The 123,949-nt window shown below is 41.6% G+C and overlaps 1 protein-coding gene across 4 annotated transcripts; it reads left to right on the forward strand.

The window, feature by feature from the left end:
- The first annotated feature begins 2,676 nt into the window (after nt 1-2,676).
- On the forward strand, nt 2,677-120,875 carry pde9aa (phosphodiesterase 9aa). 4 transcript variants are annotated; one of them, XM_060930394.1, is made up of 20 exons: nt 2,677-2,703; nt 2,881-2,985; nt 37,984-38,054; nt 38,184-38,261; nt 54,205-54,248; nt 64,828-64,882; nt 65,272-65,342; nt 83,165-83,249; nt 85,803-85,863; nt 94,118-94,192; nt 102,012-102,098; nt 106,835-106,939; nt 114,249-114,331; nt 114,532-114,688; nt 116,095-116,208; nt 118,587-118,691; nt 118,820-118,948; nt 119,065-119,160; nt 119,250-119,301; nt 120,565-120,875. In XM_060930394.1, exons 2-19 carry the CDS (start codon nt 2,923-2,925, stop codon nt 119,298-119,300), a joined length of 1,530 nt encoding a protein of 509 aa, XP_060786377.1. In that variant the 5' UTR covers nt 2,677-2,703; nt 2,881-2,922; the 3' UTR covers nt 119,301; nt 120,565-120,875. The 4 variants fall into 4 exon arrangements, with proteins under 4 accessions (XP_060786377.1, XP_060786376.1, XP_060786378.1 ...); XM_060930393.1 differs by lacking the exons at nt 2,677-2,703; nt 94,118-94,192 and adding an exon at nt 94,339-94,413 and having other exon boundaries at nt 2,822-2,985; XM_060930395.1 differs by lacking the exons at nt 2,677-2,703; nt 94,118-94,192 and having other exon boundaries at nt 2,822-2,985.
- Nucleotides 120,876-123,949: the final 3,074 nt, after the last annotated feature.

Consider the following 123,949-nt stretch of genomic DNA (forward strand, 5'->3'; position numbering starts at 1 on the left):
TGATTTTCAGTATTTTTAAAAATAAATTATGAATTTATTTTTTCACTTATTTTATTAACTTGCATTCTTATAAAATGACTCCTTTGTTTTCACCTGTGATTTTTACACAATTTATTTTCACATCTGATTTTACACAATTAGTTCCTTTTCACATGTCAAAACATGCATCGAGCACATGGGTTTTATTTTCACTTGTGACATCACACAGTTAATGCATTTTTTTTACGTGATCTTTATAGTACATGGTGTCACATGCACGCTTTAAGGCGACAGCATGGTGAATTGCACCTTCACACGTGATCCAATCTTATTAACACAATCGCATGTGAAACGCTTATGATCACGTGAAATGTGTGTGATTTTCCTGTCAAGTGATGGGATTGTTTGCCTGGCTGTGAGTAGTGATTCTCTTGTAGTGAATTCTAAACCAGACGTTCTGTTGTTAAGGAAAAAGAAGTACATTACATGACATTACAGGCATTTAACAGACACTTTCATCCAGAGTGACCATACAACATACCCAGAGCAGCCTGGGGAGCAGCTGGGGGTTAGGTGCCTTGCTCAAGGGCACTTCAGCCATTCCTGCTGGTCCAGGGAATCAAACCAGTGACCTTTTGGTCCCAAAGCCTCTTCTGCAGTAATGAGGCCATGGCTTCTCCACATAAGCTCCATGTAAAGAGTTTATAACCTTTCTGTAATACAGCACTGTGAATTTTTTTTTTTTAAATCACAAAAACATTTTATATTTCCAAACATTACTTTTCCAGCACAAAATTAAATGTTCCTGAAAAATGTTTGTCAGTAAAGAAAGCAGCATATTACGCAAGAGATCACTTTTCAGACAAAAACATAATGAAGGCTGCTGCAAAAATAAGAAGCAAGTGTGACGATTGAAGTCTGGGCGGCACGGTGGTGTAGTGCAGGGGTTCTCAACCTTTTTTGCTTTAAGACCCACCTATTCATACTTGTAACGAGGCAGGGCCCATTAAAAAAGATCCCCAATTATTCTGGCTCATCTATTCTATTAGAATCTAATAATCTATTGTAAAGTGTATTAACGGGATGCAGCATCACTCCTTGTTACAGACGGGAGTCCAGGAATTAAATAAATGCAATAAAAACAATTTTTTGAATTGTAGGTGTTGTATTTAAAACTGTATGGATGGGCCAGAAATGAACATAAAACCATGCGTGCAGGTCATTCTCAGTCAAAAGGGATTAATGATCCAAAAGTGGAGTCTGGTCCATTAACACAAGAACTTGTTGCCATGTTTGTGTTCACCAAACGAGCAAGTTATTAAAATCAAGAAGTACACTCAAAAGAGGTGGCTATAGAAACCACTCAATGGGATTAGATCCTTACACGCTAACAAAGAAGGATTTTTCCTATGAAAGAAAAATTTCCGACTTAAATTTGACATTAGTAGAATATATTTTGATCCTACTGTAGTTGTAACTAAATACAAAGACAACAGTTATGCATAGTATTAATTAACTTAATGTGAAGATAATTAACAGATAATCAACAGATTTTAAGTTTTTTTTTAAAGATTGTGTATATTTTTAGTTGTTTGTATGTGTAATTATTTGTATCTGTACAGGACCCCATCAGCTCTTCTGATCAACTTATCATCTTTAAATAAAGTCATTCATTCGTTCATTCATTACGAGTTGGAAAATTATCCATCTGTTGAGTTCCACGACATCTCAGACTCCCTGGTGCTGCAGACATCGTTCTATATGGATACACAGATGAAAACCTGGAAGAGCATGGAGGAGTACAACTTTTTATATGTGGCTGGGTTAAAGATCTGGGGATCAGGACACTACAAGATAAATCCTGTATCGTTTTTGCCTGTGTCTTTGCGATGGTTGTTAGGACGTTACAAGTTTTAGTATCGGGTGTAAACAAGCCACAGCCACTCGATCCTCAATCCTCCCTGTTCCAGCAGGCATCACAGATCCATATAATTTACCCACAAACGTATTCTGCCCCACTCTCTCTCTCTCTCTCTCTCTCTCTCTCTCTCTCTCTGTGCATGCGTTGGTTAAATGTAGAGGAGGAAAGTGACAAAATAAAGGCTTGTTCTTCTTAATTTACCCACAAATGGATTTATTCCACTTGAAAAATGTTTGGCAAACCAGCTACTGGATTTGGGACACTACAACATCCTGAACTATAGTAGTGGTGAGCACTGTCACCTCACAGCAAGAAAGTTCTGGGTTTGAGCCCGGTAGCTGACAAGGGCCTTTCTGTATGGAGTTTGCTTGTTCTCCCCATGTCTGCGTGGGTTTCCTCTGGGTGCTTCGGTTTCCCCCAAAGACTTACAGGTTAGGTTAAATGGCTACTCTAAATTGTCCATAGGTGTGTGTGAATGGTTTCCTAAACCCAGAAGGGCATCCGGCATAAAACTATGCTCCAATTAGTGTGACGTGGCTCATTAGGGTCCACATGGACCCCAACCTGGCAACAGTGCTGGACAAGGTTGTGACAGTCAAGGTCTCCAGAAGATATGGGACTGGTTGTGTAAAACTCGCAGCTCATTTCCTTATCAACCTGTACAAACTGTAGCTGAGATGACTATGTAAAGGGGGGGGAGAAAAGCAAAGGTTTGTCATACCAAATATTACACTTGCTCTGTAGAATGATATTCTACATCATTCCAGGTATGAGGACACGAGCATTTCCCTCAGGGGGGGTTGGTAAGCTCAAAGGATGGAACCCGAGCATAATTGATTTCCCATGTGCGTGCGCGTCTGTCGGACCGAGTGTTTGAGTGCGCGCGCGCGCGCGTGCATGTGTGTGTGTGTGTCAGAGAGATGGTTTGAGAGCTCGATGTCTCTACGATACACTGCTGCTGCTCATTTCTTTATTTACAGGCTGGAGTTCGGGCTTGGATAGAAAGAGAGAGAGAGAGAGAGATGGGCTCCGCGTCCTCCGCTTACAGGATCATCTACCTGGACGTGGACGGCAGGATTCAGAAGGTAACCAGGATGAATTCAAATTTAAGCCACCGACTATATTACTGCACCAATCCTCATGTTCTTTACCTTCATAGAAATTTGGAAATAAAGTTGCGTAATACAGTTTCCTGTCTGACACTAATTTGAATTTGTCTCCTGATATTTTATAGCTACTAATCAGATCTGACTAGTAGCTATAAAATATCAGGAGACAAATTCAGATTAGTGTCAGACAGGAAACTATTATAATATGACATTAGGTCATCAGACATCTCTCTCTCTCTCTCTCTCTCTCTCTCTCTCTCATATAGTCTTACAGCTGTCATAGTTGATTGGGATTTTAAACTGGTGATAATTGACAAATGTAATCAGTTACACCAGCTATAATTCATGACCTGATGTATGAATGACTGTACAAATTCATATTTTAGTTTTGCTGTTATCATGGATACAGTTCAAACCAGCATACATTTAATACAAGGTTAGTCAAAATTATGTTAACACTAATGGATTATTTTTCTCCTGAATGTGTGGTGCGCCGTGACCATGAAATGTGTGTCCGGGCTTTAAATGGTCCTGTTGCTCGCTGGTTTTTGTGTGTTGAACATTATGGCGAACAGGTTGAGACCGTCCTGTAAATCATTTTACACATATGATGCATGTTTTGTGAATAAATGGTTTCTACCATTTAAGTGTGAACATAATTTTGACTAACCCTGTACAAACCAAACTACTGCAGGATTCATATTCACATTTTTGTTATATTCCTTATCAAGGAAAGTAAATATGCATATATTTGCCTTTGCAAATAGTCTAGTATCGTGAACACAGTGGCATTGTATACAATATCCAGCATGTGACCTGCTGAGTGCTGAGTCTGTTGGAGACAGATGTTAACATCTAAGTTCACGTTATTTAGCTTTGAAAAGAAAAAGTCTCGAAGATCAGATGTTTACTGTCATCACGGCTTCTGTGGGAACTCCATCACAGTATACATTTAATTTGGCGCATCCATTCTCATATTCGTTATATGGTTCCTATGCCGTCAGAAATAAGGGTACAGGAGGAGTCCATTTCTGTCCCCCAAGGTACAATCTCCACTAATGTACCCCCTAGGGTTCATTATTGCTCCTCAAGGTAACTATGTGCAACTTTTTTAGGGTGAAAAAAGGTACATACACTAGTGCATCTCAAAAAATTAGAATATTGTGAAAAAGTTCAATATTTTCCATCAGTGATTTAAGAAAGTGACAATGTTATATATTATAGACTCATTACACATAAACTAAAATGTTTCAAGCATTTTTCTATTTTAATTTTAATCAGTATGGCATACAGTACAAAAAAAACATCTCAAAATATTAGAATATTTCATTTCGAGTTTGAGTAAAACAGTATGAACACAGTGTATCTCTCGATCTAGTTCAGTACACACAACCACAATCATGGGGAAGACTGCTGACTTGACTGTTCTCCAGAAGATGATCACTGATGCCCTCCACAAGGAGGGTAAGCCACAAAAGGTCATTGCTGAAAAGGGTGGCTGGAAAAGGTGCACAAGCAACAAGGATGGCCGCAGCCTTGAGAGGATTGTCAAGAAAAGTTGATTCAAGAACTTGGGAGAGCTTCACAAGGAGTGGACTGAGGCTGGTGTCAGTGTATCAAGACCCATCACGAACAGACATCTTCAAGAAAGGGGATACAACTTTCGCATTCCTAATATCAAGCTACTCCTGAGCCAGAGATAATGTCAGAAGTGTCTTATCTGGGCTAAGGAGAGAAAGAAATGGACTGTTGCTCAGTGGTCCAAAGTCCTCTTTTCAGATGAAAGTACATTTTGCATTTAATTTGGAAATCACGGTTCTAGAGTCTGGAGGAAGAGTGGAGAGGCACAGAATCCAAGGTGTTTGAAGCCCAGTGTGAAGTTTCCACAGTCGGTGATGATTTGGGGTGCCATGTCATCTGGTGTTGGTCCACTGTATTTTATCAAGTCCAAAGTCAACACAGCCATCTACCAGGAGATTTTAGAGCACTTCATGCTTCCATCTGCTGATGAGCTTTTTGGAGATGCTGATTTCCTTTTCCAGCAGGACTTAGCACCTACCCACAGTGCCAAAACTACTACCAAATGGTTTGCTGACCATGATATTACTGTGTTTGACTGGCCAGCCAACTTGCCTGACCTGAACCCCATAGAGAATCTATGGGGTATTGTCAAGAGGAAGATGAGAAACACCTGACCCAAAAATACAGATACGCTGAAGGCCACTATCAAAGCAACCTGGGCTTCAATAACACCTCAGCAGTGCCACAGACTGATCACCTCCACGCCACACCACATTGATACAGTAATTCATGGTAAAGGAGCCCCAACCAAGTATTGAGTGTATAAATGAATATACTTTTCAGAAGTTGGACATTTCTGTATTGTAAATCCTTTTTTTGATTGATCTTAGGGAATATTCTAATAATTTGAGATACTGGATTTCTGATTTTCATGAGCTATAAGCCATAATCATCAAAATTAAAACAAAAAAGGCTTTAAATATTTCACTTTAAATATTTCACTTTACATGTAATGAATATAGAATATATGAAAGTTTACCTTTGTGAATTAAATTATGAAAAAAAGGAACTTTTTCATGGTATTCTAATTTTTTGAGATGCACTAGTATGTTCCCAAGCAGTATAAAGGGTACTAATCAGATCTGAGACAAATCTGAGACATATCAGGAGACAAATTCAGATTAGTGTCAGACAAGAAACTATTATAATATGACATTAGGTCATCAGACATATCTCTCTCTCTCTCTCTCTCTCTCTCTCTCTCTCTCTCTCATATAGTCTTACAGCTGTCATAGTTGATTGGGATTTTAAACTGGTGATAATTGACAAATGTAATCAGTTACACCAGCTATAATTCGTGACCTGATGTATGAATGACTGTACAAATTCATATTTTAGTTTTGCTGTTATCATGGATACAGTTCAAACCAGCATACATTTAATACAAGGTTAGTCAAAATTATGTTAACACTAATGGATTATTTTTCTCCTGAATGTGTGGTGCGCCGTGACCATGAAATGTGTGTCCGGGCTTTAAATGGTCCTGTTGCTCGCTGGTTTTTGTGTGTTGAACATTATGGCGAACAGGTTGAGACCGTCCTGTAAATCATTTTACACATATGATGTATGTTTTGTGAATAAATGGTTTCTACCATTTAAGTGTGAACATAATTTTGACTAACCCTGTACAAACCAAACTACTGCAGGATTCATATTCACATTTTTGTTATATTCCTTATCAAGGAAACTAGTAAATATGCATATATTTGCCTTTGCAAATAGTCTAATATCGTGAACACAGTGGCATTGTATACAATATCCAGCATGTGACCTGCTGAGTGCTGAGTCTGTTGGAGACAGATTTTATTAACATCCAAGTTCACGTTATTTAGCTTTGAAAAGAAAAAGTCTCAAAGATCAGATGTTTACTGTCATCATGGCTTCTGTGGGAACTCCATCACAGTATACATTTAATTTAGTGCATCCATTCTCATATTCGTTATATGGTTCCTATGCCATCAGAAATAAGGGTACAGGAGGAGTCCATTTCTGTCCCCCAAGGTACAATCTCCACTAATGTACCCCCTAGGGCTCATTATTGCTCCTCAAGGTAACTATGTGCAACTTTTTTAGGGTGAAAAAAGGTACATATATGTTCCCAAGCAGTATAAAGGGTACAAATAAGTACCTAAGATCGAGGAACTTTGTGGGTATTACACCATTGGCAAGCTGTTGTACCCAGGTACAATAATGTATTTTATTTTCTGAGAGTGTATGTTTATGTTTATCATGTCATATTAGACTTTTATACTGTAGACCGATCGGATACAATTGGTTATATCATTTGTAATAGACAAACCTGGAAACTGATGACATGATAATGTACAGTGGTGCTTGGAAGTTTGTGAACCCTTTAGAATTTTCTATATTTCTGCATAAATATGACCTAAAACATCATCAGATTTTCACAAAAGTGCTAAAAGTAGATAAAGAGAAACCAGTTAAACAAATGAGGCAAAAATATTATACTTGGTCATTTATTTATTGAGGAAAATGATCCAATATTACATATCTGTGAGTAGCAAAAGTATGTGAACCTTTGCTTTCAGTATCTGGTGTGACCCCCTTGTGCAGCAATAACTGCAGCTAAATGTTTCTGGTAACTGTTGATCAGTCCTGCACACCGGCTTGGAGGAATTTTAGCCCATTCCTCTGTACAGAACAGCTTCAACTCTGGGATGTTGGTGGGTTTCCTCACATGAACTGCTCGCTTCAGGTCCTTCCACAACATTTCGATTGGATTAAGGTCAGGACTTTGACTTGGCCATTCCAAAACATTAACTTTTTTCTTCTTTAACCATTCTTTGGTAGAACGACTTGTGTGCTTAGGGTCGTTGTCTTACTGCATGACCCACCTTCTCTTGAGATTCAGTTCATGGACAGATGTCCTGACATTTTCCTTTAGAATTCACTGGTATAATTCAGAATTCATTGTTCCATCAATGATGGCAAGCCGTCCTGGCCCATATGCAGCAAAACAGGCCCAAACCATGATACTACCACCACCATGTTTCACAGATGGGATGAGGTTCTTATGCTGGAATGCAGTGTTTTCCTTTCTCCAAACATAACGCTTCTCATTTAAACCAAAAAGTTCTATTTTGGTCTCATCCGTCCACAAAACATTTTTCCATTAGCCTTCTGGCTTGTCCACGTGATCTTTAGCAAACTGCAGATGAGCAGCAATGTTCTTTTTGGAGAGCAGTGGCTTTCTCCTTGCAACCCTGCCGTGCATACCATTTGTTGTTCAGTGTTCTCCTGATGGTGGACTCATGAACATTAACATTAGCCAATGTGAGAGAGGCCTTCAGTTGCTTAGAAGTTACCCTGGGGTCCTTTGTGGCCTTGCCGATTATAACACACCTTGCTCTCGGAGTGATCTTTGTTGGTCGACCACTCCTGGGGAGGGTAACAATGGTCTTGAATTTCCTCCATTTGTACACAATCCGTCTGACTGTGGATTGGTGGAGTCCAAACTCTTTAGAGATGGTTTTGTAACCTTTTCCAGCCTGATGAGCATCAACAACACTTTTTCTGAGGTTCTCAGAAATCTCCTTTGTTTGTGCCATGATACACTTCCACAAACATGTGTTGTGAAGATCAGACTTTGATAGATCCCTGTTCTTTAAATAAAACAGGGTGCCCACTCACACCTGATTGTCATCCCATTGATTGAAAACACCTGACTCTAATTTCACCTTCAAATTAACTGCTAATCCTAGAGGTTCACATACTTTTGCCACTCACAGATATGTAATATTGGATCATTTTACTCAATAAATAAATGACCAAGTATCATATTTTTGTCTCATTTGTTTAACTGGGTTCTCTTTATCTACTTTTAGGACTTGTGTGAAAATCTGATGATGTTTTAGGTCATATTTATGTAGAAATATGGAAAATTCTAAAGGGTTCACAAACTTTCAAGCACCACTGTATTATCTAATTTAATATTATTTATTATCAGCTATTATGAGATGTTAATGGCTAGATCTACAGATATACTGTATGTAATCAGCTTAATTATTCATATTTTACTTTTCAAGTCTATACCTACGGTATATACGTTTATACATGAGCTGATAGCCGATGAGGTGCATAGCACCGAGTTGGCTATAATCTATGTACGACAAGATTGAGTGGAATAACTGTTCTATTCTATCCACATTCACTGGGTTTTGAGAAACAGAGCATTTTTATTTTTTGCAAATTCGATAAATAAAACCTTTATACAAAACATCTGACAAAATAATTTTTGCTTAGAATGTAAACAAACCGACGAAATGACAGGACCAATTTGAGAAAAATGCATTAATAATAATAATTCTTGAAAAATAAAAGAAGATACGTCCTTACCATCAAATACTTTCATCTCATATTTTGCTGCCTTTTTTTGGTATTTTTAGGGTTTTGTTTTCAAGTAGAGTTTTTGTTTCACCCTCTAGTGGTTCAGTAACATGCTCCACCATTTTGTTTTTCTCTATTCATGGCATATGAGCTGATATCCAAGTACAACTTTTCCAAAAAAGTTGGGACTCTGTGTAAAACATAAATAAAAACAGAATGTGATCATTTGCAAATCATAGAAACCCTACATTTCATTGAAAATAGTACAAAGACAACATATCAAATGTTGAAACTGAGAAATTTTATTGTTTTTTGAAAAATGTACGGTAGGCTCATTTTGAATTTGATGTCAGCAACACATTTCAGAAAAGTTGGGACAGGGGCAACAAAAGACTGAAAAAGTTGTATAATGCTCATCTCATCTCATCTCATCTCATCTCATCATCTCTAGCTGCTTTATCCTGTTCTACAGGGTCGCAGGCAAGCTGGAGCCTATCCCAGCTGACTATGGGCGAAAGGCGGGGTACACCCTGGACAAGTCGCCAGATCATCACAGGGCTGACACATAGACACAGACAACCATTCACACCTACGGTCAATTTAGAGTCACCAGTTAACCTAACCTGCATGTCTTTGGACTGTGGGGGAAACCGGAGCACCCGGAGGAAACCCACGCGGACACGGGGAGAACATGCAAACTCCGCACAGAAAGGCCCTCGCCGGCCATGGGATTCGAACCCGGACCTTCTTGCTGTGAGGCGACAGCGCTAACCACTACACCACCGTGCCACCCTTGTGTAATGCTAAATAATAATAATAATAATTTGTTTAATTGGCAACAGGTCAGTAAGATGATTGGGTATAAAAAGAGCATCCCAGGGAGGCAGAGTCTCTCAGAAGTAAAGATGGGGAGGGGTTCACTGCTCTGTGAAAGACTGCGTGGGCAAACAGTGCAACAATTTAAGAATAACGTTCCTCAATGTAAAACTGCAAAGAATTTGTGGATCACATCATCTATGGTCCATAATATCATTAAAAGATTCAGAGAATCTGGAGAAATCTCTGTATGCAAGAGACAAGGCTGAAAACTGACATTGGATGCCTGTGATCTTCAGGCCCTCAGGAGACACTGCATTAAAAGCAGACACATGTCTGTAGTGGAAATCACTGTATGGGCTCAGAACACTTCAGAAAACCATCGTCTGTGAACATAGTTCATTACTGCATCCACAAATGCAAGTTAAAACCAGATATAAACAATAACCAGAAACACTGCCACCTTCTCTGGGCCTGAGCTCTTTTACGATGGACTGAGGCGACGTGGAAAACTGTCCCGAGGTCTGACAAATCAAAAGTAGAAATTATTTTTAGAAATCATGGACCCCACATCCTCCAGGCTAAAGAAGAGAGGGACCATCCGGCTTGTTATCAGTGCACAGTTCAAAAGCCAGCATCTGTGATGGTATGAGGGGGCATTAGTGCACATAACATGGGGAGCTTGTACATCTGGGAAGGCATCATTAATGCTGAATGATATAAACACGTCTCAGAGCAACATGCTGCCATCCAGACAAAATCTTTTTCAGGGAAGGCCTTCCTTCTTTAAGCAAGACAATACCAAACTGCTTTCTGCACATATTAAAACCACATGGCTCTGTAGTAAAAGAGTCTGGGTGCTAAACTGGCCTGCCTGCAATCCAGACCTGTCTCCTGTTTAAAACATTTGGTGCATTATGAAGCGTAAAATATGACAAAGGAGACCCTGAACTGTTGAGCAACTAAAATTGTATATCAGGCAAGAATGAGGCAACATTTCTCTTTCAAAACTACAGCAATCTGTCTCGTCACTTCCCAAATGTTTACAGAGCGTTGTTAAAAGTAGAGGTGATGCGACACAGTGGTAAACATGCCCCGTCCCAACTTTTCTGAAACGTATTGCTGACATCAAATTCAAAATGAGCATATATTTTTCAAAAAACAATAAAATTTCTCAGTTTCAGCATTTGATATGGTGTCTTTGTACCATTTTCAATGAAATATAGCGTTTTCAAGATTTGCAAATTGTAGCATTCTGTTTTTATTTACAGTTTACACAGCGTCCCAACTTTTTTGGAATTGGGGTTGTAGTAGAGTAGCCAATCAGAGTGCACAATTACTCATATCTAGTGAATATGGATAGAATAAATAAGCTTATAGACAAACCCTACGTCTGATGTGTGTCTGTACGGTAAATCGAGTCATTCTTCACTGATCTCTCTCTTTAATAGTCCCAGTCATCTCATAAAGTTTTGGTTTGTGGCTGGCGGTTAGATATAAGAGACAATTAGAGCTTTATGAACACTTTTCTTGGTGTTGAATTGGGTTATTATCAGGATTAGGATGGCATTATTAAGTTTGTTTTGTAGTTTTTTTCCATTACTGCTTTCACACAGAACGTTTCTTTTGTGCCCTGTGACCATTACGAGTCTAAATGATTCTGCAATCAAATGGAAATGATATCACTGTGTGCTCTGGATTCCAGCTGACTTGCAGTGATATTTATGGAAATGAACTGGGTAGGATTAACCAAGAAAAACATACCTTTTTTTTTTTAAGTTTGCCATTGCTGCCACCTACAATTCCTCCTCCAGCTCATCCAGAGTGAGTATGTGATTAAAATACACAAGAGGAGCTCTAAGTAGCTGGTACACCTCTCAAAAAATAAAAAAGCTGAGAGAAAGACCCTTTGTGTATATGGTCTCCATTTGATTTCATCTCTCTGTCATCTCACACACAGGCAAACAGGGACACTCAATATTATGGCCACTTAGATATACGGAAATGAGGTAATGCTTTCTCATTTAGTGACTGCAATCTCCCAGACTCAACCATTCTTCTAGTCTAGGGGTGGGAGTTGATCCCAAAGTACTGCTTATTAATTCACATATTTGTTACATGTTTCATATGCCTTATCAGGTAATTTTTATTTGATTAAATCTTCATATTTCTTCATCAGCATCTATAAGAATAGAAAAATAAGACGTAGCCAGATGGTTTGGTTCCATACGCTGTAAGCCAGTGTGTTGTATGTTTGTTTCCTGGTGAAAATGATGATGAGTCAAATTAGACACAGCTTGGTGATTTGCATTTTCTGCTGTTCTTCTTTTCACACTGGACTTAAGTGCATTCAGATGACCAAGCTGTAATTTTTTCCCCAGAATTTATGGCATCTTTAAAAGTCAGGTCTGGAAAATACTAAAATCACACAATGCTACAGTCACCTTTTAAAGCTAGACTGCCTTTCAGATTTTTCAAGTGCAAGTCATAAAAAGAATTTTCCCGACACCCAATTATTTCTGTTTAGTGGGCTGAAAGCTACTGAACTCAAATCACAGACTTCCAATTTTATTCATTTAAAAAAAATTGAACAATGAATGAATTTATTTCCATGTGGCCCTAAATTCTCAGCTATTTTTTCCTGCTTCACCATGACCCAATACAAGATACTATGTCATGCATCACATGGTGGGCTTTCCCCGTTCGCACAAGGCATTGTGGGATACAAATTTGAAACAGGAGAGAAAAATGGAGGACGTGAGTATGCAAATCTAATGTGAAAGACTGACTACCATGGGCGATTGCTCTAAGACAACGAGGGAGGCTCAGCCTCCTCTAAAAATGACGAACATCGTGTAGGATGAATTGTGCTAGGCTTATGTTATAGCCGACCTTATAACATTGCTATTTCAGATCCAGAATCATAGAAATATATGTGCTCAACCCAACTACAGTGCGAAATCATTCCGTTATAACTTTCCCCAGTTCGCCTAATGTGTGCGTGAGTTTTTCCCCCTCGTGACAGCGCGATGCAGCCCAGCCTCAGTGGATTGGGAGCTATGTGCTTGTCAATCTCAAAATGCAAGACGATTATTGGACAAATACTGCGAAAATGCCCGCCCACGGAGTCTCATGGACTCCCAGCCTCAATGGACTTCAACAGCATTTGGGAGCTATGCGCTTTTCAATCTCAAAATGCAAGACGGTTATTGGACAAATACTGCGAAAATGCCCGCCTACGGACTTCGAGCCTCACATGGGAGGGACATGGCAGTTTCCGTGAGGAGACTGGTGATTGGTGAAAGCAACCGGATATTTTCTTTGATTGACAGCTCGTTTCAACTATAGACAGGCAGCACAGTGTTGCCAGATTGGGCGGTTTTAAGTGCATTTTGGCAGGTTTTGAACATATTTTGGGCTGGATAATGTCAGCAGTATCTGGCAACATCAGTTCAGTCCCATGCGGATTCGCAAGTGCTGTGGTGTATTGTAAGAGATCAGCTTACATTTCGATTTCATTCATTACATACAGTTTCTACCAGCTTTTTTAGTTTGTATATATTTTCATTGTGAATAAAGTGTAAATATAGTGTTGTCAAGTTTGCTATCTTAGTTCCAGAAATTTTGTTTATTTGAGTGACTGAACTTGAACTTGAGGGGGCTAGTCAGCTAGCAAGAAAGCTGCGCACGGATGCCAAGCATTGCTGATTTAATTTTGGCGAAGCCATTTGCCAGTCTTCCTTTCGAGGAAAAAATTAAAATTAAAGAGCAGGGTAGACCAACGCCTCAAATTGACTTGGTGAAAAAGGTAGGGAATAATACTCATTCCTTTCAGCTCTCCTGGTACGAGAAAGTGAATTGGCTAACAGCAAGTGACCCACATCAATAACAGTAAATAGGCTACTTTAGTAATATGTCATGGATGGACCAAAAATATAGAATCTATTTAAAATGTTTATGCTGAGTATATTATATTGGAATATATGTTTTTCTGGATATGAATTAAACACAGCTACAATTTGGAAAACATTTTTAAACAAAAACACAGCCAAGGTCAATTTTTAAACAACATGCCACAATTTTAAAATATAAAATGTTAAAATATACCCCCCCCAACACCACCATCATGTATATTGGACAGTAGGCTAATGGGCCAAAAGAACCTGTTATTTCACAGTTTGTGACCCTGCCAACAATCAGCCAGATCAGAGGCAAGAGTATGGGCAAAATTGATGTGTTTTTTCTTTTAAAATCTGGAAATATCGTAACCGACCAGCCTCCCGTTTGAAAGACTACCAGCCGCCACTGCTGACTACAGTAACGGAAAGAAAGCGAGAAGAAAAGACGTCATGTTATATATGAAGGAAAGGAAACACAGGACCAAACTAATAAATATCGGCGCTCAGCGAGCACCTCGGTGTGATCAGCTGTTTGTTTAGCAACAGAATGATGGAACTGTCAGTGCACGCTCAAAGGGAAACCTGTAGATGGCAGTAATGCAACACTGTGGATGCCAGCTGCTGTAAAACCCAAAAGAAGAAGAAGGTAAACCTGCACATGCGCACACGGACTTCCTCTGTCTGCTTGACTGCGCAAAGCGAGCGATTTCCTGCACATTATTTGCTTTAATCCCCTCAAATTAAATAACTTCCCAGCCACAGAATGGCCTGATAGTTTGTGCGATATTACAGAAATGAACATATATCACAATGACCACATTTCAGACGGAACTAAATTTCACCGATTTTATGAAATCGAAAGGCCGTCTCGCTTTAAACAAATTCAGAATACTGTGTTGCTCACTGTAATTACAAGGCCATCAGTTAAAACCCGTTAGACCATCAATGAACCAACATCACTTGTGCTGTTGGCTCATGTTGTTAGATTTCCTAAAACTTCAGTACAACTGACATGAAAATGTATAGTCAATTTCAACGGACTGACAAAATCCAAAGCTAATATCTTGGATCAAATACGTCTTTGAGCATTTCTCACTTACTTTCAGCGAATCAGTGATTTTCCACCCTGCTCTTGGAGTATACAGTGTCATGCAAAAGTATTCATCCCCCTTGGTGTTTGTCCTGTTTTGTCGCATTATAAGCTGGAATTAAAATGGATTTTTGGAGCGTTGGCACCATTTAATTTACACAACATGCTTACCACTTTAAAGGTGCAAATTTTTGTTTTATTGTGACACAAACAATAATTAAGATGAAAAAGAGAAATCTGGAGTGTGCATAGGTATTCACCCTCCCAAAGTCAATACTTTGTTGAGCCACCTTTTGCTGCAATTACATCTGCAAGTCTCTTGGGGTATGTCTCTATTAGCTTAGCACATCTAGCCACTGGGATTTTTGCCCATTCCTCAAGGCAAAACTGCTCCAACTCCTTCAAGTTAGATGGGTTGCATTGGTGTACAGCAATCTTCAAGTTATGCCACAGATTCTCAGTTGGATTGAGGTCTGGGCTTTGACTAGGCCATTCCAAGACATTTGAATGTTTCCCTTTAAACCACTCCAGTGTAGCTTTAGCAGTATGTTTAGGGTCATTGTCCTGCTGGAATGTGAACCTTCGTCCCAGCCTGAAACCTCTGGCTGACTCAAACAGGTTTTCCTCCAGAATTGCTCTGCATTTAGTGCCATCCATCTTTCCTTCAGTCCTGACCAGCTTTCTTGTCCCTGCAAATGAAAAATCATCTATACATCTATAAACCCTGATCTATACTTTTCCACAACTTTGTCTCTGACCTGTTTGGAGACTCCTTGGTTTTCATGTTGCTTGCTTAGTAGTGTTGCAGAGTCAGGGTCCTTCCAGAACAGGTTGATTTATACAGACATCATGTGACAGATCATGTGACACTTTGATTGCACACAGGTGGATCTTAATCAACTAATTATGTGACTTATGAAGTGAATCGGTTGGACCAGCTCTTATTTAGGGGTTTCATACGAAAGGGGGTGAATACCTATGCACACTCCAGATTTCTGTTTTTTCATCTTAATTATTGTTTGTGTCACAATAAAACAACAATTTTCACCTTTAAAGTTGTAGGCATGTTGTGTAACTCAAATGGTGCTAACCCTCCAAAAATCCATTTTAATTCCAGCTTGTAATGCGACAAAACAGGACAAACACCAAGGGGATGAATACTTTTGCAAGACACTGTAGTTATTAATTGAAACTTGGATCTCCTGTATGTCATGCCACAATATAGCAATATAGGCATCCTACAGCACTTACGATGTCCTATAAAATCATTTATAAGATTTTTGTTGTGCTGTTTTGTCAGTTATACAATACAGAGAGATAATTAGATAAACGTTAGGTTTTTAAAAATGCTAGAATATTCCATTCAGTCATTTGTTTCTTTCTGTCTTACTCTCATCCACATCTGTTGGTAAATGCGTCTCCAGCTGCAACTCGGCTTTGCTCCAAATAGAACAAAGCAATCAGCATATAAATGCATTTGGCTAATTGAAAGACAATGGGACTCGGAACTGTCACACACTCATACACAGGTGCACACACTCTCAACTTGACACACCATATACATGTGAGAGCAAAGTGATAACACAGATTGTGCTACTATCAAAGCCAGTGTGGTTTCCCATATCAAGGGCTCTTCTCTCGTAAATCCACTATTAATCACGTCTCGAGTGGAAAAATAAATCGGAGGACCTTCGTAAAGACCCAGAAAAGTTTGAATGTCTAGGAGCAGTAGATCCAGGACACTGGAAGACTCTTCACCGTTCATCCAAGAGGCTTATCATTTAATTATGGGTGGAGTGGTGGGTGCTATCTGAGAGGAATACTCCAGTGTTTTTCAACTAAAACATCTTTCTTCCTTATGTATAGCATATATGTATATAAAAGAATACCCCACTCGCTCCTCCTTTGAGTGGTCTTTTTTTTCCCCCTCAAGCTCGGGTCCTCTACCAGAGGCCTGGGAGTTTGTGGGTTCTGTGCAGTATCTTAGTTGTTCCTAAGACTGCACTTTTCTGGACAGAGATCTTGGATGTTGTTCCTGGGATCTGTTGGAGCCACTCTCCCAGTTTGGGGGTCACTGCACTGAGGGCTCCTATCACCACAGGGACCACTGTTGTCTTCATCTTCCACATCTTTTCTAGCTCTTCTTTCAGCCCTTGATATTTCTCAAGCTTCCTGATGTTATTATCACTTGGTATTACCACATCGATCACCATAGCCTTGTTCTCCTGTTTGTCCACCACTACCATGTCCGGTTGGTTAGCCATTACCAGTTTGTCCGTCTGTATCTGGAAGTCAGACAGGATCTTAGCTTGGTCATTCTCAACCACCTTCAGAGGTGTGTCCCACTTTGGCTTTGGGACTTCCAGTCTATACTTGGCACAGATGTTTCTGTACACTATGCCAGCCACTTGGTTATGGTGTTCCATGTATGCTCTTCCTGCTAGCATCTTACACCCTGCTGTTATGTGCTGGATTGTCTTGAGGGCATCTTTGCACAGTCTTCACCTGGGGTCCTGCCTCATGTGGTAGACCTTGGCCTCTGTCAAACTTGTGCTTAGGGCCTGTTCCTGTGCAGCTATGATTAGTGCCTCTGTGTTGTCTTCCAGTCCAGCTTTATCCAGCCACTAGGAGGATTTTTCAACATCAGCCACTTCTATCTGCTAATGGTACATCCTGTGCAGTCATTTGTCTTGTCTTTCCATGATGGTTCCTCTTGCACTTCCTTGTTAGGTTTCTGCTGCCTGAGGTATTCATTAAGCACTTCATCATTCGGGGCCATCCCCCTGATGTACTCATGGATCTTTGTTGTTTCATCCTTGATAGTGGCTCTGACACTCACTAGTCCTTGGCCTCCTTCGTACCTCTTAGCATAGAGTCTCAGGATGATGGACTTGGGGTGAAACCCTCCATGCACTGTTAGGAGGTTTATAGCTAATAGCTGCTGGATAGCTCAGTTGATAGCATCACTGACTTTACTCTAGTACAGGAGGTTATGGGTTTGTGCCCTGGTTGAGGCAACTCCAGTGTGGGCATGTAGGTAAGGCCCTTCATGCTACCTGCCTACCTCATCAGTAGTCCGGGGGCCAATTCTGAAAAGGGCTTCCGTTAAGACTTTTGTGGGCATGTTTTGGTACAAGCTGTCACCCTATTTTTTTAGTTAAAAGACACCCATAGGTAAGTTATTAGGGTGGTTGTCAAGCTGAAAAAATATTTTTGTGACTTTTATAAGCAATTTCAGGCCAATTTTTAGGTTTCCTGCTCAACATGACATGCCAACAATAAATGTTGAATACCTCCACAACCACAAGGACCATATACATAAAAATGGTATCAAATGAAAGCTAGCACTCATGGGATGTCTGCTGAAGTGTCAGAATGAACATTTATTATACAGTTTAAGAGAAAACAGAACTAGAACATGAAAAAAATCAATTTCCGCCTAAAGGGAACCAGTTTTCAAAGTGAATATCAGCTTGGAAACATAAAATAGTATCCCAAAACCTCTATCAATCAGTACCCCTATCTATGGGAATGAGTCATGCCAAGTTTAAAGCTTGTAGGGAGAGACAGTGCAATGCTGCACAAGTTATAATACTTTAATGACCAGGCAGAAATATAGAACTCTAGATGGTGGTCTATGGTGCTATTTGACTTAATTAATGTACCAGGTCGTAACACAAATTATAATTAATTGACATATCCCATCCAAGCTGTGGCACTCAGGTAGGCAGCCAACAGAAGGCACCCAGGAACCATGTCCATGTGCTCAGTCTGAGTCCTGGTCAGGGACACAAAAGAAGAGTTTACTGTTTTGATAATGAATACCTTCACAGTACAAAACATGCATTACCACAAAGGGCATAATATAAATCTAATCTACAAAACAGGAAAAACAATATCATGTCAAATAATCTGAAACAATACAGTTGCATATAGTGTGGCAACACTCAATAATAATGATGTGAGTACCCGATTATTCTTGCATCAAGCTGCACAGGCACACCCACATACCCCACTGCAAAATATTCCACTTTTTCGACATTGACACTGCCTGGTACTGCACTGACTTCCACTTTCCTTGCATCCACAGATCGTCAGCTCCAAGCATCTGGCCTGTACAGGTTCTTTGGTTAAAAGCTGGGGGACATGCATTCCATCCTTCATGTGCCAACCACAACTGGTTGGTGAGGGCAACTGTGGATGGGTCACTAGTGACTGTTTCCAAACCTTTGTTTGATAGTGGGCCCGCATGAGGTGCAGAGACAAGGCATCCTGAGTTGGTGGTAAAGTATCCACATTGACTTTCACTTTCTGAAACAGGGCATGGCGAACTTCATGGATTGAAGTGCTGGTCGTTTTTGGATCATAAAGTTTGCAGACAAACTGTTCTGCTGAGGATAGAATAGCTGGACTTGGTACTTCATCCTCACCAAAGTTGTGGAGAAGATGAGGGCGCTGCTGCAACACTTTCCACGCCGTCCTTTTTCCTATTCCAGCGAACTGACTAATAGTGTCACATCCAGTGATGGCATGAAATGCCATCAGACCATTCAGAATCTCATTTGACATTTTAATATCATGCACTTTAATGTAGTGTGGTTTCTTGGCAGTTCTTGCTTCCATCCAAATTTCTGGGCTCAGCCGGTGTGCAAACACAAGAAGCAACAACAGTCTCTGCACTGAATGATGAGCCTCTCATACCCTTTGGTTGTGGCATCAACAGCATGTAGCAATATGCGGGTATCTGCTTCTTCATGTGCAGCCCATAGGTGGGAAACATCAATCCCAGCTGCCGATGCCACTTTTTCAGCATCATCAAATCCCCCATCTCATCTCATCTCATTATCTCTAGCCGCTTTATCCTTTTACAGGGTCGCAGGCAAGCTGGAGCCTATCCCAGCTGACCACGGGCGAAAGGCTGGATACACCCTGGACAAGTCACCAGGTCATCACAGGGCTTCAAATCCCCCACTTATTACAATTTCAAGACCATACTGAATGACAATGTCTTTCAAGTTCAGTTGAAAGGAATTGTGTAAGATTGGCCTTGTTTTCGTCCATTTCAATGAAACTATTCCAGTTAGCTGGCATCTTTACATCATTACTTACAATGGTGTGAATTTTTCGCAGAGTGGTGCTGTGTTTTGCTCTTGTTCCACCCTTTATGGAGTTCTGTAGGTACTGATCAAAGACTAGATCCACTCTAGTAATGTTCCCATGTACTGTAGATTGCCAGTCACTTTCTGTATGAACAAGTCAGCATAATCCCCAAAGGTTGATGCATTTTGAGGTTTTCCTATTGCTCTTACTAAAGCCATCCCATCAATGATAGTGCATGCTCTCACAAGAGATGGACTTAGCCCTGTCTCCTTTGCACCAGCTTGTAGTATGGTGGCTAAGTCAGCTTTGCTTGTAGGTCTGAGCACTGACTCTGTTGTGGCAAGTGACAGGGGGACTGCACACAGTTTCTTTTGGAGAAGCCCATCCATATTAACCTCTCTGCCACTGTCCATGGATACAGTGATGCGGCGGAAAATATCCCTGTCAGGCTTCACACACTTGGATTTGAGTTTTCCAAGTTTGCTATCTGTTATGTAAAGATTTGAGAATGTTTTGAGTTTTCTCTTAGTGAAGCTGTTATGGAAGTTTGTGTTCATTGTGCTCATTCTTTTTTTTTCACCAGCTCAGTTACCATTTGTTTCCCAGACTCTGCAGCATGTGTTAGGTCATTCAGTATATCTTCTGAAGCAACATCACCAGTTGTCAAAGACACCAACTCATACATATTCTCCAGTTGGAAGACATGGTATCTCTGGAATTGGTCTACAAGTTGAATGACATCATCATTATCCCTTCTGAGTCTTGATGGAAGGCAGTCTTTGTGGTTGTCTTCATCATCTTCTCCATCATGTGTCAGTCCAAACAGGGATCTAGTGTCCGGTGCTAAAGATGCACGTTCATTGTAGGTGATGGACCAACGATTTCTAGCTGTCTCATTTTGAGTGATGCCTACCAATCCTTCAGCAACCTTTCCGGTTTTGTTGATGTGCTCAAAGCAAAGATCAAAAGGCACCTTGTTGAAGCTGTTTGGCCTCTTTGGCTACAAAATCACCATCTAGGAAGCCCTGGTAGACCCGTGGTGCCGTCTGTGCCAGATGTTCCATGTCTGCTATGAATACAGCACCCCATCTTGTGTAGTGGGTGTGATCATATGCAGCAAACCAGGGCATCATGCTCTTGAAGGCCGACATGTAAAGCTTCCAGTCACCACATCTCAGTGCCCGTGTGAATGCCAGGAGAATAGACACAAGGTCCATGTATTGTCACCAGAAGGTAAATGTTGGTTTGTCTTCATTAGCCTTGTCAAACTCAGCAAGGAGATCCTGAACCTCTCCAACTTTCAGAACAAGATCTTCATAGCATGCTGCAGCTGCCTCAATTTCTCCACATCGTATGTATTCTGAGAATGCATCTGCCAACTTGAAGCAACTTTTGTCTATTGTGCTATCATTGTCATCCACCCATTGCAGAAAGGTTGGCCACGATATTCTCCAAAGTGCTTCAAAGGCAAGTTTGTGTGCATGGGCTACACAGTTCCATCCCTTTCCCTTCATGATGTTTTCAGCTGTGTTCTTTCCGAACACACCACTTTCCTCAAGAATGTCTCTCAGTCCAGAATCAGCAAGATGCTGGCCAATGACCTTTGAAAAGTTCATCTGCACATGAAAGCCACCCAAGAGAATAATAATATCCTCACACTCTTTTTGGTGGTGCCACTGAAGCATCTTTGCTTTGCAGTAGAGCTGCTCATCAAAGGTCATGATTGTGGTGTGATACTCTTGTGGTATTTATTGATTATTATTTTTTAAAGATCATGCTTGCACATAAATTGGATTATATTGCACGTTTGCCCAAAATTACAGGAGGTACCGTAACATGGAAGAAAGAGGAAGCACTTTGGAAAAAAAATCTGATTTTACAACTTTTAAGAAAATAGTGTTAAAATCGACAAAAAAACATTTTCTAAGCCGACAACCTGGCTAGAACACATGTTAAGGGGTTAAATATTAATACTGGATAGGTTGTATGCTTGTACCAAAAAGTGTCCGACAAAGTTTTAATATCAGTTTTGGCCCCCTGACTACAATAAGAGACAGAAAAATAAAAAGTATATATACAGTCCTGTGTATCTGTGAAGATACTCAGTCATCCAGGTACATAGTAATCTGTGGTTGGTAGAAGAGAGCAACTGGACTTGCTTGAAAAGTCTTGAAGACGTTTCGCCTCTCGTCCGAAAGGCATCCTCAGTTCTGTCTGTCTAATAGGGAGTATCAAGTATTTATCCTCTCATGGATCATAATAGAATCCGAATCAGAATGCTGATGGCTGCATTGTAGGTGGCTGATAAAAGATGTCATAGACACCCACCTCTGTTCAGTGATGGTCGTTCCAGGTTGACAAAAATGAACGATCCTCTCTGGCTAAGATGTCTGCCAGTTTTCTGGAAGTCCTCTCATACTCCCGCACTAGTTGAAGGGAACTCATCCCAAAGTGTGTAGAAACATATCTGTGAAGATACTCAGTCATCCAGGTACATAGTAATCTGTGGTTGGTAGAAGAGAGCAACTGGACTTGCTTGAAAAGTCTTGAAGACAGTCCTGTGCAAAAGTCTGAGGCACCTGATTTTTTTCATACAAACTTTGTTCTTGATTTCTATTTTATGACTTCTACATTATCGAGTCAGTATGAGAAACATTTTAGAGTCCAAACGTTTGTTTTCCAGCACAAAATTAAATGTTACAGAAAAAAAAGTTTGTATCTGAGCAGCATGTTACATAAGAGAGCACTTTTAGATTAAAAAAGAAAACATAACGAAGGCTGCTGGGTTTTGGTGCAAAATGAAGAAGTGAGTGCGACAGTCAAAGTGTCCAGAAGAACTGTGGCTGGTTCTGGAAGATCCTCAGTAAAACCTACAGCTCAATTCCTTATACAGTAAAACTGCACTCACTGGATCTGAGAATACTATTTTTTAAAAGCAAAGGGTCGTCTCACACCAAATATTGACTTTGTTTCATTTATTATGGCTTACTGATTATGTTTTTTTAAAATGTTGAACCATTTCATTTCATTTTTTAAGCCGTTTTTGCTCTACAACATTTCTTCACATTTGCCTAAGACTTTTACACACACACACACACACACACACACACACACACACACACACACACACACACACAAATATATGATTACCACAAACAAAGTTTGACACATTAGCCTATACTGAGAAATCTCACTTACAGTGGAAGTCTAGGGGCAGGAGCTGGGGTGTCAATACATGATTAATTTTATAGAATTGAAATATATTTTTAGAGAATGCTTTCACGAATTCTTCACTCAAAAGTATTTGTAAAATTAGCTTTTGTCCTTTCAGAGTTGAGGCTACTTTCTCAGAGGGAAGATCTTGTATTTCTATCCGTTGTGTTGGTCTTATTATGATGCATGGCAGTGTTGTAGTCGAATCACTAAACCTTGAGTCCAAGTCCAGTCTCGAGTCCCCAGTGTCCGAGTCATTAAAGAAAATTTCGAGTTGAGTCCGAGAACAAGACTCCATCTGCACCATTTGACGGTGTCTGTTGCTGCCTTTATGTGAAAGCGTCTCTGCTACTGTGTCGGACTAACGTTACTGCTCGACTGCCCCATTTTAGTTAACAGGCTACAGATAAAAAGCTCGTTCATCGCTCAGCAAGCCCCGCCTACTATCAACAGGGCAAATAACATGAGAGAGGGTTAACACTAGCTAGTTCATTGCTCAGCAAGCCCCGCCCATTATCAACAGGGCAATGAACATAACATGTCACTTCCTTCTCTGGGTGGAGTCTTACCAAATGACGATTGAAGTTCGAGATTGTCCCCGTCGTCTCCTCGATAGTTCTTCTACATATGGAACACACAGCAGTGCATTTTTTCCCACTGCACGAGAAGTCTGTATAAGCAAAGTGGACAATCCTAGCGGCGTCACTCCAGGCATTTTAGCACCATTAACGTTAGTTTGTTCCTGAACCTGATGTATAAACAGGTGAATGTGCATTCTCTTGCACAAAATTAGTACAAAAATAAATGTAGATATAAATATAAATATCTTGGCCAAATTATTATGGCATGTTACAAAAAATAAAGAAAAAATCCGAGTCCTCGTCTCCAATCTGAATGCAGTTAATGCACAAGTCCGATTCATCAGTGCTCAAGTCGAGTCACGAGTCCTTAAAATGAGGGCACGAGTCAGACTCGAGTACTACAAGCCTGACACATGGATACAGTAAATCCTCTAATAAAATCTAAATGCTTGTATTACTGAATTACTTCTGAATGTTTAGCTTCATTGCATCCTAAGACCTATATCACTAGAGTGTAATGGTTGTACAGTAGTTCTAAAAAATGAATATGTAGTTACATAATTGAAATATTTATTAATATAATTCACAACGACGGCACAGTGGTGTAGTGGTTAGTGTTGTCGCCTCACAGCAAGAAGGTCTGGGTTCGAGCCCCGTGGCCAGCGAGGGCCTTTCTGTGTGGAGTTTGCATGTTCTTCCCGTGTCCGCGTGGGTTTCCTCCGGGTGCTCCGGTTTCCCCCACAGTCCAAAGACATGCAGGTTAGGTTAACTGGTGACTCTAAATTGAGCGTAGGTGTGAATGTGAGTGTGAATGGTTGTCTGTGTCTATGTGTCAGCCCTGTGATGACCTGGCGACTTGTCCAGGGTGTACCCCGCCTTTCGCCCGTAGTCAGCTGGGATAGGCAGCTTGCCTGCGACCATGTAGAACAGGATAAAGCGGCTACAGATAATGAGATGAGATAATTCACAACTGCCATTAGACTTCAATTATAATCAAGTTTCAAGTACGCAGGTTTTCGGTATGTTTCTCAGTACAGGGCAATGTGTTGAAATTCTTGGCTGTAATGATCACATGTACGTGACAGACAGAGTAAACAGAGTTTAGGTTACAAAATGCTGGAACACTCCTTTAAAGTGTGGTTGAGTATTAGTATCGCTATCTGCAGTTACTGTGAGATTTCAGACGAGCTGATTTCCATGTGAGGATCGTGAACATGTACTTGGTCTGTTTAGAAAGGTCTGCTTGGTTTGTGTGGTTTTTGAGGAGCTGGAGCTGGGCTCTATGCTGTCAACTGTCAATCACGGCAGTTTGTTCCGTCTAACACACCTGCTGCGTTAAGAGCTCTCAGTCCTGACACTCACACAGACACACTCACCATACACACCTATACACTCCCCTGTCTGACAGTGGGACCCATGGTACCGATCTTTCTCTCTCTCTCTAAACAGTAGAAGTAAGAGAGTTAAACCTACAAACGAGGGCTAGGTATTATGATTCTACTTATAATATGATCAATTTTGCAATATTGTTGGAATCATCAGTATTTTTTATACATAACACTCACCAATTCCATTGTTACTTACAGTACTAAATATCTTTTTGAATGCTTTATTTAATAATTTTTCCTTTTTCTTTCTTAAATATTTTCAGATATTAAAGCAAGATGAGACGGCCTTTCAATTTCATAAAATTGGTGAAATTTAGTTCCGTCTGAAATGTGGTCATTGTGATATATGTTTATTTCTGTAATATCTCACAAAATATCAGGCCATTCTGTGGCTGGGAAGTTATTTAATTTGAGGGGATTAAAGCAAATAATGTGCATGAAATCGCTCGCTTCGCGCAGTCAAGCAGACAGAGGAAGTCCGTGTGCGCATGTGCAGGTTTACCTTCTTCTTTTGGGTTTTATAGCAGCTGGCATCCACAGTGTTGCATTACTGCCATCTACAGGTTTCCCTTTGAGCGTGCACTGACAGTTCCATCATTCTGTCGCTAAACGAACAGCTGATCACACCGAGGTGCTCGCTGAGCGCCGATATTTATTAGTTTAGTCCTGCGTTTCCTTTCCTTCGTATATAACATAACATCTTTTCTTCTCTCTTTCTTTCCGTTACTAGTCGGTCTTTCACGTTTCATTCGCACACTCATGTCCTCCATTTTTCTCTCCTGTTTCAAATTTGTATCCCACAATGCCTTGAGTGAACGGGGAAAGCTCACCATGTGATGCATGACGTAGTATCTTGAATTGGGTCATGGTGAAGCAGGAAAAAATGGCGGAGAGTTTAGGGCCGGGGCGGCACGGTGGTGTAGTGGTTAGCGCTGTCGCCTCACAGCAAGAAGGTCCTGGGTTCGAGCCCCGGGGCTGGCGAGGGCCTTTCTGTGTGGAGTTTGCATGTTCTCCCCGTGTCCGCGTGGGTTTCCTCCGGGTGCTCCGGTTTCCCCCACAGTCCAAAGACATGCAGGTTAGGTTAACTGGTGACTCTAAATTGAGCGTAGGTGTGAATGGTTGTCTGTGTCTATGTGTCAGCCCTGTGATGACCTGGCGACTTGTCCAGGGTGTACCCCGCCTTTCGCCCGTAGTCAGCTGGGATAGGCTCCAGCTTGCCTGCGACCCTGTAGAAGGATAAAGCGGCTACAGATAATGAGATGAGATGAGATGAGAGTTTAGGGCCACGTGGAGTTAAATTCATTAATTGTTCTATTTAAAAAAATTAATAAAATTGGAAGTCTGTGATTCGAATTCAGTAGCTTTCGGTCACTAAACAAAAATAATTGGGTGTTGGGAAAATTCTTTTTATGACCTACACTTGAAAAATCTGAAAGGCAGTTGCGCTTTAATTATCAGTATCACTGAATACACATTTGTGTGTGTGTGCGTGTGTGTGTGTGTGTGTGTGTCTGCCCTTTTGCCAACACATATTATTTATAGGAGAAAAGACCATCCGTATCATGATATTCTGTTTTTATGCCCTGATCAGAAGTGTCACAAATCATCTCTTCACAATAGCTCTTGTGATTTATTCAAGGAGATACGCAGAACCATGGCCTCACTTTTTGTTTATAAATGCCTTGAGACCTCAAGAATGGAATAGGAATAGTTTTAGCAATAAAGCTAATATAGTAATTTTTACGATTAAAATTACTCATATCGGTAGTGGTCTGAACGAATGACCTTGAGATCTGTGACGTCACAGTGAGAAGTCTATTGGTCTCATCTCCATTTCCGCTATACTAAAACACAGAGCTGATTGCAACTTCGAGTTTCCATTTTGAGCTAATTTATCACCATGCTACATAGATGTGTTGCTGGCGGGTGCAGCAACATGACAGAAGGTGGATTTACATTGCATTCATGGCCCAAGAATGTTCAAACTGCAAAGATTTGGACGCATTTTGTGAAAAATTCACGGGCACATTTTACTGATGACTCGTACGAAACCTCTTATCTGTTGAGGAGCGTTGTCTATAAGCCTGTATAGAAAGAGGGTGCAGTACCAATAATTAAAGGAAAAGAAAACTACAAGAAAATAAAGTAAGTTCAGTTGCACCAGTTCTCTCGGAGTGTGAGCCAAGCAGTAATGGCGGAGTACTCAGTATGGAGAAAATGAAGAATGAGTGGACCAGCCATCTGATTTCTCCGCTGGATATGCTCGCCTCAGCAGCAATATCTCGCCCTTGCATGGAAGAAGTGAATGAACAAAGCACTGAATGAAGAACTGAAAGTCAGATTGTTTCAAAACAATCGGCCACAAGATCGGCCTTCAAGAAGTGAGAACACAGACGGGTAAGCTCCGACTCTCATTTGGCTACATAACAACAACAACACTCATTGTTGACCTGCATTTAGATTAATGCATGTAACTTGTATTGTGTGTTTAAGTTAGCGGTATAAGATTATTTAATTTGCTTCAGAATGTGATTGTCTCAGTTCATCTGATTATTTAATTAGCCTTTTACGTTTTATCAGTGAAAATGCATGCATGTACATTGCATAAGTTATAACACCCATCCTGTTTTCATGAGAGTCACATGAGACTGTCGGTTCAATTCCATCCAATTCTCTAAACAGCTTTGTTCTCTGGCTTTATTTCATAAGGTGGGGACCTCCATGGCCGACGTGTTACTATCGGATTCACTTTCCGATGGTTCGAACTGATACCGTTGTACGTGTATAGCAGTAGCATGTACACACACTCCAATTTCAGGAATATCACGGGTAGATGTATTAGTATCTGAGGAATACGAAGAATCTCCAATAAATATGAGCAAAGAGGCCATTGCAACTGCTCTCACCTGCCGAGTCTGACTTTGGTCTATAGCTGTCAAAGGCCTCGGCCTTAAAACCAGTTACAGCTGTGACGTCATGCACTCAGGGCTGGCTGGCTCAGTGGGGCAGCTCGAATGCCAACGTTGCGGTCGATTTTACCTCTCAAAAATATATATATTTTTATTCCCATTTATGCAGCATACAAGAGTCAAGGATGGAGATACTATCCACTCAGAAATGTACTTAAAAATAAAGGTTCTGCGTATCTCCTTTAAGCTGGCCAAATGAAAATCTTCATTTTTAATAATGTTTATTGCAAACAGAGGTAACAAAAGAGTATCATCTTTCAACATAATCTGCATCTGCAATTAATCTGCATTACATGAGGCTGTGGGGGCTTTAAGCAGCTCGTTTAGTAGCAGACTGCTACACCCACGGTGTAAGAAGGAGAGATACCGCAGGTCATTCATACCTGCTGCTGTCAGACTGTATAACACCCACAACTTGTAACGTAGCAACAATAACCTGTTTGTTGTTATATTTGCACTACTTCACCACTACTACCTCTGCCATCTCTCATCGATGCAATTATTATGTGCAATAATATAGGCCTTAAACTATTTTTATGCATACTTGTGTGTGTGTGTATATATATATATATATATATATATATAAAATTTATGTATATATGTGTGTATATATACAGAGTCTACCTGTAATGTGCAATTTTTCCGAGCCTCTCAATAAGGCAATTTTTTCTATACTTTTTCATGGTAGATAATGCAAATAGCCCTCTGTATTTAATCCTTCGTTTGTCTAATTTTTATTTCAGTTTTATTTGTTATCTGTTTGACATTTTCTTGCTACTGTAACACGTGAATTTCCCTGACATGGGATGAATAAAGTGAATCTAATCTAATCTAATCTAATCTAATCTAATCTAATCTAATCTAATCTAATCTAATCTAATCTAATCTGGCTCTTGACGAGTGTCCAGATTCCTCTTGAAAAAATTGCGATTCGGTATTCTAATCTATATCACACTTTTATGTCATGCACAGCGCACAGGTTTTCATTTCACAGGTTTCATTAAACTTGCAAATTCATTGTTTGTGTTTAAGGTGGAGAGAGAGAGAGAGAGAGAGAGAGAACAAAGAAATAAAGCACATACTTGTAATTCCTCTGAGGTTTAATATTGTGTATTGATCTTTCTTATTGTTTAACAGTTACATGTGTAAACCTGGCTCTTTTTCCTTCTCCCCTTCCCACCTGTCTGTCTGTCTGTCTGTCTGTCTGTCTGTCTGTCAGTCATTCACTCACTCTCACTGCTTGTCTCTCTCTTAGTCACTCGCAGTGCTACTTGTGTTTGTCACCTGCTTTTGTTGCTTTGTCGTGCCTGTCTGTACCATCAGAAGCACACGCTTCTCTCTGATTGTGACTCAGGGTGCGGTATAAAAATGACTCATAGCTCATTGGTTGAGTGGAAATCAGAAGAGAAGAGACTGATTCAGATCTATCATTTGGAATTCAGCATGAAAGACATGCATGTGTTGGTTTGAGGCATTTCACAAATTATACATTATAGATGACTTTCAACCATGTGATCAAAACGTGCTGCGTCATGAGCGTCCGCCATGATGGTGGATATACAAAGCGAGTAGGACGGCAGCCACTGAAAACGTGTCTGCAAACAATGCTGAATTTTCTCAGTATTACCACGATTTGAAAGCTCGAACAAAGATTCAATACAAAGAGATGATACAGTAGATATGTGTGGGTTTTGACCTATATTATTTAAAAAAGTCAGGCTTTTCTTTCAATAAGATGCTTCTACCGACCATCGAGTACCCAGATATCATGTTCTATCTGGTTCGGCTGCCGAAGAATCAAGTCGGACGTTGGATGAAACACAGCCCATGTTCTGAGTGGGCGCCCAGTCTGGATTGTTTCTAGCGTATAATTTTGCTGGCGCTCCTCGAAGCGAAATGGTAATACACGTGTTAAAATTATAACAACGACTGAGTGAACCACGACGAGAGAGAACGCTCATTTTATAGCAAAATTCTAGCAACACGAAATAAAATTCTTCCATGAGATTATCGAGAAAGCTTTTGAATCTCACTTGAGATAAAATGATCACTGCAAACACGAGCTGTTTTTTGGTTTTAGCCTCTGTTAGATCAGCCCTGCCGATGTTGTTCAGCCGTGCTTGTCTCCTCTCCGTACTCAGCCTCAGAGTTTCCTCGCCCTCTTTCCGAATCATGGACGGAATTCTAAAAAATCGGGACGTGCCACGGTCATGAGTACTGTTGTGAGCACAAAGATATGGCATCGCTAAAAGAACGCTTAAAGCAGCAGGAAAACAAAGAGAGTCGCATACGCATGATTATGTTTTGTATGGAATGTCGCTTGACCCTGCATTTGTATCTCCACCAACATGGCCGACATCCAGGTTTCTATTTTGCTTTGACTTCACTTGCAAGTCAGGGATTCATGCACTAGTTTTAAATCGAGATCCAGTGCCTCGGTTTATTATTGAAGATTTGTCTTATGTGTCACACAAATAATGAAGATATTATATGATATGCTGTTTAGATCGATGTTAAACTACACTCACCAGCCACTTTATTAGGATCACCATTCCACCTACTCAGAGGTGATTCTAGAGTCTGTTGTGGCCCCAAGCAAAAATTTCCAGGGGGCCCTTCTGACCAGTGATCATCACCAATATGTTATAAATAATCTGACACTGGGCGGCACGGTGGTGTAGTGGTTAGCGCTGTCGCCTCACAGCAAGAAGGTCCGGGTTCGAGCCCCGTGGCCGGCGAGGGCCTTTCTGTGCGGAGTTTGCATGTTCTCCACCTGTCCGCATGGGTTTCCTCCAGGTGCTCCGGTTTCCCCCACAGTCCAAAGACATGCAGGTTAGGTTAACTGGTGGCTCTAAATTGACCGTAGGTGTGAATGTGAGTGTGAATGGTTGTCTGTGTCTGTGTGTCAGCCCTGTGATGACCTGGCGACTTGTCCAGGGTGTACCCCGCCTTTCGCCCGTAGTCAGCTGGGATAGGCTCCAGCTTGCCTGCGACCCTGTAGAACTGGATAAAGCGGCTAGAGATAATGAGATGAGATGAGATAATCTGACACCAACGAAAAATGCATGAAACCAAAGTTTTTTAAATTCCAGATGTGAAAATACAATGGTAAAGAACAATAAAAACAATAAAAAACAAAATAAATAAGCCCTCAGGCCCCGACTCTCGGGGGGCTCCTGGGCCAGGGGGCCCCAAGCAGTTGCCTGCCTTGCCTGTTCACAGGCTGCGCGTCTGCACCTACTTCTAATCAGCCAATCCTTTGACAGCAGCACGATGCATCAAATCATGCAGATACAAATCAAGAGCTTCGGTTAATGTTCACAGTGTTCAAACATCAGAATGGGAAAAATTGTGATCTCAAAGAGTGATTTTCTTTCACTGTGGTATGGGTGTTGGTTTGAGCCAGATGGACTGGTTTGAGTATTTCAGGACCTGCTGATCTCCTGGGGTTTTCACACACAACAGGCTCTAGAGTTTACATAGACAGAATGGTGCGAAAAACATTGAGTGAATGACAGTTTTGTGGGTGGAAAAAAGAAACGCCCTGTTGATAAGAGAGGTCAAAGGAAAATGGTCAGATTGATTCAGGCTTTTTTGCCAGGAAGGATATAGCAACTCATAGCAACTCTTTACAACCATGTTGAGCAGAAAAGCATCTCAGCATGCAACAGCAGAACAGAAGACCACACTCACTGGGTTCCACTCCTGCAGCCAAGACCAGGAATCTTAGAATCAAGAACAAGTTCTTATTAAAGTGGCCAACGGTGAGTGTATATTGTGAGCATTGAAGGGAGAAATGTCAGCATTTTATCGTTCCATGAAACCTTTATTTTTTGACTCTGTTCACTGCACATGTAGAAAAAGAGAAAAATTTTATTGTCTCGTAAGAGCATGCTCAAATATAGCCTTCTTTGCATGTAAAATGTTCCAACATAATTGACTTTATACCATTTGCCAAGGGCTAACCAGACACTCGACAATCCCTACTTCCTGTTCTAAAGTATTTTTTAAACTTGTATTGGGTAAACCATTTCCTAAAGTTGCCCAGAAATTGGTTTTAATATTAATGTCATGTGTCCGAAGATGTTATACTGTACATGCTACCTAGCAACAATAATGGTGAACTAAAGGCAAGGCAAGTTTATTTATATAGCGCATTTCATACACAGTGGCAGTTCAATGTGCTTTCCAGAGGTAAAAGCAAAACAGTAAGCAATAGAAAATAAAATTACATAAAATAAAGGGGGAAGAAGAGAGGAAAAAAAATAAGAATTAAACAATAGTAGAAATAAAATAATCAAATGAAGTAAAAGTTCAGTAAAAAACAGCAGAATAAAATAGAATAAAAGTTAAGTAAAATTTAAAACATGCAGAGACTGTAAAAGTTAAGTTAAGTTTAAAACATGTAAAGATGATATTTATCAGTTAGCAGAAAGCATCTGAAAACAGCTTGGTCTTTAGTCTGGATTTGAAGCTGCCAACAGCAGGAGCATTTTTAATGTCCTCTGGCAGTTGGTTCCATAGCTGTACTGCATAGTAGCTAAAAGCTGCTTCACCACACTTTGTTTTAACAACAGGTTTTACCAGTAAATGTTGCTGCTGCGATCTGGTAGATCTGACTGGGTTAGGCCGCTGCAACATATCAGAGAGGTAATTGGGCCCTGTACCATTTAGAGATTTGTACACCAGCAGCAATGCTTTAAAGTCAATTCTGTAGCTTACTGGAAGCCAGTGAAGGGACCTTAGAATTGGAGTAATGTGCTCTGTTCTTTTTGTTCGTGTGAGAACCCTAGCCGCTGCATTTTGAACCAGCTGAAGGGGAACTGAAGTCATTTATAAACTGGCTTTGTTTCTTAATTAATGTGTTATTCATTTACGTTTTCAGTTTTAGTAACCTTATATCGTGACTCGTATTGGCAACTAATTGCAATTAAATATTATACTTATCGGCCTATTCGGTTTTTAGCCGTGTTGAATTTAGTTCGTTTGGTCCACGGCAGGCGTCGCTTATCTGCGCGATCTTCACGAGACTTGTGCGACACTTCGAAACATGAAGTGTCAGCCAGGTGTCAGTGCCGCCATTTTGAAAACTGTTTTCCAAACGAAATATTGCACAAAAACGAGTTTAAATGACGATTACTGCCTACTTTTTTCAAACTTTCCTGATTGCTATCAAAACAAACAAAACTTCCGGTTTTGCATTCGAAAGAGGGCGCGCGCGTCTTTTGACAATGTTGGCAGATGTCGGTCGCTTTGATTTCCACTGTACGTTTTACTTCCGTCCTACGATGTCTCGCACAGGTCTCAACGAATCTCATTTATGGCCGTTGCTTTGACATATGGACTGATATATTACAGAGCATATTTCAAACACTCGTAACTTGCTATAGCAGCGACAAAATAGCGATCAAAAATACATTCCTATATTTAATAAAATGAGATAAATACAATTTTGATAATAAAAAATTTGCCTTCAGTTCTCCTTTAAATTATCCTAAATATCAGTGGTGAACTGTTACTATTAGAGCTGGGACTTGAGCTCAGCCAAACCTTCGCCAGACACCAATAAAGCAACAGGGCAAAGGATTTTGCAAGGGATTAGCGGCAGGCTGCCAGGTCGCTCCGTTGTGTGTAGTTGATTTTAAAAATAACTCAGTAAATTACACAGGGAAATGAATACTTAAGTCTGAGTGAAAAATACTGTAGTGAGCGTGCAGCGTGGAAGAAGAGTCTGGAGACAGGAATCTTAGTTTCTTGGTTGTTAGCCTGTGTTACTTGCTCTCAATATATAGCACTGGCTTGATCACTTTATTAGCATTCGCTAACACAACTGATGAACGCTACACCGGCTGGAAGGTGACTTCACTGCTGTGTTGACTTGCACTTAAGTTTGCGTTGGCCTTCGAGAAGGTGTAGAGCAATAAATTTTTGGTCCGTCCCACTATACGTAAATCAAAATCTGATTGGTTAATTCATGTCACTTCCTACATAAACATACACTGCCATGGCCTTCTGTCCCAGCAATGAAGTCCTAACCAGTGAGTGAGCAGCTCTAAACTCTTCTCAGCCTCGAGACAACAAACAAAACAATCTCACTGGATAACTCGATTTTAATGTTTTCAGGACAGTAAATGCCCTTTCGTTTCTGAAGCAAATTTGATCGAAAATGAGGCCGAGTTAGAATTTGAAGGGAATAATTATCATGAAATTATGTAACAATGAAAGAAATTCAGTGTAACATTTGAAATGGTGATATGTTTGGGCTTCTCTGAAGGCTTAGAAGGCCCTGATGATTCCCCTCTGATAAATATATATCACCAAGCTACACTTTTTAATACTGTTTTGAGTCTTGGGCACAGAAACCACTTGAGCTTGCTACAAACTAACTGGGTTTGAGTATACCGAATCTGATATCCGTCCCTCTCAGTGGAAATCAATTATGACAGATGGCCAAGCGTGTCCTCCGGGACGCCTAATTATGAGGGTTCCTTTGAGCTGTGATTCAAACCAAAAGTCAATGAAAGTCATTTTAACCCTGTAAGGTTCGAGTCTGTGTGAGCATTTGCCTGTGTATATTTTATATTTTGCATATTTGAACATATTTTAACATATTGGTGACGTACTATGTTCTGTCCTTTGTTTCAACACACACTCAGTTCCTCTTAGTCTTCCAGCACAATCATGTAACAAGATCGAATAGACCAGGTGAGACAAGGACAGCTTTAATCTGGATTTAAAAGCATCAAGCTTTTATTATGCATTCCTAATGTTTTCTAGTACGTTATTCTACAGTTCAGTTTAGGGGCTGAGCTGAAAGCTGAACTAATATTAATTCTCGGGTCTAGGGCTGAATCAATACCAATTTTTTCCAGAGTATATATTTTTTTCCTTATCAATACCAATACTGATATTAACATGCAAAATGAATGACCACTTATTAGTATTTAAGCATTCAGGTGCACAGTTTTATATTGTATTTAAAAGTAGACGACCTTTCGATTTCATAAAATCGGTGAAATTTAGTTCCGTCTGAAATTTGATAATCGTGATACATTTATTTCTGTAATATCTCACAAAATATCAGGCCATTCTGTGGCTGGGAAGTTATTTAATTTGAGGGGATTAAAGCAAATAATGTGCATCGGCTTGCTTTGTGCAGTCAAGCAGACAGAGGAAGTCCGTGTGCACATGCGCAGGTTTACCTTCTTCTTCTTCTTTTGGGTTTTACAGCAGCTGGCATCCACAGTGTTGCATTACTGCCATCTACAGGTTTACCTTTGAGCGTGCACTGACAGTTCCATCATTCTGTCACTAAACGAACAGCTGATCACACCGAGGTGCTCGCTGAGCGCCGATATTTATTAGTTTGGTCCTGCGTTTCCTTTCCTTCGTATATAACATAACGCCTTTTCTTCTCGCTTTCTGTTACTGTAGTCGGCCTTTCGTGCTTCATTCGCACACTCACGTCCTCCATTTTTCTCTCTTGTTTCAAATTTATATCCCACAATGCCTTGCGCGAACAGGGAAAGCCCACCATGTGATGCATGACGTAGTATCTTGTATTGTGAAGCAGGAAAAAATAACGGAGAATTTAGGGCCATGTGGCCTGAAATTCGTTCTATTTAAAAAAAAAAAAGAATAAAATTGGAAGTCTGTGATTCGAATTCAGTAGATTTCGGTCCACTAAACAAAAATAATTGGGTGTCTGGGAAAATTCTTTTTATGACCTACACTTGAAAAATCTGAAAGGCAGCACAGCTTTAACAGTGCTTATGAAAAACTCACACATGCATGCTCATGCTATTACGCCACTAGGATCGTTCTATATATTGTTAGGTGATTTTGAATGATATCCATTAGCTAGCTGCATTATTTATCTTGGTTCGAGTCGAATTACAGTATAGAAGGGCAGGATTTGTTTCATTTTATAAAAGTTTTTCTGTAAAGCTAAAGTACGTAGAATATCAGTGTCTTCACTGGATCAGAATCACTCATTGCTGTTGTCAAAGTGCTGTTATTGTCACTCATTGTCACAGCATTGTCTAAAAATCATGAAATACATCCAGATTGCTGTCACTCCATGTCATCTGTTCATTAGTGTTGGAACATACACTAGGATTATGTCACATTGTGTCACATGATATCAGACGTTCGTTTTGGTGCATTTTTCGGTGCATGAATACGGGTAAATAAGCATGATACGTCATTACTTGGGGGTAACAGTAGGCTTGTCACATCCTTATGATAGTTCCAAATGCTCATTTGTGGATGGTTAAAGGCTCTGACTACAAAATTGAATTCTGGGCAAAATGCTTCATTTCTGGGGTGGCACGGTGGTGTAGTGGTTAGCGCTGTCGCCTCACAGCAAGAAGGTCCGGGTTCGAGCCCCGTGGCCAGCGAGGGCCTTTCTGTGCAGAGTTTGCATGTTCTCCCCGTGTCCGCGTGGGTTTCCTCCGGGTGCTCCGGTTTCCCCCACAGTCCAAAGACATGCAGGTTAGGTTAACTGGGGACTCTAAATTGACCGTAGGTGTGAATGTGAGTGTGAATGGTTGTCTGTGTCTATGTGTCAGCCCTGTAATTATCTGGCGACTTGTCCAGGGTGTACTCTGCCTCTTGCCCATAGTCAGCTAGGATAGGCTCCAGCTTGCCCGCGACCCTGCACAGGATAAGCGGTTACAGATAATGGATGGATGGATGGATGGATGGATGGAAAAACTGTGAAATTAAAAAGTAGAATGGGCAAAAAATTAAATGAACAATGTGCAATGCCACTCAAAGAATAAGTCTCACCTTCCAGCACAGAGGTGTGTTGTTGTTGTTGTTGTTGTTATTATTATTATATTATTATTACCTCACCCGGGACGGAGTCCACCAGGGGGTGAGGTATTGTTTTTGGTGGGGTTTGTTTGTTTGTTTCTTTCTTTTTTTTAATGAAATTATGGGAAAATGGCTGGACCAATCTTCATGAAACTTTCAGGATAGATAGGCATTGGTCTGAAATAGAACCGCCAACATTTTGAGGGTCATCCAGTCAAGGTCACCAAAAAGGTCAAAATCGTTTTTTCGCGATATCTTCCTTCATATTTATTCAGATGTGTTCTGATTGGCTGGGATTAGTACGGTGTGTGAATGAGAATCAGAATCAGAACCATGTTTATTGGCCAAGTATGTTCACACACAAGGTCGAAATCAAGGTCACCAAAAAGGTCAAAATCATTTTTTTCGTGATATCTTCCTTCATATTCATCATAAGTGCTACCGGGCCAGGTTTGTTTTGCCTGGTAACACTTATTATTATTGCTGTGGGCAGGACAGACTTCCTGTAGCAGTCCATGTTACAGCGGAGTTGAAGGATCCTCTGACTCAAAACTCTGTTATCTGACCAGAACGTTGTACAGGGGATGTGAAATGTTATCCATTATGTTGATCAATTTGTGCAACATCCTTCTCTCAACAACCAACTCTAGGGGCTCCAAAGTAGCCCCCAGCACAGAGCCAGCCTTCTTTATCAACTTGTTCAACTTACCTGCTTTATCTCAGGCTTTTCTTGGACTCTGACATGTTCGAAAACTTCATAAGGCCTGAGTTTGCCATTATTTATCCAAATCCTTTTACTGAAGTGCTAAAGGAAGGAGACATTAAGTAGAATTTCCTTGTACAGTGCAACTTGCTTTTGTGTGTGCATTACAATAAAAAAATTTAAAAAAACCTTGAATTGAACCTGATGCCTAACAGCTGATTTCAGCTTCAAGGCTGTGTTATATAAGCTTTCGATCCTTTCAGGAAGGCTTTATAAAGGCAATGACGTACATGGACATGGTTCACTTGCTATAGCTTAAAGCTTTCTTTGTCTTATTGGTTTATTTGGGGTTTTTTTTTCTACAATGATACAATGGCTGAAGGGGAAGTGGTTTGATTTGTGAAATAAGATGTTGAAAAGTGGTTTGGTTTGCCCAAAGAAACTGACCTTGCTCTTTGTGCCTCTAATAGGTGGTTTTCAGCCGGTTCTGTAGTCCCTGTGATATTAAAGAGCTCTTTTGCACAGCCATGGGGTTGCCCAGGTAACGTATGTGTACGTGTACATGTGTGTGCGTGTGTATGTGTGTGAGAGACAATTTGTGTGTGCACACTTGTCTATCCTCTTTAGTTGAAGTGCCCCTATATTTAGTGTGTGCATCTGCTTTTGACAGGAATACATCCATTTCCCTCCTGGACTCAACTGGAGCTATGATCTCCATCGACCCCACCATGCCAAGCAACTCCGAGAGGTAATCACCCCCTGACCCCTCTTACTCTTACACTGCATTTCCATCCTTAATCCAGCAAGTCTACTTCAAATGAATAAGAAAGACACTTTGAAGCCAAAAGACATCTTTAAAGCAAATTTAAGTCAAGTTTACACTATACGATATACGGCCCAATTTTGCTGTGATTTGAGATCGGTGGTCTTAGGACATAGAACACGCACTGTTAGAAACAGGAGTACAGGAGGAGTCCATTTCTGTCCCCAAATCTACAGTCTATACTAGTGTACCTCCTCTGGCTCATTATTAGACCTCAACGTAACTATGTGGACCTTTTTAGGGACAAAAAGGTACATATATGATCCCAAGCAGTATATAAAGGGTACAAATAAGTATGTTAAAGAGTACTGATCCATTGACAAGCCACTGTACCCCTAAAGGTACAGTAAAGTACTTTATTTCCTGACAGCGCATCGTATTATAACCGATGGCCAATTTAGTGCCACTGTGACCAAAGACAGTCGATGACAAAGTCGTGTAAAAAAAAAATTCAGAATGTGAGTGCTGCTATGACACTCATTTAAAATCCAACAATACCAGGATGGCATATGATTACACAAAACTCACGGGACAGCTAAAAATGTAGCGGTGGTAATGGCGAAATGTCAAAAAAAGATATTGGATTTAAAAGAAGAGCAATTTGTTGAGTTGTGGCAGCAGAAAGAATGTCTCCGTAATGTCTCATCACAGTTATATCACACAAAGACAAAAAAGGGTCTGACATGGAAAGCAATAGAGGATGAATTACAGCTTCCAGGTGTGTAGCTCGCTAATTAACATCCAAAATCTTCGTTCATAGAGTTTATTTGAGGGGTAGCCAGGGCCTGAAGGTTAGAGAAGCAGCCTTGGGCCCAAAGGGTCGCTGGTTCCAACAGGAAAAGTGTGAGGGGAGTTGAGTGAATGACAGTACTTTCCCCTCCCTCTGTATCATATCCCTCTGAAGTGCCCTTCAGCAAGGTATCTAACCCCACTCCTCCCTGGATGCTGTAGCATAGCTGCCCACTGCTCTGGGTATGTGTGTGCTCATTGCTCGATTGTGTGTGCATGTGTGTGTTCACTGCTTCGGATGGGTTAAACGCAGAGGTTAAATTTCACTGTGTGCTTAAGTCTGTGCTTGAGTGTACGTGTGACAAATAATGGCTGCTTGGCTTGGCTTTACGAAGTTTCTTTTCTGACAATTGCAGCATTTTTCTGTTATGTGAGTAACAGAGTTAAAAGTAATGGGATTTTATCACAGGATTAACAAATACACAAAATAGTCTTTTCTTTGGCATAAGGATATTAAAGGTAGATTGCCTTTCAGATTTTTCAAGTTTAGGTAATAAAAATAATTTTCCCTGATGCCCAATTATTTTTGTTTAGTGGACTGAAAGCTACCGAATTCGAATCACAGACTTCCACTTTTATTATTATTATTTTTTAAATAGAACAATTAATGAATTTAGGGCCATGTGGCCGTAAATTCTCCGCTATTTTTTCCTGCTTCACCATGACCCAATAGGCCATTTGCAAGAATTGGTCATGTGTCAATTTTCCCCATAGCAACAAGCCCATGGTGGGCAAGCTAACTTGACATTCCTTGACAACCATAAGAGTTTGACTGGCGATGCGAAGCAATCCATTTCTATAATAGCTGTTTTTACCTTTTCTACTGTCTTTTTTTACCTGAATTTTCATGTGTACTTGGAAAAAGTTTGTGGTTTTAACTTCTGTCATAAGTTAAAGAGAATCATTGGCCGTAAAAGAGAGTTTTTTAAAATCTGCTTCTTATCGGCTAAAAACACATCTACAAATATATCTGTATTTATTTTCAAGAATCTTCACACAATAAGCAAATGATAAAGGTAGAAAAGGAGAAATTATAAGTTATAAACATACCTGAGAAATCCACCATTTTGCACGTGAATTTCTTTCGGCGTCGACCAACTTGAGTCCAAAAAACTCTCTTTTATGGCCAATGATTGGCTTTAACTTACGACAGAAGTTAAAACCACAAACTTTTTCCAAGTACACACGAAAATTCAGGTAAAAAAAGACAGTAGAAAAGGTAAAAACAGCTATTATAGAAATGGATTGCTTCGCATCGCCAGTCAAACTCTTATGGTTGTCAAGGAATGTCAAGTTAGCTTGCCCACCACGGACTTGTTGCTATGGGGAAAATTGACACGTGACCAATTCCTGCAAATGGCCTATTCAAGATACTACGTCATGCATCACGTGGTGGGCTTTCCCCATTCACACAAGGCATTGTGGGATACAAATTTGAAACTGGAGAGAAAAATGGAAGACGCAAATGAAACGTGAAAGAGCAACTACAGTAATGGAAAGCGAGAAAAAAAGACGTTATGTTCTATATGAAGGAAAGGAAACGCAGGACCAAACTAATAAATATTGACGCTCAGCGAGCACCTCGGTGTGATCAGCTGTTCGTTTAGTGACAGAATAATGGAACTGTCAGTGCACGCTCAAAGGTAAACCTGTAGATGGCAGTAATGCAACACTGTGGATGCCAGCTGCTATAAAACCCAAAAGAAGAAGAAGAAGGTAAACCTGCGCATGCGCACACGGACTTCCTCTGTCTGCTTGACTGCGCGAAGCGAGCGATTTCATGCACATTATTTGCTTTAATCCCCTCAAATTAAATAACTTCCCAGCCACAGAATGGCCTGATATTTTGTGAGATATTACAGAAATGAACATATATCACAATGACCACATTTCGGAGAGAACTAAATTTCAAAAAGCCATCTAGCTTTAAGAACAATTCTACAGATTCTCTTAAATATACTTTTTAAATTAATAAATTACTTTCAGTTAATTAAAAATAAATCAACTTTCAAAGGGACCTCATCAGTCAATGGCGCAACAGCATCGAAAACAAAGACACATGAATGAAAGAACATACTTTACTTTTCTTCTTTCCGTGTGTTTCAGAAAATTCAGATGATGCACCTTCATGGTGACTTGAAGAGGAATATTCCAAATATTCCTTAGAGGTGAATGTGTTCATGTAACAGGGTTGAGTAAATTGACGTTTTCTACATTTTAAAATCAGAATCAACTTTATTGCCAAGTCTGTTCTCACATACAAAGGATTAACTTTGGTGGTTGGTGCTTGAACTGTTAAGATAAAATAAATTAAAAATGGACTAATATAGTAAAATAAATAGAATAAAATAAGTAGGAATCTAAAATTTACAATTTGAAAAATAGACATATTTATGGAGTATGGGCATGGGTTGTTTAGAAGTCCATGCTATACAGTATGTCCCAGAATGTGCAATAACAGGTCACAGGATGACGATGAAGAAGAGTCATGACGGAAATGTGCGAGAAGAAGAGAATATGTGCAGCGGGTTAAATAAAGAACCAAGCTGTACAGTGTGAGCCAGAATGTGCAACAAAACTTCACCAAATGAAGATGCATGACATGACCTTGAAATGTGCAAAATCACAGTTGAGAGACGAAATGCATTAATGTCACAGATTGAAAGTGTGATTTTCGAGTCAGTAGGGGTCTCTGACCTTATTGATGAGGCCAGCTGCAGTGGGGAAAAACCTGGCCTTATGGTGTGAGGTTTTAGTTCTAATGGACCACAACCTCCTACCAGAGGGAAGTGACTCAAAAAGCTTGTGTTTAGGGTGAGAGGGGTCAGCCACAATCCTTTCTGCTCTCCTTAGGGTTCTGGACTTGTACAGGTCCTGAGGAGATACAAGATTGCAGCCAATCGTCCTCTCAGCAGAGTGAATGATGTGCTGCAGTCTGCCCTCATCCCTCCCTGGCAGTGACAGCAGCGTACCAGATGGTGATGGAAGAGGTGAGGATGGTGATGGTGTAAAAGTGCACCATCATTATCTTTGGCAGATTGAACTTCTTCAACTGCCACAGGAAAAACATCCTCTGCTGTGCTTTCTTGGTGAGAGAGCAGATATTCATCTCTCACTTAAAGTCCTGAGTGATGGTAGTCCCCAGGAAGCGGAATTACTCCACAGAGGTTACTGGGGACTCAAACAGGGTGATGGGGGAGGTGTGGCAGAGCTCCTCCTGAAGTCTACAATCATCTCCACTGTCTTTCAAATGTTAAGCTCTAAGTTGTTCTGCCTGCACCAGGACACCAGATGGTCGATCTCCTACCTGTAGGCAGACTCATCCTCATCAGAGAATGACAGTGGTGTTGTCTGTGAACTTCAGGTGCTTGACAAACTGATGACTGGAGGTGCAGCTGTTGGTGTACAGGGAGAAGAGTCAAGGAGATAGGATGCAGCTTTGGTAGATCCAGTGCTGATGGTCCGGGAGTCAGAGACATGTTTCCCCAGCTTCACATGCTGCTTCCTGTCAGACATGAAGTCAGTGATCCACCTGCAGAGCCATGTTGACAGCATCATCTGCTGTCATTGTCTGTTGGCTCTGTAGGCGAACTGCACGGGGTCCAGGAACGGGTTAGTGATAGCTTTAAGGTGGTAAAGCACAAGTTGCTCAAAGGATTTCATAACCACAGAAGTCAGGGCGATTGGGTCTGGAGTCATTTAATCAAATGAATGACTAATGAATGACTCGTTGCTGTAAAGTCAAGTCAAGTCAACTTTATTGTCAAATATGCTATACATGCTCTACATACAGCACAGATGAAATTTCAGTCCTCTCTGACCCACGGTGCAAACAGGCAATGCAATAAATAAAAATAGAATAATTGAAATAAACAATATAAACAGAATAAACACTCTAGATAAGAACTAGACATAGACTAAACACTCATACACACACACACATAAATTGGTGCAAATAAACAGTCAAGGGCACTTGAGGTATAGCAGGTAAACACGAAATAAGCAGTATAAACAATAAACTAATAGCTGTTAAGGTGAGGTAGTGCGGAATAGTGCAAATGAGTGAGGTAAAGTGAAATGTGCGGTCCCTGAGTTCAGTGTGTTAATGAACGTTGAGAGTGTGTGTGTGTGTGTGTGTGTGTGTGTGTGTGTGTGTGTGTGTGTGTGTGTGTGTGTGTGTGTGTTTGGGGGGGGGAACTGTGAGGGTGACATGTCAGATGCTGAAGGGGGGGCAGGGGTGTGTGCGAGCAGAATCTATGTCAGGGGGCAGAGGGGGGAGGAGGGGCAGAACAGGGAGGGAGTCGAGCCTCGTGACCGCCTGATGAAAGAAACTGTCCTTGAGCCTGCTGGTTTTGGCCCGGAGACTCCGCAGTCTCCTCCCCGATGGCAGCAGACTGAAGAGGCTGTGAGATGGGTGGGTGGGGTCACCTGCAATTCTGATGGCTTTGCGGGTGAGGCGGGAGTTATAAATATCCATTAGAGAAGGGAGAGAGACACCAATGATCCTCTCAGCTGCTCTCATGATGCGCTGCAGAGTCTTGCAGCAGGACACGGTGCAGGCGCCATACTACACGGTGATGCAGCTGGTCAGGATGTTCTCGATGGTGCCTCTGTAGAATGTGTGCATTATGGGGGCCGGGACTCTTGCTCTCCTCAGTTTGTGGAGGAAGTACAGACACTGTTGGGCTTTTTTGGCCAGTGATGCGGTGTTGTTGCTCCAGGACAGGTCTTCAGAGATGTGCACACCCAGAAACTTGGTGCTGCTCACCCTCTCCACTGCAGCACCGTCAGTAGATAGTGGAGCATGCTGGGTGTGCACTCTCCTGAAGTCCACAACAATCTCCTTCGTCTTCTCCATGTTCAGGCGGAGATTGTTGTCCTTGCACCACAAGGCCAAGCGGCTCACCTCACTCCTGTAGATTGTCTCATCGCCATTGTTGATGAGACCCACCACAGTCGTGTCATCCGCAAACTTAATGAAGAGATTAGAGTTGGATGTTGGTGTGCAGTCGTGGATCAGCAGAGTGAAGAGGAGGGGGCTCAGCACACATCCTTGGGGGGCCCCCGTGTTCAATGTGATGGTGCTGGAGGAGTTGCTGCCGACCCGTACATCCTTGGGGGGCCCCTGTGTTCAATGTGATGGTGCTGGAGGAGTTGCTGCCGACCTGTACAGCCTGTGGAGGAGTTGCTGCTGACCCGTGCATCCTTGGGGGGCCCCCGTGTTCAATGTGATGGTGCTGGAGGAGTTGCTGCCGACCCCGTCAGGAAGTCCAGCAGCCAGTTGCACAGGGAGGTGTTGAGTCCCAGCTGGTCCAGTTTATGAATGAGCTGCTGACGAATGATTGTGTTGAATGCTGAGCTAAAGTCTATGAACAGCATTCTGACATACGAGTCTTTTGTCTCCAGGTGGGTGAGAGCTGAGTGGAGGGCAGTGGAGATGGCGTCATCGGTCGAACGGTTGGACTGATATGCAAACTGGAAAGGGTACAGGGCAGGGGGGAGGGCAGACTTGATATGCCGCATGACTAGCCGCTCGAAGCACTTCATGAGGATGGGAGTGAGTGCAACAGGGCAGTAGTCATTGAAGCAGGAGGGAGATGGCTTCTTCGGGACCGGGATGATGGTGGTGGCTTTGAGGCACGTGGGGACAACAGCCTGGCTCAACGAGATGTTGAAGATGTCTGTAAAGACATCTGTGAGCTCCTCGGCACAGTCTCTCAGGACACGACCAGGAATGTTATCAGGACCCAGGGCTTTTCATGCATTTGTCATCCTGAGAGCTCTCCTCACGCTGTCTGGGGACAGCATCAACACCTGGTCGCCAGGAGGTGGTGGGGTCTTCTGTGCCGTGGTGCTGTTGTCTGCCTCAAAGCAAGCGAAGAAGTCGTTCAACTGATTCAGCAGAGACGTGGAGTTGTCACAGGTCTGCGGTGAGGGCTTGTAGTCTGTGATGGTCTGAATCCCCCGCCACAGGTTCCTGGAGTCTCTGTTGACTATTTCAACGACAGCAATGTACCTGGAATACTGTCTCTTGGCCACCCTGATGCCTCGTGACAGGTTGGCCCTAGCTGTCCTCAGGCCCACCTCGTCCCCAGCTCTGAAGGCAGCGTTCCGAGCCCACAGGAGCCTGTGGACTTCCCCTGTCAGCCATGGCTTCTGATTGGCCTGAATGGAGATGGTTCTGGTAACTGTAACGTCGTCCATGCACTTCCTCATGTAGGCAGTGACAGTCTCTGTGTACTCCTGTAGATCTGTGATGTTGTTGTAGGTGGCCGCCTGTCTGAACATGCTCCAGTCATTGGTGGAAAAACAGTCCTGGAGTGCCTCTGAGGCCCCCTCTGGCCACACACGTATCTGCTTTGTAGCTGGTTTGGTGACTTTAACCAGCGGCCTGTATGCTGGCATTAGCATAACCATGGAGTGATCTGAGGCCCCAAGGTGGGGGAGGGGGAGGGCTTTGTAGGCACCTTTGTGTATGGTGTAAACATTGTCCAGAGTATTGTTTCCACGTGTGGGAAAATTGATATGTCCTTAGAGTTTTGGAAACACGCTCTTGGGGTTTGCATGGTTGAAATCCTCAGCCAGGATGAGAAAAGCATCTGGGTGGGCTGTTTGCTGCTCACTGATGTGCTGATAGAGTTCATTCAGTGCTTCACTCCTGTTGTTATTGGAGCCGGGAGAGATGTATATTGCTACCAGCAATATGGCTGTAAATTCCCTCGGCAGGTAGAATGGCCAGCACTTAATAATCATAAACTCCACCAGTGGTGAGCAGTGTTTGCAGACCACGACAGCATTGCGGCACCAGGCATCACTGATGTAAACACAGAGTCCTCCGCCGCGAGTCTTCCCCCCCCCTTGACTAGCGCTCTGTCTGACCGGTAGTATGTTAGTCGGGCTAGCTGAATGGCACAGTCCGGGACACTGTCGTTAAGCCAAGTTTCCATAAACACGAGGACACAACACTCACTCACAGACTTATAAGATGAGCGGAGCAGGCGGACATAATCCAGCTTGTTGTTCAGCGAGCGTACGTTGCCCAGAGTGATGGTAGGGATAGCCGGCCGGTGAGGGCTAGCCGCTAGCCTAGCCCAGATGCCTCCGCGGTTGCCCCTCTTCTGCTTCCGCATGTTCCGCCTGTGGCACTTCCACTGTGGGCTGGATGCAGGAGTGGGGGTCGGTGGTTGAGCAGGCCTCCGGAGCAAACCATAGTCGCATAGCACTTCCGCATCCGCTGGATTTATATCCATGAATATAGTTCTGTGGATGTCGAGAAGAAACTCACGGGAGTATGTGCGCCTTAAGACTGTTGGACGCGACAAAGACGAACAGATACACACTGTTTTAAAACACAAAAAACACGAAAACACCGTTCTGTCGGGACAGAGAGGAACCGCTGCGTGTGTACGCGCCGCCATCTTGCTTGCTGATGGACACTTTGTCTGTTTTTAAATGGGTTTTAACTTTTTTTTTTACACATATAAAAAGTCTGTTAAAATTGCAGGTTTTTGTGATATAAAACAATTAAACCATGATAAATGTCAGATCTTTTTCCACCTTTAATGTGATATAGCGTTCAAAATAATTCAGGTGAAATACAAATATAAACATTTCAGGGAAAAAAAAACCCTGACAATAAAAAGGTTGCACAAGTGTATACATTCTTTTATAATGGGTCATGTGACTGTGCGCATAAGTAAACAATCACATGGTTACAAAACTCATGTTCAAAAGTATTTATCGTACATCTGTCATTACTGAAGTGATTCTGATTAACCCCAAACAAAGATCAGCTGTTTCCACAGGATTTTCTTGCCTTCTTCTTGGTTTCATTGAATTGAATTGAATTGAATTGAATTGAATTGAATTGAATTGCCAAGGGGCAAATTCTTTTGCTACCTAGCAACCACACACTTTTATCATTGGATTTTTTGCCAGTCGGTTTGTAATTGTGTATTTATTCGTTCTATTACACTGTTAATACATTTACATTCTTTATACCATATATATTTTAAAAACAAACAAAAAAGTATGGGGTCTGATCCCCCTTTTACCCTAAGTCCTTAGTCTTGTCTACATTTAAAATGAGATGGGCATCATCACACCAACTGACAAAGCTATCCACCTCATTCTGATATGCTGCATGATCATTGTTAGTAATAACATTGTTAGCAATTTCATCTGACTGCTGAAGCCATGGTCTGCAAACAGCTTACAAAATATGTACAGGACTTCATCGTCGAAAGGTATCAATCAGAAGGGGGTACAAAAGGATTTCCAAACATTAGCTGCACCATTGATATACCATGAATGCCATCACTGACAATTGGATAACACCAGGCACCACAGTGACATTACTGAGAACAGGATGAACCTCCAAAATTGATGAAAGGACAAGATGAGAATTTATCAGGGAGGCTGTCAAGAGACATACAGCAACATTAAAGGAGCTGTAGGACTATCTGGCAGGAACTGGTCACTCCTTGCATGTGACAACAATCTCTTGTATTCTCCACTTGTCTGGGCTATAAAAAAGAAATCCAAGCCCACGTAAATCAACCCAAACCACGTGGCAAAAATGTGTTATAGTATGATGAGACCAAGGTAGAATTTTTTGGGCATAATTCTAAACAAGATCAACTGCAAGCTACTGCTCACTTACGTATCCCCCGCTCTCGCTTATATCAGAATGCAAGCAATCAAAGGAATAGGACACTTATTATGAATGTTGACTTCAACAAATAATTAACCCTGAAGCAAGTAAGTAAAGAGCAGTGACCCCAGGGATTTCAAATAGCATCCTGGTAAATATTCAATTTGAAAAATTTCAAATAGCATCCTGTCATTTTGAAATAGCATTTTGTTTCTTGAAATAGTGTCAAAATCCACCCTGTATGTTTCGTAAATACATTGTCCGTAAACAGGAACTTGATGTGCGACAGACCTGAAAACGGTCTACATGGTATAGAACCCCAAGCTGAAGCTCGGTACCAAATATCAAGCAGTTGTGATTTGTAGTTGCTGAGAAAAGTGTTACGAAAATGTTGTAAATCCATGCTATAGGTTTCGTAAATACATTCAGTTGGTAAACAGGAAGTCGATGTGTGACAGACCTGAAAACGGTATACATGGTATAGAACTCCAAGCTGAAGTTTGGTACCAAGTACCAAGTGGCTATGATTTGTGGTTGCTGAGATAAAGGGTGTTTCGGATGGATGGCAAAATGGACCGACAGAGATATGGATGGATGGATGGATGGATGGATGGATGGATGGATGGATGGATGGACAGAGGTAAACCAGTATAACCCTCCTCCTTTGGAGCGGTGGTATAAAGATATATCTGGTGCAAAACAAGACAGCTTAGGGTAAAAGGGGGGATTAGACCCCACACTTTTTTCTTTGTTTTTAAAATATATATGGTATAAAGAATGTAAATTTATTAACAGTGTAATAGAACAAATAAATGCACAATTACAAACTGACTGGCAAAAAATCCAATGATAAAAGTGCAATAGTTTTCCAGCAAGTAATCTTTTTTTTTAAACACCAGAAGAGTCCAACTTTCAATTTCCGTTCCATTTTCCTGGGTACAGTCATCACACATTCCGACTGGCTCCTGAGTAACCTGCAATAATGTCTGACATGCTGGCGATAAATTCCATGCACTTTCAATGTAGTGGGGCCTAATAATACCCCACAGGGCCTAATGCCCCACTTTTGCCCGGTCACCCAAAGAGCATCATGCCCACAGTGAAGCATGGTGGTGACAGCATCATGCTATGGTATGAAACTGCTTCCCTTCATCTCTTCAGCTGGGACTGGGGCTCAAATCAAGCTGGAGGAATAATGAATAGCTCTAAATATCAATCTATTTTGGCACAAAACCTACAAGCCTCTGTTAGACGGTTGAAGGTGAAGAAAAATTTCACCTTCCAGCATGATAACGACCCAAAGCAGAAATGCAAGTCAAGAAACAAGCAGCTTCAGAAGAACATGATCAATGGTGTGGAATGGCCCAAATATAAATCCCATTGAAAACATGTGGAATGAACTGAAGAGGGACATGGACAGGAGATTCAACATGAAAAGATCTGACATGATTTATTTTGGTTTAAATTTTTACCTCACAAAAATCTTCAATTATTACAGAGGTTTGTAAATGTTTTATACCCACTGTATTTGTAAATGTATTATTAGTCAAGTCAAAGTCCCTCTCATGCTAGAATCTGGTCTTCCCAAGCAGTCTCCTGTCCCAGTACTAACCAACTCTTTAAGGCATATGGGTGCGGTGCCAATCTCTGTTTCAGTAGCCCTCAGCCTCTCACCTTATACAGTTAGGGTTACAGTGGGGGGCTAAAGGACTGTCCTTAAAGGACTGTCCTCTGACGGGTCTCTCTTCCAATTTTTCGATGTCCGTTGGTATGTTTTTCTCTTGGAACTATTTGTGAAGAATATCTAGTGAAGTTTTGGTAGCCTTTCAGGTGTTCAACGCATCTTTAGTTTCAGTTTTCAGTTTATTTATTTCGTGCTTAAACCTAGCACTGGATTAGCCCCGTCTTCTCTCTTTTCCGGCCGACAAAGAAATGATTGTGTGCATGCGCAGCAGAAGAGTTTTCTCATTGGATCTTCGCATCAGCTCCAACGTGTGACGTCATGTTGTCTTGACAATGTGCAATATTTTAACAGACATCTAGAGTTTAAAAATGTTGTTGGTGTTGAAGTTACGGTTTAATCTGAAGTATGACTCAGTCTTTAGACTTGACATTTATTTCAATAAATTGCGACGAGTTGCATAAGTAAATAAGTATTCACTCTAGATTGCTAAAACTATTGGGATATTGGGAAAAATTAGATATCTCCTTGCTCAAAAGACTATTGTCGCTATTTATAACAGCCTTATTTACCCCTACCTTATTTATTGTAATATCATGTGGGGTAGCACCTGTCGAACCACCTTATCTCCTATTGTTTCTTTGCAAAAGAAGTTTGTGCAAATAGCTACTGCTTCTAGTTTTTGTACTCATGCGATACCCTTATTCCAACAGCTTTAAATATCATGGACATCAACAAACTACAGCTTTGTCTCTTTGCATTTAGGTTCCTTACAAATAGTCTCCCCCCCGACATTTGATAACTTTATAAGCCCTAACTCACTGGTTTATAATTACTCTACCTGCCAAAGGAGTCAACTTCATGTTCCACTCTTTAGACATCTTTAGCCCAATCTAGTGTACAATATACTGTAAATGTGTTAATGTATGGAATAGTCTTGATTCCTCAATCAGAGCTGCCACATCATTTGTTGACTTTAAATATGTCTTAAAAAACTACCTGCTGTATTGTCCAAGTACCTATTAACTTTAACTTAATTATTTACTCGGATATTATGTTTAATTAGTATATGTTTACTCTTTTACTTTACTTACTTTAACTTTACTTATTGTTTTTAATATTGTGATGTGGTGTGTGTGTGTATGTGTATATATATATATATATATATATATATATATATATATATATATATATATATATATATATATAAAACGGTCCAGGATGAAACATCGAAAATCCGAGAATACATCAGAAAGATGGCCCCAAAGGATGAACTGCTAAGTGAATGTCTCAGGCAGCAGAACCCTGATGAGAGTGCAGAGGAGGAGGAGGAACAGACAACCTGGAGGGACAAACCCCTACATGGCATGTACCACCGTCAGATAGAGGAAGTGGCTGATATCAAGAAATCCTACCAGTGGCTGGATAATGCAGGACTGACAGACAGCACAGAGGCACTAATCATGGCAGCACAAGAACAGGCCATAAGCACAAGAGCCATAGAGGCCAGGATCTACCAGAGTAGATCAGACCCAAGATGCAGACTGTGCAAAGAAGCCCCTGAAACAGTCCAGCACATAGTAGCAGGGTGTAAGATACTAGCTGGATCAGCGTACATGGAGAGGCACAACCAAGTGGCTGGGATAGTATACAGGAACATCTGCAACCAGTATGGAATAGAAGTACCCAAGTCCCAATGGGCCATACCACAGAAGGTGGCTGAGAACAACAGGGCCAAGGTTCTGTGGGACTTCAGCTTCCAGACTGACAAACAGATCCTGGCTAACCAACCGGACATAGTGGTGGTGGACAAAGAGCAGAAGAGGGTGGTGGTGATAGATGTGGCGATCCCAGCTGACGCCAACATCAGGAAGAAGGAACATGAGAAACTTGAGAAGTATCAAGGGTTGAAAGAGCAGCTGGAATGGATGTGGAAGGTCAAGGGTTGCGTGGTCCCCGTGGTAATGGGGGCACTTGGGGCAGTAACCCCCAAACTGGGAGAGTGGCTCCAGCAAATCCCAGGAACAACATCTGAAGCCTCAGTCCAGAAGAGCGCAGTCCTAGGAACATCGAAGATACTGCGCAGAACCCTCAAACTCCCAGGCCTCTGGTAGAGGACCTGAGCTTGAGGATGACATGGATACCACCCCCCCCGCCGGGGGTGAGAAGGAGATATATATATATATATATATATATATATATATATATATATATATATATATATGCTAGATGGGGGAGGGCCAATTATAAGCCATTTAGGTTTCCTCCCCTCCCCTCCCCCAGCATGTACTTTGTACCTTTACTTGTATTGCTTTTTTTTACTATGTGTGAAAATAAATAAAGAATATTGCATGCTCCTTCTCCATTGGGGAGAGTGGCATATTACATGAAAGATAAGCGATATGATAGCAATATTGCATGCCATCAATAAACCTGCTAGAAGGGAACAGAACATATGCTTTTATTCCATGGAAAAAGTAGCCCGTATGTATAAAAATCACCGATATTCACTGAGCCTGAGGTGGATAATTGTTTTAGTATAAATCCTATTTATAAAATAATTTATTTCAAACTTCAAAAGCAGCATGCAAATGTAATAACAGTGCGTAGCAGACTTGTGTCGCTTATCTACGCCAAGTCATATAAAATACTTTGTTTTGAAATCGATAAACTAAATCACAACTCCACCTTCCGTTTGAATAGTTTTAGACCAAACTTCATGGCATCTGTAGTGCTTTTAGGAACAGCATTTTCTTTCGTCATTTGTAATTCTTCCTCACTTACGCTGACGAAGCGATCGGCCACCATTTTGCCGAGTCGCTCAAGGTGATTATTGAGAAATAGTCCGAATCTCTTGACCAATCAGTGCGCACGATTTTCTATAATCACCTCCTTATTTATACTAATTATAAATATCTTTGGGGGGCGGCACGGTGGTGTAGTGGTTAGCGCTGTCGCCTCACAGCAAGAAGGTCCTGGGTTCGAGCCCCGGGGCCGGCGAGGGCCTTTCTGTGTGGAGTTTGCATGTTCTCTCCGTGTCCGCGTGGGTTTCCTCCGGGTGCTCCGGTTTCCCCCACAGTCCAAAGACATGCAGGTTAGGTTAACTGGTGACTCTAAATTGACCCTAGGTGTGAATGTGAGTGTGAATGGTTGTCTGTGTCTATGTGTCAGCCCTGTGATGACCTGGCGACTTGTCCAGGGTGTACCCTGCCTTTCGCCCGTAGTCAGCTGGGATAGGCTCCAGCTTGCCTGCGACCCTGTAGAAGGATAAAGCGGCTAGAGATAATGAGATGAGATGAGATGAGATAAATATCTTTGGCGGCACGGTGGTGTAGTGGTTAGCGCTGTCACCTCACAGCAAGAAGGTTCTGGGTTCGAGCCCCGTGGCCGGCGAGGGCCTTTCTGTGTGGAGTTTGCATGTTCTCTCCGTGTCCGCGTGGGTTTCCTCCGGGTGCTCCGGTTTCCCCCACAGTCCAAAGACATGCAGGTTAGGTTAACTGGTGACTCTAAATTGACCCTAGGTGTGAATGTGAGTGTGAATGGTTGTCTGTGTCTATGTGTCAGCCCTGTGATGACCTGGCGACTTGTCCAGGGTGTACCCCGCCTTTCGCCCGTAGTCAGCTGGGATAGGCTCCAGCTTGCCTGCGACCCTGTAGAAGGATAAAGCGGCTAGAGATAATGAGATGAGATGAGATAAATATCTTTGGCGGCACGGTGGTGTAGTGGTTAGCGCTGTCGCCTCACAGCAAGAAGGTTCTGGGTTCGAGCCCCGTGGCCGGCGAGGGCCTTTCTGTGCGGAGTTTGCATGTTCTCTCCGTGTCCGCGTGGGTTTCCTCCGGGTGCTCCGGTTTCCCCCACAGTCCAAAGACATGCAGGTTAGGCTAATTGGTGACTCTAAATTGACCGTAGGTGTGAATGGTTGTCTGTGTCTATGTGTCAGCCCTGCGATGATCTGGTGACTTGTCCAGGGTGTACCCCGCCTCTCGCCCGTAGTCAGCTGGGATAGGCTCCAGCTTGCCTGCGACCCTGTAGAACACGATAAAGCGGCTAGAGATAATGAATGAGATAAATATCTTTGGATGATGAGGTTGAACAGTAATTTAACATGATATTTAACAACAAATGTAAGGCAAGGACCTGGCGACTTGTCCAGGGTATACTCCGCCCCTCGCCCATAGTCAGCTGGGATAGGCTCCAGCTTGCCCGCGACCCTGCACAGGATAAGTGGTTACGGATAATGGATGGATGGATGGATGGATGCAAAGCAAGGATGTAGTTGGGGAATTTTCTAGTAGCTGAATGAGTTTGGGGAAGTGTCCTCTGCAGCACAATTTTACCGCCTTCGGGAGAGAACTGTCTAGAATGCTCATACTCATGTATTTAGATCATATTGCACACCTAACTCCTGCATGTGAGATTTTCATTGTATCTGAAGGTCATATTCAAACTCAACTCTATTTACATAACAGATATTATCAGTCATCTACATAAAGGAATGAAGAAGGGTCTCATCTACATGTAACAGCCATGAGTCATCAAGAGAGCATCCCGAGCCCGGTAGCAACAGTAGATGCAATCAACACTAATCTACCTACAGTAGAACAGAGACAGAATCCAATCAGGGCAGTCATACTGCAGACAGTAAGAGCACTCAGGAATTAGAGGCTCACAGAGAGGGGGCGTCTTTTGTAGCATGACACCAGCTGATTTGTAACCATCGTGTGTTTCCTCTTGTTTTTTTAAAGGTCGCCGTACAAAGTGGTTCCCCTCACTGGAGGACAGCTGGCTGGTGAGTTTTATATGAACATGTTTGTATGTTTACGCACACACACATGCCTGATTGTTAGAGCAGGGGGTTTCAAAGTGTGGGAGAGTCAGCCCCCCCCCCCCCCCCCCCCCCAGAGAGCATCTTTTTTTACACATTTAAAACATATGAGCTTTATTAAAACATCTTTTTTAACACATTTTAAACATCTGTGCTTTTTAAAACATCTTTTTTTTTTACACATTTTAAACATCTGCACTTTTTAAAACCTCTTTTTTACACATTTTAAACATCTGTGCTTTTTAAAAAACTCTTTTTTACACATTTTAAACATCTGTGATTTTAAAACATCTTTCTTTACACATTTTAAAGATCTGTGCTTTTTAAAACCTTTTTTACACATTTTAAACATCTGTGCTTTTTTAAAAAAACATCTTGTTTTACACATTTTAAACATCTGTGATTTTTAAAAAACATCTTGTTTTACACATTTTAAACATCTGTGCTTTTTTAAAACCTCTTTTTTACACATTTTAAACATCTGTGCTTTTTTAAAACTTCTTTTTTACACATTTTAAACATCTGTGCTTTTTTAAAACCTATTTTTTTACACATTTTAAACATCTGTGCTTTTTTAACATCTTGTTTTACACATTTTAAACATCTGCGGTTTTTTAAAACCTCTTTTTTTTTTACACATTTTAAACACCTGTGCTTTTTTAAAACCTCTTTTTTTTTACACATTTTAAACATCTGTGCTTTTTTTAACATCTTGTTTTCCACATTTTAAACATCCCATAGCATTGTTAGCTAGCACCTCTTGGCAGACAACACACTGTGGCAGTGGAGCATCTTCAGATCCAGTCCATGAAAATCCAAACTTTAAATAATCGTGGTCATACTTCCTGCTTTTTTTGCTTGGCCCGGACTCTGTCTCCTCACTCACTGTAGCTTTAGGTACTAAAAATCGATCCATTTTGTCTCTGGCAAAGGCTAGCTGAAGTTCGCTAAATGTCCATGTAACGACCCTACGTGTGGGTGGAGCACAGAGGACGGCAGGACAGAGATCAGGTTTTATCAACTGGCTTTATTGCCACACTTTTCAGTCTAACAATACTTTTTACAGAGACACACACACAACTGGCGTCTGGTTCAGGGTTGCGCCCCTCTGCTCTCGCTCTCCCTCCTGATATAGGGCGCAGTCACTGGGAAGACACACAAACAGGTTAATTGCTCTCAGGTGACGTGATTCTGCCACTTACCTTCCCTGACTCCGCCCTCCTGTCACAGACCGGCGCTTGACCACGCCCCCGCTGCCACATACCCCCACCGCCCGACTCAGGCCGGGCGGCCGTCCGGCCTGCAGCCGACTCCCCCCCCCCTTGACGGGAGAGGAAGTCCGCCACGACCATCTGCGCCCCCGGCCTGTGGACCACCTTGAAATTAAAGGGTTGGAGCGCCAGATACCAACGGGTGATCCGCGCGTTGGCATCCTTCATGCGGTGGAGCCACTGGAGGGGCGCGTGGTCCGAACAGAGGGTGAAAGGGCGCCCCAGCAGGTAGTACCGGAGGGCGAGAACCGCCCACTTGATGGCCAGACACTCTTTCTCTATGGTGCTGTAGCGCCCCTCACGCACCGACAGCTTCCTGCTGATATACAGGACAGGGCGGTCCTCCCCCTCCACCTCCTGGGACAAAACCGCCCCCAGCCCTCTGTCCGACGCATCGGTCTGCAACATAAAAGGGAGAGAAAAGTCAGGGGAGTGTAGAAGTGGCCCCCCACACAGTGCAGCCTTTACCTCTGAGAAAGCCCGCTGGCACTGCTCCGTCCACTGGACCGGATCTGGTGCCCCCTTTTTAGTGAGATCAGTCAGCGGGCTGGTGACGTCCGAATAATTAGGTATAAACCTGCGATAATAGCCAGCCAGCCCCAGGAACTGTCTCACCCCCTTTTTGGTCTTGGGCCTCGGGCAGGCCGCAATTGCTGCCGTCTTATTAATTTGGGGACGCACCTGCCCGTTGCCCAAGTGGAAGCCCAGATACCGTACTTCCACCCGCCCAATCGCACACTTCTTTGGGTTGGCTGTGAGCCCCGCTCGCCTCAGTGACCTAAGGACAGCCCTCAGATGTTCGAGGTGCCGCTGCCAGTCATTACTATAGATGATTATGTCATCTAAATATGCTGCTGCATACGTGGCGTGAGGGCGGAGGACTCTGTCCATCAGCCGCTGAAACGTCGCGGGCGCCCCAAACAGCCCAAACGGAAGGGTGACGAATTGGTGTAAACCAAACGGTGTGGAAAAGGCCGTTTTTTCTCGGGATAGTGGAGTCAAGGGGATCTGCCAATATCCCTTCGTCAAATCCAGTGTCGAATAAAAGCGAGCAGTGCCGAGTCGATCGAGCAACTCATCAATACGAGGCATTGGGTACGCGTCGAATTTAGACACCGCGTTGACTTTCCTATAGTCCACACAGAACCGGACCGACCCGTCGGCCTTGGGTACCAAGACCACCGGGCTGCTCCAGTCACTGTAGGACTCCTCGACGATGCCCATTTCGAGCATGGTCTGAAGTTCTTCCCGAACCACCTTTTTTTTGTGTTCGGGTAGCCTGTAAGGGCGGCTACGCACTACCACCCCCGGGGGCGTCTCTATGTGGTGCTCTATGAGGTTAGTGCGACCGGGCAGGGGCGAGAACACATCCGAAAACTCGGTCTGCAACTGGGTGACCTCCGTGAGTTGGGTCGGGGAGAGGTGGTCTCCACAGGGGACCGGAGAGGTACACGATGCCAATGTCCCTTTTTGAACCTCCGGCCCCAGCTCCGCCTTCTCTGGAACTACCGACACCAACGCCACGGGGACCTCCTCGTTCCAGAGTTTAAGCAGGTTGAGGTGGTAAATCTGTAGCGCCCCACCCCTGTCCGTTCGCCTCACCTCATAGTCGACGTCCCCGACTCGCCGTGTGACCTCAAAGGGTCCTTGCCACTTGGCGATCAATTTGGAGCTCGACGTGGGCAACAGTACGAGTACCTTATCTCCCGGAGTGAACTCTCTAAGGCGCGTACCCTTGTTGTACAGGCGGGCTTGCCGTTCCTGGGCCTGCCGCAAATTCTCCTGAGTTAGGTGCGTGAGTGTGTGGAGTTTTGCGCGCAGGTCCATAACGTACTGAATTTCGTTCTTACTTTGTGAAGGTCCCTCCTCCCAATTTTCCCGCAGCACGTCCAGGATGCCGCGCGGCTTACGCCCATATAATAATTCAAACGGGGAGAACCCCGTGGAGGCTTGGGGGACCTCTCGCACTGAGAACAGCAAGGGTTCGAGCCACTTATCCCAGTTACGTCCGTCCTCACTTACGAATTTTTTAATAATATTTTTGAGGGTGCGGTTGAATCGTTCCACTAAACCGTCCGTTTGTGGGTGATACACGCTGGTGCGGATCGGCTTAATCCCCAATAACCCATACAGTTCGCGCAGTGTTCGTGACATAAACGTAGTGCCTTGATCAGTCAGAATCTCTTTCGGGATTCCAACTCGGGAGATGACGCGGAAGAGTGCCTCGGCAATACTGCGTGCTGAGATATTGCGCAGAGGCACTGCTTCCGGGTATCGCGTTGCATAGTCCACCAGAACTAATATAAAGCGGTACCCTCGTGCTGACCGATCTAATGGCCCGACGAGATCCATCCCAATTCTCTCGAACGGGGTCTCGATTAACGGTAGAGGGCGCAAAGGCGCTTTTGGAATGGCCGCTGGGTTTACTAACTGGCATTCGCGGCATGCCGTACACCACCTACGGACATCGCCGCGAATCCCCGGCCAATAGAAACGGGCCATTATTCGGGCTAGTGTTTTATCCTGCCCCAAGTGTCCGGCCATGGGATTAAAGTGAGCCGCCTGGAATACCAATTCCCGGCGGCTCTTCGGAATTAAAAGCTGCGTGACTCGCTCTTTAGTTTGAGTGTCCTGCGTCACTCGGTATAATCTATCCTTCATAATCGCGAAGTAGGGGAAGGACGGGGTGGCGTTCGGCGGGAGCGTTTGACCATCGATTACTCTCACTTGGTCAAACGCATGCCGCAGAGTCTCGTCTCGCGACTGCTCTAATGGGAAATCCGCGAGGGATTCCCCAAGAGAGAGAGGAGGAGCCGGCGGCTCCTCACTCTGACGCGGAGATGACGTAGACGGCTCTGTGACAGCTGCTCCCGCCAAAGCGACACCGGGACCTCCCCCTGTCAAATGGCAGGACCCACTCTCGACTAGGCGTGTCATTAAACCCCGAAATCCCGGCCAATCAGTCCCCAAAATTAGAGAGTGGGTAAGGCGAGGATTAACCGCCGCCTTTACTATGAATTTTTCCCCTCTGAAAATAATGTGGACCGACACCAAAGGGTAGCTGTGAACATCCCCGTGCACACATAACACCTTCACCCCTTGTGCTCCCCCCAATGCCTCGTTTTGAACCAGGCTTTGGCGAATTGAGGTCTGATTACAACCAGAATCCACCAACGCCTGATATGTAGCCCCTTGGATACTCACCGGTATGCGATACGCTCCGGCCCGATCGAGGGCGGCCTCTGGCGCGTCGGGGATCCGAACCACCGCGCCCACTTCCGTTGCCGTGCACTGCTGTTGAAGGTGGCCCGGCTCCCCGCAGCGCCAGCAAACCGGCCCGGGCTTTCCCTCTGCACCGGTGATCTGGGGCTCACTCACCTGAGGTGGGGGAGAGACAGACACAGAAGGGAGAAACGGGAGGGCACCGCGGGTGCGGCGGGCCGGCTGGGGGGGTGCCGGCCCCCGCCTCCGCGGAGGGGGAATGGGGCGAGGACAGGACACAGGAGGAGGGGGAGAGAGAGAGAGAGAAGAGGAGAGAAGAGAAGATGCCATCTGCTGTCCTGCCGCCGGGACAGCCGCCAGATGATCCTCCGCCAGCTCGACTGCCTGATCCAGCGACGCCGGGCGGTGGCACTGGACCCACTCCGCGGTTCCGGCTGGTAAGCGGGCGATGAACTGTTCCAGTACCACCTGGTCGACGATTCCCTCGGCGTCGCGATCGTTGGCCCTCAGCCACCGCCAGCAGGCGTCCCGGAGCTGCTGGCCGAACGCGAACGGCCGGCCGACTTCCTCCAGTCGCAGCGCGCGGAAGCGCTGGCGCTGTTGCTCCGGTGTGCGCCCCACGCGCTGGAGGACGGCCCGGCGAAGGTCCGCGTAGGCCAGCCGGCGGTCGGCGGGGAGCTGTAGCGCGGCCAGCTGTGCCTCTCCCGTGAGCAGGGGGAGGAGGCGCGCCGCGCGCTGCTCCATCGGCCACCCCGAGGCTTCGGCGACCTGTTCAAACAACGTGATGAAAGCCTCGGGGTCGTCCTGCGGGCCCATCTTGGTGACAATGAGGGGAGACGGGCCCGCGGCCGGAGCGCTGGTGGACCCCGCCGACGCGAGGAGATGCCGGAACGCCTCGCGATCTTCCTGCTGGGCCAGCACCAGGGCTTTGAAGCGCTGCTCCTGCTCCTTTCGGAGCGTGACGAGTGCCTGGTGCTGGCTTTGCTGAGCCGTGGCGAGGGCGTGGATCAGATCGGCGAACGGGGAGGATTCCATGGGGCTGCGGGTTTGGTGCTCCACTGTCCCGGGTTTCGGCACCACTGTAACGACCCTACGTGTGGGTGGAGCACAGAGGACGGCAGGACAGAGATCAGGTTTTATCAACTGGCTTTATTGCCACACTTTTCAGTCTAACAATACTTTTTACAGAGACACACACACAACTGGCGTCTGGTTCAGGGTTGCGCCCCTCTGCTCTCGCTCTCCCTCCTGATATAGGGCGCAGTCACTGGGAAGACACACAAACAGGTTAATTGCTCTCAGGTGACGTGATTCTGCCACTTACCTTCCCTGACTCCGCCCTCCTGTCACAGACCGGCGCTTGACCACGCCCCCGCTGCCACAGTCCACAATAGAGATCTTGCAGTCACGTGACCGGAAAGTACACAACCCCCATCTTGTTGGTCAAAAACACCGCTGAATACTGCTGCACTCGTGTACAGAATGGATCAATTTCAACCGACGGACTACACGGCTCATTTTTCTAATGAACAGAGAACTAGATATATGTCTAAAATAAACGACCTACAGATTTGTGACCCTTATGGCTTACCGGACGGAGTTTTCACGACCGGATTTTGAACTGCCAGCGGAATACCCGGACGTGTATGATTACCTCATCAACTTTCCCTCGCTGTTCAGTGGTGAAGCACTGCATGCTTATAAATCTCTGGACAGTTTTCTTTACAGAAATTCAGGATTTGTCAGCGACTCAGATGTGGCATCTTGTAAACAAGAAAATAATCCTCATTGGATGGGTAAGTCACTTAAGTATTGAGTATAGCACTGACCAGCCGATTATAGAATAGAATAAGGTAATTCCAAATCGTCCGTCTTGTTTACATGGATCTGGCGTTGGAGAGGTAGAGGCTTGGCAGTGGAGGTTTGAGTAGCTGTTTGCTGAGCTTAGTCAACAGGCCGGCTCTGCCTGCAGCCTCGCTTTTGCTTCGGCTCCCGGCGCCGCCTCCTTCGCTTTGCTTCCGATAACAATCCACGGAGACCCCGCTGGTCTCGCAATCTCGTCCGGAATGTTTTTTTTTTTTTTCTCGTCCGGAATGTTGTGCATGCGATGGAAATCGCTACAAACCGTCATTTTCTGCTGGAAACCAATGTCCAGTAAGTCCATATGGTTGTAGTGGATATTGAAGTCTGGTACAGACGAACAACACGCAAAAATACACACAAAAAACATAAAAAACGTGCACAGGTAGGGAGAGCTTGTAGCCGCAGCCGTTGTAGTAGAATTGTATATAGTAGGGTTTTCCAGAAGAAAAGGTAGAAGTAAAAGCAGAAGTAGAACCAGAAGTAGAAGGCGGAATATGGCGTTTGACGGACACTATGGCGTCTGTCACAATCTGGATCGGCTGTGACGTCACATGCAAGTGCTCCATAGTAACTTATTCTGGTTTATTTTTCCTCACGTTGCGCCCCCCCAAAGAACTCTGGCACCCCCTAGGGGAGGCGTGCCCCACACTTTGAAAAGCCCTGTGTTAGAGTATACCAGCCTTCATAAAATACACCACCTTACAACACATCCACAGACAAAAAAACAGCCTCTTGCATTAACTAGGTTTCAGATAAGGATTCACATGAGGTAATATTGATGTCTCGAATTGCTTGAAGTATTGTAGATGATCACTGTAAATAACTGTATACTGCACTCACCGGCCCCTTTATTAGGAGCACCCATCCACTTGCTGCTTTATGCAGTTCTCTAATCAGCCAATCCCTTGTGTGACAGCAGGACGATGCATCAAATCATGCAGATACAAATCAAGAACTTCAGTTAATGATCACAGTGTTCAAACATCAAATACATCAAAGCTGGTTGTGGAATGGCAGCTAAAGCAGGCTAACATTAAGCTTTTGGAATGGATTCCCAAAGTCCTGACGTCAACCCTTTCGAAAATATGTGGACTCTGCTTAAAAGTCAGGTCCATGCCAGGAAACACAAAAATTAAATTGAACTCTATCAATTCTGCCAAGAAGTGTGGTCAAATATCCAACCAGAATTCTGCCTGAAGCTTATTGGTGGCTACCAAAAGCATCTGGTCAAGGTGAAACTTTCTAAGGGACATTTAACTAAATATTAGGTGTGCTGTATGTATATTACTGGCACTGTACGGTATGTATAATTTTGACCATGTGTTGATTTCAGAAAACCCAAAATAATTAAAACTTGCACACCCCATTCTTCTCATCTCATCTCATTATCTCAAGCCGCTTTATCCTTCTACAGGGTCGCAGGCAAGCTGGAGCCTATCCCAGCTGACTACGGGCGAAAGGCGGGGTACACCCTGGACAAGTCGCCAGGTCATCACAGGGCTGACACATAGACACAGACAACCATTCACACTCACATTCACACCTACGCTCAATTTAGAGTCACCAGTTAACCTAACCTGCATGTCTTTGGACTGTGGGGGAAACCGGAGCACCCGGAGGAAACCCACGCGGACACGGGGAGAACATGCAAACTCCACACAGAAAGGCCCTTGCCGGCCCCGGGGCTCGAACCCAGGACCTTCTTGCTGTGGGGCGACAGCGCTAACCACTACACCACCGTGCCGCCCACCCCATTCTTGTTTTTTTTAATTTTAAAGATGTATGTTGTACAATCATTCTTCCCCAGAAATCATTGAAATCATTGAAAGGCCAATATTGCCATGACATTTATATCCACGATGAGTGTCTGTAAACTTCTGAATGCAACTGTATATTTGCCTAATATACTTATATATTTGGTGTATATATTGTGATTAATTGAAATCTGTAAGGGCTGCAAAAGTTGTTGTTAGTAGGCCTAAAGCTTTGCAGACTTGTTGATGTGCTTGCATCTTGCAGAAGAACTTTCAACTTTTCGAGGAAGAGTGTTTATTATCCCGTAAAAACATTCCTACTGAGTGGTTATGTGCTGTGTGTTTATTTAATATGGCTCTTATCAGTAGTACATTATACCGTTATATTACAGGCATTTAGGAGACACTCTTATCCAATAGTTGGGGGTTAGGTGCCCTACTCAAGGGCACTTCAGCAATTCCAGGGAATCGAACCAGCAACCTTTTGATTCCAAAGCGGCTTCTCTAACCTTTAGGTCATGGCTTTTCCAATACCAATTCTGAAAAATGTCTGACATTAGTAGCATTTACACAGCACACACACACACACACACACACACACACACACACACACACACACACACACACGTACGTACGTATAACTGTTTCATGTAGTATTTCTATTGACTTGTGAAATATTGTAGTTGAAGGGTTAAGTTATGCCAAAACCTAAAACTAACCTCACTAACACCTCAGTAACCTTAATGCTTTTTTCACTAACCCTAACCTTGGTACCCTCATCGTCCCTAGCCTCATTAATCCTCACCCAAACCTTTTTGACACTAACCGCGACCTCATTAACACTAACCCTGAAAGCAAAAACCTGTCCCCTAACCTCACAACTCCTAAGCTTACTAACTCCAACTTTACTAATTCTAACCTAAATGTCAACATGAACATCATTAATCGTAACTTTAAACCTCATTCAGTTTAAACCTCACATCCTGTCCTCATATCTTCATGGACACACACACAGACTTAATGGAAGCAGAAATTTTCTGATTTTTACCTCGCCCACGATGGAGTAAGCGGGGCGAGGTATTGTAATCCACGTGGTTTGTTTGTTTGTTTGTTTGTTTGTGTGTCTGTTAACAATCTAGCGTCTAGATGGTTGCACTGATTGACTTCAAATTTTCAGGGTAGGTGGGCAATGGTCTGTAGATTACCTGATGGGGGTAATCGGGTCAAGGTCAAGGTCACCGGAAAGGTCAACCTTTCGAACATATTTTCCATTATAACCCCAAAACAGTTGCTGATAGACAGATGTTTACTATTTACTATGAGCATACTGGAACTCCCATATGGGCTTTCATTTGGCACCATGATCTTTGACTCTGAGTGACCTTGAAAGGTCAAACTCAAGGTCACGGATTTTCAGAGGGCTGTAACTTGAAAACGGTTGATGGTAGATAGATATTTACCATTATTAACTTATAGGAAGTGCCATATGGGCTTTCATTTGGCACCATGATCTTTGACCTTGATTGATCTTGAAAGGTCAAACCGAAGGTCATGGGTTTTCAAAGGGCTATAACTCAACATGTAAGAAGTCCCATATGGGCTTTCAGTTGCTGCCATGACCTTTGACCTTGAATGACTTTGAAATGTCAAACTCAAGGTCATGGATTTTCATAAGACTATAACCTGACAGCTGATGATTGATTGAGAAGTATTACCATTATCAACATATAAAATAAGTGCTGCCCGGCGAGGTTTGTTTTGCCTGGCAACACTCGTTCTTGTCTGTAGGTGCTCGTCTTAGTGTGCAGGTTTCATATAAAACATTATGTCTCGCTGCATGTAAACAATCCAGAAAATTTCAGTTGTGTGACTGAATGCATTACGATTTTTATGGAGTGGATCCTCAAGCAACTCTGTGACCCTCAGCCTAATGCTTTATCTACATATAGAGAAGAAACACATTATCCACTGGAAAATAACCAATAGGAAAACTTTAGTATCACCTTCTTCTCTCTCTGTGTTTTATTGGTCACCTGAGTGAACTTTGTCCACTGTTGCTCCATGGACCAATCAGAGATGAGATTTGCATTTGCGTATGTGTTGATGTGTATTCTGTGTGTGTGTGTGAGTGTGTGTGTGTGTGTAATGTTTGTGTGTTTAACACGCAGAAGAGAGTATCTGTAGTACATGATAAGGTGAGGTAGAAGAGAGAGTGTCTGTCTATCTGTCTGTCCTCTTGGTTACACTCTGTTTCCATTAACTCTCCATCTCCTCTGCCTGCATAATGCTTCATATTTGCCACGACGGTGTTGAACACACTCTGAAGCTTTCTGGTGAGAAACTGTAATGTGTGTGTGTGTTCTGCTGCTGACGGACCACGTTGTGTATTTTTTAACAGCGGGTGACTGTCTTTGTGCTTGTGTCCTTTTGTAGATAAAGAAGAACTTTTCCAGAATGTCCTGACTCAGGTAGCAGAGCAGTTCTCCAGGTACTTACTTGCTTTTTCTCTGCCTTTCTCTGTGTTTTCTCACTCATAATATTTAACAATGCATTACACCTGCAAGCTAAGCGCAATATGGACCTTACTATCTATCTTTGTCATATCAAACAGGAAGTAATCTGTTTCACCTGTACAAGATAGAGGAATTGTCCCTCGTCACAACTTTTCCTTTTTATTGCCATGTCTTAAATTATACTTTACCAAATGCAATTAAGTACGTTTTATCTTTATGCATTCCACATGTACTTTTTTATTTATTATAGTTACTGCACTGCTGCTGATGCTGTTGCATGATACTTTATGTGTTGCCTCGCATGGATTTGAATTGGTTCATTTCTAACTCACATCTTTCTTCATTTCTTAACCTTTCTCTTCAGGGCTTTTAAGATAAATGAGCTGAAGACTGAAGTGACGAACCGCTTGGCCATGTTGGAGAAAAGAGTGGAATGTATGTCATACTGGTGTTTTTTATTGTTATCCTACAGTATTTAATGATATGGTGTGCATATTGTTCTGTGTGTGTACTGTCCTACACTCATCTCACACTATTGTGTATTTGCATTTTATGTCGTCATGTGTACCGTGGTCCTGGATAAAAAAATATTTCGTAATAATGTATACAAGCTGTATAGAGGAAAGACAGTAAAATCTCACTTGACTTGACTAATCCCTTTGCTCTGTTGGATAAAAGAACAACACTGTACACCAGGGCTACACAATTAATAGTATATTAACTGTAATTATTATTTTGGCAGGGCGGCACGTTGGTGTAGTAGTTAGTACTTGCCTCACAGCAAGAAGGTTCTGAGTTTGAGCCTTTCTATAAGCCCTGATCTGAATCCTGTTGAACGTCTCTGGAAAGAGCTGAAACAGTGCAGTGTGGAGAAGGCAACCTAAAAACCTGAGACAGCTAGAGCATTTGCTCAGGAAGAGTGGGCCAAACTACCTGTTGACAGGTGCAGAAGTCTCACTGAGAGCTATAGAAATCCCTTGTTTGCAATGATTGCCTCTACAGGTTGTGCAACAAAATATTAAATTAAGGGTCCCATTATTTTTTTCCATGCCGTTTTCATTTTTTTATTATTTAAAATATTCAGTTCGTCGTTGGCAGCTGTCCATCGCTAGCAATGATGATTAGGATGCGCAGAAACGCAGATGGGCCGCGAGGCCTGCACCAGAGCGACAGAGTCGTCCGCAGTGGCGGCACAAACAGCCTGGCCAAGCCACCACGGAATGTCTGGCCTTGTGGGCTCTTGTATACTATTCTCTTCTCCTAATGAAGCGCCTTGCACAGTAAGGTAAGACAAATGATGTCATACCCCCATTGTGTTGACCTCTCCGGGCTTTTGTGGTGCACAAAAGTGCCACAGACCTGATGGGTAAGGAAGTTGCCCCGCAGTGACTTGCCGAATGATGCCATCTGTTGGCCATTTGAGTGGCTCTTCCACATGCCATCTGGTGGTGTGCCATTGACCGTGTTGGGTTCATCTACCACATTGCACCGAAAAGTGCCCTGCTGCCAGCACCTTATTGGTCATGTACTGTTTAACCCATAGCTGGAACCCAGGCAAGTGCTACCAGTCTGGATCAGAGCGGACTTAGGAGCAATGGTGATTAAGGGGTAACTCCACTTTCCCCAATACTCAAGTCCTCCTGGACCTGAGACTCACCAAAATATTCAGTTAAATCAAAAATCAAAAGCAAAGTCTATTTTTATATGGAATAAACAATGGTAGATGCCAATTAATTTTGTCAGTTTTAAGTTATTTCAGAGAAAATTGTGGGTTCTTCTTTTTCCGTGGAAGGGTACCAGCAAATTTGTCCACATGTGTAGGTCCTCTTGTGCCACCAAAACAGCTCTGACTCGTTGAGGCGTGGACTCCAGCAGACGTCTGATGGTGTGCTGTAGTTTCAGACACCAAGACGTTAGCAGCAGACCCTTTAAGTCCTGTTAGTTGTGATGTGGGACCTCAATGGATCAGACATGATTGTCCAGTACATCCCATAGCTGCTCAATTGGATTGAGATCTGGGGATTTTGGAGGCCAAGTCAACACCTTGAACTCTGTCATATTCAAATCATTCCTGAACAATTTTTGCAGTATGGTAGGGCGTATTATCCTGCTGAAAGAGGCCCCTGCCATTAGGGAATACTGTTGCAATGAAGGGGTGTACTTGGTCTGCAACAGTGTTTAGGTAGGTGTTATGTGCCAAAGTAAAATCCACATGAATGCCAGGACCCAAAGTTTCCTAGCAGAACATTGCCCAGGGCATCACACTGCCTCCGGTGGCTTGCCTTCTTCTCATAGTGCATCGTGATTCATCAGACCAGGCTATCATTTACATTGCTCCTTGGCCCAGTTCTGATGCTCACGCATCCACTATAGGTACTTTCAGTGGTGGACAAGAGTCAGCATGGGCACTCTGACCAGTCTGTGACTATGCAGCCACACACACGCAGCAAGCTGTGATGCACTGTGTGTTCTGACACCTTTCTATCATAGCCAGCATTAACTTTTTCAACAAGTTGTGTGTGCTACAGTAGTTCATCTGTGGGATCAGACCAGACAGGTTAGCCCAAGCACATCAATGAGCCATAGGCGCCCATGACTGTGCTGCCAGTTCACCAGCTGTCCTTCCCTGGACCACTTTTAGTAGGCACTAACCACTGCATACCAGGAACATCCCAGAAGACCTGCCGTTTTGGAGATGCTCTGACCCAGTCATCTAGCCATCACAATTTGGCTCTTGTCAAAGCCACTTGGATCCTTTACACTTGCCCATTTTTCCTGCTTCCAACACATCAACTTTGAGAACCCTTAAGAGGTGCCATTGTCATGAGATGCTGTAATCAATGTTATTCATTTCACCTGTCAGTGGTTTTAATGTTACGGCTGATCAGGGTACGTATAATATAATGTTTACATAAAGAGTGAAGAGAGGAAGTAGGCATAGCTTTGCATGTGACTGGGTTATGAAACAAGATCAGTGAAGTGATGATAGTAGTGTGTTGTCTGCTTACACATAGTGGATCTGATAACAGAGAGAAAGAGATTGTTTACTGTTCCGTATTATCAGGCTTTATTATCATAGTTAATTATCACAGAGTTACAGGTGCTGAGATGTCATGCTCTTGGCAGTGTGGATTTTGTAATAGCGTGAGTTTTGAGTTCTTTCGATAATGTTTAACAAAAAACAGAGCACATTCCCTTGGATATAATGCAATTAAATACTCGTTTCTCTTTGGTTTGTGTTCTTCTGGAATTGTACCAGATGATGCTCTATGATCTTTGCTTTGGTCAAACATTAACTGTTATGTAACCTGTAGCAAAATTTTATAATATGGTCAGGACATTATAGAGTTATTGATAATCATCAGTAATTCATTTATTCATTCGGTTTCCTTCTACTGTTCCCGGTAGGAATCACAGTGACAACAGACTGAGAAGAGTTCTCTTTTGATATCTAATCATTACTTTTTATCCATGCTTCGTTAGAAATACATGAAATGCCCGACAGTAGATGGTGCCAATTAGTGACATTAGCTACCGAATAGCTACCAGTATTTCAAAAAGATCTACTGTTGCTGACAAATAGCCAGTCATTAGTGAGTATTTTGTATTTTTTTTTACTCTTTTTGTCCTTGATATTAGGTGACGTTTGTCAAGTCATATTGTTGCTGTCATCTCTCATTTACCAGACCAGTCCCAATTTTTATTTTATCTTGCATTCCAGATTTTTTTCAGCATTACAGCCTCGGCCACAGGGGCATAACCATAATATAAACTTTGGGAGAAGGGTCCAAATGAGAGCATCCCCCAGAATTTTTTAATTGCACTTTTTTAAGTGTCATCTGACTGTGATCTTCGATGCCATTATGAAGGCAAACTTTGATATCTGCTACATGGGAGCTAACTGAAGCTAACTATTGAGCGCATACTTCCAATGTCACCAGTTAATGGCTCTGCGAAGCTTAGGGTTGCCTAGCAACTGTCACGTTGTTCGCTAATGTTAGTTAAATAGCTATTGATAAGTTAACTAATAACTAAGTAGCTAACTAATAACTAGGTAACTAAGATATTATGTTTAAAGCCTGAGCTATGTGTATACAATTATTCAATCATTATATTAGCTATTGCTTTATATACTAAGCTAATGTTACCTATTTAGGTATCTAGTTAATTACCGTCTGAAAAATCCTCGTATGTCCTGTTTTCTCTACTTTTTAGCCATTACTTACTACGTTTGTTCACCTCCACTGACTGACCAACTTAAAAAACCTGTCAAATTACCATCACAGTACAGAACAATGTGCTAGACAACTTAGGCCAAGTTTACATTAGACCGTATCTGTCTCGTTTTCTTCGCGGATGCACTGTCCGTTTACATTAAAACGCCTGGAAACGCCGGGAAACGGGAATCCGCCAGGGTCCACGTATTCAATCTAGATCGTGTCTGGTCCGGTGCTGTGTAAACATTGAGAATACGCGGATACGCTGTGCTGAGCTCTAGCTGGCGTCGTCATTGGACAACATCACTGTGACATCCACCTTCCTGATTCGCTGGCGTTGGTCATGTGACGCGACTGCTGAAAAACGGCGCAGACTTCCGCCTTGTATCACCTTTCATTAAAGAGTATAAAAGTATGAAAATACTGCAAATACTGATGCAAATACTGCCCATTGTGTAGTTATGATTGTCTTTAGGCTTGCCATCCTTCCACTTGCAAGTGGTAAGTGATGCGCATGCCCGACATGCACTGAGATCACACACACAGCGGCTCAGTCCCAAATCACTGCTTGTGCGCTATACTCGCGCGCTCTGTGAGCTGCGCAGGGCTGGAGTGCGCACCCTCCAGAGGGCACTCGCTGTTCAGGGCGGAGTGATTGGGAGCGCAGGATGCCTGCGGAGCCGAGCGTATCCGTGTATTGGTGTTGCTGTGTGCACGCAAATTGTACTAATCGTTTTAAAAACGTTAATCTGATGATCCGCTGATACGGTCTAATGTAAACCCCACCTTAGTGTGTGCTAGCTGGGTGCAACCAAGTGTATAATTGGGAGGGGGGGGGGGGGTCACACTTTTCCTTAACAAACTAACTTAAATTGGAAATAAATAGGAAATAAGAAGAGACAGATCCATTGAAAGGGTTCGTATTTAACGTATTTTCTACCGTATATTACAGAGACAAATTGGTATTGGGGTACACGACTCCAAACAATGCGTAGTTATGCCCATGCTAGGCCAGGCCTATTCGTGAAAACTGCATGCAAGCTCTCCTGGTTCTAAAATGTTATTATTCGGAATACATGGCTGATGTTCCATATGTGCGGAGAAATATTTGAAAGTATAATGCTTGTTGAGTCTGTTAATTGTTGAATTAATTTATAACACTTAAAATGATTACTTTCTTTAGTTTTTGCCTGTAGTTTTGGAATTGTAGATGTTGTGCTCAATATGAATAGTAGTGTCATTAAAATTCCAGTATAGAAATTAAAATTAACCGCCCCATTTGTTTGTTTGTTTGTTTTCCCCAAATTGCACCCTGGTTGTCACTAATAGCTTCGAAATTAATAGGTAAATGTTATTCTGCTTTTTAAATGCATGGTCATTCTGCAAAATTATCCATTAAATAAATAAATAAATAAAACCCACCAAAAATTGTTTTACCTCGCTGACACAAACAGCAGCGAGAGCAGTTGCCTTTGCGATCCAAGTATGGATCAGTATCACACGGTCTGGCTGGAAAAGACCACCTGAAATGTGGGTGTATTTTGAGAGCATCAAATATATGTTGTCATGGATGTTGAAGATGGTGTTGGAAATGTTTTACACCAAGTCAGAAATCTATGGCCATTGAGTACAGATATTCAATAGATTTAATAGCTTGTTATAATAGTTTTACATGATATGTTATTCCTGAGAAAATTAATATACTCTTTGCTTAAAGCTCTGTCGCTTTACTCTAAACAACCTTGAGACTGTGAAAGGCGCTATAGAAATTTAATTTGATTATTATTATTATTATTATTATTATTATTATTATTATTACAACAAAATAATGGGCTATGCAAAAAAAGAGTAATTTTAATTTAGTAATGAATAAAACGTTAACAAACAAGTAATGATACAACATTCACCATAAATTAATACAAAATAGCTTTCCTTCTATATTTTACACTTTATAGTTATTACTTTGTATAAACTTACAGATAGCTAGACATGTTAATGTTCTATTCAGATTTAACTGAAAGGAAGTTGAATTTGGTTCTGTTTTTAAATGTTCTGCAACACTTTTGTGACAAAAATAAGTGTGTCCCACTTGTTTTTTGCACTGGACTGTAACAGAAAGTGTCCTAGAATTAGTGAATATTGAACTATAAAATACATGCTGCTCAAAATAGTAAAAAAAAAAAAATAAATAAATAAAAATCGATATTTATTTATAATTTTGGCCTAGCTTGTTGCTTTTTTTTTTTGTTTGTTTTTTGTCCCAGCTTACCCGTGGAGCGTTACTCGACACTCTTGGGGGGTGAAATCTACAGCCATTAAAGGTTTATAAGTCTATCAGTCTTTTTAGATTTTATATGGAACCCCTTTAGGAAGCTATGAACCCTTACAGCGGTGCTTGAAAGTTTGTGAACCCTTTAGAATTGACTATATTTCTGCATAAATATGACCTAAAACATGATCAGATTTTCACACAAGTCCTAAAAGTAGATAAAGAGAACCCAGTGAAACAAATGAGACAAAATATTATACTTGGTCATTTATTTATTGAGTAAAATGATCCAATATTACATATCTGTGAGTGGCAAAAGTATGTGAACCTCTAGGATTAGCAGTTCATTTGAAGGTGAAATTAGAGTCAGGTGTTTTCAATCAATGGGATGACAATCAAGTGTGAGTGGGCACCCTGCTTTATTTAAAGAACAGGGATCTATCAAAGTCTGATCTTCACAACACGTGTTTGTGGAAGTGTATCATGGCACGAACAAAGAAGATTTCTGAGGACCTCAGAAAAAGCATTGTTGATGCTCATCAGGCTGGAAAAGGTTACAAAACCATCTCTAAAGAGTTTGGAGTCCACCAATCCACAGTCAGACAGATTGTGTACAAATGGAGGAAATTTAAGACCATTGTTACCCTCTCCAGGAGTGGTCGACCAACAAAGATCACTCCAAGAGCAAGGCGTGTAATAATGAGCAAGGTCACAAAGGACCCCAGGGTAACTTCTAAGCAACTGAAGGCCTCTCTCACATTGGCTAATGTTAATGTCCATGAGTCCACCATCAGGAGAATACTGAACAACAATGGTGTGCATGGCAGGGTTGCAAGGAGAAAGCCACTGCTCTCCAAAAAGAACATTGTTGCTCGTCTGCAGTTTGCTAAAGATCACGTGGACAAGCCAGAATGCTATTGGAAAAATGTTTTGTGGATGGATGAGACCAAAATAGAACTTTTTGGTTTAAATGAGAAGCGTTATGTTTGGAGAAAGGAAAACACTGCATTCCAGCATAAGAACCTTATCCCACCTGTGAAACATGGTGGTGATAGGATCATGGTTTGGGCCTGTTTTGCTGCATCTGGGCCAGGATGGCTTGCCATCATTGATGGAACAATGAATTCTGAACTATATCAGCGAATTCTAAAGGAAAATGTCAGGACATCTGTCCATGAACTGAATCTCAAGAGGAGGTGGGTCATGAAGCAAGACAATGACCCTAAGCACATAAGTCGTTCTACCAAAGAATGGTTAAAGAAGAATAAAGTTAATGTTTTGGAATGGCCAAGTCAAAGTCCTGACTTTAATCTAATCGAAATGTTGTGGAAGGACCTGAAGCGAGCAGTTCAAATGAGGAAACCCACCAACATCCCAGAGTTGAAGCTGTTCTGTACAGAGGAATGGGCTAAAATTCCTCCAAGCCAGGGGTCACACCAGATACTGAAAGCAAAGGTTCACATACTTTTGCCACTCACAGATATGTAATATTGGATCATTTTCCTCAATAGATAAATGGCCAACTATAATATTTTTGTCTCATTTGTTTAACTGGTTTCTCTTTATCTACTTTTCGGACTTGTGTGAGAATCTGATGATGTTTTAGGTCATAGTTATGCAGAAATATAGAAAATTCTAAAGGGTTCACAAACTTTCAAGCACCACTGTATAAGAAATGAATCAATGACAGAGTGGTGTGATGCAAAATAGTGTTACTGTTAAAGTTAATTAATTTCTGATAATGGCATATCCCAAAGTGTTTTATACCTCTGATAACACAGTAATTTTCTAATAATTATACATTTTTTTAATTCAACAAGAAACATTGTACAGTTTAGTTATTTACAGTTAATAATGTGGAACATCCATGAAACAAGTTAGTAAATTATCACTGACATTATAGTCAAGTCAGTTTATTTGTATAGCTCTTATAACAACAGACATTGTCACAAAGGAGCTTTACAGAAAAATAAAGATTTTAGAAATATGAGCTAATTTTATCCCTGATAAAGTTATTTATTCCTTATGAGCAAGCCTGAGGTGATGGTGGCAAGGAAAAATGCCCTGAGATGACATGAGGAAGAAACCTTGAGAGGAACCAGACACAAAAGGGAACCCATCCTCATCTAGCTGATAACAGATAGCGTGATTATAAATAACTTGCTTATATAAGTGTTTCCTATATAGTCACAAAGTTGAACTGTGTAATCAGGAAATTCATTATAGTTTTAGCACAAAGTCTATTTTGTTGAAGTTATAAACTGTTCATTGATGGAGACTTGAGTGTGAAACTATTCATGACAACTGCAGTCAACTGCAATTATCAAGTCAATTGTAGCCCTAAGCCATCGCAGTGAAACTGTAAGCGTCCAGAGCATCTTCCAAGTGTGTCTTTCAACTGTCCATATGGGGCCGTCCTCCACAGGAGCAACGTGATGAGACTCCAGCCAGAAGTAGGGCATCAGGATGGATCAGGCAGGTCTGAAGAGCAGGAGAGGTCAGCATCACTGGTGTCTCAGGATTGATGTGTAAATTGAGAGAGAGAGAGAGAGAGAGAGAGAGAGAGAGAGAGAGAGAACACAGGTTGTTAGGTATTCACGGTATCACCTTATGGTTAAGAACAGTATACACTGTGCATTGAGTGCAAGCAGGGACTCCAGCAAGACTAACTATGTTAGCATAACTGAAAGGGGAGAGCCAGAAGGTAAGACAAACATGAGGGAGCCCGGGTACATGAAGCAGCAGCCACTCCACCATCAAGAAACCTGTGGGGGTTGGGACAGCATCCAAACATCCCAGTTTACCAAAACAGTCTATGCCTGAGGACCTTCCAGATCTACTCCTGGACCTAATAAAAAGCTATTAACAAAAGGCTTGACTAAACAAATGTATTTTCAGCCTAGACTTAAACACTGAGACTGTGTCTGAGTCTTGAACACTTCTTGGAAGGCTGTTCCATAACTGTGGGGCTTTGTAAGAAATGTCTCTGCCCCTGATGTAGTCTTCACCATTTTAGGTACCAACAAATAGCCTGCACGGTTTTGAACTAAGTAGCCATGGCGGGTCATAAAGGACGAGAAGTTCGCTCAGGTACTGTGGTGCGAGACTATCCAGTGCTTTAAAGGCCAACAGCAGTATTTTATAATCAATGGGAAATTTGATTGGGAGCCAATGCAGTGTGGATAAGACAGGGGTGATGTGGCCATACAGTGCCTTGCAAAAGTATTCATCCCCCTTGGTGTTTGTCCTATTTTGTCGCATTACAAGCTGGAATTAAAATGGATTTTTGGGATGTTAGCACCATTTGATTTACACAACATGCCTACCACTTTAAAGGTGCACATTGTTTTTTTTTTTATTGTGGCACAAACAATAATTAAGATGAAAAAATAGAAATCTGGAGTGTGCATAGGGTAAGTATTCACCTCCTTTCGTATGAAACCCGTAAATAAAAGCTGGTCCAACCAATTCACTTCATAAGTCACATAATTAGTTGATTAAGATCCACCTGTATGCAAACAAAGTGTCACATGATTTGTCACATGATGTCTGTATAAATCACCCTGTTCTGGAAGGACCCTGACTCTGCAACACAACTAAGCAAGCAACATGTAAACCAAGGAGCCTCCAAACAGATCAGAGACAAAGTTGTGGAGAAGTATAGATCAGGGTTGGGTTATAAAAAATATCCCAAACTTTGAATATCCCACGGAGCTCCATTAAATCCATTATAGCAAAATGGAAAGAATATGGTATCACTACAGACCTGACAAGAGAAGGCCGCTCACCAAAACTCACAGACCAGGCAAGGAGGGCATTAATCAGAGATGCAACACCAAAGATAACACTGAAGGAGCTGCAAAGATCCACAGTGGAGATGGGAGTATCTGTCCATAGGACCACTTTAAGCCATACACTCCACAGAGTGGGGCTGTACGGAAGAGTGGCCAGAAAAAAGTCATTGCTTAAAAAAAAATCACATTTGGAGTTTCCCCAACATCATGTGGCAGACTCCCTAAACACATGGAAGAAGATTCTCTGGTCAAATGAGACTAAAATTGAACTTTTTGGCCATCAGGAGAAATACCATGTGTGGCGCAAACCCAACACCCTGAGAACACCATTCCTACAGTGAAGCATGGTGGTGGCAGCATCATGCTGTGGGGATGTTTTTCATCTGCAGGGACAGGAAAGCTGGTCAGGACTGAAGGAAAGATGGATGGCACTAAATACAGGGCAATTCTGGAGGAAAACCTGTTTGATTCAGCCAGAGGTTTGAGACTGGGACAAAGGTTCACATTCCAGCAGGACAATGACTCTAAACATACTGCTAAAGCTACACTGGAGTGGTTTAAAGGGAAACATTGAAATGTCTTGGAATGGCCTAGTCAAAGCCCAGACCTCAATCCAATTGAGAATCTGTGGCATAACTTGAAGGTCACTGTACACCAACACAACCCATCTAACTTGAAGGAGTTGGAACAGTTTCGCCTTGAGGAATGGGCAAAAACCCCAGTGGCTCGATGTGCTAAGCTAATAGAGGCATACCCCAAGAGACTTGCAGTTGTAATTGTAGCAAAAGGTGGCTCTACGAAGTATTGACTTGGGGGGAGTGAATACCTATGCACACTCCAGATTTCTATTTTTTCATCTTAATTATTGTTTGTGTCACAGTAAAAAAAAACAATGTGCACCTTTAAAGTGGTCGGCATTTTGTGTAAATCAAACAGTGCTAACACCCCAAAAATCCATTTTAATTCCAGCTTGTAATACAACAAAGCAGGGCAAACACCAAGGGGGATGAATACTTTTGCAAGGCACTGTATGTTCTAGCTCTAGTAAGGACTCTTGTTGCTGCATTTTGAAGTAACTGGAGCTTGTTTATGCACTTACTGGAACATCCAGACAGTAAAGCATTACAATAATCCAACCTGGAGGTAACAAAGGCATGAATTAGTTTTCCTGCATCGTATAGTGACATTATATTTCTTATCTTAGCAATATTTCTGAGATGAAAGAAAGCTATCCTCATAATATTATCTAGATGTGTTTCAAATGAAAGACTGGAGTCAATGATCACCCCGAGGTCTTTTACTGCTGCATGTGAAGAAACAGAAAGGCCATCCAGAGTTACTGTGTAATCAGAAAACATTATAGTAGCTCTCACAAGCCTCTTTTTTGTCTCTTGATTTTAATAAGACAAGAAACTGCACAGACCTTTGTCCTGAAAAAATTCTCATGTCAGAAAAATTGAAATTACCCTTTTACCTTTGACAATTACATTTATGTTTTTGATATAAAGTTTTGTGGAACGTCCCCCATACAAGCCCCAGTGACTTACCTGTTGCTATAGAAACAATAACGTTAGATAGAATGAGCACATCCACATGAAAACATAAATCTGTAATTTGTCTTGTAACTGTCACTACTGTCCGAGCTGCTGGTATAGAAAATTAATAAACATATTCTGGCCAATCAGAATCAAGGAGATATATCAGCTGGAGACTTTTTGTTGACTCTCGTTTTCTCTGTTGTTAATCTTGTTCTCTTTCACAATCTGTGATGTTTGTTGGGGCTTTATTGTCTTAGTTTTTATATGTATGCTGGTGCATATTTTTATGAAACATGACTTTGCTCTTATTGGGTAATCTTATACAGATACATACTGATAAAATATATAAACCTCATCTGTCAAGGACATGACATTGAACAGGAGATGATGGGGGAAACTCTTGCATAAAGAAGCAAAACAGTGATATGCATCCTATATATATATATTAAAGAGTTTTAGATGTTTTTTTTTATACTGGTTTACCTCTGTCCGTCCGTCTGTATCTCCGTATTTCTGTCCATCCAAAACACACTTTTTCTCAGCAACCACAAATCATAGCCACTTGGTACTTGGTACCAAACTTCAGCTTGGGGTTCTATACCATATGTACCGTTTTCAGGTCTGTCGCACATCGACTTCCTGTTTACTGACTGAATGTATTTACGAAACATATAGGGTGGATTTTGACGCTATTTCAAGAAGCAAAATCTATTTCAAAATGACAGTTTACCAGGATGCTGTTTGAAATCCCTGAGGAGAGACACGGCTCTTTACTTACTTGTTTCAGGGTTCATTATTTGTTGAAGTCAACATTCATAATAAGTCTCCTATTCCTTTGATTGCTTGCGTTCTGATATAAGCGAGAGCGGAGGGATATGTAATTGAGCCATAGCTCACAGTTGAACTTGTTATTAATATATAATGTTCAGACTTCCACAATAGTACCCATTGAGATTCAGTTGCTTACTTCAGCCTACAGACAGAATTTCCCAGACTTGCGTATTGGGATTTTTTCTGGAAATCTTGAGTAGTTTCAACATTAAGTAACACTATATCCATAAAACTATGGAAAATGTTAATTTCTCAGACATGTTATCAAATAACTATTTTTGATAAACTAGAGAAAATATAAAAGCCTGTAAAAGCCAGTGGTGTGAGGGGAAAAATTTTTTAATATGAAATGTAATGCATATTTTAATTATATATTGCCTCATGTGCATATTTTAAAGAGTGTTTAATATACTCAATAACTTTTTTCTTTTCTTGGTTGTTTTTGTAAAAGTAAAGCGACCTTGGGTGTGAGAAAGCCACAATATAAAATTACTATTACTATTATTATTATTGGGGCGGCACGGTGGTGTAGTGGTTAGCGCTGTCGCCTCACAGCAAGAAGGTCCGGGTTCGAGCCCCGTGGCCGGCGAGGGCCTTTCTGTGCGGAGTTTGCATGTTCTCCCCATGTCCGCGTGGGTTTCTTCCGGGTGCTCCGGTTTCCCCCACAGTCCAAAGACATGCAGGTTAGGTTAACTGGTGACTCTAAATTGACCGTAGGTGTGAATGTGAGTGTGAATGGTTGTCTGTGTCTATGTGTCAGCCCTGTGATGACCTGGCGACTTGTCCAGGGTGTACCCCGCCTTTCGCCCGTAGTCAGCTGGGATAGGCTCCAGCTTGCCTGCGACCCTGTAGAACAGGATAAAGCGGCTACAGATAATGAGATGAGATTATTATTATTATTATATTCTGGATTCAAAAATGATACATATACAAATGCACAAAAATAAAATATGTTGAAAAATTGAAATTATTATGGTGTAAAGAAATACTATTACAGTTTTTGAATGAAATGTCTGTGAGAAATGATTTTGTTTCCTAGAAATAACTTTTAAAGTGAAATTGTGTAAAAGTATACACTAGGTGTAAGAGTATCAGTCAAAGTGCACATCTCCTCTCCTTTTAATGTACAGTGCCTTGCAAAAGTATTCATACCCCTTGAACTTTTTCACATTTTTCCACCTTACAACCACAAACTTAAAAGTTTTTTATTGAGATTTTATGTGATAGACCAACACAGAGTAGCACATAATTGTGAAGTGAAACAAAAATGATAAATGGTCTTCAAAATTTTAAACAAATAAAAATCTGAAAAATGTGGTGTGCATTAGTATTCAGCCCCCCTGTGTCAATACTTTGTAGAGCCACCTTTTGCTGCAATTACAGCTGCAAGTCTTTTGTGGTACAGTATGTCTCTACCAGCTTTGCACATCTAGACACTGAAATTTTTGCCCATTCTTCTTTGCAAAATAGCTCAAGCTCAGCCAGATTGGATGGAGAGCGTCTGTGAACAGCAATTTTCAAGTCTTGCCACAGATGCTCAATGGGATTTAGGTCTGGACTTTGACTGGGCCATTCTAACACATGAATATTCTTTGATCTAAACCATTCCATTGTAGCTCTGGTTGTATGTTTAGGGTCATTGTCTTGCTGGAAGGTGAATCTCCTTCCCAGTTTCAAGTCTTTTGCAGCCTCCAACAGGTTTTCTTCCAGGATTGCCCTGTATTTAGCTCCATCCATCTTCCCATCAACTCTGACCAGCTTCCCTGTCCCTGCTGAAGAAAAGCATCCCCATAGCATGATGCTGCCACCACCATGTTTCACAGTGGGGATGGTGTGTGCAGGGTGATGAGCAGTGTTAGTTTTCTGCCACACATAGCCCTTTGCATTTAGGCCAAAAAGTTCAACTTTGGTCTCATCTGACCAAAGCACCTTCTTCCACATGTTTATTGTGTCCCCTACATGGCTTCTGGCAAACTGCAAACGGGACGTCTTATGCCTGTCTTTCAACAATGGCTTTCTTCTTGCCACTCTTCCAGAAAGGCCAGGTTTGTGGAGTGTACGACTTATAGTTGTCCTGTGCACAGATTCTCCCACCTGAGCTGTGGATTTCTGCAGCTCCTCCAGAGTGATCATGGGCCTCTTGGCTGCTTCTCTGACCAGTACTCTCCTTGCTCGTTCTGTCAGTTTAGGTGGACGGCCATGTCTTGGTAGGTTTGCAGTTGTGCCATACTTTTTCCATTTTTGAATGATGGATTGAACAGTGCTTCTTGAGATGTTCGGAGCTTGGGATATTTTTTTATAGCCTAACCCTGCTTTAAACTTCTCCAGAACTTTATCCCTGACCTGTCTGGTGAGTTCTTTGGTCTTCATGATGCTGTTTGTTCTTCAGTGTTCTCTAACAAACCACTGAGGCCTTCACAGAACAAGTGTATTTATGCTGAGAGTAAATTACACACAGTAGGACTCTATTAACTAATTAGATGACTTCTGAAGGCAATTGATTGCACTGGATTGTATTTAGAGGTATCAGAGTACAGGGGGTTGAATACTAATGCACACCACATTTTTCAGATTTTTATTTGTTTAAAATTTTGAAGACCATTTATCATTTTCGTTTCACTTCACAATTATGTGCTACTCTGTGTTGGTCTATCACATAAAATCTCAATAAAAAACTTTTAAGTTCGTGGTTGTAAGGTGGAAAAATGTGAAAAAGTTCAAGGGGTATGAATACTTTTGCAAGGCACTGTAAACTGCTTTCTACAGCTGCACTTTTTTTTTTTTTTTAATTCAAACTAACCAGTAAATACCATACAGCCAATCAGGTAGCAAGTTTAAGTCATCCAGTCAGAACAGCAGTAAAGTAAATGGTACCTGTAAATCTTTTTAACCTGTATTTGACTCCATGTTCAAGTCCTTATCTGAGTCTCCCTGATAATCTGCCCAAGTATCACAGGTGGAGTTAAAAAGCATGGCTGATTTTTCATCATTAATAAGGGGGATCCTAACGTATCATCAGCTGTGTCCAAAGAAGGAAATGTAGTTGGTTTTTTGGTCAGTAATATACAACTCAACTTTCAGAAACCATGAAAATCTTTCACACAAATGCAATGGAAATTGTTTTATTTACGTTAACCATGTTTTGGCAGTTTAACAATAGTGCTTTAGGGGAAGCCAGCTGGTTAGAGAAGCAGCTTTGGGACCAAAAGGTCACCGGTTCGATTCCCTGGACCAGCAGGAATGGCTGAAGTGCCCTTGAGCAAGGCACCTAACCCCCAACTGCTCCAGCAAGAGTGCCTTGTGTCTGATTAGCCAAAGAAAAATGATTATCAAATTAAAAATGATAGAAAATAAAGATTATCAGTTTGGGTGGTAGACTGGCCAAAACAAACAAAAACAAAATAATAGTAGTGGTGACTCAGTGGTTAAAGGCTTTAGGTTACTTATCAGTAGGTTGGGGGTTCAAGTCCCAGCACTTCCATACTACCACTTGATCAAGGCCCTTAATCCTCAACTACTCACCTGTATAAATGAGATAAATGTAAGTTGCTCTGGATGAAAGTATCTGGCAAATGCCATACAATGTACCAAATGTGGCAAAAATCAATCTGTCTACAGATGTATAAAACCTTGCTTGTTAAGTGTATTTTGCTCATGTGTCATGCCTGGATCATGTTGTCCAGGTCCACAGTGCTGTTGCACCTCGTTTGGAATCTTTAAAGCTTTAAAGTCAAGTCAAGTTTATTTTTATAGCGCTTTTAACAATAGACATTGTCGCAAAGTAGCTTTACAGAAAATTAAAGACTTTAAACATGAGATAATTTTATCCCTAATCTATCCCCAATGATCAAGCCTGTGGTGACAGTGGCAAGGGAAAAACTCCCTCAGACAACACGCGGAAGAAACCTCGAAAGGAACCAGACTCAAAAGGGAACCCATCCTCATCTGGGTGATAACAGACAACATGATTATAAATAACTCGCTTCTATAACAGTGTCCTATAGAGTCACAAAGTATAGCTGTGTCACCAGGAAATTCATTATAGTTTTAACACAAAGTCTGTTTTGTTGAAGTTATAAACTGTTCACTGATGGAAACTTGAGTGCAAAACTGTTCATGACAACTGCAGTTAGCAAGTTAAAGGAGAACTGAAGTCATTTTTAAACTTGCTTTATTTCTTAATTAACGTGTTATTCAATTACGTTTTCGGTTTTAGTAACCTTATTTTGTGACTTGTATTGGCAACTAATTGCAATTAAATATTATACTTATCGGCCTATTCAGTTTTTAGCCGTGTTGAATTTAGTTCGTTTGGTCCACGGCAGGCGTCGCTTATCCGTGCGATCTTCACGAGACTTGTGCGAGACTTCGAAACGTGAAGTGTCAGCCAGGTGTCAGTGCCGCCATTTTGAAAACTGTTTTCCAAATGAAATGTTGCACAAAAATGAGTTTAAATGATGATTACTGCCTACTTTTTTCAAACTTTCCTGATTGCTATCAAAACAAACAAAACTTCCGGCTTGATTACATCAGCGTTCAAAAGAGGGCAACATCTTTTGACAACATTGGCAGGTGTTGGTCACTTTGATTTCTGCTGTACATTTTACTTCCATCCTACGATGTCTTGCACAATGACTCTCGTTTACAGCCATTGCTTTGACATATGGACTGATATATTACAGAGCATAATCAAACACTCATAACTTGCTATAGCAGCGACAAAATAGCGATCAAAAATGCATTCCTATATTTAATAAAATGAGAAATAGAATTTTGATAATAAAAAATTTGCCTTCAGTTCTCCTTTAACTGTAGCCCTCAGACATAAAAGCATTACTGTAAGTGTCCAGAGCGTCTCCCAAGTGCGATTTTCGACTGTTCATATGGGGCCGTCCTCTACAGGAGCAATGTGATGAGACTCCAGCCAGACATAGGGCATCAGGATGGATCAGGCAGGTCCGAGGAGCAGAAGAGGTCAGCATCACGGTCTCAGGATTGATGTGTAACTCAGAGGGACAGACAGAGTGGGGGGATACAGTTTCTTCCTTTTCAGTTTTGGGGTAAAAGCCTGCAGTTTTTAGAACTATATATAACAGAAAATGACAAAACTTTACCTTGTGGAGGGTTTTCCCAGGCAACACAGTAAATCAAAAAATTAGCATGAAAGCAGGAAGTTCATTTAATTTCTGAAAAAGATGCTTAGCTTATCGTAAATACATGACTGTCGTTGCCTCCAAATAAACAGCAGGGTTAGAGAATACCCAGTAATAGTGATGATTAAGTGTTTAACGCCATCTGATGCTGTGGTGCGTTGTATGTGGCTCATATGCTCCTGGTGAATGACCTGTCTTGCTGGAAGCTGGCTGAATGCCAGGAAAAACCGGCAGCTGTACAGCCAATAGTTACAGGAAGCTTCAATAGCTCAACCATTATGTCCTTTGCTTGCCTTTGTGTATGTGAGTTCAGCTCATTCTTGCTTTCATTCTCAACCATCACGTTTTCGTCACTCTTTTATTTTCGCAACAATAATGTTCCCCCCTGACACCCCTCCACACACATTGTCTTTTCTGTCCTCTCCTTCTTACATTTTCTTTGTCTTTCTTCCCAGTGGAAGGGATGAAGGTGGTGGAGATTGAGAAATGTCGCAGTGACATTAAGAAGCTGAGGGAGGAGATGGCCTCCAGGAACAACAGGTCTGTGTCTGTCCACCTTACAGCAACATCTCAGCCTCTACTGAAATGTCCTTAAGTGATATCAGGATGAGCAATTAGGAGATAGCTATTGGGGTGCAATAAAGGTCTTTTATATTGAGGGTGGCAACTGAACAAATCAAAGCTGACTTATTAACGATTGCAGCCCAAAAGGGGTAATGATTAAAAATTTTCCCACTGACCTGTTCATAGTGTTGTACGACAAGAGAAAGCAATTTGACGTAAATGACACCACCAGAATGCTTGCCAGTTAAGTAAGCTTTTGGTTGATCAAATTCCTCCTGACCAGAAGACCAAGGATACAAAAGATTATTCACAAGTACAACAGTCACTGCACGTCAATGATTCATCAGTAAGGACTGAAATAACATGTTAATTAAGGATTAAAGGATTAAAAGGATACTGTGTCCAGGCTAAAAACACAACTTGTACATCCTTTAGGGACCATAAGGCACAAAAACCAAATGTGGTGCTAGGTCAGCTCAAAACTACAGTGCCTTGCAAAAGTATTCATCCCCCTTTGTGTTTGTCCTGTTTTGTCGCATTACAAGCTTGAATTAAAATGGATTTTTGGAGGATTAGCACCATTTGATTTACACAACATGCCTACCACTTTAAAGGTGAACATTGTTGTTTTATTGTGACATAAATAATAATTAAGATGAAAAAACAGAAATCTGGATTGTGGATAGGTATTCATCCCCTTTCGTATGAAACCCCTAAATAAGAGCTGGTCCAACCGATTCACTTCATAAGTCACATAATTAGTTGATTAAGATCCACCTGTGTGCAATCAAAGTGTCATATGATGTCTGTATAAATCACCCTGTTCTGGAAGGACCCTGACTCTGCAACACTACTAAGCAAACAACATGTAAACCAAGGAGCCTCCAAACAGGTCAGAGACAAAGTTGTAGAGAAGTATAGATCAGGGTTGGGTTATAAAAACTTTGAATATCCCATGGAGCGCCATTAAATCCATTAGAGCAAAATGGAAAGAATATGGCACCACTAGAAACTGACAAGAGAAGGTCCCGCCCACCAAAACTCACAGACCGGGCAAGGAGGGCATTAATCAGAGATGCAACAAAGACACCAAAGATAACACTGAAGGAGCTGCAAGGATCCACAGCGGAGATGGGAGTATCTATCTGTCCATAGGACCACTTTAAGCCGTACACTCCACGGAGTGGGCGGGGCTTTATGGAAGAGTGGTCAGAAAAAGCCATTACTTAAGTCAGGGGTGTCCAAACTGATCCATAAAGGGCCGTGTGGCTGCAGGTTTTCATTCCAGCCATGCAGCAGCACACCTGATTTGGCTTATTCAATCAACTGACACACCCACCCTTTAATCAAGGGTGGGTGTGGCTGCAAGTATTTGACTGTGTGAAGACAGTTCAGTTGATTGAATGAGCCAAGTCAGGTGTCCTGCTGCATGGCTGGAATGAAAACCTGCAGCCACACGGCCCTTTATGGATCAGTTTGGACACCCCTGACTTAAGAAAACACGTTTGGAGTTTGCCCCACAGCATGTGGCAGACTCCCCAAACACATGGACGAAGATTCTCTGGGCAAATGAGACTAAAATTGATCTTTTTGGCCATCATGGGAAACACCATGTGTGGCACAAACCCAACACCCTGAGAACACCATCCCTACAGTGAAGCATGGTGGTGGCAGCATCATGCTGTGGGAATGGTTTTCATCTGCAGGGACAGGAAAGCTGGTCAGGACTGAAGGAAAGATGGATGGCACTAAATAGAGGTCAATTCTGGAGGAAAACCTGTTTGATTCAGCCAGAGGTTTGAGACTGGGATGAAGGTTCACGTTCCAGCAGGACAATGACCCTAAACATACTGCTAAAGCTACACTGGAGTGGTTTAAAGGGAAACATTGAAATGTCTTGGAATGGCCTAATCAAAGCCCAGACCTCAATCCAATTGAGAATCTGTGGCATAACTTGAAGATTACTGTACACCAATGCAACCCATCTAACTTGAAGGAGTTGGAGCAGCTATGCCAGCTTTGGGATGAATACTTTTGCAAGATACTGCACGTCCCCTAGGACATGGTATTCCCCAAGCACCCAAACAACTCCTTGGCCTTGTGCTATCACAGCAAATCAGGTGGGGTGCAAAGAGTCATAAAAACCATTATCCCAAATTAGGATTGGCACAGTCACCCTATTCAATTCATACCAATTAGCTCAATGGTGGTCGCAGGCTGTCAGTAGTGAGCAGATGATTATATTTGTGCTTAGGTGGCTCTTAATAAGGAAACTATTTCAGGAGAACTGCTTTAGCATCTTGATGAACTGACTAATGAACACATGCTCTCATACCTAAACATTCTCGTCAACGAGGCTGCTCTTTCCTTTTGGGTTTAGTTCAATAAGTTAATCAATACCTTTCTGATCAATCAGTATTGAGAATTTAACCGTGCTATGGTAAAGTGTACATTCTTAAACCATGTAGACGATCAGTCTCCTCAGTGTCTTCAGTGTTCTCACTAGAGCGCACTGTATGTCCTTCGCAGTAGTTTCCTGGATGACAACAAGAAGCTGACTCCTCGCAGAGATGTGCCTTCATACCCAAAGGTAAAACTACAATATTTAATCTTACTAATTTGTAGTTAATTCTCTGTCTTACACTGTGTGCACAATTATTAGGCAACATTTAGTGTGCAGAATTATTACGCAACTAAATGAAAAGCTCAAATTTTCCCATCTCACTTGTTAATTTAAATTTTTAGAGTAAATGTAACAAATAAAAAACTCAGAATTAACAAATAAACACTTTTGGCATTTCAAAAATATTCAGTGACCAATATAGCCACCCTTCTTTTCAATAACTGCCATCCATGGAGTCTGTTAGTTTTTTTATTTGTTGACGACCAACTTTTTGTGCAGCAGCAACCACAGCCTCCCGAATGCTGTTCAGAGTGGTGTACTGTCTTCCCTTACTCTAAATCTCACCTTTAAGAAGGGCCCACAAGTTCTCAATAGGGTTTGAGGAAGGGGGCCATGTCATTACTTGGTCATCTTTAAGGCCTTTGCTGGCTCGCCAAGTAGTGGGGTACTTGGATGCATGTGATGGTGTATTGTCCTGCATAAAAATCATGGCCTTCTTGAATGATGCAGACTTCTTCTTGCACCACTGCTTGAAGAATGTATCTTCTAGAAACTGGCAGTAGGTTTGGGAGTTGATTTTAAGTCCATCTTCAACCCGAAATGGTCCAACTAGCTCATCCTTAATAATAGCAGCCCATACCAGTATCCCTCCTCCACCTTGCTGGTGTCTGAGTCAAAGTGGTGCTGTGTGTCCATTAGTTATCCAGCCACGGGTCTATCCATCTGGTCCATCAAGAGTCACTCTCATTTTAACCGTCAATAAAACCTTTGAAAAATCTGTCTTCAGATATTTCTTGGCCCAATCTTGATGTTTCAACTTGTGAGTCTTGTTTAATGATGGTCGTGTTTCGGCCTTACTTACCTTGGCCATGTCTCTGAGCACCGAACACCTTGTCCTTCTGGACACTCCAGGTAGGTTGCAGTTCTGGAATATGGTGGCACTAGAGGATAAAGGGTTCCTGGTAGCTTCATGTTTAATCCTTCTCAAGTCTTTTGTGGTTAATTTGCATCTTTTCTTCTCCACACTTTTTTTTTGCGACCCTGTTGACTATTTACAACAAAACGTTTGATTGTTCTGTGGTCACGTTTCAATAGCTTAGCTATTTTAAGAGTGCTGCATCCCTCTGATAGGCATTTTACAATTTTTATCTTTTCAGTGTCTGTTAAATCTCTTTTTTGGCCCATTTGCCTGAGATAAAGAAGCTGCCTGATAATTATGCACACCTTAATATAGGGTGTTAATGGCTTTAAGCCACACCCTCCGTCATTACACAAATAATACCACCTGAGAATGTTTGAATCCAATTAGCATTCAAGTATATATAACTTGGGGTTGGATAATACAATATGCATTATCCATATGGTAGGGACAGAGTACTCACTTGCCTAATTATTGTGCACACAGTGTATTGGATCTACCCATGACACTTGAAATTATAAATAGGACATTCGTTATTGCTTTATTTTATTTTTATTTTATGAGGACACTAATCCTGTAGACGTAATCAGCAGACAAGATAAGCCTTGATGGGTTGTTTATGAGATAAATGGGCAGTTAGCCAGAAGAATATGAAAAGGTGAAGGACAGTTTGTACCAAGAAATTTATTACACTGCTAGTCATTGAACATTTCTTATGTTTTATGACAGTTTAAATACTACTGTAACCTCAGATCAAGTAAACATGTATATAGAGTAGCAATTAAATAAAGAAAGCTAAATCTGGATGTAACCGCTTGCTCTCAGATACTAATGTCACTCTAAATGAGTGCTTTATTTAAGTCAGGTGATCTTGAAGGGTAAACTAGTCAAAATATACTAAGCTCATCCAGACTGCTTTGTTACTTGTGATACATAAATACAGTGCTCAGCGTAAATGAGTGCACCCCCTTTGAAAAGTAACATTTTAAACAATATCTCAATGAACACAAACTATTTCCAAAATGTTGACAAGACAGAGTTTAATAGAACATCTGTTTAACTTATAACGGGAAAGTAAGGTTAATAATATAAACTTAGATTACACATTTTTCAGTTTTACTCAAATTAGGGTGGTGCAAAAATGAGTACACCCCACAACAACAACTACTAGATCTAGTACTTTGTATGGCCTCCATGATTTTTAATGACCGCACCAAGTCTTCTAGGCATGGAATGAACAAGTTGGCGACATTTTGCAACATCAATCTTTTTCCATTCTTCAACAGTGACCTCTTTTAGTGACTGGATGCTGGATGGAGAGTGATGCTCAACTTGTCTCTTCAGAATTCCCCAAAGAAAATAATTTCTTTCCACCACAAAGGTGAAGGCTACAAGAAGATCAGCAAAGCTTTACTTATCAGTCAGAATACTGTAGCAAAAGTGGTACAAAAATTTAAGAAAGATGGAACTGCAACCATCTCACAGAGATGTCCAGGTCGTCCACGGAAGTTAACACCTCGGCAGGAGCGTCTTCTGATGAGAAGGGTTGAAGAAAATCGGCATGCAAGTTCACTGCAGTTATCTAAAGAAGTAGAAAGCCAAACTGGGGAGACTATTTCCCATGACACAATACGGCATACACTGCAGAGGAATGGCATGCATGGATGCCGTCCACGAAAGAAGCCCTCGTAAAGCCCAGGCACAAAAAAGCCCGCCTAGAGTTTGCCAGGGCCCATGCTGACAAAGATGAAGACTACTGGGACTCTATACTCTGGAGTGTTGAGACCAAGATAAATGTTTTTTGGAACTGATGGCTTCAAAACTATATGGCGTCACAAAGATGAGGAATACAAAGAAAAATGCCTGGTGCCTACAGTGAAACATGGTGGTGGCAGTGTCCTTATGTGGGGCTGCATGAGTGCTGCTGGTGTCGGGGAGCTGCATTTCATTGATGGCATCATGAATTCACAGACGTATTGGTCTATACTGAAAGAGAAGATGCTACCATCACTCCGTGCCCTTGGTCGTTGTGCACTTTTCCAACATGACTAAACACACATCTAAGGCCACTGTTGGATTTCTGAAGAAGAACAGGGTGAAAGTGATTCAGTGGCCAAGTATGTCTCCTAATCTGAACCCAATCGAACACCTATGGGGAATTCTGAAGAGACCAGTTGAGCATCACTCTCCATCCAGCATCCAGTCACTAAAAGAGGTCATTGTTGAAGAATGGAAAAAGATTGATGTTGCAAAATGTCGCCAACTTGTTCATTCCATGCCTAGAAGACTTGGTGCGGTCATTAAAAATCATGGAGGCCATACAAAGTACTAGATGTAGTAGTTTTTATTGTGGGGTGTACTCATTTTTGCACCACCCTAATTTGAGTAAAACTGAAAAATGTGTAATCTAAGTTATATTATTAACCTTACTTTCATGTTATAAGTTAAACAGATGTTCTATTAAACTTTGTCTTGTCAACATTTTGGAAATTGTTTGTGTTCACTGAGATATTGTTTAAAATGTTACTTTTCAAAGGGGGTGCACTCATTTACGCTGAGCACTGTATATGGTGTACTACAAGTGCCTAATTAGAGTCATCAAGATTTTGGCATCTGATTTGATTAGACCTAGATTCCTTAAAAGCAAATTTCTCAATTAACTAAAAATTCATGATTCACTTAAAATTATTTTAAGGTTAGCTTCTCAGAGTATTTAAAAGAAGGTCGTTAAAACACAAATGCATAGTGTAACATAGTGTATTCATAGTGTAACATAGTGTATTCAAAGACTGTTTACAATGTAAACAGTGCATACAGTGTATACACCTATGACATGATTTGTAAGTCATATAGTGTGTTTGTGTCACGTCAGAATTATGAGATGATGGTTCAGATATTTTTTTTCTTTCTTTGAGCTACTCATATTTTCAGACTTGGAAATGAACAACATCTTAATTTCTTCCAGAGCCTAGAAAATGATGGGCATTAACAGTTTTAACAGATACATCCTGACATTTATTAATTTCTTCATCTTCAGTAAGCACTTCATCCTGGTTAGGGTAATGGTGAATCCTTGGAACGAGGTGGGAATTCACACTTAATCACACCTCGAATCAATTGAGAGTAACCAATCCATCTATCAGCATGCTTTTGTTGAGTGGAAGGAAAGGAAATGCATAGAGATCCAGTGAAATTCTTATTGCACCACCATGGTGTAGTGGTTAGCACTGTCGCCTCACAGCAAGAAGGTTCTGGGTTTGAGCCCAGTGGCCAACAGGGGCCTTTCTGTGTGGAGTTTGCATGTGTCTGCATGGGTTTCCTTCGGGTGCTCCATTTTTCCCCACAGTCCAAAGATATGCGGTTAGGTTAACATGGAGCGGCCTTAGGCTGAAGTGCCCTTGAGCAAGGCGCCAAACCCCCAACTGCTCCCCAGGTTCTGTAGCATAGCTGCCCACTGCTCTGGGTATGTGTGTGTGCTCATTGCTCACATGTTTGTGTTCACTGCTTCAGATGGGTTAAATGCAGAGGAGGAATTTCACTGTGCTTGAAAAGTTGTTCTTCTTCTTCTACCTATAGGTACCTAGCCCTAATTCCTGACAGTCACTTCTTCCAGCTTGTCCTACTTATGTGTGTGGGGTCGCTGCCATGTGTACCCTATTGATCCACATACAGTCCTTGAAAAAATCTCCCAGCCTTACTTGCCCAATGGGCGAGCAGCACCCAAAACATACTTGCCTGAAAAACAATTCCACTTGCTCAGAGCTTTATTTTATTTTGGAGAGGACAGAATGCAGTTGATTTTTTTTTCTTCGCTTCTTTCTGACTAAGGTTGTCCACGTAATCCGGTAGTTGAGCTTTTTTAGTTTAGTTTTCTTTGGACAACAGCAACAGACGCCGGACATCTCCGCTTGGCTTCAGTATATGAACTGCCAATCAGCGGGTCCCGTATGTGTTTACGATTTTTATGTCATGATTTACAACCAATGGGAGACACCTTTTATCAGCTGTCCACCAATCACAGGCTCCTGCGCCCCAATGGCGGTATGTTGATAAATATTTAGAAAATAAAAATTATGTCATTGCGAAATATATGAAACCATCAATATATATTGTATATACTGGTTAGATGTAAGGAACATTATTCAGTGATATTGTTTATTATTAACTCCAATCGTGATATAAAAGTTCCAAGTTTGACACCTGCCTGCTTCAGCCGCACTGCTGGCACACAATGTCCTTGACCCTTGTCACCCTTAGCCAATTGGTATAATTACACTACCATTCAAAAGTTTGGAGTCACTTTGAAATTTCCTTATTTTTGAAAGAAAAGCACTGTTCTTTTCAATGAAGATCACTTTAAACTAATCAGAAATCCACTCTATACATTGCTAATGTGGTAAATGACTATTCTAGCTGCAAATGTCTGGTTTTTGGTGCAATATCTCCATAGGTGTATAGAGGCCCATTTCCAGCAACTCTCACTCCAGTGTTCTAATGGTACAATGTGTTTGCTCATTGCCTCAGAAGGCTAATGGATGATTAGAAAACCCTTGTACAATCATGTTAGCACAGCTGAAAACAGTTGAGCTCTTTAGAGAAGCTATAAAACTGACCTTCCTTTGAGCAGATTGAGTTTCTGGAGCATCACATTTGTGGGGTCGATTAAATGCTCAAAATGGCCAGAAAAAATGTCTTGACTATATTTTCTATTCATTTTACAACTTATGGTGGGAAATAAAAGTGTGACTTTTCATGGAAAACACAAAATTGTCTGGGTGACCCCAAACTTTTGAACGGTAGTGTACATCATTACATGGGCCTCTCTGAGCTGAGCTTTTCCAGTACACTTGAACATACACATACTTTGATGAATTATAACCAAAAACAAGGAAATTTTAATGATTTCCTCAAAATATTTTTGTACTTTTATGTTGTCGTGCTGATGAATAAAACTTTTTAATGCATTTCCCGTGAAATGAGACGAGCTACTTTAGACTGGTTCCCTGCTCTCTTAGCGCAGAGTGAGCATACAGTCAATGTCTCTGACGCTTGGTAGGATTAATTTTATATGGGAACCAGTCTAGGAAAACAAGATTTTCGATAGACACAGGTGAACTTTGTTTTGAGGAGGAGTCAGATGCGTGATTCACTTTGCATAATAATAATAATAATAATAATAATAATAATAATAATAATTGAAATATGCTACTGCTGGACTGACAGTTCAAACCTGCATCACGGAGCGGTTGCCTGTGTTGCTTAGGTTGCCAGCACTAACTTTTGTCGTCCAATTGGACGATTACTATTAAAGTTTTACTCGTCCTTGCACAGACTTTAGTCGTCTCGGATGATCGGACATGCAGTTTTTCGAGCATTGACGTCATATTTATGAAGTGCAATAACTTTTAACTACCTTGATTTTACTTATTTATTTTTTCTATTTTTTTTTACATGACCAAATATTCTTGTTTTTATGTATGTTCTTGTTCTTATGTGTTTTTAATACACTTTTAGTTGTGGCACGTCAATTTAATTGTATGGGTGACTGTGTAATGACAGTAAAGGCTATCTTATCTTTTTTTTTTTTAAAGATATTTTTTTGGGCTTTTTGCACCTTTATTGGATAGGACAGCGTAGAGACAGGAAATGAGCGGGAGAGAGAGAGACGGGAAGGGATCGGGAAACGACCCCGGGCCGGAATCGAACCCGGGTCGCCCGCATTCATGGCATGGCGCCTTAACCACCTGAGCCACGACGCCCCAAGGCTATCTTATCTTATATTAATTGGAGCATAGTTTTACGCTGGATGCCCTTCTTGCCACAACCCTCCCATTTCCTTGGGAAACAGCCATTGGGCTTGGGAAACAACAATTCACACTTATGGACAATTTAGGCCAAGTTTACATTAGACCGTATCTGTCTCGTTTTCTTCGCGGATGCACTGTCCGTTTACATTAAAATGCCTGGAAACGCCGGGAAACGGGAATCCGCCAGGGTCCACGTATTCAATCCAGATCGTGTCTGGTCCGGTGCTGTGTAAACATTGAGATACGCGGATACACTGTGCTGAGCTCTAGCTGGCATCGTCATTGGACAACGTCACTGTGACATCCACCTTCCTGATTCGCTGGCGTTGGTCATGTGACGCGACTGCTGAAAAACGGCGCGGACTTCCGCCTTGTATCACCTTTCATTAAAGAGTATAAAAGTATGAAAATACTGCAAATACTGATGCAAATACTGCCCATTGTGTAGTTATGATTGTCTTTAGGCTTGCCATCCTTCCACTTCCAAGTGGTAAGTGACTTGCGCACAGCGGCTCAGTCCCGAATCACTGCTCGTGCACTTCACTCGCGCGCTCTGTGAGCTGCGCAGGGCCGGAGTGCGCACCCTCCAGAGGGCACTCGCTGTTCAGGGCGGAGTGATTTGGAGCGCAGCTGCTGAGGAGGAAGCGATGAGCCGCACTGACACATTTCTCAACTTACGTGCCGAATTAGTCATGTGATTAGCGTATCCGTGTATTGGCGTTGCTGTGTGCACACGAATCGTGTATTGGCGTTGCTGTGTGCACGCTAATCGTTTTTAAAAACGTTAATCTGATGATCCGCTGATACGGTCTAATGTAAACCCCACCTTAGAGTAGCCAGTTAACTTAACAGCATGTCTTTGGACTGTGGGGGAAACCAGAGCACCCAGAGGAAAACCACACAGACATGAGGAGAACATGCAAACTCCACACAGAAAGGCCCCCACTGGCCACTGGGCTCGAATCCAGAACCTTCTTGCTGTGAGGTGACAGTGCTTACCACTGCACCACAGTGATGCCCCCCCTAATTCCTGACATTATTCTCCTAATTAGTTTGAGGAAGTTCTTCTGGCAGCATTTGTTTATAACCTAACATCAAACACTACCAATTTGGATCTTTCTAAATTCCCTAGTAGTAGGAATGGGAAGCCATGGCCTAACGGTTATAGTAGCAGCTTTGGGACCAAAAGGTTGCTGGTTTGATTCCCCGGACCAGCAGGACTGGCTAAAGTGGCCTTGAGCAAGGCACCTCATCCCCAACTGCTCCCCAGACTCCTCTAGACATGTTGTACATCACTCTGGATAAGAGCGTCTGCTACGTAAATGCGTGTAATTATGGCTTCAGTATGGACATGAATGCTTAACATAATGTTGTAATTCTGACGTGACATGAACACCGTAATAAGCAGGATATCAGGTGTGTATCAGGTGTAGAGGGGTGGCCCCAGCCAGGCGTTAGGAGCAGAGGGTTAACTGGGAGCTCTGTCTGCCTGCAGTACATGCTCTCGCAGCAGACCATAGACGCCCTCAGAAAACCCGCCTTCGACGTCTGGCTGTGGGAATCCAATGAGGTAAGATTCACTAATGCTGTGCTGCTTGTCTTTCTCCTCTCTTGTCTCTTGTTTGCCTTCGTATTCTTCCTCTGTGTGTGTGTGTGTGTGTATGTGTATGTGTGTGTGTCTAAATTTGTCCGGATTGTACATGGGTCTGTGTGTAGTATCATCTGTCCAAAGAGACGATAGACGCTTTGAGACAGCCGATCTTCGATGTGTGGCAGTGGGAACCTAATGAGGTGAGGCCAGGGAGGCCATTAAACATTTATTGTTCCCTAATATGTAAATATTCATGAATCCATTAGATGCTAAATATTTGTCATTTCACATTAAAGAAGAATAATAGTCATTCATTACATACCCAAATTAAGATATACCATATATACAGTTATTCCACGAAATCAAGTCATATATGAGCTGATAGCCGACGAGGCGTGTAGCACCAAGTTGACTATAATCCATATACGACAAGATTGAGTGGAATAACTGTTTTATTCTATCCACATTCACTGGATTTTGAGAAATGGAGCATTTTTATTTTTCGCAGATTTGATAAATAAAATCTTTATACAAAACGTCTGACAAAATAATTTCCGCTTAGACTGTAAACAAACTGGCGAAATGACAGGAGCAATTTGTGAAAAATGCTACAATAATATTCATTCATTCATTCATTCATTATCTCTAGCCGCTTTATCCTTCTACAGGGTCGCAGGCAAGCTGGAGCCTATCCCAGCTGACTACGGGCGAAAGGCGGGGTACACCCTGGACAAGTCGCCAGGTCATCACAGGGCTGACACATAGACAACCATTCACACTCACATTCACACCTACGGTCAATTTAAAGTCACCAGTTAACCTAACCTGCATGTCTTTGGACTGTGGGGGAAACCGGAGCACCCGGAGGAAACCCACGCGGACACGGGGAGAACATGCAAACTCCACACAGAAAGGCCCTCGCCGGCCCCAGGGCTCGAACCCAGGACCTTCTTGCTGTGAGGCAACAGCGCTAACCACTACACCACCGTGCCGCCCGCTACAATAATAATTATTGAAAAATAAAAAAGATACATTCTCACCATCCAATACTTTTATTCCATATTTTGTTGCTTTTTTGTATTTTTGGGGGTTTGTTTACAAGTAGAGTTTTTATTTTGTCCTCGGTTGGTTCAGCAAAATGGTTCCACCATTTTGTTTTTCTCTACTCACGGTATATGAGCTGATATCCTAGTAGTAGAGTAGCCAATCAGAGCGCATGATTGCTCATATCCAGTGAATGTGGATAGAATAAATACAGATGTACCATATATGCAGGATATACAGTATTTGGAAACTCCTTATGAAAGAATATTTAAAAAGTCTGGATAAAACCTGGATAGAGGTTTGATTTTAAACGTGATAGCATTTTTTTAATTTGATGTGAAATGCTTTTTTGGTCTCACCAGGAAAATTATTTCATTTTATTTCATTTTTCCTTAGGAAAGACATATAACATGATGGGGTTTCCTAAAGTGTTTTATTCTTATAAAACTCTGGTAGTCAGTGATGGGAATGAGGGCATGGGAGCGATGCTTTTTAGCACTTGTCTTGGTAAACTCAAGTCCTTGAAAGAAAGCAGAACCAAAAGACCTTCGCAACACTTTCACTGTCTTATGTCTGTTCATGGACAAAGTCACTGGCAGTTCTCTGATGTCTGTTGTCTCATCAAAAACCATTCACTGAAACAAACAAATTTAAAAAAAAATTATAAATTGACTTCTGGATTAGATAAATTGACTTTGCCTGCGACCCTGTAGAAGGATAAAGCGGCTAGAGATAATGAGAATGAGACTTCTGGATTAATTTCAGACAAATTTGCCCATTCGTCAGTTACCTCACTCATTCTCCACACCTCCTCCTCCTCCCATTCACAGTTAACGCTGAGCACACCCACACTGCTATGGTTCCATTCATACCACATCAATAGCCCCCCAAGCATAACTACGTCATCACTTGTTTATCGCAATGCATTATGAGGGATAGCCAGGGTTGGTAGTTGTGCAATATAACAGATGTTAGATTAATTTTACGTCAGAGCGATGTGAGAGGAGCAATTTTGCCATGCTCTGTTATTGAAGACAATGGAATTGGTGATTTAAAGAGGTGGATAACATGTCAAGGGTTTACAGCAGGAAAATCAGAATCTAAATCCAGCTTGGTGAGAAGATAAGACATAAGTGACAAGAATTTGTACGACCTAGAGCTCGACTGAGTCTACCACACTGTATACAGTAACAACAACATCATCAAATCTCAGAATGTCTTATCAAAACATTTATAAATGAGTGATTAGTTAAATAAAACTTGATATCAGGAAACATTAAAAAAAAAAATATTTGGAAACCCTCTGATCATGCCGTGTCTTCAATAAATGCTGCTAGTGAGGTACACTGAACATTATACATTATGCAAGAGAGAACCCTTGGTGGTTTGGGAGTTTTATCGGTCCGACAGGCTTGTTTGGCTGCCGAGTGCTTCGGTACATTGAGAGGCAAAGACCGAAGATGCTTCCTTGTTTTATAGACTTTGGAATATCGCTAGTTTCAGACGATGAACAGTGTCGATTGTTATAACCATCTATAACCGAAGGTCGTTCCGCAGACCATGGAAATATTGCTGGGTCACAGTTTAAGTATATCTTTTTCCCATCGGAGAAATGTAAGCTACAAACACTTGTCCATTTCGATTCAGTTCGAAGGTTTTCATTTTTCATTGTGGATTAAACTTATCTATTTCTTTCTTCTCTTCTTCTCAACTGGCAGCTGATAAAAGCTCAAACGAGGTGTTCTCTTTGTTGTGGAGACACAGTAAGGCATACAGCAATTCATTTTAGGCCTCATGGTTAAAATCGGTTAGACAGAACAATGCAGGGTTTAACAAAGGCAAAAGTAAACAATATGATTGAGCTGACCCCGGGTATCGCCTATAATGCATTGCGGTAAACAAGTGATGACGTAGTCAGGGGTTAGGGTTATTCATGATTACATTTGTTATTAATTATGAACCACACATTTAATATTATCGAACATCAGTGAAACAAATTCTTGTTATCATGTATATTATAGGAGCTACAGTGCCTTGCAAAAGTATTCATCCCCCCTTGGTGTTTGTCCTGTTTTGTCGCATTACAAGCTGGAATTAAAATGGATTTTTGGAAGGTGAGCACCATTTGATTTACACAACATGCCTACCACTTTAAAGGTGAAAATTGTTGTTTTATTGTGACACAAACAATAATTAAGATGAAAAAAACTACAACCCAGAAATCTGGAGTGTGCATAAGTATTAACCCCCTTTCGTATGAAACCTCTAAATAAGAGCTGGTCCACCCAATTCACTTCATAAGTCACATAATTAGTTGATTAAGATCCACCTATATGCAATCAAAGTGTCACATGATCTGTTACATGATGTCTGTATAAATCAACCTGTTCTGGAAGGACCCTGACTCTGCAACACTACTAAGCAAGCAACATGAGAACCAAGGAGCCTCCAAACAGGTCAGAGACAAAGTTGTGGAGAAGTATAGATTAGGGTTCGGTTATAAAAAATATCCCAAACTTTGAATATCCCATGGAGCGCCATTAAATCCATTATAGCAAAATGGAAAGAATATGGCACCACTACAAACCTAACAAGAGAAGGTCCCGCCCACCAAAACTCATAGACTGGGCAAGGAGGGCATTAATCAGAGATGTAACAAAGACACCAAAGATAACACTGAAGGAGCTGCAAAGATCCACAGCAGAGATGGGAGTATCTGTCTATAAGACCACTTTAAGCTGTACACTCCATAGAGTGGGGCTTTATGGAAGAGTGGCCAGAAAAAAGACATTGCTTAAGAAAACACATTTGGAGTTTCCCCAACAGCATGTGGCAGACTCCCTAAACACATGGAAGAAGATTCTCTGGTCAAATGAGACTAAAATTGATCTTTTTGGCCATCATGGGAAATGCCATGTGTGATGCAAACCCAACACCCTGAGAACACCATTCCTACAGTGAAGGATGGTGGTGGCAGCATCATGCTGTGGGGATGTTTTTCATCTGCAGGGACAGGAAAGCTGGTCAGGACTGAAGGAAAGATGGATGGCACTAAATACAGGGCAATTCTGGAGGAAAACCTGTTTGATTCAGCCAGAGGTTTGAGACTGGGACGAAGGTTCATGTTCCAGCAGGACAATGACCCTAAAAATACTGCTAAAGCTACACTGTAGTGGTTTAAAGGGAAACATTTAAATGTCTTGGAATGGCCTAATCAAAGCCCAGACCTCAATCCAATTGAGAATGTGTGGCATAACTTGAAGATTGCTGTCCACCAACACAACCCATCTAACTTGAAGGAGTTGGAGCAGTTTTGCCTTGAGGAATGGGCAAAAATCCCAGTGGCTCGATGTGCTAAGCTAATAGAGACATACCCCAAGAGACTTGCAGCTGTAATTGCAGCAAAAGGTGGCTCTACAAAGTATTGACTTGGGTGTGTGTGTATACCTATGCACACTCCAGATTTCTATTTTTTCATGTTACTTATTGTTTGTTTCACAATAAAAAACAACAATTTTCACCTTTAAAGTGGTAGGCATGTTGTGTAAATGAAAGGGTGCTCACTCCCCCAAAATCCATTTTAATTCCAGCTTGTAATGTGACAAAACAGGACAAACACCAAGGGGGATGAATACTTTTGCAAGACACTGTATATACACTGAAAAGACCCACCAAAAGGATGAGTAGATCCTTAAAGGTTTACTGAATCATGTCTTGCATTCATTAGAAAGCTTTAATCCATGTGAAGGATTTGGTGACCCAAGACTAGGTGATACTGGTATTTTTTATGCTAGCGAGGACTTGAATGAAATTAACCTGAAATTGCAAGAGGATTGAAACGACCATTCATCTTGGTTTGATACAAATTAATTGATAGCGAATACGAAGAAGACGATGACCATGGTGTTTGGTTCAGCGAAGCGTTTATCTAACACCTTATTCAGTAATAGTTTATTGTCTTTAAAGCAGTCACATTTGGAGAGTGAGAGCACACCAAGTATGAAATATCTAGGAGTTACTTTGGACCTCTCTTTGAGCTGGAACGATCACACTGACTACCTGTGCTCTAAAATCAGCAAGAGATTAGGGATATTGGGACATTGAAGAAACTATATTGATACCAAGACCAGCAGGATGATCTTTAGCTCAGGGATTCTCAACCTTTTCTGCTGTAAGGCCCACCTATTCATACTTGTAACAAGTTGGGGTCCATTAAAAAAGATTCCCAATTATTTTGGCTCACCTATTCTATTAGAATCTAATAATCTATTGTAAAATGTATTAATGGATGCAACATCACTCCCTGTTACAGGTGGGGGCCCAGGAATTAAATAAATACAATAAAAACAAACTGTTGTTAATTGTAGGTATTGTATTTAAAACTGTATGGATGTGCCAGAAGCCAAACCATACATGCAGGGCATTCTCAGTCAAAAGGGATTAATGATCCACAAGTGGAGTCTGGTCCATTAACAAAATAACTTATTTCCATGTTTGTGTTCAGCAAACAAGCAAGTTATTAAAACCAAGAAGTACACTCAAAAGAAGTGGATATAGAAACCACTCAGTGGGATTAGATCCTTACACACTAACAAAGAAGAATTTTTCTAAGGAATTCCCTGACATCTCAAACTACCCTGGTGGTGCAGACATCGTTTTACATGGACAAACAGATGAAAACCTTGAAGATCATGGAGACAAACAACTTTTTATATGTGGCTGGGTTAAAGATCTAGGGATCAGGACACTACAAGATAGACGGCTGGAGACGGATCTAAGTCCAGGAAGAGTGTTTATTAGCAGGCGTGATATTTACAAAAGCAAAACAGAAAGCAGAGTATTTAAAAAGTGTTATAAACATGGTTAGAAACAAATGTGACCGTGATAATACTTCCCAAAGCCTCTGTGAAAACAGCATCCATATCTGCGTTTGCTGATTGCACTCAAATCGGTATCAGGTGTTTCTCATAATGACTGGATCCCAAGAGCGAGCACAACACGCTCCATGAGCGTGTGAGGCCGCTCAAGCTGCACCAGGTTCAAGCACGCAAAAGCACGGCAGTCAAGTGTTCACCTGCTGTGTGACCACAACTTTTAGCTCACGTGTATGTATATCGCTGCCAAAATGCCTCATTTTCATTGATAACTCATCGCAAAGCATCACAAGCTGTCATGTGACCATAGCTTAATGAGGTGGATGTAACGTCGGATGCAACCCAGTAATGGTACCCTACTATGAGTAAAAATTAGCTTCAACTTGAAAAAAAAATTCACAGCCCACTAGATGGCACTTCATGGCCCTCTAATGGGCCACGGCCCAGTGATTGAGAAACATTGATTTAACACCTTGTTTTTACCTCTCTTCGAGTACTATGATGTGGTCTGGTTGAATGCAGATGTGACTAAGTTGGAAAGGCTCTATCGTTTGTAGAAAAGAGGCTCATGTTTGATACTCAAGAAGAAAATCAGGGATGAACTTTCTGAAGTCCTTTTCAGAAAGCTATTGTTGAAAGATGGAAATTTAACAAATGTCTGATGGGGTACAAATGTATGAACGGACTTCTACCAGAATACCGATGTAAAATTTTTGTTAAAAACCCTGATGTCCATAATTCTAACACAAGAGTAAAGAACAATATTCATATCTTGAAAATAAACTCAGAATCAGGACACAGGAATTTTGCTTTTTCAGCAGCCGTGTTATATAATTCTCTGCCCGATGATGTTAAAAACTCTGAGACAACTAAGAAATTTAGAATTAACTATTGGAAACACTTTTCTGGTATTTAGATATATTTTTCTAAATGGAATACAAATTTTATTCATCATAAATATTAATCATAATAATATGTCTGTCTTACTATATTGTATATCACCTATTTTATATTAGTTTTATATTTTCTGAATTTAATAATGTAGCTATAGATTATTAGCATAAGTTTATACACATCTCCAATGGAAACCAGCGTCAGCTGAGTGGATCTTGTGTTGAATAAAGTTGTTATTATTATTATTAACCAAACTGTGGCAGCAGGGGCATGGCCTAACATCAGTTTGTGAATGGAGGGCGGGGCCAAGGAAGGTGAGTGGCAAAGTCAATGCACCTGTGGTTAATTAATGTTGTGTGTCTGTGTTGTTACAGTGGTGCCAAAACCCTGGAGTACAGAAGGGAACCCCCACATGGAGTCCTCCCCATTCAAGGAGCTCATCATCATCTGCTCATGTCAGCAGGGGTTTTGAATGCCACCCCAGTGGACCCTCCTCATGTCACCCTCACAAAGATGGGCCCGTATGGCGATCTGGAAGCTCCTGCTGATGCGAGCAGATACCGGAACGCCTGGTGATCTTCCTGCTGGGCCAGCATCAAGGCTTCAAAGCATTGCTTTTGCTCCTTCCGGAGGGCGGTCAGTGCTTGATGCTGGTTCTGCTGGGCGGTAGTGAGGGCATGGATGAGCTCCTTGAATGGGGGGCTCCACGAAAAAAGAGCTCCATGTGGGGGTTCCCTTCTGTACTCCTGGGTTTTGGCACCACTGTAACAACACAGACACACAACATTGATTAACCACAGGTGCACTGACTTTGCCACTCACCTTCCCTGACCCCGCCCTCCATTCACAAACTGACGCTAGGCCACGCCCCCACTGCCACACAAACATATTACCAATAAACTGTACGTTTCTATCTGAGATGCCATTGGTCCATCTACAGATGAGATGACCTTCTAATCTGATACTCTATGTGTTTTGTACTGTAGATGCTCAGTTGTCTTGAACACATGTATCATGATCTGGGCTTGGTCCGAGACTTCAACATCAACCCTATTACACTGAAGAGATGGCTGGTAAGGAAAGCTCCTGGACTGCTTTGCAGTGCATTAATGAAATACTATAAAATAATGTTTGTGAATTAAAAAAATGTATTTGGTCATGTTGAATTAATTCTGTCCAAATACTTTACTTGGTTAATTACCTCCACCAACTTTGTTGGAGAAGGTTATGTTTTTGACAACACATCTCAAAAAAGTTGGGACAAGGCCATGTTTCCCACTGTGAGACATCCCCTTTTCTCTTTACAACAGTCTGTAAACGTCTGGGGACTGAGGAGACAAGTTGCTCAAGTTTAGGGATAGGAATGTTAACCCATTCTTGTCTAATGTAGGATTCTAGTTGCTCAACTGTCTTAGATCTTTTTTGTCTTATCTTCCGTTTTATGATGTGCCAAATGCTTTCTATGGGTGAAAGATCTGGACTGCAGGCTGGCCAGTTCAGTACCCGGACCCTTCTTCTACGCAGCCATGATGCTGTAATTGATGCAGTATGTTGTTTGGCATTGTCATGTTGGAAAATGCAAGGTCTTCCCTGAAAGAGATGTCGTCTGGATGGGAGCATATGTTGCTCTAGAACCTGGATATACCTTTCAGCATTGATGGTGTCTTTCCAGATGTGTAAGCTGCCCATGCCACATGCACTAATGCAACCCCATACCATCAGAGATGCAGGCTTCTGAACTGAGCGCTGATAACAACTTGGGTCGTCCTTCTCCTCTTTAGTCCGAATGACACGGCGTCCCCGATTTCCATAAAGAACTTCACATTTTGATTCGTCTGACCACAGAACAGTTTTCCACTTTGCCACAGTCCATTTTAAATGAGCCTTGGCCCAGAGAAGACATCTGCACTTCTTGACCCTTACACACAGAGATTCTTCCAGATTCTCTGAATCTTTTGATGATATTATGCACTGTAGATGATGATATGTTCAAACTCTTTGCAATTTTAGACTGTCGAACTCCTTTCTGATATTGCTCCACTATTTGTCGGCGCAGAATTAGGGGGATTGGTGATCCTCTTCCCATCTTTACTTCTGAGAGCCGCTGCCACTCCAAGATGCTCTTTTTATACCCAGTCATGTTAATGACCTATTGCCAATTGACCTAATGAGTTGCAATTTGGTCCTCCAGCTGTTCCTTTTTTGTACCTTTAACTTTTCCAGCCTCTTATTGCCCCGTCCCAACTTTTTTTGAGATGTGTTGCTGTCATGAAATTTCAAATGAGCCAATATTTGGCATGAAATTTCAAAATGTCTCACTTTCGACATTTGATATGTTGTCTCTGTTCTATTGTGAATACAATATCAGTTTTTGAGATTTGTAAATTATTGCATTCTGTTTGTATTTACAATTTGTTCTTTGTCCCAACTTTTTTGGAATCGGGGTTGTAACATATGGAGCGTGTCACCATAAAATTAGTCCAGATTTGAAATGAGAGTGCGTCAAAAAAAGACCCACATATTGTTTTATAAGTTTTGCCATAAATGCATTCCATAATCAATAATATATCTGTTAACAAAATATTATAATGCAAAACAACCTATAAATGTGAGACTTTGTAGGCCAAATAATTTAGATAGATAGATAGATAGATAGATAGATAGATAGATAGATAGATAGATAGATAGATAGATAGATAGATAAAACTTTATTGATCCCTTTGGGAGGGTTCCCTCAGGGAAATTAAGATTCCAGCAGCATCATTACAGATAAACAGAGAAAAGAAATAGAGAAAAACTTCTAGATAAATTAAGTATTTACATATACAAGTATAAAAAGAATAAGATATGGGGAAGAGAGGAAGGGGGGAGAGAGAAGAGGGGGGAAAAAGGAAAGGGGGGGCCCAGCAGGAGAGATATTGCACTTTATATTGCACATTATATTGCACATTGTCCGGTATTGCTTATTGTTAGGCTAGGCTACTGCTCCTTCCTGTCCTCTGTCCTCTTGTTATTCCCCCCCCCCCCAGAGAGGAGTTGTACAGTCTGATGGCGTGAGGGACAAAGGAGTTTTTAAGTCTGTTCGTTCTGCACTTGGGAAGGAGCATTCTGTCACTGAACAGACTCCTCTGGTTGCTGATGACGGTGTGCAGAGGGTGACTGGCATCGTCCATGATGTTCAATAGTTTGTCCGTAGTCGTCTTCTCTGCCATCGTCACCAGAAAGTCCAGCTTCATGCCGACCACAGAGCCGGCCCGCCTGATCAGTTTGTCCAGCCTGGATGTGTCCTTCTTGGATGTGCTGCCCCCCCCCAGCACACCATGGTGTAAAACAGGACACTGGCGACCACAGACTGGTAGAACATCCACAGGAGTTTCCTGCAGATGTTAAAGGACCGCAGCCTCCTAAGGAAGTATAGCCTGCTCTGTCCCTTCCTGTATAAGTGATTGGTGTTGCAAGTCCAGTCCAGCTTGCTGTCCAGCCACAGCCCGAGGTTTTACAGCTGATTTTACAGTTTGATTTTCTTCTAACTTAATTTTCTCTTAAGATGTTCATACCTCCAACATTTTTGCTAATTTCTCTGGATTGGCTGCACCAAATTTAACAAATGACTCCTAATTTTAAAGATAATTAGCTATCGAGTTAGAATATCCAATAAAATATAAACCAAAAACAACATGCTTGATACAGTTAAAGCGAGACGGCCTTTCAATTTCATAAAATTAGTGAAATTTAGTTCTCTCTGAAATGCGGTCATTGTGATATATGTTTATTTCTGTAATATCTCACAAAATATCAGGCCATTCTGTGGCTGGGAAGTTATTTAATTTGAGGGGATTAAAGTAAATAATGTGCATGAAATCGCTCACTTGGCGCAGTCAAGCAGACAGAAGACGTCCGTGTGTGCATGTGCAGGTTTACCTTCTTCTTCTTTTGGGTTTTACAGCAGCTGGCATCCACAGTGTTGCATTACTGCCATCTACAGGTTTCCCTTTGAGCGTGCACTGACAGTTCCATCATTCTGTCGCTAAACAAACAGCTGATCACACCGAGGTGCTTGCTGAGCGCCGATATTTATTAGTTTGGTCCTGTGTTTCCTTTCCTTCATATATAACATAACATCTTCTCGCTTTCCATCACTGTAGTCGGTCTTTCACGTTTCATTCCCACACTCGTCCTCCATTTTCTCTCCTGTTTCAAATTTGATTGTATTGCATCATGGTGAAGCAGGAAAAAATAGTGGAGAATTTAGGGCCACGTGGCTCTAAATTCATTAATTGTTCTATTTTAAAAAAAACTAATAAAATTGGAAGTCTGTGATTCGAATCCAGTAGCTTTCGGTCCACTAAACAAAAATAACTGGGTGTCAGGGAAAATTATTTTTATGACCTACACTTGAAAAATCTGAAAGGCAGTCTAGCTTTAATTTATCACAGTGACAAAAGATGCCATTTGACCAGTAGCCACTATCATCACTGCTGTCTTGGGTTCAGTACAGAGACAGTGTCAGTGATTTTAAAATTGTTAATACACAATTTGTGTTAGTGTTTCTGGAAAACAGTTTCTTTTTAAAGAACTCTAAATTGACCCAAGTGTGAGTGAATGTACACTCATTGTCCACTTTATTAGGACCACCTGTACATTTGCTCATTCATGTATGCTCACTGAAACGAGAAAGTTAAAGATAGGAAAAACATCATCTGGACTTTTTCCGATATTCGACAGCCCGGCTTCGGTGAACCTGTGCCGACTGTACTTCAGATTCTTGTTCTTCTCTGGCTGAAGTGGATCCCAAAGTGATCTGCTATTAATCTGCTTGAAGATTTGAAATGTGCATTCTGAGATGCTTTCCTGCAGCCTTCCTGTTATCTTAAACCAGTCAGGCAATTCTCCTCTGTCCTCTCTTGACCTAAAGTTCTTGACCTGTATCTGTATGTCTTTCAACATCGTGCTGATGCCGTATGATTGGCTGATTAGATAATTGCATGAATGAACATGCAGCGTACAGATGTTACTCATAAAGTGGATGTATTGCTGCCTTCCTTGGATAGGTGCCAGACCCCTGACAGAATGAATAAATATATGTTAAGGAGGAAATATAATGAAATAAAGGGATAAAAGAATATTATGTACAGTAACTACATATGAAAGACCTGTGCAGTTTTATATACAGTATAATACAGTATGATATTAGCATTATGTAATGATACAGTAATTTGCACATTGTACCTGTACCTGGGACACATCATACACTTTGTGTAGTTGGTGTGGAGCAATGAAGGAAGTCTAAAGTGCTACAGCGAATCATGTGTCTGATTGTTTAGGGTTCCAATGCCAATTGAGTTAATAGTTCACTGTTGGCTTGTTTGAATCCATCCACACACATCAGCATGTCATGTCATTACAGACACGTTTAAAAATGATCTGCACGGTGGTGTAGTGGTTGGCACTGTTACCTCACAGCAAGAAGGTTCTCGGTTCGAGCCCAGTAACCGACAGGGGCCTTTCTGTGTGGAGTTTGCATGTTCTCCCTGTGTCTGCGTGGGTTTCCTCTGGGTGCTCCGGTTTCCCCCACAGTCCAAAGACATGCAGGTTAGGCTAATTGGTGACTCTAAATTGACCGTAGGTGTGAATGTGAATGGTTGTTTGTCTCTATGTGTTAGCCAGGGTATACCCCGCCTCTCGTCCATAGTCAGCTGGGATAGCTTGCCTGCGACGCTGTACAGGATAAGCAGCTACAGATAATTGATGGATGAATTCTTTCTGCATCCTCTTACAAACTTTTTTCTCTTCTCTTTTTGGTTTAAAGCTCTGTATTCATGACAACTACAGGAACAACCCATTTCACAACTTCCGCCACTGCTTCTGCGTCACACAGATGATGTACAGCATGATCTACCTCTGCAACCTACAGGTAATTGTTATGGCTGGGTTCTTGCCGAACTGATAATTACATCATCAGTTTTTCTCTGGCTAATCAGACACAAGGTACGCCACCACTCTTGCCAGAGCAGTTGGGGGTTAGGTGCCTTGCTCAAGGGCACTTGAACCAGTCTTTGCTGGTTCAGGGAATCGAACCAGCAAACTTTTGGTCCCAAAGCTGTTTTTCTAACCATTTGGCCATGGCTTGGTAATACACTTCTGTAACCTGTATCCTTTCATCAGACATACAGTCACAAAAAGTTTGCATCCCCAATTACAAAATCTTGCATCCCCTTATGACAAAATGAAGAAGGAAACTTTGTTTAATTCACAGCAAGAAAACATTGTGTGTTTGATTTCACAGATTTACCTTTATCAGTACAAGTAACAGAAATTATTGTATAAGCTTTAGCTCTAGATGTCATACACGGTCTTTTTCAGATCAGTTTGGCAAATCAAGACGGTCATGACCATTTCTTTTCAGGCTATTTTCATGTTGGTTTTACCTAAAAGGATTTAGGCATTTTTTTCTCATCTCATCTCATTATCTCTAGCCGCTTTATCCTGTTCTACAGGGTCGCAGGCAAGCTGGAGCCTATCCCAGCTGACTACGGGCGAAAGGCGGGGTACACCCTGGACAAGTCGCCAGGTCATCACAGGGCTGACACATAGACACAGACAACCATTCACACTCACATTCACACATATGGTCAATTTAGAGTCACCAGTTAACCTAACCTGCATGTCTTTGGACTGTGGGGGAAACCGGAGCACCCGGAGGAAACCCACGCGGACACGGGGAGAACATGCAAACTCCACACAGAAAGGCCCTCGCCGGCCACGGGGCTTGAACCCGGACCTTCTTGCTGTGAGGCGACAGCGCTAACCACTACACCACCGTGCCGCCTGGATTTAGGCATTTTTTGTAATCAGTAAATTGTGATATTTTTGAATTACATTTTCATTGTTTCCGTTTACAAAACCATGGGGGAGGGGGTGCAAACTTTTGCCCTCAACTGTAAAAGTAGTTTTAGATTGATGTTCATTTAAATGATCAAAGGTTACTAAATATTTTAATTAACAGACGGCGATATGTCGATGATGGTAGAGCGTCTGTCATTATTCTCGAGCTCTGTCTTCTTCCAAGCTCTTCTAGCATGAACAAGACAGTCAGGATTAGAGGAAATACACAGAAATAGGAAGCACACAGAATAATATTTGAGAAGACAAAAGAATGATCGAAGCAGGGTTAAGGAGAGGAAAGGATCTAACACATACTGGCAACTGTAACATACGAAGACAATACTGGACTCTGGATATGCAGAGAAGTACAAGAAATAGATGAGGGAGTCAACTCACCTAAAACGCCTAAAAATGAAAAATAATATATGCTAAGCAGGACAGAAAGGAAATGAAAGGAGGAGTGTGAGAGGAGTGGAAAGGAAGGGAAGGGAGGGGTGGAGTGCCGAGCAGATGTATAAAAAGGTGAAAAAAAAGAGATTCTGCCTATTTAGAGATGCTCTTTAGCCCCTCATTTTTCTCTTCACGCTTCAGTTGCCATGGACATCTATTTTGAGGGTTTCTTCTTAATTATCCGGTCTATAATGAGTGCAGCCAGTGGATAGAAAATTGCTTCCTCCTGTTCTCAAGAACTGGGGAATATTTAAATTCCCCCCACACAGACACATTTGCATTTTGTTTCCTTAAGATAAATAATTCTTCATGTATATCTCTAAACTTAACCACTAAAAACCCGAGTTTATTTGTCTCAAATGATCACTCTTCATTTTAATTTATCTTAATATTAAATACTGATTAAATATTGAGTTATACTGTGAATTATTTAGTGAATCGAATGGGAAAGGTGTGTATTTATAAGAGGAATGAATGTCTGAACCCACCAATGGGTCCTGAGTGTTTATGGCCTAACCTGATTAAATCAAAGAAATCAAAGTCCTTCCCACGCCATGTGGCGTGTAGGGTGGCGCCAATCTCCGTTTCCGTAGCCCTCGGCCTCTCACATAGCTAGGGTTACAGTGAAGGGCGGGTCCTCTGGTAATCGTGAGAATTTGACTCCCCACTCGCATCTGTATTGCAGCGTGCCTTGCCAGATGGCAGTAGGTACCATTTTTATGATGGTCTTTGGTATGACCAGACCATGAGTAGAACTCATGATCTCCCGATCGACACGCTAACCACTAGGCGACTAGCTGGTATTAACCTAATTAAACTGCATGTTTATCATGAGGAGGTGTGATGGCATGATTTACTCATACTACCCGGAAACTAATTATCAAGAACAACAAATTTTTATACCACAGCAATTTGCCAATGGTAAACATTGTTTTATTATTTTTTTAAAGAATGCTTTTTTCTTCCTGGGCGACACAGTGGTGTAGTGGTTAGCACTGTCACCTCACAGCAAGAAGGTTCTGGGTTCAAGCCCAGTGGCCAATGGGGGCCTTTCTGTGTGGAGTTTGCATGTTCTCCCCGTGTCTGCGTGGGTTTCCTCCGGGTGCTCCGGTTTCCCCCACAGTCCAAAGACATGCGGTTAGGTTAGCATGGGGTGGCCTTAGGCTGAAGTGTCCTTGAGCAAGGCACCAAATCCCCAACTGCTCCCTGGGTGCTGTAGTATAGCTGCCCACTGCTCTGGGTATGTGTGTGTGCTCATTGCTCACTTGTGTGTGTGCATGTGTGTGTTCACTGCAGAGGATGAATTCCACTGTGCTTGAGTGTGCATGTGACAAATAAAGCCTCCTTCTTCTTCTTCTACCACTCAGTGCCAGCCAATATTATTTAAATAACAGACTGTAGAATGCCATAACTGACCAATCAGAATCAAGAAAGCTGTGTAATAAGCAGAGGTGGACAAAGTACCCAACTTCATTACTTAAGTCAAAGTACAGATCCCGCTGGTCAAATGTTACTCCGATACAAGTGAAAGTTGTCCAGTCAAATTCTTACTTAAGTTAAAGTACTGAAGTATTTGCTTTTAAAAATACTGAAGTATTAAAAGTACATTTTCTGTCAACGCATCATTGTATTATTGCCACAACACTTACAAAACCTAATGCCTCTGAAGCAACCGACTGGATTTACTGACTAACTTGTAGAGCCTGTAAAATAAACACCTGGTAGAATACAGTGGGGAAAACAAGTATTTGATCCCTTGCTGATTTTGTTGGTTTACCCACTAAGAAAGACTCGATCAGTCTGTAATATTAATGGTAGGTGTAGTCTAACATGCTGAGACAGAATATCACAAAGAAAATCAAGAAATCGACTTTAAAGAATTTTTATTAATTTATTTGCATTTTATTGAGGAAAATAAGTATTTGAACCCTCTTGCCAAAAGGACTTAGTACTTTGTGGCAAACCCCTTATTAGCAAGCACAGAGGTCAGACGTTTTTTGTAGTTGATGACCAGGTTTCTGCACATATTAGGAGGAATTTTGGTCCACTCTTCTTTGCAAATGATCTCTAAATCATCAAGATTCCGTGACTGTCGCTTGGCAACTCTGAGCTTCAGCTCTCTCCATAGATTTTCTATAGGATTCAGGTCCGGAGACTGGCTGGGCCACTCCATGACCTTGATATGTTTCTTCTTCAGTCATTCCTTGGTTGCCTTGGCTGTATGCTTTGGGTCATTATCCTGCTGGAAGACCCATCCACGACCCATTTTAAGCTTCCTGGCAGAGGGAAGGAGGTTTTCACTTAGGATTTTACGGTACATGGTTCCGTCCATCCTCCCATTGATACGGTGAAGTAGCCCTGTGCCCTGTGCAGAAAAACACCCCCAAAACATAATGTTACCACCTCCATGCTTGACAGTGGGGATGGTGTTCTTGGGGTCATAAGCAGCATGTCTCTCCCTCCAGACACGACGGGTTGAATTGATGCCAAAGAGCTCAATTTTGGTCTCATCTGACCATAACACCTTCTCCTAGTCACTCTCCAAGTCATTCAGATGTTCATTGGCAAAGTTCAGGCGGGCCTGCACATGTGCTTTCTTAAGCAGGGGTACTTTGCGAGCACTGCAAGATGTTAGACCATTGCGGTGTAAAGTGTTACCAACTGTTTGCTTGGTGACTGTGATCCCAGCTGCTTTAAGATCATCCACTAACTCTGCCCGTGTTGTATTAGGTCTATTTCTCACTGTTCTCATGATCCTGGAAACCCCACAAGGTGAGATCTTGTTTGGAGCCCCAGACCTAGGTCGATTGATGATCATGTTGTGAGTCTTGTACTTGCGCACAATTGCACCAACAGTTGTCACCTTAACGCCCAGCTTCTTGCTAATGGTTTTATAGCCCATACCAGTCTTGTGCAGGTCTACAATCTTCTCCCTTAAATCCACAGAAAGCTCTTTAGTCTTTCCCATGTTGGAGAGTTTGGAGTCTGACAAACTGATTGATTCTGTGGCCAGGTGGCTTTTATACAAGTCATTAGTGATATCAGGTGTCTTCAATTTAGGTGACAAGGTAATTTGGAGAGTCTAACTTGTCTGTATTAACAAGAACTCTTGATGGTTACTAGGGGATCAAATACTTCTTTTTCTCAATAAAATACAAATAAATTAATATAGATATTTAAAAGTTATTTTCTGGATTTTCTTTTTGATATTCTGTCTCCACATGTTAGAATACACCTACCATTAAAATTACAGACTGATCAAGTCTTTCTTAGTGGGTAAACCAACAAAATCAGCAAGGGATCAAATACTTGTTTTCCCCACTGTATTACAAAATGAAACACAACTGAACTGAAAAAGAACCAGTGTCATTTTCTTTTTTTTTTATTGTAACACTCCTCTCCACCCCCACAAAGCAGCATGGTAGTGTTCTGACCCGGCTCTGGCAGTGTGTGCACACATGTACGTCTAAGTCAATCAGGAAGACAGTGGAATAGCTGTAAATGCAGCTTGCTCAGAAAATAAAAACGACAATCCAACCTGATTAAAACCCAGGTCCACACCTCGAGCTTAATAACTGCCCAACAGCAACACTGCTTTAAGCAAAAAAAAAAGTGCAAGACCATCATCTGACATCAAAACAAAAAATTCCAGCAATTTGTTGTTACTGACTAGTAAAATACTGTCCATCTCACAGGTCTCACATATGCAAGTGTATGTATTCAAGCACGTATGAACCTGCCTGTGGAATCATGACAGTTTAATGTTAAGCTAGCTAGTCAGTGAAGCTCCACCTGACATGCTCGCAAAATCTTTTCAAACTTGAAATCATATTGGGTAGCTAACGTTACTAGAAAAGAAAGATTTCTACATTCTGTTTATTTGGCAAGATTATGCTAAAACATTTCTGAAAGGACTTCAGATAAGTTAATGTTATTCATGTTAGCGTAACTCCATTTTTACATGCTAACTAACAGTGTCCAAGTTAACTAGCTATGTGTTATCATTAGCCGTGGACAAGACAATGGCAACTTGGCAGGAAAATCCATAGAAAGTCATTTGACTAACCAGACTGTATAGCTATTGCAATGCTATTGCTAGCTCTAAAAGCACACACAACTTCATTGCAAGCTTTCTCTTGGAATAAAATGTTTACAGACCTCAATATGCTTCCACAGGTTGGACGGCGAGTTTTTGTAGGCTGTGATGTGGTTCGTTTTAGGCAAACAAAACAAACATTTAAAATGAAACAACTCTTTATTCCTTTCAGAAAACCGAAACATGGGTTCTAGCTATAGAACTGTGGGTGTGTGCGTTCCCCAGAAGATCCGCCTCCTTCCATTCTGCCATCAACTGATCGTGTTAAATAATGCTGCGGAGAAATCATTTATCTTGATTTTATTCAGTCTATGGAGGTGACGTGACCCTAGTGATTACTGATCGTCTGTCTCAGTGTCACCTGCGAAAAAAACAATCGCGTTTTAGAAAAGAAAAAAACATCCACTTTCAAAGCCGCTTCATAGTAACGAGTAATGAGGACCTTGATAGAAATGTAGTGGAGTGAAAAGTACGATATTTGTCTTTTAAATGAAGTCAAAGTCATAAGTTGCCAAAAAATTAATACTCAAGTAAAGTACAGATACTCAGAAAGTGTACTTAAGTACAGTACTCAAACAAATGTACTTCGTTACTGTCCACCTCTGGTAAGAAGGGTTAACTACTGTATTATGCTTTATGGTAACTGCTTATTGCAAATTTAACTATGATTCTGGCTTAATTTTACCTCGGTGCCTTACTAGTTATGTTCTTCCTTTTGAAAAATACTACCATGGGTATCTACGTGGTTGAAAACCACAAGTTTTTAATACTGCATTTATAATCAGTGTACTGTAAAAGGAACTGCAGTAAAGTTGAGGTTTGTTTTGTTTCCCCCAAATTACTATGATCTCTAGACTTAAAGACTTACTCAATCAGTAACAACAACAATAATCATTCTGTCAGAGTTGTCTGAGGGTCCGATGCCTTTATGATGTTATGTTACTTTGTTCCAGGATTAAAATAAATTTTATAAAATTACATCTGCTGACCTGATGACCACCTGTAGTATATCCAACTTAAATGAGAAGGGTTTTTTTGGAATAGTTTACACTTTAGCAGGCGTAATTCCGCTATACTGTTTACATTTAAGCAAATTTCAGCAGGGGTTCGGTGGCAGTAGCCCCCGCATTATCTTATCTCATTATCTCTAGCCGCTTTATCCTGTTCTACAGGGTCGCAGGCAAGCTGGAGCCTATCCCAGCTGACTACGGGCGAAAGGCGGGGTACACCCTGGACAAGTCGCCAGGTCATCACAGGGCTGACACATAGACACAGACAACCATTCACACTCACATTCACACCTACGCTCAATTTAGAGTCACCAGTTAACCTAACCTGCATGTCTTTGGACTGTGGGGGAAACCGGAGCACCCGGAGGAAACCCACGCGGACACGAGGAGAACATGCAAACTCCACACAGAAAGGCCCTCGCCGGCCATGGGGCTCGAACCCGGACCATCTTGCTGTGAGGCGACAGCGCCAACCACTACACCACCGTGCCGCCCCCACATTATCAATAATAAATAAAGAAAAGCTTACCTTGTTCTATTATATGCCGAAGTCATCAAAATTGGTGTTTGTCTGTGCTTTGGGATTGGTTGTTTGAGGGTTAGGGTTAGCGTGACTTCGCATATTTTAGCACCCGCTAAAGTGCAGTAGTCCCTTTCTTTTAGTGCTATAGGCATCATACGTCACACTGCACTCATATTTTTTTCAGGTTTGTCATTTTCAGTTGTAGGACATACAAACCATAATATTAGTAATCCTACAGTAAACCATGTGTGTTTTCCAGGAAAAGTTTACACAGGTGGATATTCTAATCCTCATGACTGCAGCTGTGTGTCACGATCTAGATCATCCTGGATACAACAACACGTAAGATCATCCCAAAAACACATTCATTCATTCATGCATAAATATTATTACTCTCTATATTTTTATATACAGTATTATAGACTAGAGCCACTGCAAGACTGACCAGGAAAAAATCAGTTACCAAAGATGAATGAGTAATATATATTCAATTTTCTCTCTCTCTCTCTCTCTCTCTCTCTCTCTCTCACTTTCATTCTCAGGTATCAGATAAATGCACGGACAGAGCTGGCAGTAAGGTATAATGATATTTCTCCTCTGGAGAACCACCACTGTGCTGTAGCCTTTCAGATCTTCTCCCAGCCAGACTGTAACATCTTCTCCAACTTCGATGCTGAAGCTTTTAAACAGATCCGTCAGGTGTGTTTGAGTCAGTGTTGTAGTTGAGTCACTAAACTTCAAGTCCGAGTCCAGTCTCAAGTCCCCAGTGTCAGAGTCATTAAAGAAAATTTCAAGTCGAGTCCGAGAACAAGACTCCATCCGTACCATGTGACGGTGTCTGTTGCTGCCTTTATGTGAAAGCATCTCTGCTACTGTGTTGGACTAACGTTACTGCTCGACTGCACCATTTTAGTTAACAGGCTACAGATAAAAAGCTCATTCATTGCTCAGCAAGCCCCGCCCACTATCAACAGGGCAAATAACATGAGAGAGGGTTAACACTAGCTAGTTCATCGCTCAGTAAGCCCCGCCCACTATCAACAGGGCAAATAACATGAGAGAGGGTTAACACTAGCTAGTTCATCGCTCAGCAAGCCCCGCCCACTATCAACAGGGCAAATAACATGAGGGTTAACACTAGCTAGTTCATCGCTCAATAAGCAAGCCCTGCCCACTATCAACAGAGCAATGAACATAGCGTGTCACTTCCTTCTCTGGGTGGAGTCTTACCAAATGACGATTGAAGTTCGAGGTTGTCCCCGTCGTCTCCTCAATAGTTCTTCTACATATGGAACACATAGCAGTGCATTTTTTTCCCACTGCATGAAAAGTTTGTAGAAGCAAAGCGGACAATCCTAGGGGCTTCTCTACAAGCATTTTAACGCCATTAACGTTAGTTTGTTCCTGAACATGACGTTGGAACAGGTGAACGTGCATTCTCTTGCACAAAATTAGTATAAAATTTATGTAGATATAAATATAAATATCTTATGGCGACCCTGTAGAACAGGATAAAGCGGCTAGAGATAATGAGATGAGATGAGAAATTATTATGGCATGTTACAAAAATATATAAAAAAAATCCAAGTCTTCGTCTCCAATTTATGAATCTGAATGCAGTTAATACACGAGTCTGAGTCATTGGTGCTCAAGTCCAAGTCAAGCCCCGAGTCCTTAAAATTCGGACTTGAGTACTACAAGCCTGATTTGAGTGTGTAATAAGATTGAAGGTAATGCACATAGTAACAAATAACCTTATGCAGATGGCCCTTTAGGATCAGTTCTAGCCTTTAGTGCTTTTAGGAACAGCATTTTCTTTCATCATTTATAATTCTTCCTCGCTTATGATGACAAAGCGATCGGCCGCAATTTTGCCAAGTCACTTGAGCTGATTATTGAGAAATAGTCCGAATCTCTCGACCAATCAGCACATGTGATTTTCTATAATCACCTGCATATTTATACTAAATGATGTTAAATAGATGTATGGAACATTTTGCACTCAGAAATGAAAGTCTGCTTTTTGCATTATGGCTTTCTGATGTCACAGCAGGACAAACCTTTATTTACTTCAGTCACTTTATACCTTCAACTTTCTTGAACAGGGCACCATCACTCTGATCCTAGCTACAGACATGGCTCGGCATGGCGAGATCCTCGACTCCTTCAAACAGAAGGTGGAGAACTTTGACTACACCAATGAGGAGCACGTCACCTGTGTAAGCACTGAATTTATGCTTGTTCTTTGACAGCATTTACTAATAGAACAGATGTTTATGGGTGCACATGGTGTCCTGTGATGGACTGGAGTTCCACCCAGGGTGTATTCCCACCTCACGTCCAGTACTCCTGGGATAGGCTCTGGATCTACTGCCAGCCTGATCAGGATAGAGCGCTGACTGAAGCTGAATGAATGATTAAACAGGCACAGTACCAGTTAGATATTTAAGTTATTCCACGAAATCGAATTGTACATGAGCTGATAGCCAACAAGAAGCGTAGCGTCCAGTTGGCGAAAAGCCGTGTACGATGAGATTGAGTGGAATAACTGTTTTATTCTATCCACATTCACTGGATTTTGAGAAACAGAGCATTTTTATTATTATTTTTTGCAAATTCATATAAATAAATAAAAACTTTACATCAAATCTCATCTCATTATCTCTAGCCGCTTTATGTCTGACAAAATCATTGCTGCTTAGAATATAAACAAACCGGCAAAATGACAGTAGCAATTTGTGAAAAATGCAATAATAATAATAATAATAATAATAATTCTTGAAAAATAAAAAAGATACGTTCTTACCATCAAATACTTTAATTCCATATTTTGTTCCTTTTTTTGTCTTTTTTGTGGTTTTGTTTTCGAGTAGAATTATTTCATCCTCGGTTGGTTCAGCAACACGCTCCACCATTTTGTTTTTCTCTACTCACGGTATATGAGCTGATAGCCTAGTAGTAGAGTAGCCAATCAGAGGACACGATTGCTCATATCCAGTGAATGTGCAGAGAACAATGTTATTCTCCAATTTACTTTAAGATTATGTTCCAATACTTTTGCTCACCTAAATAATTGCATTGGTTGAGCAACACGCTCCGTCATTTTGTTCTTCTTCTTTAGGGTTTTTTGGTGGTTGGCAAAGCAACTTAAAGGTGCATTACTGCCACCGACTGGGCTGGAGTGGAACAGGAGATATGGGGGGGACTATATTCTTTTAGCTATTTCTGTTTCTTTAAATCCTTAATACCACCATTTTGTTTTTCTCTACTCATGGTATATGAGCTGATATCCTAGTCATAGAGTAGCCAATCAGAGCATGTGATAGCTCATAACCAGTGAATGTGGATAGAATAATAAGGTTTTTGTGTTTTGTTTCGTTTTTTAAACTTTAACCCCTTGGCTGCCACCCATAATTAATTGTAATTTGCTGGGCATATAGGACAAAAATAGGTGAGAACTGGGATATTTTGATAATCTTTCTCTAACTTGTTCAGAACTTTATATTTTTAATATTTGTATAGAAAAATCACAAAAAACATTGTTGTAGAGTAAAAATAACTTCAGTAATCAAAAACAACTTCAAAAACATCCAAAAAACCCCCCAAGACAACGGGTCTTGTCAATGAGAACCTGTCCATAAATATGAATTACTAGTACTTGAAAACACAATGTACACCAAGTAACTGGGTACCATTTTCATGATGGCCTTTGGTATGATCTGACCGTAAATAGAACTCATGATCTCCTGATCGAGAGGCAGACATGCTAACCACTAGACCAACTCACGGTAATGTACCACTGTGAAGTAAAAGTAATGTGCCATGTAAGGTACATAAAAGGAGGTGTTTATGACGAGTAGCGTACGTCATAAGGCACAGCAGTAAAAGATTTCATGATGTACATGACTCGTCCAAGGGCACTGAAGGGGTTAAGACTATTTGTTCCAATATTTTTGCTCACCTAAAGATTGCATTGGTTGAGCAACACGAGCTGCCATTTTGTTCTTCTTCTTTAGAGTTTTTTGGCGGTTGGCAAACCAACTTAATGGTGCATTACTGTCACCAGCTGGGCTGGAGCGTGGAACAGGAGATATTGGGGGGGGGGGGACTATGTTCTTTTAGCTATTTCTGTTTCTTTTATTTACTCAATACCACCATTTTGTTTTTCTCTACTCACGATATATGAGCTGATATCCTAGTCGTAGAGTGGTCAGTCAGAGCGTGTGATTGCTCATATCCAGTGAATGTCTCATATCTCACCTAAAAGTTGCGTTGGTTGAGCAACACGCTCCACCATTTTCTTGTTCTTCTTCTTTAGGGTTTTTTCTGGTTGGCAAACCAACTTAAAGGTGCATTACTGCCACTGACTGGGCTGGAGTGTGGAACAGGAGATATATGGCAGGGGGGAACTATGTTCTTTTAGCTATTTCTGTTTCTTTTAAATACTTGATAAAGCCACCATTTTGTTTTTCTCTACTCACAGTATATGAGCTGATATCCTAGTAGTAGAGTAGCCAATCAGAGCGCGTGATTGCTCATAACCAGTGACTGTGGATAGAATAAATAGAATGACTGTTATTTTTTCTGTGCCTGTTAGTTGAAGATGGTGCTAATTAAGTGCTGTGACATCTCCAACGAGGTTCGGCCGATGGAGGTGGCCGAGCCATGGGTGGACTGTCTGCTTGAGGAGTACTTCATGCAGGTGATGCAACTTTAAAAATGATTCAAATATTCATCTTCTATCCATTAAGAAGGTATAGTGTTTGATTTGTCACTTGTTAGATGGAGATAACTGAAGACATTCTTTTCTTTCCGAAAACCCTAATGTAGAGCGACAGGGAAAAGGCAGAAGGCTTACCCGTCGCTCCTTTCATGGACAGAGAAAAGGTCACTAAGCCTACGGCTCAGATCGGCTTCATTAAGTTCGTCCTCATTCCCATGTTTGAGACAGTGATGAAGGTGAGAAGATGATCAGGGTGATGTTTATAATAATGATTACTCTTATTAATCCTAACCATTGATCTCTCTGATTGATCTCAGTGCATAATAATGCTCTTTTAATCGGTGTGTTCCAGCTGTTTCCTCAGATCGAGGAGGTGATGGTTCAACCACTCAGAGAATCCCGAGACAGATATGAAGAACTCAAACAGATTGACGATGCCATGAATGAGGTCTGGCCTTCAGAAATGCTCTATTTTGCTTAATAAATTGGTTTCCTCTCTTTCAATAGCTGTTGCTCATCTTCATTCTTTCCTTCCAGGTCCAGAAAAAGAAGAGTGAGAACCTCACTATGGGAGGGAAAAAGAAGTGAGGTGAGTGTTCGGCAGCAGTGTTAAACTTCACAGCCCTTAAACACCACCAGTGACATCGCAATCTCAGTCAATCCATAGAGGAACCTGATTTAGGAATATTTCGAACATTCAGACAGTTTGATTTATTCCGACAGGCTTTTCTATTTGAGCGGTTGTATTTACAGCTGAGTGCAAAAGTTTGCATCCTCCCTGGTTTCTGAATGGAAAAAAGTGGAAATATTAGAAATATTACAAGTTTATATATAAATATAAAACATTCCAATGTGCTGAAATAAAATCTAAAAATTTTAATTATCTAAAATGACACCAATACATCTGGGGAAAAAATCAACAAGTAAAAAAAGAGAAAAGAACCAATGTTTGAAAAATAAAAGAGAAAGTTTCAGTAAAACCAAAAGCAGGAAGAGTTTTGGTCTCCAGAGCTGAATCGAAGATGACAAACGTCAAGAAAAAACTTGGGGATTGGCAAGTTGAGTTTGGACAGAATATTAAAAAACAAAAAATGAGACCATCAGTGACGGCGTAGTTCACTCCGGCCTTGTCTAGCCCAGAAGGAACGATCTAAAGTGGGCCACCTTGCGCAATAAATGTTGCAAGCTATATATAAAAGCGATATCCACCCTAGGAATACCGACCTATTTACCAGAAAGAATCCAAAACGGTGAGGAATTGACCGAGAAGAAGCGATTTTTTTGTTGTTGTTGAACTGCTGTTGAACATTAAGGCTTAATTAGTCCATAACATTATTAATAATTGTAATGAAGCAAATCTGGGTAGCAGTTCTATGCACCCTAGGTACCCCTACCTTCATGCCAGAAAGACTCAAAATCAGTGAAGAATTGAAGGAGAAGAAGTGATTTGTGTGGAAACTGCTCGTTAGGGATTGATTAATTACTCCATATCTTCATTATTAACTGCAATTATGCAAATTTGGGTAGAAGCTATATCTGCACCCTTGGCAGACCTACCTTCCTGCTAAAAAGAATAAAAATCGGTGAAGAATTGAGAGAGAAGAAGCGATTTTTGAGAAATGTGGACGACGCCAGACAGCACGAGGGCATAAACTCATCACCTGGCGGCCGGATGAGCTAGAATTGGAAACTTTTTCTTGTATCAGAGGAATAAACTACTTTGAGGTGTTTTTATAGGGGAAGAAATCCTTTGCAACACCGGACTGTCATTGATTATTTTCCAAGAACAGCACACCCTGTTGTGTTTTATTCTTTCTATCTGATTGTGTTTTGTTTTTTTTCTTTTTTTCAGTCGGGACAATTCACCGATTCTGAATCCGGCTCCTGTAGGTTGGAAAGCTGATGACTGTATAATGATGTGCTGGAAAACTTCCCAGACAATCAGTCCAAAGCCTCTTTCAGGGAATGTGAATCATCATCAGCGCACACACACACACAGGATGCCTAACATCGTTCCATAGATATTATTCTCTGCCTTGTTTTTATTTGCTTTTATATCCATATAAAAGATATTATTCGGGTTGTACAGATTTTTAGTCACTTGTCCTTTAATACAAAAATAAAAAAAGTTTTATGTATAAGTTTTTTTTTTTTTTTGTCTCATCATGCTTTAGGGACAACTTTGTTGCTGTTCTTATGCACTGATAGTCAAATACTTCACTCGTGTTTTAATGAAGACCACCTTAGTTGAGTCCAAAACTCAAGAACGTAAGACTAAGATCACAGAACAGGCTCGTATCTCCTTTTAGTCTGCGGCTCAACCGAAATATACTTCAAGATTTACACATCTACAGTGTATTATAGACGAGGACATCAACATTGCTGGCATGAAGAAGCACCAGTAGGCAGCATTACAATAGATCTGCCAACATTTCTAACAACAGAATCGTAGCAGAGAGAGAGAGAGGTATGTTGGTTGAAAACATCACTAGTTTTCCCCCCGAATGTGCACCAAGCAGCAAAAATCCAGTGTGGTGTGGCTCATACTTTTTTTTTTTTAACCAACCAAAGAGACCACAATTCAGTCGTCTTTTTTTCTGCTGGCTCAGGAAAACAAGGCTTGCAAACTCACAGGTCAAAGTTCATCAAGGTAGTCAGCTCAAAGTCAAAGGGACATGTCTTATCTTCTTCAGCGAATCAGCTTTCCTTATAGCTGAATTTTATTTCATTCAGTCTGACTGCTGCTTTCACTGAAAAAGCAACACAGCGTAGATTTCAGGTGCCTCCTGTATCGATGTAGGGGTCAGAACCAGAACGTCAAGGATGTAGTCGCTCATCTGGCTGGCCGTCAAAACAACCATGACGACCTGAACATCAACCAGACCTGCAAATGTGACGATGTGCGAGAGAGAAGACCAACCTCCATGACAAACTGTTTACAACAGGAAAATCAACAAAGGACTAAATTTTGTTCCTCGAGGGAAGATTGACCCAAAACATCGATCAGAACTGAATTCAGATGATAAATGAGAGACGAGATACAATTCTAGTCAGAAGAAAATTCGTGAAGTTGATCTAATTACTAATTTGTTGACAAAAATTTGACAATACAATGACCAAATGTTGTACAGAAGGTCGAATTCTTTCAAATAAAACAATCAGAACTTAAATCCATTGAGAACTGAAAGAGGGAGGAGACACGATTTAACTGAAAATAAACAAAGTTGCAAACGAATTGTTTACCACAACAGGAAAATCAACGAGCAAGTTTTGTGCCTTGAGAGAAGATCTACTCAAAACATCGATCAGAACTGGAATCGGATGAGAACTGCGAGAGTAGATACAATTCTAATGAGAAGTCCAAAAATTCGTTAAGGTGACCTAGTTAGCAGTTCGTTAGCAAAAATTTGACAAAACAATTTTTCAAATAAAACAATCAGAACTGAAATCCATTGAGAACTGAAGGAGGGAGGAGACACGATTTAACAGAAAATAAAACTGTAAACAAATTGTTTACAACAGGAAAGTCAACAAACAACCAAGTTTTGTTCCTCAAGAAAAGATCTACTCAAAACATCAATCAGAACTGGAACTGGATGAGAAACCAGAGTGGAGATACAATTCTAGTGAGAGGTCTGGAAAATTAATTAATTTGGCCTAATTAGTAACTCATTAGCGAAAAATCTGACAAAGGAAACAATGACCAAGTTTTGTGCGGAGTGATGAGTTCTTTTAACCAAAACAATTGGAACAGAAATCCATGGAAAACTGATTTACCTGAATTGTGGACGACGGACGCCACACTGTGGAAACAGCTCACTGGCATTATAGCCAGATGAGCGAATCATAAATGCCACGGCTAAACTGTAGATGTTAGAAACTCTACAAAATTTCAATTTCTGTTTTTAAAAATTATTAAATATTTAATGAGATATTTTAAAACGTATATGAGTCAAAATTTGCTAATGGGTAATAATGGTGAGACACGTATAAAAAATCATCTCCATCCACTATTTTAAACATAAATTGGATATTTTTTGGTTTAAATAAAATAATATTGCTCTAAGAAATAATGTTGACAACTTCAGATATCACAAGCTATATTTTCCCAATAAAATCATGAATTAATTTTTTGAAGTTGGTGAATTTTAGACACCCGACCGTAACAGTTCTGACTAACCAACTTCGACAAGGTTTGATTGCTATACAACTTATTGTCGGAATTAAATCAACTACACTCCATAAAACAGGTTTACTGAAGTGTTTAAAAAACCACATACAATGGGCCTGCACATTTTCTAAACACGAAAAAATCATTTTAAAAAAAGACCCTTATGCACGTTACTGTGTCCGTCAGAAGTCAACATTAACTTGTGAATAAGAATATTCCAACTAAAAACATTAATATAGAACAATATATGTAATCAATCACTTTAATATAAAAGCACCAATTGATTTATAATTAATTCTCGCCTTGGAATCTGCCTGTTTTCAAAATACATCGATGGTAAAATCAAAGGATCGCTGTCTGTCAGAAAATAACGTACACAAGACTGTATCGTATATCTCCGACCGGCATAGCACCGCATGATACACAAACCTCCAGGAAATCCACACTACCACGAGTTTTGATGACATCATCGCTTTCCGAGAAGATGGAGAAACTGGCCGCCTGAGCAGCGTGTGTTTGCAGTCTGTCAAGAAAGCTAACGTGCATAATACGTAACGCACGTAAGTATAGATTTGTTCTTCACTCACTAAAAATGAACCGTAGCGATCGGGGAACTGGCTGAAATACTTCATAATGGATGTAAACAAAAACTGACGCCAGTGCAACTGAAAGAATTTGCCGGGAGGGTGAATGATCGTGTGGAATGTGTTGGTCCCTGACGGAAGCAGGAAGTCGCACGTTACAATCTGACGGACATTTCTTATGCACGTTATATTTTGACGTCCCCCAATTGAAGATAAATAAAATTTGTTTTGGGTGTACTTGTCACCATGTCAGACAGGTCTCCTTCTGGAGTCAGAGAGCTTTAAGTGGACTTGTTGGAAAAAGGAAGAGATTGATGGCCCAGAAATATGTTTCCATGGCTGTAATCCAAATTTTAAGTCTCATTTATTACTTTATGGTGCATGCATATTACTATCAGACAGTTCCGGCTGTGTGCAATACTCATGTTGTAGTCTTCATTTATGAATTTTACTATATAATTTTAGTCTTAGATTTCTCCTGT

This window comes from Neoarius graeffei, chromosome 9 (assembly GCF_027579695.1).
Source record: "Neoarius graeffei isolate fNeoGra1 chromosome 9, fNeoGra1.pri, whole genome shotgun sequence".
Taxonomy (NCBI): domain Eukaryota; kingdom Metazoa; phylum Chordata; class Actinopteri; order Siluriformes; family Ariidae; genus Neoarius; species Neoarius graeffei.

Excerpts from the sequence above, each read along its gene's own strand:
- pde9aa (XM_060930394.1), top strand. The coding sequence starts at position 2,923 with ATGGGCTCCGCGTCCTCCGCTTACAGGATCATCTACCTGGACGTGGAC. Across the intron at positions 94,193-102,011 it reads GGCTGTGGGAATCCAATGAG|ATGCTCAGTTGTCTTGAACA; the intron begins GTAAGATTCACT and ends TTTGTACTGTAG. Across the intron at positions 119,161-119,249 it reads TTGACGATGCCATGAATGAG|GTCCAGAAAAAGAAGAGTGA; the intron begins GTCTGGCCTTCA and ends CTTTCCTTCCAG.